General features: G+C 38.8%; 1 protein-coding gene across 1 annotated transcript; it reads right to left on the minus strand.

The window, feature by feature from the left end:
• Positions 1-3,401: 3,401 nt before the first annotated feature.
• On the minus strand, positions 3,402-114,727 carry ZC3H12B (zinc finger CCCH-type containing 12B). Its single transcript, XM_047092472.1, has 5 exons — positions 114,120-114,727; positions 38,657-38,796; positions 6,775-7,009; positions 6,001-6,107; positions 3,402-4,822 (listed from the first exon to the last, which is right to left on the minus strand). Exons 1-5 carry the CDS (start codon positions 114,725-114,727, stop codon positions 3,402-3,404), a joined length of 2,511 nt encoding a protein of 836 aa, XP_046948428.1.
• Positions 114,728-144,179: the final 29,452 nt, after the last annotated feature.

Raw genomic sequence — 144,179 nt, forward strand, 5'->3', positions numbered from 1 at the left:
AAGAAAGCTCAGTGCCAAAGGTTAATGGTTATCAATGTTTGAATTACCGTATAAAGATAATTTGTTTTAAAATAGAAAAAAATGGGTATTCAAAGTGTTCTGAAAACTAGCAGTGTGTGTGTGTACTTTATATTTATATTATTAGAGGGAAAGTTTTATAGACCCTTTGCATAAGGTATCTGTCATTCTCCCTTCCATACCTTGTACTTTAAGATAGAGTGCAATGGCTGTAATGTTACCTTTGAAAAGGCTCTGGTGCCTGGATTGACCATACCACTCCAGAATCACACTTCTTCAGATTGAAATAAAAATAACAACAAAATTACAAAAAAAGAATCACAAAATTTACAAAATCTAAGGTTTGAACAGGCACCGACTTGCTAGGAGTTCAGTAACTCAGTGAAAAAACTTAAAAGTACAAAGCACCTCTTGCAAAATACACTGTTCCTTGAAAACCACACAAAACACTGTGTAGTAACTCTGCTGAGTGTTTGGAGGTAAGTATTCTGAAGGACATATGCTTAACCCTAGGAAGGAAGCCTGACTTTATTATCAAGAGAGCTGAGGAAGTTCCAATTCTTCTTTGTATTTGTTGTTTTATAATTAAAGACAAAATGGAAAAGTCAAGAAGTATACAGACCTCGGTATAAAAAAAAGTTCTCTAATAACTTCACTAAAAACCACACTAGATTTATGCATTCAGAATTGTACAGCTCCATTTATAGATTCTTGCAGATTATTCACTAACACACTTTTTACACAAAATCCCTTTTGCAGGGACATATTAAGTTTAACAAGCTAAAGAAAACTTATGCAATATAGTGCTTGAAACTGCACACATAATAGCTGTGTGCATAATAATAAAGAAACCTCGAAAAATAGTCTTTGTCTATAAGCTACTACTTGGAAATCGCTCCCTCATGACCAGGCTGCTTTCTTGTGACACACAGTGCCACAAACATTATGATGAAAAGTCAGTATCGAACTTAGTTTAATATGAGTTTTGTACATTTGTTTTTATACAATCAGGAAAAAAAGAGATACAATTTGTATCAACAAAATGTCATTTCTGGTTATTTGAGGCATTGCTTTTAGCCACTTTGGTTCATAAACATTTTATGAGAAAAATGACAATTGCTTTTGGAAAATAAAAAATACATACACTGCCTTAAGTATTTCCTGTGTTGAGAGAAGGTTACAATGTTTTTGAGTACTTAACATGAACATGTTCAAGATAAATTGCAGCTGACAAGATTAATCTTGTGCTTCCCCGTAAATTGTGCAGCTAGTGGATACTTTAATCCTATTGATGATTTTGTTAGGAAGATGAACTAACTGGCAGAAAGGCAGTAGAGTCATCTAAGAGTGTCAAATACCCTGATTTAGACATGGGGCCAATTTAGAAGGTCCAAGAAGTTGAAGGAATGAAGTGGTATTTGTGTGAAATAGCAAGCACTTCAGTGGCAACTGTCACTCTCTATTTTCTACCTGACAGAAAATACTTTTACCACTCAAAATGCTGGGGAATTGAAAGACCAGAGAGGATAGGAGATGAATATGAAGTTGTGGTTAACTGAAGAGAAATGCTGGCTGAGGTGCAGTTTTGATCAACTAGGACAGTGACAGAAAACCAAAAAGCAGCATTCAAGCCATTATCAAACCACCAGAAACAACCCTGACTACAGCCTCACATGCGGAGTGCTTCATGGTAAGAAAATTTATAGGCAGTCACACCTTCTCATGAAGAAACAAAAGGCCAAAACCAGGCCACCTCAACTTTCATGAAAAAAAAAAAAACAAAAACACGTAGAAATTAGCAAGTTCCAGCTCAAGAAATAGCAGGTCATGGTTCAAAATGTTGAAGTATGCAATGGATTTAAAAAGGGGTTCATTTAGTACTGCTTAAAAAAAAAAACCAAAAACAATAAATGCAAGAGGCATTTAGCTACAACGGTTTCCACCCTGAGGAAGTTGTGCAAATGGTGCTGCTCAATCCAAAATCCTGTGTGTTTAGTGATGCATTTAAGAATTTTTAAGGGAAAGTGCATAACTGAACCAGCTATTAGCAAAGATGTAGCATCCCCTTTTGTAAGCTGCCTTTTTCCACTTAGAAAATCCCCTGGTTTTGTTTCCTAAAGAAATTCTGTTCCACTAATGATCCACCTTATTGCCCAAAGAGTGGACAGCAGAAGAAAGTGGATTACATGGCTGTGCACTGTCCTCCATTACATTTTATCCTGTGATGTTGAATACTGCATAGGTCATAAGTTTAAAGGGTATCCATTAGACACTCCTTGAGTGCAGCTTTGTGTTCATCATTTAATGCTGCATGAGTTTGGCCATCTCTCCTTGGAAAAGGGAAGTGGAGTCTGGTAGTAAATCCCTTCATCCTTGTCAAACTCTTCTGTGCTTGTCTAGCACACACCTGCTATGCTTGTCCATCAGCTCCTCTGAAGAAGAAAGCTGTAATCTGATCCCAAATTTGCTAAAGTGAAGAGACTTAAAAGCTAAGAACTGTCAGTGTTGACAAGTAAAAAGTGCAAAGGAAATACAGTTAGTTTTCTCTGGTGCCTAAGAAAACAATATTCAAATATTGGCATGTAATTTCACTTTCAGAACTAGTTGAAACTATGAAATGTGACATAAAATCAAGTTAGATTCATGATCTATACAGCTGTAGACTAAGGACTGTGCAGAGCTTTTCTTCTCATTATCACTATATAAAAGGTTATATGGGGATACATAAACATCTCAAACTAAATACATACAGTTATGCATGCAATATAATTGCTAACAATAGGTTTGAAATATAGGTCTAGAGCTTTGATGTGACCCTATAGCTTGGTTAATAAAGATATTGAATGGTCAGATATTCATGCAATAAATTATGTATTTACTTTTTAAAAGCTTTAAATATCCTATTAAAAATCCCAAAAGGTAAATTCAATATATGATTTGATCCAGATGCTCTTGCTCTCTAAATTAGAAATATTATCAATACTTTGTAATATAGAATGTGCAACTAAGAAAAAATTGATAATGGAATCCTTTGGGAGTTTCTTGATTTTAGATCTCTCCTCATGAGTTTTGTCCTCCATTATCCGCATGGTGCCGAGCAAAAAAGCATGGGACTTGGAGTCAGAGGACTTGAGTGTGAATCCTGATTTGGTCACTTGCTAGCAGTGTGACCTTGGCAAGTAACTTAATCACAATGAGATTCAGTTTCCTTTTGTAGAAAATAAGATTAGTAAAATTTACTTTACAGGGTTGTTTTGCGCTTCAAATGACAGAAACACTATAACTTGTAAAGCGCAACACAAAATTATTACTTTTATCTTAGCATTGATGCATTATTAGTATGAATATTTATATATGTATAAAGGAATAAGTCCTGTGTCATGTCAACGTGCAGCCCTAAGCTTAGAAACAATCAAGGCTGCCAGTTGCTGGGCATCTGCTGTGTGGGGATTCTTTTCCATCACTGCAAGGACGATGTTTGAAGGGAAAATATTGCAGAGGTTCTTATAAGTCTGATACTGGTGCTCTGGGATCATATGCTCCCTGGTATCATTGCACATTCCAACCCAAGGATTCCTCCAAAGCTGTTCCATCTTTTCAGGCATGCTCCGTACCATGACTGGCTCATAGCATGGTTGCATGAGGCTGTTACTCAAGGGATAGGAGTGATAGCCATAGGAGTCGGTTGTACAGTGTAATGGGTCCCAGCTGGCATGTTGTTCCCGGCACAGGGGAGGTCTTCTTTGCCTCATTGGGTTGCTTTCATAGAGGCGGGAGTCAGAAATACTGTCCATCCGAGTCATTACCAGAGCACGTCCTGGCTGGGGGGTTGCCCCAGGGTGGAGATTAGGAGGCATGGGGTAGTCTCCAGGACAGCTTGAACATGCTCCAGTTGCTGGGTGCTGGGCTTGTAGAACTAAGTGGGGAACTGACTGCTTGTGGGGGGCTTGCTTAGAATCCTCTGGGCCATAGCTCTGCACTCGTGTTAAGGCGTCATGGTAACCATGAGGAAAAGGCTGAAGACGGTTCTGAGATACTGAGCGATGCAGCTTTAAATTGCCTTCAGGATGGCCATCAGCTACAGCCAAGTACAGGTTGTTGTAAGAGGAGTAGTTGTCGTTCCTGGTATGGCTCATACGATTGTCAGGACAGAGGTTGGGACTCCGGGCATACACCCCTCGGTCTACTTCAGCCATGTAGTACTCTCGATTATGCATGCTGTTGATGTTCAGTTTGGAGAAGTCGCCTAACATTGAATAGTAGCTGTGGTCCCCCAGGGACTCAAACTTTGAGTATTGGTCAGCATAGCTAATAGGTGTCCCATGGCTGTTGGTAACCAGGATTGGAGGGTACTGCATACTAGCCATGTGTTCCAGTGAGGCCTTCTGGTGGGGGAGATGAGAGGATCCTGGCACTGGGCTGCTGGCTGAACGAGTGTTGAGTGCACCCACCGCATGGCTTTTGGGGGGTGGGATTGTGGGGACACTTAGGGCAGTCACAAGTGAGGGGACAGAGCTGGCCTCAGGCTTACGGGCAATGGACAGCCATTCCTCAGGCTCCACAGCCATGGACCGGATGCTGGGATCCGATTGGCGCTTGGGGGCCACAAGTTTGACTTCGGAGGTTATTTCACCTTTGGCATTAGACAGCCCTGTGCTACACTTGGCCAGGGTGCCTTCACTCATGGTTTTCACTGTGGACAGTTTGGCACTGATGCGGAGCTCATCAGCCACCGAACGCTGTGGTTGGTTGGCCCGCTCCGGATGGTAGTATTTGCACTTGTGGCCATAAGTGCATTTTTTGCCTGAAAAATAATGTCTTGGGGTAAGACTCTCTCTCATACTGGTGCAAATCTGTCAGAAACTGCTGTAATAAACTGGGTACTCAGGTTAGAGTTTTACTATTTGGGTTTAAGAAGAAAGTTAACTGTCCATAAAGATGAGAGGCAGCACAACACCAAGGAGGCATCACACACTGTGAGGGAAGAAGGAAGAAGTGGAAACCTGGACAGGAAACTGCAACGTAAAAGCTAAGAACTGAGCAGTTGAACAGCCTTCACTTTCCTGTAATTCACAACTTTGCCTAGGCATAACCTGCATGCTGAGGCAGTGTAGGGCAGCAGCAGGCAGCACAGTGCAGTGCAAAAAGCACAGGCTTGGAAGCCAGTCAGCCTGAGTTTCAATTTCAGCTATGTTGTTTACTAGACATGTGACCTTGGTAAGTGACTTTACTTTCTGAGCCTCATTTTAACTCTTCTGTAAAAGAAGTCCATAATTATGCCTGTATTATAAGGTCATTGTAAAAATTAAATGAAGCTAATGAACAAGAAAATACTGTATAATTTAAATAAATGTTAATTGAGAAAAAAAACCCAAGATGTCACATAAACAAATGATTATCCAAAAAGAGTGAACATCCAAAGTAGCTTCAGACCAAGCAGCCCATGTTGCATTGTTAGGCTCACAAACTTTGTATCAGAAGGACTTGGCATAGATCATGAAAGCACTCTAGACAACTATATTTTTAAAAACCAAATGAAAATGAAGTTTGGAAGAAAACTGGAAAATACAGATCTGAAGAAAAGGGTATTAGTTGACAGAGAGTGCAGTCACCTACTTGAGAGACACATCCTTTTTTGAGGCCAAATCCAATTTGGCATTGCCTTTTCTGCTTCTGTAGGCCATGTGAGTTTCTGCACTTCCCTGCCTCCAGCAACACTGCTCAGGATGGAGACAGCTAGAACACATGTATCATTTAAACAAGCGGCAACTAATTTTCCCTTCAATTCTAGTTACGTGTTTCTCATGCAGTTTTTATGGATTTTTTTTAAATGCCTGAGAATACTTAGACACAGACTTTAACTCACAGAACATAGACAAGTTGCAATTTTCCATTTGAAAGGGAAACCTTTGAGATGTAAGTATTCACATAGTCCTTGTGTTTCTTTTAGTATAGAACTCAGTTATGCACATAGGTACTCACCATAAGGGCATGGTTGCTTCTTGTACTCTGGAACAACAGGTCTCTTTCTCAAGAAATTTTCAAGATTTGGGCCATGGCGTCCTAAAGGATCATCTGGAGGCATAAATCTAAAAGCAAACAAGCAAGAGATAAATATCTTCCTTTCTATCCCCATTACCCTTTTTTAGGAGTTCAGATCTTCATTACTCCTTTCCTATACTGTTGTCATGGCCTTCTAATTGTCCTTTCTGCCTCAGGTCTATCTCCTGCTAAGCCAGCAGTTCTTCCCTTCATTCCCACGTGAACACACACACACACACACCAAAAATATGATTTTTTCCAGTGTATCATTCTTCTGTGGACTATACATTTCAACCATACGAGCATGCCTGCTGGTTCCCCCCACATGCAACCTACTTTCACATCTTTATAGCTTTATTCATGAAATTCTTTTTACCTGTAGTGCCCAGCAATCCTCTTTCTTCTGTATGTAAACTTCATCTCAAACGTTATGTCCTGTTTGAGGCTTTTTTCCTATTATTTCATGTAGACAAAGCAATTTTAAAAACTCTAACCATACTACTTATCACAACATGTGTGGTTCTCTTTCGCTTCTCCACTACACTTTGAGCCTCTTAAGAGTGAGTCTTGTTTCCTATTCAGCCTCTTATCCCCATGGCAATTAGCATAATTCACAGTACACAGTAAATGTTCAGTAAATGTTTATTGAAATGAAAACCTATTCCTAGTGGAAACATGGATTTAAGCATTCAGGGCCTACTAAAAGAAACGTACTTGTCATTCACAAAAGAATACATCAGCAACCGCTCCTCTATAAACTTCTTCCATTCTGGCTTTTCAACTTGAAGGTCTCGGTAGTTATCATTAGATACAATGATGCCGTCGGAATCAAAAGCCAATTTGACTATGAACCGGTCATCATAACAGACAACTCTCCTGCCCTGGACCCTTCGGGATGGTGTGAAGACAAGAATCTTTTCTTTCTCCAGTTTACGTAGAATATCTTGATCTGTCAAAATATAGATTATATGCCACAGAGTAGAAACCATCTTTGGAAACTAGCAGCATTATCCTCATATTACAAATACAGAAGTTGGTACTAGATAGATGAGTGTTATTTGCTCTTAGAGAGAAAGTGGCCTTTATTCCTGGCTATGGCACCAATTTGGATTGTGACATTAAGCAAGTCACCTTCTCCTTTGGACTTCAGTTTTTAATAAAGTGAAGGAACTGAACTCAATGACATCTAAGTTTCAAAAACAACCATGAAGAGTGAGAAATAACACTGATATCCTAGCATTCCTTATGTTTGTTTTTTCTTTTGGCTGAAGCAGCAGCTTTTGACTGTTGAAGAAAACAGAGCAGTATACTGAGGATGTATCTGCCAGGAGGAGGGTAAAACATCACTCCTTGGGACTTACATTTTTCCCTTCTTCCTGAAGGAAAGCCACAACTAAGTGGAAACAAAGCTGTACCATGTTGAGTACTGACCCCCTTTCCTTTTGGTATCTTAATTGATGAGGAAAGAAAGCATACAGGCTGGGCTTGAGCAATGGCAGGGTCCACTCTCAGGCGGAGGTCGTGACCCTGTTCAGAAGCTGGCAGACAGTTCCACAACACAGTTCTAACAGCCATTCTGACATTCTTATTTGGCACATCATGCAAAAGCTGATACATAGAGGACTAGGGTCTATATGTTCTCAAATTCTATAAAGAGTTAGCTTCATATAGTGTAGGTGAATATAGTAATCCAACTAACATTAGGACCACATCCTGACTTTTGTGGACCTTAGTTTTCACTTTGTTTTCACTTTGAAATGTCCTTATTTCATAAAGACATATTAAAAATTACACTTTACAACTGCTTTGGTATAAAAACAAATTATCTAGATACATTATTATAAATTAATTGTTATATTAAATGTTTCCTTCAATATTAAAAGAAAATAAAATTAAAACATATTTTTGTTAAATTTTTTTCCAGTGTAGTCAACACACAATGTTATATTAATTTCAGGTGTACAATATAGTGATTCAATAATTCCATGCATCACCCAATGCACATCATGACAAGTGCACTCCTTAATCCGTATCACCTATTTACCCATCCACACCACACAATTCCCCTTTGGTAACCATCAGTGTGTTCTTTATAGATAGGAAATTTTTTGGTTTGTCTATCTCTCTTTTTTAACTTTGCTCATTTGTTTTGTTTCTTAAATTCCACATATGAGTGAAATTGTATGGTATTTGTCTTTCTCTGACTTAAATCGCTTAGCATTATACTGTCTAGCTCCATTCATGTCATTACAAATGGCAAGATTATATATATACACACACATATATACGTATATATATATATATACACATATATACATATATATATACGTATATATACATATATATGTATATATGTGTATATATATGTATATATATACATATACATACATATACGTATATGTGTATATATGTATATGTATACATATGTGTGTATATATGTAGATGTATACATATATGTGTATATATGTATATGTGTATATATACATATACGTATACATATATATGTGTATATATACATATATATGTATATATGTGTATGTATATATATACATTTCATACATATATATATACATATATATGTATGTATATATATGTGTATGTATATATATACATTTCATACATATATATACATATATATGTATGTATATATATGTGTATGTATATATATACATTTCATACATATATATATGTATGTATATATATACATACACATAGAGAGAGAGAGAGAGAGAGGGACCACACAGGCAGAGGAGGGGCAGAGAGAGGGGGAAATCCCAAGCAGGCTCTGCTCAGTGAGCACAGAGCCTGATCAATCCCAGGAACCATGAGACAATGACCTGAGCCGAAATCAAGAGTCAGAAGCTTAACCAACAGAGCCTCTCAGATGCCCCTAAGTTTTAAATTTTTATTTAAGTTTTTATTTTGTAAGTTTTTATTTCAATTCCAGTTAGTTAACATATAGTGTTATATTACTTTCAAGTGTACTAGATTTCATTCTTTCTTATGGCTGAATATTCCATTGTATATATACACCACATTTTCTTTATCCATTCATCAATCTATGGACACTAAGGCTGCTTCCATATCTTGGCTACTATAAATAATGCTCCTATAAACATAGGAGTGCATGTGTCCCTTTGCATTATTTTTTTTTTGTATTTTTTTGATAAATACCCAGTAGCACAATTACTGGATCATAGTGTAGTTCCATTTTTTACTGTTTGAGGAACTTCCATAATACTGTTTTCCACAGTGGCTGCATGAGTTTGCATTCGCACCAACAGCACAAGAGGGTTCCTTTTTCCCCACACCTTGCCAATATTTATTTCTTGTGCTGTTGATTTTAGCCATTCTGATAGGTGTGAGGTGATATTTCATTTCAGTTTTGGTTTGCATTTCCCTTATGATCAGTGATATTGAGCATCTTTAATGTGTCTGTTGGTCATCGGTATGTCTTCTTTGGAGGAGAAATTTCTGTTCATTTCTTATGCCCAATTTTAATTGGATTGTTTGGGCTTGGGGTGTTGATTTGTGTAAGTTCTCTACATATTTTGGATACTAGTCCTTTATTAAATATGTCATTTGCAAATACTTTCTCCCATTCCTTAGGTTGTTTTGTTTATTGTTTTGTTTAGTTTTGTTTATTGTTTTAGTTTTGTTTATTGTTTCCTTTGCTGTGCAGAAGCTTATTATCTTGATGAAGTACCAATAGTTTATTTTCACTTTTATTTCCCTTTCTTCAGGAAACATATCTAGAAAAAATGTTACTATTGATGCCAGAGATCTTACTGTCTTGTGTTCTCTGCTGGAATTTTTATGATGTCAGGTCTCTCATTTAGGTCTTTAATCCATTTTGAGCAGTTTCATTCTTTTGCAGTTTGCTGTGCAGTATTCCCAACACCATTTGTTGAAAAGACTGTCTTTTTCCAGTTGAATATTTTTTTCCTACTTTGCTAAAGAGTAATTGACCACATAATTGTGGGGTTATTTCTGGGTTTTCTATTCTGTTCCATTGATCTATGTGCCTATTTTTGTGCCAGTACCATATTGTTTTGTATACTACAGCTTTGAAATGTAACTTGAAAACCAGAATTGTGATGCATCCAATTTTTCTTTTATTTTTCAAGCCTAACATAGGGTTTGAACTCATGACCTTGAGATCAAGACCTGAGCTTAGATGAAGAGTCTGACACTTAATTGACTGAGTCACCCAACACCCTATACCACTTCTTTATCCATTCATCAGTCAATGGACATTTGGACTCTTTCCATGGTTTGGATATTCTAGGTAATGTTGCTATAAACAGCAGAGTGCACATATCCATTTAAATTAGTATTTTTGCATTCTTCTGGTAAATACCTAGTAGTGCAATTGCTGAATAGTAGAGAAGTTCTATTTTTAACTTTTTGAGAAACCTCCATACTGTTTTCCAGAGTGGCTGCACCAGTTTGCATTTCTGCCAACAGTACAACAGACTTCCCCTTTCTAAACATCCTTGCCAACACATACTCCTTTTTGTGTTGTTGATTTTAGCCATTCTGACAGGTGTGAGGTGATATCTCATTGTAGTTTTGATTTGTATCAAAGATGCTGAGCATCTTCTCATGTGTCTGTTAGCCATCTGTATGTATCCTTTGGAAAAAAATGTCTATTCATGTCTTCTGTCCATTTGTTAACTGGATTATTCATTATTTGGGTGTTGAGTTTTATAAGTTCTTTATATATTTTGGATAGTAACCCATTATCACATGTGTCATTTACAAATATCTTCTCCCATTCAATTCTTTTAGTTTTGTTGATTGTTTCCTTTGCTGTATACAAGCTTTATATTTGATGAATCCCAATAGTTTATTTTTGCTTTTGTTTCCCTTGCTTCAGGAAACATATTTAGTAAGAAGTTGCTATGGTTGATGTCAAAGAGATTACTGCTTGTGTTCTCCTCTAGGATTTTGATCATTACCTGTCTCATATTTAGGTCTTTCATCCACTTACAATTTACTTTTGTGTCTGGTGTAAGAACATGGTCCAGTTTCATTCTTTTGCATGTTGCTGTCCAGTTTTCCCAACACCATTTGTTGAAGAGACTGTGTGTTTTCCATTGGATATTCATTCGTGCTTGTTAAAGATTACTTGACCATATAGTTGTGGGTTCATTTCTAGGTTTTCTATTCTGTTCTATTGATCTATGTGTTTATTTTTGTGCCAGGGCCATACTGTTTTGATTACTACAGCTTTGTAATATAACTTGAAGTCTGGAATTGTGATGCCTCCAGCTTTGCTTTTCTTTTTTTTGAGATTGCTTTGGCTATTTAGGATTTTTTGTGGTTTCATACGAATTTTATGATTGCTTCTTGTAGTTCTGTGAAAAATGTTGGTGGTATTTTGATAGGGATTACATTAAATGTATAGGTTGCTTTGAGTAATATAGGCTTTTTAACAATATTTGTTCCTCCAATCCATGTGCATGGAATATATTTCCATTTCTTTGTGTCATCTTCAGTTTCTTTCATCAATGTTTTATAGTTTTCAGAGTACAGGTCATTTGCCTAGGTTTTTGGTAAAATTGTAAATGGGATTGATTCCTTAATTTCTATTTGTGCTGCTTCATTATTGGTGTATAGAAATGCAACAGATTGCTATACATTGATTTTCTAACCTGCGACTTTACTTAAATTTTTTTGTCAATTCTACACTTTTTTGGTGTAGTATTTCAGGTTTTCTATATAGGTTATCATGTCCCCTGCAAATAGTGAAAGTTTTACTTCTTCCTTGCCAGTTTGGATGCCTTTTATATCTTTTTGTTGTCTTATTAGTGAAGCTAGAACAGCCAATACTATGTTGAATAAAATTGATGAGTGTGGACATCCATGTCTTGTTTCCTGACCATCCATCCCCATGAAGAAAGATACTAGCCATGGGTTTATTATAGATGGCCTTTATTATGTTGAGGTATGTTTACTTTAAACTTACTTTGTTGAGGGTATTTTTTTAAATCATGAATGGATGTTGTACTTTGTCCAGTGCTTTTTCTGTGTCTACTGAAAACGTCATATGGTTCTTATCCTTTCTTTTATTGATTGATGTATTACACTGATTTATAAGGAAGTAATGCACAATGCTTGAATCCAGGAACCAATGCCACTTGATCATGGTGAATGATTATTTTAATATATTGTTGAATTTGGTTTGCTAGCATTTTGTTCAGGATTTTTTGCATCTATGTTCATCAAATATATTGACCTGTAGTTATATTTTTAGTGGTATCTTTTTCTGGTTTTGATCACAGAATGCATTTGGAAGTTTTAGTTACTTTTCTATTTTTTGTAATAGTTTCAGAAGAATAAGAATTAAGTCTTAAAATGCTTGGAGGAATTCACCTGGAAGACACTTTTGTTTGTTGGGAGTTTTGTGATTACACATTCAATTTTTTTTGTTGGTTATCAGTCTGTTCAAGTTTTCTATTCTGTTTCAGCTTTGGTAGTTTATATGCTTCTAGGAATTTATCTATTTCTTCTAAGTTGTCCAATTTGTTGGAATATGGTTTTTTGTAATCTTCTCTTATACTCATTTGTATTTCTGTTGTGTTGGTAGGTATTTCTCCTCTCCAATTTGTGATTGTATTTATTTCAGTCATCTCTCTCTCTCTCTCTCTTTGATGAGTCTGTGCAGAGGTTTATCCACTTTATTGATCTTTTTCAAAAGTACAGCTTCTGGTTTCATTGATCTATTTTCTTAGTTTCTATATTATTTATTTCTGTTATGATCAGAAATATGATTTATTTCCCTCTTTCTGCTGGTTTCATGCTTCCTTTATTGTTCTTTTTCTAGCCTCTTTAGGCACAAGGTTAAGTTGTTTCATATTGTTCTTGCATCTTGAGGTAGGCCTATATTGCTATGACTTGCCTCTTTGAACTCTTTTACTGCATCCCACTGGTTTTTGGTGGTTATAATTTTTATTTTTTATCCTATCAATTCATATTTTATTTTATTTTATTTTATTTTTACTTTTTATTTAAATTTCAGTTTGTTTACAAAACAGTATGATATTAGTTTCAGGTGTACAATTTAGTGCTTCAGCACTTGCATACATCACCTGGTGCTCATCACAAGTGCACTCCTAATATAAAGCAACTATTTAACACATCTTTCCATCCACTTCCACTCTGGTAGCCATAAGTTTATTCTCTATAGTTAAGAATCTGTTTCTTGTCTTGCCCCTCTCTTTTTTTTCCATTATCATGTGTTTTGTTTCTTAAACACCACATATGAGTGAAATCGTATGGTATTTGTCTTATTCTCATGAACCTATTTCACTTAGCATAGTACTCTCTAGCTCCATCCATGTAACTGCAAATAGCAACATTTCTGGTTTTTTATGGTTGTGTAATATTCCATTGCATCTTTATCCATTCATCAGTTGATGGACATTTGGACTATTTCCATAATTTTGCTATTTTAGTTAATGCTGCTATAAACATCAGGATGCATGTATCCTTTTGAATTAATATATTTGTATTCTTTGGGTAAATACCTAGTGGTGCAATGCCTAGGATGATTCTATTTTTTAACTTTTTGAGGAACCTCCATTCAGTTTTCCAGAGTGGCTGCACCAGTTTGCATTCCCACCAACAGTGTAAGAAGATTTCTCCACATCCTTGCTAACACCTGTTTTTTCTTCTGTTGTTGATTTTAGCCATTCTGACAGGTGTGAGGTGATATCCCATAGTTTGGATAGTTTGGATTTGCACTTCCTGATGATAAGTGATGTTGAGAATCTTTTTAAGTGTCTTTTGTTCCATGTATTTTTTTTTACTTCTTTTAATTCCTGGTTTCATTCATTACTTAGTAGTGTGTTTTTTAACCTCCATGTATTTGTACTCTTTTCAGATTTTTGTGTGTGATTGATTTCTAGTTTCATAGCTTTGTGGTCAGAAAAGATGCATGGTATTTATTACTTTGCTCTTCTTGAACTTGTTGAGATTTGTTTTGTAGGTGAAAATGTGATCTATTCTGGAGAATGATCTGTGTGCACTTCAAATGAATGTGTATTCTGCTGCTTTCAGATGGAATGTTATGAATGTATCTGTCAAATCCAGTTGCCAGTGTCTCATTCAAAGCCATCATTTCCTTGTTGATTTTTTGTTTACACGATCTATCCATTGATGTAAATGGGGTGTTAAAGTCCCCTACTATTATTGCATTATTATAGATTAGTTTATTTATGTTTATTATTAACTGTTTTACGTACTTGGAGACTCCTATGTTGAGTGTGTGTGTATATATACACATATATATTTCAAACAATTGTTATATCTTCTTGTGAGATTGTCCACTTTATTATTATATACTGTCCTTCTTTGTCTCTTGTTACAGTTTTTATTCTAACTTTTTTGTAAATTTTTGTTTATTTTTGAAAGAGAGAGACAGAGAGTGAGCAGGCGAGGGACAGAGAGAGAGACACACACACAGAAACTAAAGCAGGCTCCAGGTTCTGACCTATCAGCACAAATCCCGATGTGGGGCTTAAACCCACAAACCGTGATTTTATGACCTGAGCCAAAGTCAGATGCTTAACTGACTGAGCCACCCAGGAGCCCTCACAGTTTTTTTATTTTAAACTGTATTTTGATTCTTATTTAAATAGCAGAGAGCCGGATGGGGTGGAAGATGGCGGCATAGGAGGACGCTGGGCTCACCGCGCGTCATGCTGATCACTTAGCTTCCACTTACACCTGCCTAAATAACCCAGAAAACCGCCAGAGGATTAGCAGAACTGAGTCTCCAGAGCCAAGCGCAGACGAGAGGCCCACGGAAGAGGGGCCCCTCCTGAAGTGGATCACCTAAGGAGAAGCGAGCTAAGCCTGCCCCTCCTGCCCCCGTGCACCTTGCCTACCCACCCCAGCTAATACGCCAGATCCCCAGCACCACAAGCCTGGCAGTGTGCAAGTAGCCCAGACGGCCACGCCACCCCACAGTGAATCCTGTCCCTAGGAGACGGGAAGAGAAGGCACACACCAGTCTGACTGTGGCTCCAGCGGTGGGCTGGGGGCAGACATCAGGTCTGACTGTGGCCCGCCCATCAAATCCAGTTAAACACCACAGCACAGGGGAAGTGCCCTGCAGGTCCTCACCACTCCAGGGACTATCCAAAATGACCAAACGGAAGAATTCCCCTCAGAAGAATCTCCAGGAAATAACAACAGCCAATGAACTGATCAAAAAGGATTTAAATAATATAACAGAAAGTGTATTTAGAATAATAGTCATAAAATTAATCGCTGGGCTTGAAAACAGTATAGAGGACAGCAGAGAATCTATTGCTACAGAGATCAAGGGACTAAGGAACAGTCACGAGGAGCTGAAAAATGCTTTAAACGAAATGCAAAACAAAATGGAAACCACGACGGCTCAGATTGAAGAGGCAGAGGAGAGAATAGGTGAACTAGAAGATAAAGTTATCGAAAAAGAGGAAGCTGAGAGAAAGATAAAAAAATCCAGGAGTATGAAGGGAAAATTAGAGAACTAAGTGATACACTAAAAAGAAATAATATACGCATAATTCATATCCCAGAAGAGGAAGAGAGAGGGAAAGGTGCTGAAGGGGTACTTGAAGAAATAATAGCTGAGAACTTCCCTGAACTGGGGAAGGAAAAAGGCATTGAAATCCAAGAGGCACAGAGAACTCCCTTCAGACGTAACTTGAATCGATCTTCTGCACGACATATCATACTGAAACTGGCAAAATACAAGGATAAAGAGAAAATTCTGAAAGCAGCAAGGGATAAACGTGCGCTCACATATAAAGGGAGACCTATAAGACTCGTGACGGATCTCTCTTTTGAAACTTGGCAGGCCAGAAAGAATTGGCACAAGATCTTCAGTGTGCTAGACAGAAAAAATGTGCAGCCGTGAATCCTTTATCCAGCAAGTCTGTCATTTAGAATAGAAGGAGAGATAAAGGTCTTCCCAAACAAACAAAAACTGAAGGAATTTGTCACCACTAAACCAGCCCTACAAGAGATCCTAAGGGGGATCCTGTGAGACAAAGTACCAGAGACATCACTACAAGCATAAAACATACAGACATCACAATGACTCTAAACCCGTATCTTTCTATAATAACACTGAATGTAAATGGATTAAATGCACCAAGCAAAAGACATAGGGTATCAGAATGGATAAAAAAACAAGACCCATCTATGTGCTGTCTACAAGAGACTCATTTTAGACCTGAGGACACCTTTAGATTGAGAGTGAGGGGATGGAGAACTATTTATCATGCTACTGGAAGCCAAAAGAAAGCTGGAGTAGCCATACTTATATCAGACAAACCAGACTTTAAATTAAAGGCTGTAACAAGAGATGAAGAAGGGCATTATATAATAATTACAGGGTCTATCCATCAGGAAGAGCTAACAAATATAAATGTCTATGCGCCGAATACCGGAGCCCCCAAATATATAAAACAATTACTCATAAACATAAGCAACCTTATTGATAAGAATGTGGTAATTGCAGGGGACTTTAACACCCCACTTACAGAAATGGATGGATCATCTAGACACACGGTCAATAAAGAAACAAGGGCCCTGAATGATACATTGGATCAGATGGACTTGACAGATCTATTTAGAACTCTGCATCCCAAAGCAACAGAATATACTTTCTTCTCGAGTGCACATGGAACATTCTCCAAGATAGATCATACACTGGGTCACAAAACAGCCCTTCATAAGTTTACAAGAATTGAAATTATACCATGCATACTTTCAGACCACAATGCTATGAAGCTTGAAATCAACCACAGGAAAAAGTCTGGAAAACCTCCAAAAGCATGGAGGTTAAAGAACACCCTACTAATGAATGAGTGGGTCAACCAGGCAATTAGAGAAGAAATTAAAAAATATATGGAAACAAACGAAAATGAAAAGACAACAATCCAAACGTTCTGGGACGCAGCGAAGGCAGTCCTGAGAGGAAAATACATTGCAATCCAGGCCTATCTCAAGAAACAAGAAAAATCCCAAATACAAAATCTAACAGCACACCTGAAGGAAAGAGAAGCAGAACAGCAAAGGCAGCCTAAACCCAGCAAAAGAAGAGAAATAATAAAGATCAGAGCAGAAATGAACAATATAGAATCTAAAAAAACTGTAGAGCAGATCAACGAAACCAAGAGTTGGTTTTTTGAAAAAATAAACAAAATTGACAAACCTCTAGCCAGGCTTCTCAAAAAGAAATGGGAGATGACCCAAATAGATAAAATCATGGATGAAAATGGGATTATTACAACCAATCCCTCAGAGATACAAACAATTATCAGGGAATACTATGAAAAATTATATGCCAACAAATTGGACAACCTGGAAGAAATGGACAAATTCCTAAACACGGACATGCTTCCAAAACTCAATCAGGAGGAAATAGAAAGCTTGAACAGACCCATAACCAGTGAAGAAATTGAATCGGTTATCAAAAATCTCCCAACAAATAAGAGTCCAGGACCAGATGGCTTCCCAGGGGAGTTCTACCAGACGTTTAAAGCAGAGATAATACCTATCCTTCTGAAGCTATTCCAAGAAATAGAAAGGGAAGGAAAACTTCCAGACTCATTCCATGAAGCCAGTATTCCTTTGATTCCTAAACCAGACAGAGACCCAGTAAAAAAAGAGAACTACAGGCCAATATCCCTGATGAATATGGATGCAAAAATTCTCAATAAGATACTAGCAAATCGAATTCAACAGCATATAAAAAGAATTATTCACATGATCGAGTGGGATTCATTCCTGGGATGCAGAGCTGGTTCAACATTCGCAAATCAATCAACGTGATACATCACATTAACAAAAAAAAAAAGAGAAGAACCATATGATCCTGTCAATCGATGCAGAAAAGGCCTTTGACAAAATCCAGCACCCTTTCTTAATAAAAACCCTTGAGAAAGTCGGGAAAGAAGGAACATACTTAAACATCATAAAAGCCATTTATGAAAAGCCCACAGCTAACATCATCCTCAATGGGGAAAAACAGAGCTTTTTCCCTGAGATCAGGAACACGACAGGGATGCCCACTCTCACCGCTGTTGTTTAATATAGTGTTGGAAGTTCTAGCATCAGCAATCAGACAACAAAAGGAAATCAAAGGCATCCAAATTGGCAAAGATGAAGTCAAGCTTTCGCTTTTTGCAGATGACATGATATTATACATGGAAAATCCGATAGACTCCACTAAAAGTCTGCTAGAACTGATACATGAATTCAGCAAAGTTGCAGGATACAAAATCAATGTACAGAAATCAGTTGCATTCTTATACACTAATAATGAAGCAACAGAAAGACAAATAAAGAAACTGATCCCATTCACAATTGCACCAAGAAGCATAAAAGACCTAGGAATAAATCTAACCAAAGATGTAAAAGATTTGTATGCTGAAAACTACAGAAACCTTATGAAGGTAATTGAAGAAGATATAAAGAAATGGAAAGACATTCCCTGCTCATGGATTGGAAGAATAAATATTGTCAAAATGTCAATACTACCCAAAGCTATCTACACATTCAATGCAATCCCAATCAAAATTGCACCAGCATTCTTCTCGAAACTAGAACAAGCAATCCTAAAATTCCTATGGAACCACAAAAGGCCCCGAATAGCCAAAGGAATTTTGAAGAAGAAGACCAAAGCAGGAGGCATCACAATCCCAGACTTTAGCCTCTACTACAAAGCTGTCATCATCAAGACATCATGGTATTGGCACAAAAACAGACACATAGACCAATGGAAGAGAATAGAAACCCCAGAACTAGACCCACAAACGTATGGCCAACTCATCTTTGACAAAGCAGGTAAGAACATCCAATGGAAAAAAGACAGTCTCTTTAACAAATGATGCTGGGAGAACTGGACAGCAACATGCAGAAGGTTGAAACTAGACCACTTTTTCACACCATTTACAAAAATAAACTCAAAATGGATAAAGGACCTAAATGTGAGACAGGAAACCATCAAAACCCTAGAGGAGAAAGCAGGAAAAGACCTCTCTGACCTCAGCCGTAGCAATCTCTTACTCGACACATCCCCAAAGGCAAGGGAATTAAAAGCAAAAATGAATTACTGGGACCTTATGAAGATAAAAAGCTTCTGCACAGCAAAGGAAACAACCAACAAAAGTAAAAGGCAACCAACGGAATGGGAAAAGATATTTGCAAATGACATATCAGACAAAGGGCTAGTATCCAAAATCTATAAAGAGCTCACCAAACTCCACACCCAAAAAACAAATAACCCAGTGAAGAAATGGGCAGAAAACATGAATAGACACTTCTCTAAAGAAGACATCCAGATGGCCAACAGGCAGATGAAAAGATGTTCAGCGTCGCTCCTTATCAGGGAAATACAAATCAAAACCACACTCAGGTATCACCTCACACCAGTCAGAGTGGCCAAAATGAACAAATCAGGAGACTATAGATGCTGGCGAGGATGTGGAGAAATGGGAACCCTCTTGCACTGTTGGTGGGAATGCAAATTGGTGCAGCCGCTCTGGAAAGCAGTGTGGAGGTTCCTCAGAAAATTAAAAATAGACCTACCCTATGACCCAGCAATAACACTGCTAGGAATTTACCTAAGGGATACAGGAGTACTGATGCATAGGGGCACTTGTACCCCAATGTTCATAGCAGCACTCTCAACAATAGCCAAATTATGGAAAGAGCCTAAATGTCCATCAACTGATGAATGGATAAAGAAATTGTGGTTTATATACACAACGGAATACTACGTGGCAATGAGAAAGAATTAAATATGGCCTTTTGTAGCAACGTGGATGGAACTGGAGAGTGTGATGCTAAGTGAAATAAGCCATACAGAGAAAGACAGATACCATATGGTTTCACTCTTATGTGGATCCTGAGAAACTTAACAGAAACCCATGGGGGAGGGGGAGGAAAAAAAAAAGAGGTTAGAGTGGGAGAGAGCCAAAGCATGAGACTGTTAAAAACTGAGAACAAACTGAGGGTTGATGGGGGGTGGGAGGGAGGGGAGGGTGGGTGATGGGTATTTAGGAGGGCACCTTTTGGGATGAGCACTGGGTGTTGTATGGAAACCAATTTGACAATAAATTTCATATATTGGAAAAAAAATAAAAAAAATAAAATGGTAAAAAAAAAATAAAATAAACTGTATTTTGACTTACATTAGTCTTGCTACCCTGGCTTTTTTTTTTTTTTTGACATCCATTTGCATGATACATGTTTCTCCTTCCCCTCATTTTCAATCTGCAGGTGCTTTTTTTTTTATTTTTTTTTAACGTTTATTTCTTTTTGAGACAGTGAGAAACAGAGCATGAATGGGGGTAGGGTCAGAGAGAGAGGGAGACACAGAATCAGAAGCAGGCTCCAGGTTCTGAGCTGTCAGCTCAGAGCCCGATGCAGGGCTCAAACTCACGCACCGCGGGATCACGGCCTGAGCCAAAGTTGGATGCTTAACCAACTGAGCCACCCAGGCGCCTCTCTGCAGGTGCTTTTGAAGTCTAAAATGAATCTCTTGTAGGCAGCATATAGATGGGTCTTGTTTTCTTTATCCATTCTGTCACCCTATATTTTTTTTTGATTGGAGCATTTAGTCCATTTACATTTAAAGTAATTATTTGTAGATATGTATTTATTGCCATTTTGTTACTTGTTTTGTTTTTTTCCTGACTATTTTCTGTGATCCTTTCTTATTTTTCATGTTTTGCTGATTTTCTTTAGTGATATATTTGTATTCTTTCTCTTAATTCTTTCCATATTTATTAGTGTTTTTTGATATATGGTTACCATTGGGTTTGTATATACCCTCGTCTTCATAAAGCTGTCTATATTAAGTTGGTGGGCATTTATGTTTGAATTCATTCTTTCTCCTCTCCTTCCCATGTTTTAGGTATGTATCATTATATTTTATATATCATTTTATTTTGTGAGTTCCTTGACCTATTTTTTAAAGAAATGTTTATTTTTACTGCTTCTTCATTTTTTTAATCTTTATACTGTCATTTTGTGTGTGTCCTTCCCAAAGTACCCTTTAATATTTCTTGAAGGACTGGTTTAATGGTCACAAACTCCTTAGTTTTGGTTTATCTGGAAAACTCTTGATCTCTCCCTCTATTTTGAATGATTGCCTTGCTTGATAGAGTATTTTTGGCTGCAGATTTTTTTCCCATCAGCACTTTGAATATATCATGCTACCCCCTTCTGTCTTGCCAAGTTTCTGTTAAAAAATCTCCTGCTGGCCTTATGGCTTTTCCTTGTAATATACTGACTTCATTTGTCTTGACAATTTTAGGATTTTTTTTGTGTATCATTATATTTTGCAAACAATATGTCTTAGTGTATGTCTGCTTTTGTTGATTTTGATGGGAGTTCTCTGTGCATCCTGGATCTAGATATCTGCTTCCTTCACCAGTTTAGGCAAGTTTTCAGCTATTTTTTCTTGAAATAAATTTTCTGCCCCCTTTTCTCTCCCCTCCTTCTTCTTCTTCTGGGACTCCTATAATACAAATGTTATTACATCTGGTGGAATCACTGAGTTCCCTAAGTCTATTCTCATTTTGCGTAATTGTTTTTTCTCTTTTGTTCAACTTAATTAGTTTCCATTACTTTTTCTTGTAGGTCACTAATTTGTTCCTCTGCTTCTTTCATCTTGCCATTCTTTCCATCAAGCTGATTTCTCATTTTGTTTATTTTTTTTTAATTTTTTTTAACGTTTATTTTTGAAACAGAGAGAGACAGAGCATGAACAGGGGAGGGGCAGAGAGAGAGGAAGACACAGAATCTGAAACAGGCTCCAGGCTCTGAGCTGTCAGAACAGAGCCCGATGCGGGGCTCGAACTCACGGACCGTGAGATCATGACCCGAGCCGAAGTCGGACGCTTAACCGACCAAGCCACCCAGGCGCCCCTCATTTTGTTTATTGAGCCCTTTATCACTGCTATGTTGTTCCTTATCTCTGTGTTAAGGATCTCACTCATGTTTTCCACTCTTTTCTCAAATCCAGTAAGTATCCTTATGAGCATTATTTTAAATTCTCCATCAGGTATGTTACATATGTCTGTTCCTTTTAGATTTCTGGCGGTCGCCATGTCCTGCTGTTTCATTTGGGATAAATTTCTCTGTCTCCTCATTTTGTCTGTCTCTCTGTGTCTGTTTTTGTGTGTTAAGAAAGTCATCAATGTCTTGTGCTCTTGAAAGTAGTGACTTTTTGGGACACCTGGGTGGCTCAGTCGGTTAAGCTTCCGACTTCGGCTCAGGTCATGATCTCGTGGTTCATGAGTTCAAGCCCCGTGTCAGGCTCTGTGCTGACAGCTCAGAGCCTGGAGTCTGTTTCAGATTCTGTGTCTTCCTCTCTCTCTCTGACCCTCCCCGTTCATGCTCTCTCTCTGTCTCAAAAATAAACGTTAAAAAAAAAAGAAAGTAGTGACTTTTTGAAGAGGAGGTCCTGGAGTGCCCTGCAGTGCAGTGTCCCCTGTTCACCAGAGCTTGGCACTTTAGGAGAGTAACCTGTATGTGTTGTGTATGCCTTACTCTTGTGTCTGAGTCAACTTTTCTTTTCAGTGCAGTTGTCTGCACTGATTCTCTCAGTTGTGGGCTGCGTTTGCTCTCTGTAATATTAATGGGACCCAGGCAGGCCATTTCTGAGATGGCATCCCTACTAGGGAAATTGAGAATGTGGAGCAGTGTTAGCAAATTTTGCAGTGGGACTCTAGTTTTTTGCTGGATACTCCGGAGCACCGCAGCACCTGAAGGCTGCATGTGGGATTGTCTGGGGTGTGATACCGACTGTACCACATGACAACTGCAGGCACAGCTGGGCACAGTGTGTGATGGTGGCTGGCGTCACATGGCTGGGTGCAGCAAGTCAACTGATTGTGGGATACTTCAGCAGGTATGCCCCCAGTGTCTGGATATGATACACATCAATATCTGTGTCCCAAGTGTCTGGATGTGGCATGTGACAATAGCTGGCGGTGCATGGCTGGGTGCTTCATTGTGGCTTGGCAGGGTGCGTGGTGGCAACTGTCCACCTGGTAGTTGGGCAGGGTACACATACAGCTTTAACAAAATTTACCCTGAACTCTGGGTCAAAGATGCGGGTGCCTGTGTAGCCCCATGTCCCACAAGTAGTACTGTGTTTATTCTGGGGGTTCGGGGAGGAAAATGGTGACTCCCATCTCTCTTGTTACCAGAGAAGTTCCCCAACATGCTCCAAAATCAGTATAAACTTATCTTCATCTTGTTTTGTAAGCTCTTGTTTCTATGTTTCCTGTTCATGGGCTGTTTTCTCTTTTAGGGTGGGGACTAGGGTACCACTTTCCTTCTCAGCTAGCCTATTGCTGAGTCAGCTGACTTTAAACATTAGGCTCCATGTGCTGCTGGTTATACAAACTTACAGAATTCAGCCCCTCTGATATTTAAGGCTAGATGTTATTGTAATTTATCTTCCCTGTGAGTTCCCTGGTGCTTTCCCCTCTCTGCAAGCACAGTTCCCTCCTTCCTGCAGGCTGCTCCCAACTAAGGTACCATTTCTGCCCTTCCTAACCTCTCTAATGTGTCTCCTATAAATTTAGTTGTGGACATTGTTCTGCCAGTCTTCGTATCACTCTCTCGTTTATTGACATAGTTATGAGAGATATCTAGTTGCAAATGAGGGATGGCTGGAGCTCAGGGTCTTTCTACTCTGCCATCTTACCTGTGATTCAAATTAAAACACTAAAAGTATCATGGGTCCTCGACACTGGGCCTTCTGTGCCTCATGGCTAATTTGGCTCTGACTGTTCTCTCTATACATTTTACCCTGTAATTTGCAAATCTCACAATCACTTCTTTGGTACAGCATGTGATTCATACCCTACTATGGTTTCTTCAGTTCTTTGGAAAATTCAGTCACTCACACATAACCATGTTCACCTTTCTTTAGTCTGAAGTCTATGGTCAAGTAGAAAAGCACTTTTTTTTTTAATACTGTATGCTTTATTCCTTACTGAATTCAAATTGTCTCAATTTAACTGCCATATGTGACAAAGCAATAACAGTTTTATTTGGATCAGGAAAAAATATGTTTAAAAACATACTTAAGGGCTCGAGGGAAGATGGTGGCGTAGGAGGACGCTGGGCTCACCGCGTGTCCTGCTGATCACTTAGATTCCACCTACACCTGCCTAAATAACCCAGAAAACCGCCAGAGGATTAGCAGAACGGAGTCGCCAGACCCAAGCGCAGACGAGAGGTCCACGGAAGAGGGTAGGAAGGGCGGCGAGGTAGTGCGTGCTCCACGGACTGGCGGGAGGGAGCCGGGGGGGAGGGGCGGCTCGCCGGCCAAGCAGAGCCCCCAAGTCTGGCTGGCAAAAGCGGAGGGGCCTGACGGACTGTGTTCCGACAGCAAGCGCGACTTAGCGTCTGGGAAGTCATAAGTAAACAGCTCTGCTCGGAAAGCACGAAGGCTGGAGGACAAAGGGAGGGAGAGCTGCGGAGCCCCCCGGGAGACAGAGCTCAGTTTGGTGGGGAACAAAGGCGCTCGCCAGCGACATCTCCCCTGCCCATCCCCCAGCCAAAATCCCAAAGGGAACCGGTTCCTGCCAGGGAAATTGCTCACTCCGCGCAAACACCCAACTCTGTGCTTCTGTGGAGCCAAACCTCCCGCAGCGGATCTGACTCCCTCCAGCTGCCACAGGGCCCCTCCTGAAGTGGATCACCTAAGGAGAAGCGAGCTAAGCCTGCCCCCCCTGCCGCCGTGCACCTTGCCTACCCACCCCAGCTACTACGCCAGATCCCCAGCATCACAAGCCTGGCAGTGTGCAAGTAGCCCAGATGGGCCAGCCACCCCACAGTGAATCCCACCCCTAGGAGAGGGGAAGAGAAGGCACACACCAGTCTGACTGTGGCCCCAGCGGTCGGCTGGGGGCAGACATCAGGTCGGACTGCGGCCCCGCCCACCAACTCCAGTTATACACCACAGCACAGGGGAAGTGCCCTGCAGGTCCTCACCACACCAGGGACTATCTAAAATGACCCAGCGGAAGAATTCCCCTCAGAAGAATCTCCAGGAAATAACAACAGCTAATGAGCTGATCAAAAAGGATTTAAATAATATAACAGAAAGTGAATTTAGAATAATAGTCATAAAATTAATCGCTGGGCTTGAAAACAGTATAGAGGACAGCAGAGAATCTCTTGCTACAGAGATCAAGGGACTAAGGAACAGTCACGAGGAGCTGAAAAACGCTTTAAATGAAATGCAAAACAAAATGGAAACCACCATGGCTCGGATGGAAGAGGCAGAGGAGAGAATAGGTGAACTAGAAGATAAAATTATGAAAAAGAGGAAGCTGAGAAAAAGAGAGATAAAAAAAAATCCAGGAGTATGAGGAGAAAATTAGAGAACTAAGTGATACACTAAAAAGAAATAATATACGCATAATTGGTATCCCAGAGGAGGAAGAGAGAGGGAAAGGTGCTGAAGGGGTACTTGAAGAAATAATAGCTGAGAACTTCCCTGAACTGGGGAAGGAAAAAGGCATTGAAATCCAAGAGACACAGAGAACTCCCTTCAGACGTAACTTGAATCGATCTTCTGCACGACATATCATAGTGAAACTGGCAAAATACAAGGATAAAGAGAAAATTCTGAAAGCAGCAAGGGGTAAACGTGCCCTCACATATAAAGGGAGACCTATAAGACTCGTGACTGATCTCTCTTTTGAAACTTGGCAGGCCAGAAAGAATTGGCACGAGATTTTCAGGGTGCTAGACAGAAAAAATGTGCAGCCGAGAATCCTTTATCCAGCAAGTCTGTCATTTAGAATAGAAGGAGAGATAAAGGTCTTCCCAAACAAACAAAAACTGAAGGAATTTGTCACCACTAAACCAGCCCTACAAGAGATCCTAAGGGGGACCCTGTGAGACAAAGTACCAGAGACATCACTACAAGCATAAAACATACAGACATCACAATGACTCTAAACCCGTATCTTTCTATAATAACACTGAATGTAAATGGATTAAATGCACCAAGCAAAAGACATAGGGTATCAGAATGGATAAAAAAACAAGACCCATCTATTTGCTGTCTACAAGAGACTCATTTTAGACCTGAGGACACCTTTAGATTGAGAGTGAGGGGATGGAGAACTATTTATCATGCTACTGGAAGCCAGAAGAAAGCTGGAGTAGCCATACTTATATCAGACAAACTAGACTTTAAATTAAAGGCTGTAACAAGAGCTGAAGAAGGATATTATATAATAGTTACAGGGTCTATCCATCAGGAAGAGCTAACAATTATAAATGTCTATGCGCCGAATACCGGAGCCCCCAAATACATAAAACAATTACTCATAAACATAAGCAACCTTATTGATAAGAATGTGGTAATTGCAGGGGACTTTAACACCCCACTTACAACAATGGATAGATCATCTAGACACACAGTCAGTAAAGAAACAAGGGCCTGAATGAGACATTGGATCAGATGGGCTTGACAGATCTATTTAGAACTCTGCATCCCAAAGCAACAGAATATACTTTCTTCTCGAGTGCACATGGAACATTCTCCAAGATAGATCATATACTGGGTCACAAAACAGCCCTTCATAAGTTTACAAGAATTGAAATTATACCATGCATACTTTCAGACCACAATGCTATGAAGCTTGAAATCAACCACAGGAAAAAGTCTGGAAAACCTCCAAAAGCATGGAGGTTAAAGAACACCCTACTAACGAATGAGTGGGTCAACCAGGCAATTAGAGAAGAAATTAAAAAATATATGGAAACAAACGAAAATGAAAATACAACAATCCAAACGTTCTGGGACGCAGCGAAGGCAGTCCTGAGAGGAAAATACATTGCAATCCAGGCCTATCTCAAGAAACAAGAAAAATCCCAAATACAAATCTAACAGCACAACTAAAGGAAATAGAAGCAGAACAGCAAAGACACCCCAAACCCAGCAGAAGAAGAGAAATAATAAAGATCAGAGCAGAAATAAACAATATAGAATCTAAAAAAAACTGTAGAGCAGATCAACGAAACCAAGAGTTGTTTTTTTGAAAAAATAAACAAAATTGACAAACCTCTAGCCAGGCTTCTCAAAAAGAAAAGGGAGATGACCCAAATAGATAAAATCATGAATGAAAATGGGATTATTACAACCAATCCCTCAGAAATACAAGCAATTATAAGGGAATACCATGAAAAATTATATGCCAACAAACTGGACAACCTGGAAGAAATGGAAAAATTCCTAAACACCCACACACTCCCAAAACTCAAACAGGAAGAAATAGAAAGCTTGAACAGACCCATAACCAGCGAAAAAATTGAATCAGTCATGAAAAATCTCCCAACAAATAAGAGTCCAGGACCAGATGGCTTCCCTGAGGAATTCTACCAGACATTTAAAGCAGAGTTAATACCTATCCTTCTCAACCTGTTCCAAAACATAGAAAGTGAAGGAAAACTTCCATACTCATTCTATGAATCCAGCATTAGTTTGAATCCTAAGCCAGACAGAGACCCAGAAAAAAAAAAGAACTATAGGCCAATATCCCTGATGAATATGGATGCAAAAATTCTCAATAAGATACTAGCAAATCGAATTCAACAGCATATAAAAAGAATTATTCACCATGACCAAGTGGGATTCATTCCTGGGATGCAGGGCTGGTTCAACATTCGCAAATAAATCAATGTGATACATCACATTAACAAAAAAAAGAGAAGAACCATATGATCCTGTCAATCGATGCAGAAAAGGCCTTTGACAAAATCCAGCACCCTTTCTTAATAAAAACCCTTGAGAAAGTCGGGATAGAAGGAACATACTTAAAGATCATAAAAGCCATTTATGAAAAGCCCACAGCTAACATCATCCTCAACGGGGATAAACTGAGAGCTTTTTCCCTGAGATCAGGAACACGACAGGGATGCCCACTCTCACCGCTGTTGTTTAACATAGTGCTGGAAGTTCTAGCATCAGCAATCAGACAACAAAAGGAAATCAAAGGCATCAAAATTGGCAAAGATGAAGTCAAGCTTTCGCTTTTTGCAGATGACATGATATTATACATGGAAAATCCGATAGACTCCACCAAAAGTCTGCTAGAACTGATACATGAATTCAGCAAAGTCGCAGGATACAAAATCAATGTACAGAAATCAGTTGCATTCTTATACACTAACAATGAAGCAACAGAAAGACAAATAAAGAAACTGATCCCATTCACAATTGCACCAAGAAGCATAAAAGACCTAGGAATAATCTAACCAAAGATGTCAAAGATCTGTATGCTGAAAACTATAGAAAGCTTATGAAAGTAATTGAAGAAGATTTAAAGAAATGGAAAGACATTCCCTGCTCATGGATTGGAAGAATAAATATTGTCAAAATGTCAATACTACCCAAAGCTATCTACACATTCAATGCAATTCCAATCAAAATTGCACCAGCATTCTTCTCAAAACTAGAACAAGCCATCCTAAAATTCATATGGAACCACAAAAGGCCCCGAATAGCCAAAGGAATTTTGAAGAAGAAGACCAAAGCAGGAGGCATCACAATCCCAGACTTTAGCCTCTACTACAAAGCTGTCATCATCAAGACATCATGGTACTGGCACAAAAACAGACACATAGACCAATGGAAGAGAATAGAAACCCCAGAACTAGACCCACAAACGTATGGCCAACTCATCTTTGACAAAGCAGGAAAGAACATCCAATGGAAAAAAGACAGCCTCTTTAACAAATGGTGCTGGGAGAACTGGACAGCAACATGCAGAAGGTGGAAACTAGACCACTTTCTCACACCATTTACAAAAATAAACTCAAAATGGATAAAGGACCTAAATGTGAGACAGGAAACCATCAAAACCTTAGAGGAGAAAGCCGGAAAAGACCTCTCTGACCTTAGCTGTAGCAATCTCTTACTCGACACATCCCCAAAGGCAAGGGAATTCAAAGCCAAAGTGAATTACTGGGACCTTATGAAGATAAAAAGCTTCTGCACAGCAAAGGAAACAACCAACAAAACTAAAAGGCAACCAACGGAATGGGAAAAGATATTTGCAAATGACATATCGGACAAAGGGCTAGTATCTAAAATCTATAAAGAGCTCACCAAACTCCACACCCGAAAAACAAATAACCCAGTGAAGAAATGGGCAGAAAACATGAATAGACACTTCTCTAAAGAAGACATCCAGATGGCCAACAGGCAGATGAAAAGATGTTCAGCGTCGCTCCTTATCAGCGAAATACAAATCAAAACCACACTCAGGTATCACCTCACACCAGTCAGAGTGGCCAAAATGAACAAATCAGGAGACTATAGATGCTGGAGAGGATGTGGAGAAACGGGAACCCTCTTGCACTGTTGGTGGGAATGCAAACTGGTGCAGCCGCTCTGGAAAGCAGTGTGGAGGTTCCTCAGAAAATTAAAAATAGACCTACCCTATGACCCAGCAATAGCACTGCTAGGAATTTATCCAAGGGATACAGGAGTACTGATGCATAGGGGCACTTGTACCCCAATGTTCATAGCAGCACTCTCAACAATAGCCAAATTATGGAAAGAGCCTAAATGTCCATCAACTGATGAATGGATAAAGAAATTGTGGTTTATATACACAATGGAATACTACGTGGCAATGAGAAAAAATGAAATATGGCCTTTTGTAGCAACGTGGATGGAACTGGAGAGTGTTATGCTGAGTGAAATAAGCCATACAGAGAAAGACAGATACCATATGGTTTCACTCTTATGTGGATCCTGAGAAACTTAACAGGAACCCATGGGGGAGGGGAAGGAAAAAAAAAAAAAAGGACGTTAGAGTGGGAGAGAGCCAAAGCTTAAGAGACTGTTAAAAACTGAGAACAAACTGAAGGTTGATGGGTGGTGGGAGGGAGGGGAGGGTGGGTGATGGGTATTGAGGAGGGCACCTTTTGGGATGAGCACTGGGTGTTGTATGGAAACCAATTTGTCAATAAACTTCATATATTAAAAAAAAAACTGAGAACAAACTGAGGGTTGATGGGGGGTGGGAGGGAGGGGAGGGTGGGTGATGGGTATTGAGGAGGGCACCTTTTGGGATGAGCACTGGGTGTTGTATGGAAACCAGTTTGTCAATAAATTTCATATATATATATAAAAAAAACAAAAAACAAAAAACATACTTAATATGAGGCTTTCCCCATTGCTCAATAACAGCTGTATTGAGGCAAGATCAATTGGAACACCCAGAAAATCAATTCTGCAGAATGGCAGATGGAGCTCCACAGTTGGAGGAGGATAGCATAGCAGATGCAAGGTGTGTGGAACTGATTTGGCGGATAGAATAATGGTGCTGCGGGGGGGGGGAACTTTTTCCCTGTAGAGACAAAAAGGAGGAAAGAGAGAGGGGTTGAGAAAGTGTGGCATCGAGTTTGCACAAGAGGAAACCCTCTCTAGACCATTCACTGCGGAGTGAGAAGTACTGAGTCTCCCAGATTGGTTTTGTTTGTTTGTTTTGTTTTTGTTATTGTTTTTTGCAAACAGCATTTGGAGCTCAAACTCTGAGGTTTTGGAAGAGCACAAATTTCTCCAGAGCTGATCTGTGGTGCATACTCCTGGAGAGGAGGGAGCTGGGCCCAGTGGGCGTAGCATGGTGTTGGGGTCTCCAGGGCTCATTGTGAGAGAACACTCCCCTTCCTTGAGTACTTTTGAAAGAGGGTATATTGCCTCCCCAAGGACAAAGACCCTGTAAGCATCAGCAAAAGGCCTTTTATTAGCAAGAGAAAGAAGGACACCCAGAGGGAATATAACCTTTGCTGCTTTTGTCGGTTCTGCACCATAGACTGTGCACACTTTGCAGGCATGAGACTGTTTTTCATGGACAAAGTACTTCAGACACAGCATGGAGAGTCTGTACTCTGGAGGAGGGTGGCAGATCCACATGGTGCCTGGTCCCTTAAGACTTCAGGTTTTGAATCCCAGTGATGTGTGCCAAAGAAAAAATGCAGCAGAGTTGTGGTGCAGGGCCAGCTGACTGCCCTCGCTATTCTGTGAGGACTTCCTGAAGAGGGGGGTGGGTGAGGTCCCCTGTCCCATGACAAAAGATTAGGGTAGCACAATTTTCTCCCCAACACCAACACAGTGGGATTTCAGAGAGCAACAAAGCAGGCCCAGTTGGAGGCAAGACCCATTTACACAAAACCCCACCCCCCTTATGCCTGGCAACTGCCTATTTATGGGGAAAGACTGACTCTGAGCCAATGCAGCAGGCCTCTTCTCCAGAAGACCAACACAAACAGCACTGCACATGCACCAAATATACTCAAAATCGAATACTTAAAAAAAAAAAAAACAAACCTGAAGTTCTGGTGGGAATAAGACCAGGCTTAGTTTTGTTGTTATTGTTATTGTTGTTGTTTTGTTTTGTTTTGGTTTCTTCTTTCCCCTTTTTTTCTTTTGGAATCAGGCTCCTAGGTTTTTTTGTTTGTTTGTTTGTTTTCATTTTCTCTGGTTTCGGATCAGGCTTTTTTATTCTTGTCTTTGTTTCTCTTATTTTTTTCTAATTTTTCATTCTTTTTGCTGGAATCAGCCCTATAGATTTGGATACTATGGTTTTTTTTGTTTCCTTTCCTTTTATCTTTTCTGGGGGTCATGTTTTGTTTTCTCTTGTTTCCTTTTTTCCCAGGCTTATTTTAATAAACAAATCAAAGCACACCTAGTTAAAGGTCCAAACAAAACCCAATGCAACCAAGGAGGAGTCTGCAGAGGGCTGACCAGTGGGAAGAGCAGCCAAAACACAATAGCAGAATGCACACAGCACACACCAGAAACACTACCTGAGATGCCAGGCCCTGGACAGTGTTTGGCCCTTTTTAATATAGTAGTACTCACAGGTGCAGTAAGCATAACAAGCCTTTAAAACATGCAAAGGCAGAAACTTAACAAAAATTACAAGACAGGAATTTTCCCCAAAAAGAAACGTCAAGAAGAAATTACAGCCAGGGACTTGCTCAAAACTGATATAAGCAAAATATCTGAACAAGAGTTTAGAACAACAGTCATAAGACTACTAGCTGGGCTTGAAAAAAAAAAACAAAAACAAAAACAGAGAAGACACCACACAAACCCTTGCTGCAGAGATCAAAGACCTAAAAACTAGTCAGATTGAAATACAACATGATATAACTAAGATGCAAAACCAACTGCATACAGTCACAACAAGGATTGAAGAAGCAGAGGAGTGAATAGGTAATATAGAAGATAAAATTATGGGAAAAATTAAGCTGAAAAGAAGAGACAGTTGAAAGTATTAGATCACAAGGAGAGACTTAGAGAACATAGTGATTCAATAACATGAAACAATATATGTATCATAGGAGTCCCAGAAGAAGAAGAATGGGGAAAAGAGGAAGAAGGTTTATTTGAACAAATTATAGCTGAAAACTTAACCTAAGTGGGGAAGTAAACAGGCATCCAAGTCCAAGAGGCACAGAGAACACCCCTCAAAATCAACAAAAACAGGTGAACAACATGAGATAACATAGTGATATGTGCAAAGAACAAAGATAAAGAGAAAATTCTGAAAGGAGCTAGGGACTAAAAGTCATTAGCTTACAAGGGTAAACACATAAGGTTAGCAGCAGATATGTCCACTGAAAATTGGCAGGTCAGATGATAGAGGAAGAAAATATTCAATGGTCTGAATGGTAAAAATATGCAGCCAAGAATTTTTTATCCAGCAAGGCTGTCATTCAGAATACAAGGAAAGATAAAGATTTTCCCAAACAAAAACTAAAGGAGTTTAAAGGAATTTGTGACCACTAAACCAGCCCTGCAAGAAATTTTAAGGGGGACTCCGAGTGGAGAAAAAGAAGAACAAAGCAACAAAGACTACAAAGGACCAGAGAACATCACCAGAAACACCAACTTTACACAAAACATAATGGCACTAAATTTGTATGTTTCAATATTCACTCTGAATGTAAATGGACTAAATACTCCAATCAAAAGACATACAGTATTAGAATGGATTAAAACACACACACACACACACACACACACACACACACACACGATCCATCTATTTGCTGACTACAAGAGACTCATTGTAGACCTAAACACAACTGCATATTGAATATGAGGGCATGGAAAACCATCTATCTTGCTAATGGAGGTCAAAAGAAAGCCATAGTAGCCATACTTATATCAGACAAATTAGATTTTAAAGCAAAGACTGCAACAAGAGATGAAGAGGGCATTATAGCATAATTAAGGGGTTAATCCCTTAAGAAGAGCTAAAAATTGTAAATATTTATGCCCCTCAACATGGAAGGACCCAAAAATATATATCAAATAATAACAAACATAACAAAACTCATTGATAATAATACCATAAAGATAGGGGACTTTAATACCCCACTTAGAACAATGGACAGATCATCTAAGCAGAAAATAAAAAAAAAAAAAAGGAAAATAAGGAAATGATGGCTTTGAATGACGACCTGGACCAGATGGACTTAACACGTATATTCAGAATGATTCATCCTAAAGCAGCTTAATACACATTCTTCTTGAGTGCACATGGAACATTCTCCAGAATAGATTACATACTGGGTCACAAATCAGCCTTCAACAGGTACAAAAAGTTCAAGACCAAAACATGCATAATTTCTTTTTTCTTAATATAATTTATTGTAAAATTGGTTTCCATACAACACCCAGTGCTCATCCCAACCACTGACCTCTTCTCTGCCCATCACCCACTTTCCTCTCTCCCCCAACCCCCATCTACCCTTAGTTTGTTCTCAGTCCTTAAGAGTCTCTTATGGTTTGCCTCCCTCCCGCTCTGTAACTTTTTTTTTACCCTTCCCCTCCTCCATAGTCTTAACATATGAGTGAAAATATATGGTATCTGTCTTTCTCTGCCTGGCTTGTTTCACTTAGCATAATACCCCCCAGCTCCATCCACGTTGCTGCAAATGGCCAGATTTCATCCTTTCTCATTGCCAAGTAGTATTCCATTGTATATATAAGCCACATCTTCTTTATTCATTCGTCAGTTGATGGACATTTAGGCTCTTTCCATAAACTGGCTATTGTTCAAAGTGCTGCTATAAACATTGGGGTACATGTGCCCCTATGCATCAGCACTCCTGATGGGTAGATTCCTAGCGGTGCTATTGCTGGGTCATAGGGTAGTTCTATTTTTAATTTTTTTGAGGAACCTCCACACTGTTTTCCAGAGCAGCTGCACCAGTTTGCATTCCCACCAGCAGTGCAACGGGTTCCCATTTCTCCATATCCTTGCCAGCATCTGTAGTCTGCTGATTTGTTCATTTTAGCTACTCTGACAGGAGTGAGGTGATATCTCATTGTAGTTTTGATTTGTATTTCCTTGATGAGGAGTGATGTTGAGCATCTTTTCATGTGTCTGTTGGCCATCTGGATAGCTTCTTTGGAAAAGTGTTTATTCATGTCTTCTGCCTATTTCTTCACTGGATTGTTTGTTTTACAGGTGTGGAGTTTGGTGAGTTCTTTATAGGTTTTGGATACTAGCCCTTTTTATCTGACATGTCATTTGCAAATATCTTTTCCCATTCCATCGGTTGCCTTTTAGTTTTGTTGATTGTTTCCTTTGCGGTGCAGAAGCTTTTTATCTTGATGGCGTCCCAATAGTTCATTTTTGCTTTTAATTCCCTTGCCTTTGGGGATGTGTCGAGTAAGAAATTGCTGCAGCTGAGGTCAGAGAGGTTTTTTCCTGCTTTTTCTTCTAGGGTTTTGATGGTTTCCTGTCTCACATTCAGATCCTTCATCCATTTTGAGTTTATTTTTGTGTATGGTGTAAGAAAGTGGTCTAGTTTCATTCTTCTGAGTGTTGCTGTCCTAAACATGTATAATTTTTTTAAAAAAACTGTTTACATTTATGTATTTTTGAGAGACACAGAGCACAAGTGGGGGAGGGACAGAGAGAGAAGGAGACACAAAATCTGAAGCAGGCTCCAGGCTCTGAGCTGACAGCACAGAGCCTGACACGGGGCTTGAACTCACAAACTGTGAGGTTATGACTGGAGCCAAAGTTGGACACTTAACTGACTGAGCCACCCAGGCACCCCTAGACATGCGTAATTTCTAATCACAACGCTTTGAAACTTGAAATCAACCACACACACACACAAACACACACACAAATATTTGGAAAGCCCTTGAATACATTGAGGTCAAAGGACATTGTACTAAAGAATGAATGGATTAACCAGGAAATTAAATAAGAAATTTCAAAATATATGTAAGCAAATGAAAATGAAAACATGACAATCCAAAACCTTTGGGATGTAGCATAACCAGGCTGAAGAGAAAAGTATATAGCAATTCAGGACTCTCTTGAGAAGCAAGAAAGGTAGCCTTTCTCAAAAAAAATCTAACCTTACACCTAAAGGAGCTTGAAAGGAGCAGCAAATAAAGCCTAAAACAGGCAGAAGGAGGGAAATAATAAAGATTAGAGCAGAAATCAATGATATTGAAACAACGCAACAACAAACAACAACAAACAGAACATACAAACGAAAATTAGGGCTGTTTCTTTGAAAGAATAAGCAAGATTGATAAATCACTAACCATAATTCCAAAAAGAAAAGAGAAAGGACCAAAATAGATAAAATCATGAATGAAGAAGATACATCACCACCAACACTGCAGAAATGCAAACAATTATAAGCAAATACTATGAAAAATTATATGACAACATATTGGGCAATCTGGAAGAAATGGACAATTCCTAGAAACTCACACACTACCAAAACTGAAAGAGAAAGAAATAGAAAATTTGAACAAGCCAATAACCACCAAGAAATTGAATTAGTTATCAAAATCTCCCATCAAACTAGAGTCCTGGGCCAGATGGCTTCCCAGGGGAATTCTACCAGACATTTAAAGCAGAGTTAATACCTATTATTCTCAAACAATTCCAAAAAAAGAAAAAAGTGGAAAGAAATCTTCCAAATTCGTTCTATGAAGTCAGCATTATGTTGATTCCAAAACCAGACAAAAACTGCACTAATAAGGAGAATTACAGGCCAATATCCCCAATAAAACTGGATGCAAATATCTTAACAAGATACCTGCAAATTGAATTCAACAGTACATTAAAAAAATATTCACCATGATCAAATGGGGTTTATTCCTGGGCTGCAGGATTGGTTCAATATTCACAAATCAATCAACATGATACACCACATTAGTAAAATAAAGGATAAGAACCATATAATCCTTCAACAGATGCAGAAAAAGCATTTGACAAAATGCGGCATCCTTTCTTGATAAAAAGCCCTCAAGAAAGTCGGTAGAGAAGGAACATACCTCAACATCATAAAGGCCATATACAAAAGACCCGCAGCTAATACCATCCTCAATGGGGAAAAACTGAGAGCTCTCCCTTTAAGGGCAGGAACACAACAGAGATGTCCACTCTCAGCGCTGTCCAACATAGTACTGGTAGTCTTAGCCTTAGCTATCAGACTACAAAAAGAAATAAACGCATACAAATCAGCAAGGAAGAAGTCAAAATTTCACTCTTCAGTGATCTCATTTATAACTGCACCAAAAACCATAAGATACCTAGGAATAAACTTAACCAAAGAGGTAAAATATCTGTACACTGAAAACTATAGAAATCTTATAAAAGAAATTAGAGACACAAATAAATAAAAAAAGCATTGTATACTCATGAATTGGAAGAACAAATATTGTTAAAATGTTTAAACTACCCAAACTAATCCACACATCCAATGCAATCACTATCAAAATAAAACGAGCATTCTTCACAGAGCTAGAACAAGTAATTCTAAAATTTATATGGAACTAGAAAATACCCCAAATAGCCAAAGTAATTTTGAAAAAGAAAACCAAAGCTAGAGGTATCACAATTCCAGTCTTCAAGCTGTATCATAAAGCTGTAATCATCAGGACAGTACGGTACTGACACAAAACGAGACAGATCAATGGAACAGAGTAGAGAACCCAGAAATGAACCCATTAATGTATGGCCAACTAATCTTTGACAAAGCAGGAAAGAATGTCCAATGGATAAAAAGACAGTCTCTTCAGCAAATGGTGTTGGAAATACTGGACAGCAACATGCATAAGAATGAACCTGGACCACTTTCATACACCATGCACAGAAAGAAACTCAAAATAGATAAAAGACCTAAATGTGAGACAGGAAACCATCAAAATCCTAAAGAAGAAAACAACCAGCAACCTCTTTGACCTCAGCCACAGCAACTTCTTACTAGACATGTACCAAAGGCAAGGGAAACAAAAGCAAAAATGAACAAGTGGGACCTCATCAAGATAAAAATCTGCACAGTGAAGGAAACAATCAACAAAACTTAAAGACAACTGTTGGAATGGGAGAAGATAATTGCAAATGACCTTTCTGATAAAGGACTAGTATCCAAAGTCTATAAAGAACTTATCAAACTCAACACCCAAAAAACAAGTAATCCAGTGACAAAGTGAGCAGAAGAAATGAACAGACACATTTCCAAAGAAGGCATCCAGATGGCTACCAGACACATAAAAAGATGCTCCATATCACTCACCATAATGGAAATATAAATCAAAACCACAATGGGATACCACTTCACACCTGTCAGAATGGTTAAAATTAACAACATAGGAAACAATAGATGTTGGTGAGGATGCAGAGAAAAGGGAACCCTTTTGCACTGTTGGTGGGGATGCAAACGTATGCAGTCACTCTGGAAAATAATATGGAGGTAGCTCAAAAAAATAAAAATAAAACTCTCCTATGACCCATCAATTGCAATAGTAGGTATTCATCCAAATGATCAAAACTCCTGATTCGAAGTGGCACATGCACCCCAATGTTTATGGCAGCACTATCACCAATAGCCAAATTATGGAAAGAGCTCAAATTTCCATCGACTGATGAATGGATAAAGAGAGTGTGGTATATGTATTATACAAAGGCTTATTATTTGGTGACTAAAAATAATTAAATCCTGCCATTTGCAACAACATGGATGGAACTAGAGTCTATTATGCTAAGCCAAATATAAGTCAGTAAGAGAAAGATAAATATCATATGATTTCACCATTATGTGGATTTTAAGAAACAAAACAAATGAACATAGAGGAAGGAAGGAAAAATGAGGTAAAAACAGGGAGGCAAACAATAAAAGATATCACTCTTAAATACAGAGAACAAACTGAGGATTGCTGGAGGGGTGGAGGTTGGGAGGATTGGCTAAATGGGTGATGAGCATTTAGGAGAGCATTTTTTGACAAGAGCACTGGGTGTTATTTATAAGTCATGAATCACTGGGTTCTACTCCTGAAACCATTACCACACTCTGTTAACTAACTTGAAGTTAAATATATAAATTAAAATAAATATACATTTCAAATAAAAATACACTTAATATAAGATATTTTAAATATACTTAATAAACTTATAAAATAATTATCTAAGTTGGGATCATCTTTTCCCCCAAATATCTTGCTATCTTTGCCTCTGGATGGGCAGAAATGTCTTATTTGAAATAGTACCTGTAATTGGTGCATCAGGACGGGATTGCTCCTTTCTCCATGCAGGCACAAATACAGTAATATCTTTATGGCCTTTGTCTAGAAACCAGTCCACAGCAAGTTGTATTCCTCTGCAGGAGAATTCTTCTTTATTCCCATGGCTTTAGGAAGATAATGAAAAGATAAAGGATCGACAATAGGTAGCAAGGAAATACTCCAAACAGGCTTATTCTTAGTAACAAGACATTAACAACAGAAATTTTATTTCTTGTTGGTACTAAAGATGTATTTTTAAAAACATCAAATCAAGTTCTTTTTTATTCAATTATTAAAAATATTTCCATTATTATTACACCTTTCTTCAAGGCCCCAAATGTTTAATAATGACTCTCAATTTATAGCAACCTTTGTGGCTACTTTCTACCACTATTTCAATTTTCTCTCTCTTCTTTCTGTTTCTACTACCACTTTATTTTAGAAGATTAAGATATTCACAACAGAAGAGGAAAGAAGAGGTGTAACCAGAGGTTTAGATAAAGGTTATATGTAAGATTAGTTGGAGACGAGTTTTAGGCACATATATTACCTTAAAAATAACATTGACAGCAAAAATGATACACACATAAATGCTGACTAAAAATAGTTGTACATTTAATTAAATATAATATGTTAATAAAACCCACATTCTTGAAAATGTTAAGATTTGAGAAATTCTCACAATACTACAGGGAAGAAAAAAGATACAGAGTATATATAATGTAATCCCAATTTTGTAGAAGAAAGTCTATATATAAGTTTAGAAAAAATGCTAGGAAGTAGACACATCAAACTATTAATAAAAAGAGTCATTCTGTGTGAGAGGATTATAAGTGCCTTATTTCTTAATCCATAATTTTTTCAAAAAAAACTAAGTATTGCTTTTATAATAGAATATGATTTAAAAACAGAAGATATTTTATTATAATTATTTGTAGGTGTAAACATTGTAAAAACTTAAAAACTCAAACATAAATTTATTTGATTGGTAATTTGAAGAGGGAAAATTAACAGGTAAATTGGAAAAAGATATATTTATTGTCATTATATTAAAAATTCATAGTGTACTAGATTTATGCCTTGTTTGCCTGTGGAAAATTCTAATTTCTTAGCATGGAGTCTGATGTTCTGACATATATATAAACCACACTAAATTGTAATTATTAAACAACTTGGATGGCAAAACAAATTGGCATACATTACATTACATGTACCAATTCTAGCACAATAAAGTGGATATTGCCCGTTAAGACTCATCAGCAAAGAATAATCATTTTTCTAAAAGGTTAATTAAGACAGTAAAATGGGGTTTCTCTCTTTAGATTTCTTACTTGCTCACTGGTGATCACTGAACTACAAGATAAATTAGCTCCAATTATATTATTCCCTTTGGGTAAATTCATACATAATCTCAGAAGCCCATTAATACATACATGGCTGGACTTCCCACTGTCTTAATCACTCTTGAGGCACATGATAAAAAAATATTAAATTCTTTCATTATTTCCAAACACATTTTAATCATGTTTTATTCTTTAGTATGTACCATAAAGCAAACACTACTAAAAGTCAAAACACTTAAGAAAAAAAAGGAAAGGAAAATATATTTAAATGCCAATACACTCCAAGGTAGCCTTAGAAATAGCTACCACACTGCTTCTTAAAAGTTGAACAATGGATAAATTGGGCAAGCCTATGGATCTTAAAGGGTTAATATTGGATGGATCCAGCATGAAACAGGCAGATAGGGAAGATGTCCAGATATTATTTTTCCCACTGTTATAGTGCTGGTAAATATAAGAATAACATGAACTCAGGAAAATCATCAGAATTGCCATTAGAGGGGGAATTTGGAGGAAGGGTATAGATTTCATTTCACCTAGGTTGGCAGTGCTATAAAGTGTGTCTTTCCAAACACAGTCTAAAACCAGAAATAAATACAAGAGTAATATCTGCTGTTGAATATGACAATTTTATGTTTTATACTGCCAATTTCTTTGTGTAAAAATATTTCCACTAAATAAGTCAGACAGAGAAAGACAAATGTTATATGATTTTACTTACATGTGGAATCTAAAAAACAAAACAAATGAATACAGAAAGCAGAAATAGACCCATAAATACAGAGAACAAACTGGTGGCTGCCAGAGGGGGAGTGGGCAAAATGGGTGAAGGGAATGGAATGTACAAGCTTCCAGTTATAGAATAAATAAGTCATGGGGATGAAAGGTATAGTATAGGGAATACAGTGAATGGTATTGTTATAGAACTGTATGGAGACAGATGGTAACTATACTTGTGGTGAGCATAGAATTGTCCAGTCACTATGATGTACACCTGAAACCAATGTAATATTGCATATCAACAATAATAAAAATAAATAAAATATTTTTCACTATGAAAAAATTGTATACCAACATATTAAACAACTTAGAAGAAATGGGTAAATTCCTAGAAATAGGATTTTGGTCCAATACATGAAGACCCTGAATTCATCCCCTCCATAGAACACACCAAAGTACACCTATTTATAGAACAATTCCTGAACAGCCTCTGTGCAACCAAAGATAGAATGTCAAAAGAGAAGAGAAAGGGAGATGAAGACATGGTAACAAAAAGAACTCCCACCCCCGACAATGCAAACAGCAGAGAGAAGGGATAATACTAAGGGACCAGAGAAAAGTTCCTCTGTCCTTGGATACAGAATAAAAGCTGTGATTTAAAAAAGCAACTATCATATAAGAGATAGCACCAGAACTCTGCCAGATGGCAGAAGAGCTGTGGGCTCTAGGTATAAAGAACTGGAGAACAACATAGTTTAGTTCCCTCTCCACCTTGAAAACGCAAACTGGAGCAGAATCCACATGCACAGCCAGTTTGATGCCTCAGTGGCCCCCAGATCTTCAAGCCTATATCAGTCCTGGTAGCTCTGGGGCACAGAAAAAAAAAGTGCAGTTTAAAAGGCCAAAGGAGCTGAGGGTATGCTCTCTGAATCAGAAGAATGGGAGACTGACAGGATTTATACTCCCCCTCCACCTTAAAACAACAGATAAAAGCAAGGTCTGGTCTCCACAGCTGGCTTGCTGCCTCACTAAACCATAGCTAGGAGCCCCCACACCAGCCTTAACCATCCTACCAAGGTGGCCACAGGTGCAAAGCACTCCAGAACACTCCAGACACACATCACTTTGGCTTCAGATAGGTTTCTAGGGCATGCTTGATACAAAGTGCTATGGAACCTCCTGAGTGATGTCTGCTCCCCTGCCAGGGTGCCTTCTGAGTGAAAAAAAACCCAGAACACCCATGTTTGCATCAGTTTTACCCACCCCTCTAGGATATCTGCTGCTCAGAACACCTTGAAGTACTCATGCTCACACTGGTCTTTGCTCCAGTTGCCTGGGTAGGGTGCCCACTGCACTGAACACCTTGGCACACCCCAGTTTGCACCAAATTCAGCTTTAGATGTCCTACCAGGTTCTCATCAGTGTGGAAAGTTCTAGAATAATCCGTCTTGAAATCAGTTCAGCTTCAACTCTCCTGTCAGGGCACATGTGTGGAAGAGTCCAGGGACCACACTGGCCTGCATCCACTTTAGCTTTAGCTGCCCTGCCAGGGTTACCTTTGCGTGGAGTGCCCTAGGACGTCTTAGCCTGTACCCTGCTTTGGCTCCAGCCAGCCACCCTTTCAGGGCACCCCCTATGCAGAGGGTCCTGGAACACCCCAGGTTATATCCACTTCAGCTTCAGTTATTCTGCCAATATGGCTTCTGGGCAAAGAGCTCCAGGTCCTCTCAGCTTGCACCCATTTTAGCTTCAGCTATCCTGTCAGAGCATCCCCTGTGCATAGAGCCCAGGAACCCCCTGGCCTTCACACCACCTCTGCACCAGCCACCCCACCAATACGTCTTCTGCACAGACCATTCCAGGACACCCCAGCTTGCACTCATTTAAGCTTGACCTGTCCTTCCAGGAGACCTTCACAGAAAGCCCTGTGATCTCCTGACCTGCACCCATTTCAGCTTTAGCTGTATTGCCAGGACACTTGCTGAATGGCGAGCCATGGGACTTCCCAGTCTGCACCTAATCTTAGCACCAGGATCTTTCCAAGACACCCTCTATGAGGAGATTTCTGGGACACTCCAGTTTACACCCACTTTAGCCTTAGCTCTACTGGCAGGACACCTAGTCCTTAAAAAGGCCGGGAACTGCACTGATCTACACTTGCTTCATCTTTAGCTGTCCTTCCAAGGTGCCCATAATGTGGAGGACCCCAGGACCTCCAACCCATGCCAGCCACGGCTTCAGCCAGTCAGCAAAATTCCCTAAGCACACATATACTACATAGGGGACAACCATACACAAGAAGATTCCTTCTCCTAAAGAAGTGGCTGTTCTGCTTAATCCATAAAAATAAACAAAGAAAGTCGAGCAAAATGGGAAGACAGAATATGATGCTTCAAAAGAAAGAATAAGACAAAACCTCAGAAAAAATAGAACTAAAAGAAATGGAGGTAAACAATATACCTGATGAATAATTTAAAGTAATGATTGTAAAGACGCTTACTGAGGCTGGAGAGAAGAGTGGAAGAATCAGTGAGACATTCAAAAAAGACATAAAAATATTAAAAAGAACCAGAGTTGAAGAATACAATGACTGAAATAAAAAAAAAAACACACAGATAAAATCAACAGTATATTAGTGGGTGCAGAAGAACTGAATAGTGACATGAAAGATAGGGAAATGGAAAACACCCAATTAGTGGGTGCAGAAGAACGGATCAGTGACATGAAAGAGGGAAATGGAAACAGTGCTGAAAGGAAAAAAAAAAAAAAAACTTAACACCAAGAATATTGTACCCAGCAGGCTTATCATTCAGATTTCAAGGAGAGATAAAGAGTTCCCAGACAAACATAAGATAAAGAAGTTTATTATCACTAAACCAATCCTCACAAGAAATATTAAAGGAACTTCTTTAAATGGAGAATAAATGGCCATAATCAGACACAAGAAAATTATGAATAAAAAGATGTATATACATTAAAAAGCATATACATACAACATGGAGGAGGGAGTAAAAGATAAGAAAGAAAGTGTTTTTTTTTAGAATGTGTTTGAACTGAAATGACCATCAACTTAATATAGTCTACTATATACTTAAGATGTTATATATGAACTTCATGGTAAGAACAAATTCAAAACCTATAATAGATACACAAAAAGTAAAGAGAAAGGAAGCCAAACATAACACTATAGAAAGTTACCACACAGAAAGAGAGCAGAAGAAATGAACAGCAAAGAACTACAAAAACAGCCAGAAAACAAATAAAATTGCAATAAGTATATACTTATCAATAATTATGTTAGATGTAAATGGTTTAAATACTCTAATCAAAAGACATAGTGAGGCAAGAGGTATCACCAGCTAGACCCCAAGATCTGGTCCTTACTGCCCAACTACTTGTACTCACTAACCTTTGTTTTATGTTTTACCCTAAGCTCTTCTTTCTGGCTTTTCTCCTGACTCAGGCAAATGAATCCCAAAACCACCTCCAGATGCTGTCCACTGACCTGACAAGACCTCCCATGGGCCCAGACCACTCAGGCTATTTGAACTAAACCAGACTCATGCCTGTGCAGATGGACAATGGAGTGACCTCTGGAATGACCTAAAATGTCCTTCACCTTATGATAATACTAAAATTTCCACCCAAGGAAGAGCCTCATCCTTTATAAATACCCCAGTAGTCAATCTGAAGACTGACAGAACAAACTCCACAACTAAAGGGAGAGAAAAGGCCACATCAAAGAAGATAAGAAGTGCAGATGGGGTTTAGGGGAGAAAGGTATCACAGGTGCTGCAGAGGGGAGGGAACAGTAGTTGCAGAGAAAGGTGAGAGAGAGTGGAGCACACAAGGAAATGCACAAGGAGAACATTTCCCCAAAGACGTTGACTGGGAAAATAAGAGGGGCTGATTTTTGTGAGTTTTTGCAACCAGTGATGCTTAAAGCCTGGAGTTTTAAAGGTGGGCTTGGCTGGGATGGAACCCTGAGGACACCATGCTGCTCCTTGAAAGAAGGCAAGGAAAACAACCAGGGGTAGGCAGCATGGAAACAGCAATCTGAAGAATGGGGCACACAGCAGGGACATTTGTGGATCATCTTGGAGCACATCCTTTAGAGGCAGCATTCAAGGAGAGGCCTCTCTGGGAACAAAGGAGCTAGCCAGCACCATTTCCCTCCCCCACCCCTCAGCATAAACACAGCCATGTAGAGGAAAGAGCACAGTGCCAACACTGGTTGCCTAACTTGTTCAGACCTAGCCTCACCCCCTGTGCTCTAGAGGGACTGCCCTTCTCAGTCAAGCTTCCCTCAGTCCCAGCTTGGCAGGCTCCTCCACATAACACTAGCACAAACCACTGCCCAGGACACATCTCTAAAGCCTGGAGTTTTAAAGGTCACCAGTCTTGGCTGAGAGAGAGCCTAGAGGGCACTGTGCTGCTCCTATTGAAAAGGCAGACAACATGGAAAAAGTGATCTGAAAAAAACTGGGGCGCACAGCAGGGACATTATTCGCTCTTCTCAAAGTGCTTCCATGTGAAGCAGCATTCACAGAGACACCTCTCCAGGGACAAAAGAACTGGCCGGTGCCATTTCTCACCCTCAAACCCTCAGCTTAACACAGAGCCATCTTTGGGAAGCAGTGAAGAGCCAACATAAGCTTCCTAACTTGCTTACCCCAATTTCCACACCTCTGCATTCTGAGGGGACTACTCTTCTCAGTCAAGCTTGCCTTATTCCCAGCACAGAAGGTTCTTTCACCAGAAGACCATCAGAAACCCCTGCCCACAGAGTCTGTAGGGCTTCAATTCTGGTGGAAGTAATATTAGGTCTCATTTAAGAAGCAGACCAGAGCACACCTAGTAAAAGCTCACTACATTCTGCTCAAGGACCAAATACTGTTCACTGCAGGCAAGGAGAACCTCTGCAGACAACTGGCCTGAAGGAATAGTGTAACCAAAAATCAACTGCAGAGTGCATACAGCACACGCCAGAGACACTCCCTGAAATGTCAGACCCTGGGCACTACATGACCTCTTTTTCATAAAGAAATTACTCTCAAGAGCAGGAAGCATAACTGGCTTTTCTACCACACAGAAGGCAGACTTCGACAAAATGTGAAGCATAGGAATTCATCCCAAAAGAAGGAACAAGATAAGGCCACAGCCAGAGATCTAAGTGAAACAAATATAACGAAGATGCCTGATGCCAGATACCACATTAATAAAAGAAAGGAAACATCATTTCAATAGATGCAGTAAAAGTATTTCACAAAACACAACATTCATATGTGATAAAAACAAAACCTTCAACAAAGTACATTTAGAGGGAACATACCTCAACATAAAGCCCATCTATGAAAAAAAAAAAAAACACAGCTACTATCATCCTCAATGGGAAAAGAGAGAGATTTTCCTCTATGGTAAGGAATAAGACAGGGATGTCTACTCTCACCATTGTTACTTAACATCATACTGGAAGTCCTAGCCACAGCAATCAAATGATGAAAAGAAATAAGAGGCATCTAAATCAGCAAGGAAGATGGGGCACCTGAGTGGTTCAGTCAGTTAAACATCCAACTTTGGGTCAGGTCATGATCTCACAGTTCATGAGTTTGAGCCCCGCGTTGGGCTGTGTGCTTACAGCTCAGAGCCTGGAGCCTGCTTTGGATTCTGTGTCTCCCCCCCTCTCTCTCTCTCTCTGCCCCTGTCCCCCCACCCCCACTGGCACTCTTTGTCTCTCACTCTCTCTCTCTCAAAAATAAATAAACATTAAAAAATTAAATTGGCAAGGAAGAAGTAAAACTTTCACCATTTGTAAATGATATAATACTCTACATAAGACCCAAAAGAATCCACTAAAAACTTTCTAGAACTGTTACAAAAATTCAGGAAAATTGCAGGATACACAATGTACATAAATCTGTTGCATTTCTTTTTATTTTAAATCTCTTGCATTTCTATACACCAATAATGAAGCATCAGAAAGAAATCAAAGAATCAATCCCATTTACAATTACAACAAAAACAAGAAGATAACTAGGAATAAACATAACCAAAGACGTGAAAGACCTGACGTCTGAAAGCTATAAAACACTGAAGAAAGAAATTGAAGACAGCACGATGAAATGTAAAAACATTCCACGCTCATTGACCAAAAGAACAAATATTGTTAAAATATCTATACTACCCAAAGCAATCTACACATTTAACACAATCCCTATCAAAATACCAACAATATTTTTCATGGAGATAGAACAAACAATTGTAAAATTTGTATGTAACCACAAAAGATCACGAATAGTCAAAACAACTTTGAAGAAGAAAAGCAAAGCTGGAGGTATCACAATTCCAGACGTCAAGTTATATTACAAAGCTTTGGTCATCGAAACAGTATGGTACCAGCACAAAAATAGACACATAGGTCAATAGAACAGAATACAAAACTCAGAAATGAACCCACAACTATATGGTCAAGTAATGTTGGACAAAGCGGGAAAGAATATGCAATGGGAAAACGTTTCTTTTCAACAAATGGTGTTGGGAAAACTGGACAGCAAAATGCAAAAAAAAAAAAAAAAGTAAACTAGATCACTTTCTTACACCATACACAAAATTAATTCAAAATGAATGAAAAACCTAAATGTGAGAGACAAAACCATTAAAATCCTAGAGGAAAACACAGACAGTAACCTCTTTGACATAGTCTCTAAAAACTTCTTACTAGCTACGTCTCTTGAAGCAACAGAAACAAAAGCAAAAATAAACTATCGGGATTTCATCAAAATAAAAATCTGCACAGTGAAGGGAACAATCAACAAAATTAAAAGACAACCTATGGAATGGGAGAAGATATTTAAAAATGACATATATGATAAAGGGTTAGGGTCCCAAATCTATAAATAAATTATAAAACTCAATGCCCCAAAAAATGAGTAATCCGATTAACAAATGCACAGAAGACATTAGTAGACATTTTTCCAAAGAAGACCTACATATTGTCACCAGACACTTGAAAACATGTTCAACATCACACATAATCAGGGCAATACAAATCAAAACTACAATGAGGTATCACCTCACGCCTGTCAGAATGGCTAAAATCAACCATACAAGAAATAACAGGTATTGGAAATGATGTGAGAAAAGGGGAAACATCTTGAACTGCTGGTGGGAATGCAAACTGGTGCAGCCACTCTGTAAAACATATGGAGGTTCCTCAAAAAGTTAAAAATAGAACTAACCTACAATCCAGCATTTGCACTAAGTATTTACCCAAAAAATACAAAATTACTAATTCAAAGGGATACATGCACCTAGATGCTTATAGTAGCATTGTCTATAATTGCCAAATAATGTAAGTGGCTCAAGTGTCCATTGACTAATGAGTGAGTAAAGAAGATGTGATATATATATATATATATATATATATATATATTATGCCATAAAAAAAGAATGGAAATCTTGCTATTTTCAAGGACATGGATGGGACTAGAGAGTATTAGGCTATGCAAAATCCGTAAGTCAGAGAAAAGTAGATACCATATGATTTCACAAATATGTGGAATTTAATAAAGAAAATAAATGAGCAGAGGGGAAAAAAAGAAAGAGAGGCAAACCAAGAGACAGACTCTTAACTATAGAGAATAATCTGATAGTTAGCAGGTGGGAGGTGCAGGTGGGGGGTTAAATAGGTGATGGGAACTAAGGATTCCAGTTGTGATGAGCACTGGGTGTTTTATGTAAGTATTGAATTACTAAACTGCACACCTGAAACTAATATTACACTGTATGTTAACTTACTGTAATTTATGTAAGAAGTTTAACAAAATTTGTATTGAGGAATTAATGGAAAAAGTTCCAACCCTTTAGCTGAGAGCCCGTTATTTGTAGTCTTGGCAGCAGCCAATGTTTAGCAAAGTTCCCTCTTGTATTTATACTTTATTTAGAAGGCATCATGACATTATAAGTAATAATTATTTTTCTCTATTTTAAGTATTTATAAGTATGTATTATTTACTGAGACTCAATGGTATATTGCAGAGGTATTAGGGTAGATCTGGAAAGAACTGGTTGAAAAACATGAAAGGATAGGATAAAAAGACTTGCAGCTATATCTATTTTAAAAAGGAAAGAAATCAGGAATAAATGGGCCATAATCAAATGAGAGACTGTATTCTTGTGACTTAAATAAAATAGCTATGGGTTTGATTGGGGCAAGTCATTAAAGATTTATTTGTCTCAGTTTCTCACTTAAAAGTGGGATAACAATATTTTCTTTAAAGCTTTTTTTTTCTGTGATAATAAGAGAATATATACTAAGTGCTTAGTATATTGGAAATCATTACATGTATTTGTGATATCTCTATTTATTTTAGCCAAAGAGAAAAAAACATTTCCTTTTGCTCTAAATATTACAAAACTGTTGTATGTTAATACAGATTTTCTGTACATTCTTTGAGTGTATGAGGTGGTATGTGTTTATGTGAGCCAGTGTCTATGCAATGTGTCTATAGATGCTTCTGCTTTTTAATGTCATTAAAGCCACAGTTTTGTATTTTAAAAAGAAAAAATAGGGTGGAAAAATATGTTTTAAAAATTTAAGACCAGTATATATTCTGCCTACAGGACACTCATCTCAGAGCTAAAGACACATACAGACTGAAAGTGAAGGGATGAAAAGAAAACATTTACGATGCAAATGAAAGAAGAAAAAAAAAAACTGGAGTAGCAACACCTAAATCAGAGAAAATAGACTATTTTTACTTAATTTTACTTTAATTCTTCACACCCCCATGTTTTTTGGTATATGGTGTCATATTTTACTCTCTTTTATTTTGTGAATCCCTTGACTGATTTTTACACAAATAGTTATTTTTACTGTTTTTGTGATTCCTGCTTTTCATATGCTCACTTATGGTCTTTCCTTTCCACTCAAAGTGTTCCCTCTAACATTTCTTGTAGGGCTGGTTTAATGGTCACAAATTCCTTTAGTTTTTGTTTGAGAAACTCTTTATCTCTTCTTCTATTTTAAATGATAGGCTTTCTGGAGAGGATATCCTTGGCTGCAGAGTTTTTCCTTTTCAGTACTTAGAATGTATCATGCTACTTCCTTCTGGCCTACAAAGATTCTGCTGAAAAATCCGCTGATATAGACTTTAAAACAAACAATGTAACAAGGGACAAAAGAGGTAATACATAATGAAAAAGGCATCAATCCAACAAAAGGATATAACAATTGTAAGTATCTATACACTGGAGTGCCTAAGTACATAAAGCAAAGATTAATGGAAATTAAGACAGAATAGCAGTAAAGGACTTCAGCAGCCCACTTACATCAATGGATCGATCACCCAGGTATAAAAACAATAAGAAAACAGTGTCTTTGAATGACCTATTAGACATTAATCTAGAAGTCAAGATGACTAAGGAGTACAAGGACCCTAAGCTTGCCTCATCCTTTGAACACAGCTAGATAAATATCAAATCATTCTGAATACACAATAAATAAATCTGAGGACTGAGAGAACAAATTGCACATCTATGGGGAGAAAAACAGTCATATAGTGGAAGGTAGGAGCTGCAGAGAGATGATTTGGGGGAGAAAAGAATTGCAGGTTCTGCAAATTGGAAGGAGCTCTGCTCACAGAAAGGAGAGAGAGAGAGAGAGAGAGAGAGAGAAGTGCACAGGGTATTAAAAAGAAAAACGCTTCCACAAAACCATTGAATGGGAAAAGGAGAGGGGCAGACTACCACAAGTTTTTATAAGCAGTGGAGCTCAAAATCTGAAGTTTTAGAAGTCTGTACCATTGCTGAGATCATGCCTGGTGGGCTTAGTGGTGTTCCTGTGGGGAAGGAGGGCAGAGGCCTGGGAATAGACAGCATGGTCTGAGGATCCCCAGTGTCACATGGGACAAAGAGTTCCCCTTCTTGGAGTGCATTTGGAAGTGGTGGCATGGCTTCTCTGGGGACAAAATTGCAAGTGGATGCCAATGTGCTGCCCTGCTCACTAGCATAGGAACAGAGACACCTGCTGAAGGCAGAAAACCTTGGTTCCAGCTTTTTGCTATACTTTATCATAAACACCAAACCACTGTGCAGTTCTGTGATGGCTTGTCTGGGACAAACTGGCACCAGCCACAGTGTGGCAAGACCCTTCCCCAGAGGATCAGCGCAGGTTTGCACTGTGCTGGGATCCTAAAATTTGGAGTTTTGAAACCCAACCGTATGCCTGACATAAAGCACAGGATTACAGAGTGCCCGGCAGACAGAGAGCTTAGACACAGACAAGGTAAGGACAGGGATATGACAGAAGCCAGGGACAAAAGAAAGAAGATTGTTTACTCTTCTGTGAGGGCTTCCTGAAGAGTGATTGATGCCATCTCCACTCCAGGGAGGATAGAGTGGAGTGATGTCATTTTCTCCTCCTGGCCATCAACATTTACAGACACCAGTGATCAACACAGCACTCCCCAGTGGAAGTTAGAGCTACTTGCATCGAGTTCCACCGTCTTGTGTCTTGTAGCTGTATCTCCACTAGAGCAAATCTTCCTGAGAATCAGCACAGCAAGCCCCTTCCCCAGAAGACAAGCCACAAATCCCTTGCATGTACCAAGTCTACTGATCATAGATTGCTGCAAAACTACAGCTCTAGGGGAAATAAGGTCTTTCTTCTTTTAACAAACCAACCAAAAAACGCCTAGTTAGAACTTACCACACAGTGGACAAGGTCCAAAGACCTCCAACTGAAAACAAGCAGACACTGCAGAGGAATGACCTGAGAGAAGAAGCAGTCAAAATAAAACAGCAGTGTACATTCTAAAACACCTCCTGAAGTACCAGGCCCAAAAGAGTATAGGAACTCTTAATAATATAGACATTACTTAGGAGTGGAAATATAACAGTCTTTTGTAACAATCACCCCAAAACACAGTGACCTAGACAAAATGACAAGACAGAGGAATTCACTCCAAAAGAAAGAACAGGAAAAATCAGTTGCCAGGGAATTAATCAAAACAGGTATAAGTAAGATAACTGAACCAGAATTTAAAACAACAACCATAAGATACTACCCGAGCTTGAGAAAAGCATAGAAGACATTAGAGAATCATTATCCCTTACTGCAGAGATAAAAGAACTAACAACTAGCCAGGCAAAAATAAAAAAAAAATGCTATAACTGAGATGTAAAACTGACTGACTGCAATGTCAACAAGGATCAATGAAGCAGAGGAATGAATCAGTGATATAGACATTAAAATTATGAAAAATAAAGAAGCTGAAAAAGAAGAGGAAGAGAAAGGTATTGGTTCACAAATGTTGACTTAGACAACTCGGGAACTCCTTAAAATACAATAACATTTATATCACAGGAGTCTCAGAAGAAGAGAGGGAAAAAGAAGCAGAAGATTAATTTGAACAAATTATAGCTATAAACTTCCTTAATCTGGGGAAGTACACAGAAATCAAAATCCAAGAGGCAAAGAGAACTCCCATTAAATTAAATAAAAGCTAACACACACTAAGGTATATTGGAGTCAAACTCACAAAATACACAGACAAAAAAAAAAAAAAAGAATTCTGAAACAAGCAAAAGAAGTCCTTAGTCTACAAGGGAAGACAAATCAGGTTCACAGAAGATCCATCCACAGAAACGTGGCAAGCCAAAAGGAAGTGGTAAGATATATCCAACATGCTGAATTGGGAAAAATATGCACCCAAGAATACTTTATCCAGCAAGGCTGTCATTCAGGATACAAGGTGATATAAAGAGATTCTTAGACAAACAAAAACTAAAGGAGTTCATCCTCAATAAACCAGCCCAGCAGGAAATATTACAAGGGACCTTTGAGTGGAAAGAAAGACCATAGGCAACAAAGATTGGAAAGGAACCAAGATCACCAGAAACACTAACCTAACTGGTAACACAATGGCACTAAATTTGTATATATCAATAATCATTCTGAAATTAAATGGACTAAATACTCCAATCCAAAGATATAGGATATCAGAATGGATAAAAAAAAAAAGAGAGCCATCTATATGCTGACTACAAGAGACTCATTTTAGAACTCAAGCCACCTGCAGATTGAAAGTGAGGGCATTGAGAACCACCTATCATGCTAATGAAAGTCAAAAGAAAGATGGAGTAGCCAAATTTATGTCACACAAAATATATTTTAAACCAAATACTGTAACAAAAGATGAAGAAGGGCATTATATCATAATTAAGAGACCTATCCATCAGGAAGATCTAACAAGTGTAAATATTTATGCCCCGAACTTGGAACACTCATATATGACTCAATTAATAACAAACATAAAGAGACTCATAGAAAATAATATCATAATAGTAGGGGACTTTAATACCCCACTTTCAACAATGGATAGATCATCTAAGCAGAAAATCAACAGGAAACAATGGCATTGAATGACACACTGGACCAGATAGACTTAACAGATATATTCAAAACATTTCATCCTATGGGGCGCCTGGGTGGCTCAGTCGGTTAGGCGGCCGACTTCGGCTCAGGTCATGATCTCATGGTCTGTGAGTTCAAGCCCCGCGTCGGGCTCTGTGCTGACAGCTCAGAGCCTGGAGCCTGTTTCGGATTCTGTGTCTCCCTCTCTCTGACCCTCCCCCATTCATGCTCTGTCTCTCTCTGTCTCAAAAATAAATAAACGTTAAAAAAAATTAAAAAAAAAATTTCATCCTTGGGGCACCTGGGTGGCTCAGTCGGATAAGCGTCCGACTTTGGCTCAGGTCATGACCTCACGGTCCGTGAGTTTGAGCCCCACGTCGAGCTCTCTGCTAACAGCTCAGAGCCTGGAGCCTGTTTCGGATTCTGTGTCTCCCTCTCTCTCTGGCCCTCCTCTGTTCATGTTCTGTCTCTCTGTCTCAAAAATAAATAAACATTTAAAAAAAATTTTCATCCTGAAAAAGAATACATATTCTTTTCAAGAGTACATGGAACATTCACCATAATAAATCATATACTGGGTCACATATCAGGCCCCTAAACAAGTATAAAAAAGATTGAGATCATACCAAATATCTTTTTCAAACACAACGGTATAAAACTTGAAGTCAACCACTACAACATATTTAGAAAGACCACAAATATGTAGAGATTAAAGTACATCTTACTAAAGAATGAATTGTTTAACCAGAAAATTACAAAGAAATTTAAAAAAATACATAGAATCAAGTGAAAATGAGAACACAACAATCCAAAACCTTTGGAATACAGTAAAGTCAGTCCTACGAGGGAAGCATATTAAAATACAAGCCTATCTCACGAAGCAAGAAAAGTCTCAAATAAACAACCTACCCCTACACCAAGGAAGCTAGAAAAGGAACAGAAAAAAAGCCTAAAGCCAGCAAAAGAATGGAAATAGTAAAGATGAAAGCAGAAAGAAAATGATATAGAAACTAAAAAACAAACAGTAGAACATACCAATGAAAGTAAGAGCTTGTTCTTTAAAAGAATTAACAAAATTGATAACCCCTAGTTATATTTATCAAAAAGAAAAGAGAAAGAACACAATTAACTAAAATTATGAATGAAAGAGTAGAGACCACAACCAACACCATAAAAATACAAACAATCATAAGAGAATGTTATAAAAAATATATGCCAACAAACTGGGTAATCTGAAAGAAATGGATACATTCCTGGAAACATGCAAATAACCAAAACTGAAAAAGGAAGAAATAGAAAGTTTGAACAGACCCATAATGAGCAAAGAAATAGATTCAGTAATAAAAAAACCTCCCAGCAAACAAAAGTCCGGGGCCATATAGCTTTCCAGAGAAATTCTACCAGACGTTTAAAGAAGAGTTAATGTCTATTCTTCTCAAACTATTCCAAAAATAGGAATGGAAGAAAAACTTCCAAACTCATTCTATGAGGCCAGCATAACCTACATTCCAAACTCAAAGATTTCACTAAAAAGTTGAAATACAGGCCAATATCCTTGATGAACATGGATGCAAATATTCTCAACAAATTACTAGCAAATCAAATCCAACAGTACATTAATAGAATTACTCACCATGATCAATTAGGATTTAATTCCTGGGCTTCAGGGGTGGTTCAGTATTTGTAAATCAATCAACATGAACACCACATCAACAAAAGAAAGTATAAGAACTATGTGATCCTTCAATAAATGCAGAAAAAGCATTTGACAAATTCTTTTTTTTTAATTTTTTAATTTTTATTTTTGAGAGAGACAGAGTGCAATTGGGGAGGGGCAAAGAGGGAGGGAGACACAGAATCTGAAGTTGGCTCCAGGCTCCAAGCTGTCAGCATATCACCCGTGAGGGCTTGAACTCACGGACCATGAGATCATGAACTGAGCTGAAGTCAGAGGCTAAACCTACTGAGCCGCCCAGGTGCCCCATCAACATCCATTATTGATAAAAACTGTCAACAAAGTAAGGATAGGTGGAACATACCACAACATCATAAAGGCCATATAGGTAACACCCACAGCTAATATCATCCTTGATGGGGAAAAACTGAGATCTTTTCCTCTATGATCAGGAACAAGACAGGGATGTCCAATCTTTTCATTACCATTTAACTGAAAGTCTTAGCCTCAGCCATTGGACAGCAAAAAGAAATAAAAGGCATCAAAATCAGCAAGTAAGAATTGAAAATTTCACTATTTGCAGATGAAATGATCTTCGATGTAGAAAACCTAAAATACATGAATTTAGCAAAGACGCAGGATATAAAATCAACATACAGAAATCGATTACACTTTATACATCAATAATAAAGCAGCAGAAGGAGAAATCAAGGAATAGATCCCACTTATAATTGCACAAAAATCATAAGGCACCTAACCTAGGAATAAACCTAACTAAAGAGATAAAAGATCTGTACACTGAAAACAATAAAACACTTATGAAACAAATTGAAGAGGACACAAAGAAATTGAAAAAAAGTTCCATGCTCACGAATTAGAAGAACAAATATTGTTTTACTACCCAAAGTAATGTACAAATTTAGCACAATCCCTATCAAAATACCACCAGTATTTTCACAGAGGTAAAATAAACAAGCCTAAATTCTGTATGAAATAACAAAAGACCCCAAATAGTCAAAACAATCCTGGGGGAAAAAAAGCAAAGCTGGAAGCATAATGATTCCAGATTTCAAGCTACATCACAAAGCTCTAGTCATCGAGATAGTATGGTGCTGGCCCAGAAACAGACACATAGATCTATGGAACAGAATAGAGAATCCAGAATTGGAGCCACAAATGTATGGCCAAGTAATCTTTGACAAAACAAGAAAGAGTATCCATTGGATAAAAAGACAGTCTCTTTAACAAATGGTGCTGGGAGAACCGGACAGCAACATGCAGAAGAATGAAACGAGACCAGTTACTTACACCATTCACAAAAATAAATTCAAAATGGATAAAGGACCTGAATGTGAAACAGGAAACCATCAAAACCCTAGAGGAGAAAGCAGGAAAAAACCTCTCTGACCACATCCGCAGCAATTTTCTTACTTGACACAGCCTGGAAATGATTCTCCAAAGGCAAGGGAATTAAAAGCAAAGATGAACTATTGGGACCTCATGAAGATAAAAGCTTCTGCACTGCAAAGGAAACAATTAACAAAACGAAAAGACAACCAACAAAATGGGAAAAGATATTTGCAAATGACATATCGGACAAAGAGCTAGTATCCAAAATCTATAAAGAACTCACCAATCTCCACACCCGAACAACAAATAATCCAGTGAAGACATGGGCAGAAGACATGAATAGACACTTCTCTAAAGAAGACATCCGGAGGGCCAACAGGCACATGAAAAGATGTTCAGCGTCGCTCCTTATCAGGGAAATACAAATCAAAACCACACTCAGATACCACCTCACACCACCTCACACAGTGGCTAAAATGAACAAACCAGGAGACTATAGATGCTGGCGAGTATGTGGAGAAACGGGAACCCTCTTGCACTGTTGGTGGGAATGTAAACTGGTGCAACCGCTCTGGAAAATAGTGCGGAGGTTCCTCAAAAAATTAAAAAATAGACCTACCCTATGACCCAGCAATAGCACTGCTAGGAATTTACCCAAGGGATACAGGAGTGCTGATGCATAGGGGCACTTGCACCCCAACGTTTATAGCAGCACTTTCAACAATAGCCAAATTATGGAAAGAGCCTAAATGTCCATCAACTGATGAATGGATAAAGAAGATGTGGTCTATGTACACAATGGAATACTACTTGACAATGAGAAAAATGAAATATGGCCTTTTGTAGCAACGTGGATGGAACTGGAGAGTGTTATGATCAGTGAAACAAGTCATACAGAGAAAGACAGATACCATATGTTTTCACTCTTATATGCATATTGAGAAACTTAACAGAAGACCATGGGGGAGGGGAAGGAAAAAAAAGTTAGAGAGGGAGGGAGACAAACCATAAGAGACTCTTAAAAACAGAAAAATCTGAGGGTTGATGGGGGGTGGGAGGGAGGGAAAGGTGCGTGATGGGCATTTATTTAATAAATTTCATATTAAAAATAAATAAATAAATAAAATTTAATATCTTTTTGTAATTAAAAAATAGGGGCGCCTGGATGGCGCAGTCGGTTAAGCGTCCGACTTCAGCCAGGTCCCAATCTCGCGGTCCGTGAGTTCGAGCCCCGCGTCAGGCTCTGGGCTGATGGCTCAGAGCCTGGAGCCTGTTTCCGATTCTGCGTCTCCCTCTCTCTCTGCCCCTCCCCCGTTCATGCTCTGTCTCTCTCTGTCCCAAAAATAAATAAAAAATGTTGAAAAAAAATTAAAAAATAAAATAAAATAAAAAATAAACGCAGTGTATCCAAGAGCTTTTTTTTTTTTTTTTTTTTTTTCATTTTTGTAAACTCCAAAGTTCCTGGGCAAGTTTTTATTTTTATTTACTTATTTTTTTTATATATGAAATTTATTGACAAATTGGTTTCCATACAACACCCAGTGCTCATCCAAGAGCTTTTTTTAAAAAACACACTAAATTGATTAACCCTTCGCCAGACTCACCAAGAAAAAAAGTACCCCCCAAAATGAAAACAGAAATGAGAGAGAAGTAACAACTGACATCGCACATATAAAAAAGGATTAGAGGGGCTCGAGGGGAAGATGGCGGCGTAGGAGGACGCTGGGCTCACCCCGCGTCCTGCTGATCACTTAGATTCCACCTACACCGGCCTAAATAACCCAGAAAACCGCCAGAGGATTAGCAGAACGGAGTCGCCAGACCCAAGCGCAGACGAGAGGTCCACGGAAGAGGGTAGGAAGGGCAGTGAGGCGGTGCGTGCTCCACGCACTGGCGGGAGGAAGCCGGGGCGGAGGAGCGGCTCGCCGGCCAAGCAGTGTCCCTGAGTCTGGCTTGCAAAAGCGGAGGGGCCTGACGGACTGTGTTCCCACAGCAAGCCCGACTTAGCGTCTGGGAGGTCATAAGTTAACAGCTCTGCTCAGAAAGCTGGAAGGCTGGAGGACAAAGGGAGGGAGAGCTGCGGAGCCCCCCGGGACGACAGAGCTCAGTTTGGTGGGGAACAAAGGTGCTCGCCAGCGCCATCTCCCCTGCCCATCCCCCAGCCAAAATCCCAAAGGGAACCGGTTCCTGCCAGGGAAATTGCTCACTCCCTGCAAACACCCAACTCTGTGCTTCTGCGGAGCCAAACCTCTGGCAGCAGATCTGACTCCCTCTGGCTGCCACAGGGCCCCTCCTGGAGAGGATCACCTAAGGAGAAGCAAGTTAAGCCTGCCCCCCTGCCGCCTTGCACCTTGCCTACCCACCCCAGCTAATACGCCAGATCCCCAGCATCACAAGCCTGGCATTGTGCAAGTAGCACAGACGGGCCACGCCACTCCACAGTGAATCCCACCCCTAGGAGAGGGGAAGTGAAGGCACACACCAGTCTGACTGTGGCCCCAACGGTCGGCAGGGGGCAGACATCAGGTCGGACTGCGGCCCCGCCCACCAACTCCAGTTATACACCACAGCACAGGGGAAGTGCCCTGCAGGTCCACACCACTCCAGGGACTATCCAAAATGACCCAGCGGAAGAATTCCCCTCAGAAGAATCTCCAGGAAATAACAACAGCTAATGAACTGATCAAAAAGGATTTAAATAATATAACAGAAAGTGAATTTAGAATAATACTCATAAAATTAATCGCTGTCCTTGAAAACAGTATAGAGGACAGCAGAGAATCTCTTGCTACAGAGATCAAGGGACTAAGGAACAGTCACGAGGAGCTGAAAAACGATTTAAACCAAATGCAAAACAGAATGGAAACAATGACAGCTCTGATTGAAGAGGCAGAGGAGAGAATAGGTGAACTAGAAGATAAAGTTATGGAAAAAGAGGAAGCTGAGAAAAAGAGAGATAAAAAAATCCAGGAGTATGAGGGGAAACTTAGAGAACTAAGTGATACACTAAAAAGAAATAATATATGCATAATTGGTATCACCGAGGAGGAAGAGAGAGGGAAAGGTGCTGAAGGGGTACCTGAAGAAATAAAGCTGAGAACTTCCCTGAACTGAGGAAGGAAAAAGGCATTGAAATCCAAGAGGCACAGAGCACTCCCTTCAGGCGTACCTTGAATCGATCTTCTGCACGACATATCATAGTGAAACTGGCAAAATACAAGGATAAAGAGAAAATTCTGAAAGCAGCAAGGGGTAAACGTGCCCTCACATATAAAGGGAGACCTATAAGACTCGTGACTGATCTGTCTTTTGAAACTTGGCAGGCCAGAAAGAATTGGCACGAGATTTTCAGGGTGCTAGACAGAAAAAATGTGCAGCCGAGAATCCTTTATCCAGCAAGTCTGTCATTTAGAATAGAAGGAGAGATAAAGGTCTTCCCAAAAAAACAAAAACTGAAGGAATTTGTCACCACTAAACCAGCCCTACAAGAGATCCTAAGGGGGACCCTGTGAGACAAAGTACCAGAGACATCACTACAAGCATAAAACATACAGACATCACAATGACTCTAAACCCGTATCTTTCTATAATAACACTGAATGTAAATGGATTAAATGCGCCAACCAAAAAACATAGGGTATCAGAATGGATAAAAAAACAAGACCCATCTATTTGCTGTCTACAAGAGACTCATTTCAGACCTGAGGACACCTTTAGATTGAGAGTGAGGGGATGGAGAACTATTCATCATGCTACTGGAAGCCAAAAGAAAGCTGGAGTAGCCATACTTATATCAGACAAACTAGACTTTAAATTAAAGGCTGTAACAAGAGATGAAGAAGGACATTATATAATAGTTACAGGGTCTATCCATCAGGAAGAGCTAACAATTATAAATGTCTATGGGCCGAATACCGGAGCCCCCAAATATATAAAACAATTACTCATAAACTTAAGCAACCTATTGATAAGAATGTGGTAATTGCAGGGGACTTTAACACCTCACTTACAGAAATGGATAGATCATCTAGACACATGGTCAATAAAGAAACAAGGGCCCTGAATGAGACACTGGATCAGATGGACTTGACAGATCTATTTAGAACTCTGCATCCCAAAGCAACAGAATATACTTTCTTCTCGAGTGCACATGGAACATTCTCCAAGATAGATCATATACTGGGTCACAAAACAGCCCTTCATAAGTTTACAAGAATTGAAATTACACCATGCATACTTTCAGACCACAATGCTATGAAGCTTGAAATCAACCACAGGAAAAAGTCTGGAAAAGCTCCAAAAGCATGGAGGTTAAAGAACACCCTACTAACGAATGAGTGGGTCAACCAGGCAATTAGAGAAGAATTCAAAAAATATATGGAAACAAACGAAAATGAAAATACAACAATCCAAACGCTTTGGGACGCAGCGAAGGCAGTCCTGAGAGGAAAATACATTGCAATCCAGGCCTATCTCAAGAAACAAGAAAAATCCCAAATACAAAATCTAACAGCACACCTGAAGGAAAGAGAAGCAGAACAGCAAAGGCAGCCTAAACCCAGCAGAAGAAGAGAAATAATAAAGATCAGAGCAGAAATAAACAATATAGAATCTAAAAAAACTGTAGAGCAGATCAACGAAACCAAGAGTTGGTTTTTCGAAAAAATAAACAAAATTGACAAACCTCTAGCCAGGCTTCTCAAAAAGAAAAGGGAGATGACCCAAATAGATAAAATCATGAATGAAAATGGAATTATTACAACCAATCCCTCAGAGATACAAACAATTATCAGGGAATACTATGAAAAATTATATGCCAACAAATTGGACAACCTGGAAGAAATGGACAAATTCCTGAACACCCACACTCTTCCAAAACTCAATCAGGAGGAAATAGAAAGCTTGAACAGACCCATAACCAGCAAAGAAATTGAATCGGTTATCAAAAATCTCCCAACAAATAAGAGTCCAGGACCAGATGGCTTCCCAGGGGAGTTCTACCAGACGTTTAAAGCAGAGATAATACCTATCCTTCTGAAGCTATTCCAAGAAATAGAAAGGGAAGGAAAACTTCCAGACTCATTCCATGAAGCCAGTATTCCTTTGATTCCTAAACCAGACAGAGACCCAGTAAAAAAAGAGAACTACAGGCCAATATCCCTGATGAATATGGATGCAAAAATTCTCAATAAGATACTAGCAAATCGACTTCAACAGCATATAAAAAGAATGATTCACCATGATCAAGTGGGATTCATTCCTGGGATGCAGGGCTGGTTCAACATTCGCAAATCAATCAGTGTGATACATCACATTAACAAAAAAAAAGAGAAGAACCATATGATCCTGTCAATTGATGCAGAAAAGGCCTTTGACAAAATCCAGCACCCTTTCTTAATAAAAACCCTTGAGAAAGTCGGGATAGAAGGAACATACTTAAAGATCATAAAAGCCATTTATGAAAAGCCCACAGCTAACATCATCCTCAACAGGGAAAAACTGAGAGCTTTTTCCCTGAGATCAGGAACACGACAGGGATGCCCACTCTCACCGTTGTTGTTTAACATAGTGCTGGAAGTTCTAGCACCAGCAATCAGACAACAAAAGGAAATCAAAGGCATCAAAATTGGCAAAGATGAAGTCAAGCTTTCGCTTTTTGCAGATGACATGATATTATACATGGAAAATCCGATAGACTCCACCAAAAGTCTGCTAGAACTGATACATGAATTCAGCAAAGTGGCAGGATACAAAATCAATGTACAGAAATCAGTTGCATTCTTATACACTAACAATGAAGCAACAGAAAGACAAATAAAGAAAATGATCCCATTCACAATTGCACCAAGAAGCATAAAAGACCTAGGAATAAATCTAACCAAAGATGTAAAGGATCTGTATGCTGAAAACTATAGAAAGCTTATGAAGGTAATTGAAGAAGATTTAAAGAAATGGAAAGACATTCCCTGCTCATGGATTGGAAAAATAAATATTGTCAAAATGTCAATACTACCCAAAGCTGTCTACACATTCAATGCAATCCCAATCAAAATTGCCCCAGCATTCTTCTCGAAACTAGAACAAGCAATCCTAAAATTCCTATGGAACCACAAAAGGCCCCGAATAGCCAAAGGAATTTTGAAGAAGAACCAAAGCAGGAGGCATCACAATCCCAGACTTTAGCCTCTACTACAAAGCTGTCATCATCAAGACAGCATGGTATTGGCACAAAAACAGACACACAGACCAATGGAATAGAATAGAAACCCCAGAACTAGACCCACAAACGTATGGCCAGCTCATCTTTGACAAAGCAGGAAAGAACATCCAATGGAAAAAAGACAGCCTCTTTAACAAATGGTGCTGGGAGAACTGGACAGCAACATGCAGAAGGTTGAAACTAGACCACTTTCTCACACCATTTACAAAAATAAACTCAAAATGGATAAAGGACCTAAATGTGAGACAGGAAACCATCAAAACCTTAGAGGAGAAAGCAGGAAAAGACCTCTCTGACCTCAGCCGTAGCAATCTCTTACTCGACACATCCCCAAAGGCAAGGGAATTAAAAGCAAAAGTGAACTACTGGGACCTTATGAAGATAAAAAGCTTCTGCACAGCAAAGGAAACAACCAGCAAAACTAAAAGGCAACCAACGGAATGGGAAAAGATATTTGCAAATGACATATCGGACAAAGGGCTAGTATCTAAAATCTATAAAGAGCTCACCAAACTCCACACCCAAAAAACAAATAACCCAGTGAAGAAATGGGCAGAGAATTAGGGGATTCTGGGAAGATGGCGGCGTAGGAGGACGCTGGGCTCACCGCGCGTCCTGCTGATCACTTAGATTCCACGTACACCTGCCTAAATAACCCAGAAAACCGCCAGAGGATTAGCAGAACAGAGTCACCAGACCCAAGTGCAGACGAGAGGCCCACGGAAGAGGGTAGGAAGGGCGGCGAGGCAGTGCGCGCTCCATGCACTGGCGGGAGGGAGCCGGGGCGGAGGGGCGGCTCGCCAGCCAAGCAGAGCCCCTGAGTCCGGCTTGCAAAAGCGGAGGGGCCTGACGGACTGTGTTCCGACAGCAAGCGCGACTTAGCGTCTGGGAGGTCATAAGTTAACAGCTCTGCTCAGAAAGCGGGAAGGCTGGAGGACAAAGGGAGGGTGAGCTGCGGAGCCCCCAGACGACAGAGCTCAGTTTGGCGGGGAACAAAGGCGCTCGCCAGCGCCATCTCCCCCGCCCATCCCCCAGCCAAAATCCCAAAGGGAACCGGTTCAGGCCAGGGAAATTGCTCGCTCCGCGCAAACACCCAACTCTGTGCTTCTGCAGAGCCAAACCTCCGGCAGCGGATCTGACTCCCTCCGGCTGCCACAGGGCCCCTCCTGAAGTGGATCACCTAAGGAGAAGCGAGCTAAGCCTGCCCCCCCTGCCGCCGTGCACCTTGCCTTCCCACCCCAGCTAATACGCCAGATCCCCAGCATCACAAGCCTGGCAGTGTGCAAGTAGCCCAGACGGGCCACGCCACCCCACAGTGAATCCCGCCCCTAGGAGAGGGGAAGAGAAGGCACACACCAGTCTGACTGTGGCCCCAGCGGTCGGCTGGGGGCAGACATCAGGTCGGACTGCGGCCCCGCCCACCAACTCCAGTTATACACCACAGCACAGGGGAAGTGCCCTGCAGGTCCTCACCACACCAGGGACTATCCAAAATGACCAAGCGGAAGAATTCCCCTCAGAAGAATCTCCAGGAAATAACAACAGCTAATGAACTGATCAAAAAGGATTTAAATAATATAACAGAAAGTGAATTTAGAATAATAGTCATAAAATTAACCGCTGGGCTGGAAAACAGCTTACAGGACAGCAGAGAATCTCTTGCTACAGAGATCAAGGGACTAAGGAACAGTCACGAGGAGCTGAAAAACGCTTTAAAGGAAATGCAAAACAAAATGGAAACCACCACGGCTCGGATGGAAGAGGCAGAGGAGAGAATAGGTGAACTAGAAGATAAAGTTATGGAAAAAGAGGAATCTGAGAAAAAGAGATAAAAAAATCCAGGAGTATGAGGGGAAAATTAGAAAACTAAGTGATACACTAAAAAGAAATGATATACGCATAATTGGTATCCCAGAGGAGGAAGAGAGAGGGAAAGGTGCTGAAGGGGTACTTGAAGAAATCATAGCTGAGAACTTCCCTGAACTGGGGAAGGAAAAAGGCATTGAAATCCAAGAGGCACAGAGCACTCCCTTCAGGCGTAACTTGAATCGATCTTCTGCACGACATATCATAGTGAAACTGGCAAAATACAAGGATAAAGAGAAAATTCTGAAAGCAGCAAGGGGTAAACGTGCCCTCACATATAAAGGGAGACCTATAAGACTCGTGACTGATCTCTCTTTTGAAACTTGGCAGGCCAGAAAGAATTGGCACGAGATTTTCAGGGTGCTAGACAGCAAAAATATGCAGCCGAGAATCCTTTATCCAGCAAGTCTGTCATTTAGAATAGAAGGAGAGATAAAGGTCTTCCCAAAAAAACAAAAACTGAAGGAATTTGTCACCACTAAACCAGCCCTACAAGAGATCCTAAGGGGGACCCTGTGAGACAAAGTACCAGAGACATCACTACAAGCATAAAACATACAGACATCACAATGACTCTAAACCCGTATCTTTCTATAATAACACTGAATGTAAATGGATTAAATGCGCCAACCAAAAGACATAGGGTATCAGAATGGATAAAAAAAACAAGACCCATCTATTTGCTGTCTACAAGAGACTCATTTTAGACCTGAGGACACCTTTAGATTGAGAGTGAGGGGATGGAGAACTATTTATCATGCTACTGGAAGCCAGAAGAAAGCTGGAGTAGCCATACTTATATCAGACAAACTAGACTTTAAATTAAAGGCTGTAACAAGAGATGAAGAAGGACATTATATAATAGTTACAGGGTCTATCCATCAGGAAGAGCTAACAATTATAAATGTCTATGCGCCGAATACCGGAGCCCCCAAATATATAAAACAATTACTCATAAACAGAAGCAACCTTATCGATAAGAATGTGGTAATTGCAGGGGACTTTAACACCCCACTTACAGAAATGGATAGATCATCTAGACACACGGTCAATAAAGAAACAAGGGCCCAGAATGAGACACTGGATCAGATGGACTTGACAGATCTATTTAGAACTCTGCATCCCAAAGCAACAGAATATACTTTCTTCTCGAGTGCACATGGAACATTCTCCAAGATAGATCATATACTGGGTCACAAAACAGCCCTTCATAAGTTTACAAGAATTGAAATTATACCATGCATACTTTCAGACCACAATGCTATGAAGCTTGAAATCAACCACAGGAAAAAGTCTGGAAAACCTCCAAAAGCATGGAGGTTAAAGAACACCCTACTAACGAATGAGTGGGTCAACCAGGCAATTAGAGAAGAAATTAAAAAATATATGGAAACAAACGAAAATGAAAAGACAACAATCCAAACGCTTTGGGACGCAGCGAAGGCAGTCCTGAGAGGAAAATACATTGCAATCCAGGCCTATCTCAAGAAACAAGAAAAATCCCAAATACAAAATCTAACAGCACACCTAAAGGAAATAGAAGCAGAACAGCAAAGGCAGCCTAAACCCAGCAGAAGAAGAGAAATAATAAAGATCAGAGCAAAAATAAACAATATAGAATCTAAAAAAACTGTAGAGCAGATCAACGAAACCAAGAGTTGGTTTTTTGAAAAAATAAACAAAATTGACAAACCTCTAGCCAGGCTTCTCAAAAAGAAAAGGGAGATGACCCAAATAGATAAAATCATGAATGAAAATGGAATTATTACAACCAATCCCTCAGAGATACAAACAATTATCAGGGAATACTATGAAAAATTATATGCCAACAAATTGGACAACCTGGAAGAAATGGACAAATTCCTGAACACCCACACTCTTCCAAAACTCAATCAGGAGGAAATAGAAAGCTTGAACAGACCCTAACCAGCGAAGAAATTGAATCAGTTATCAAAAATCTCCCAACAAATAAGAGTCCAGGACTAGATGGCTTCCCAGGGGAGTTCTACCAGACGTTTAAAGCAGAGATAATACCTATCCTTCTCAAGCTATTCCAAGAAATAGAAAGGGAAGGAAAACTTCCAGACTCATTCTATGAAGCCAGTATTCCTTTGATTCCTAAACCAGACAGAGACCCAGTAAAAAAAGAGAACTACAGGCCAATATCCCTGATGAATATGGATGCAAAAATTCTCAATAAGATACTAGCAAATCGAATTCAACAGCATATAAAAAGAATGATTCACCATGATCAAGTGAGATTCATTCCTGGGATGCAGGGCTGGTTCAACATTCGCAAACCAATCAACGTGATACATCACATTAACAAAAAAAAAGAGAAGAACCATATGATCCTGTCAATTGATGCAGAAAAGGCCTTTGACAAAATCCAGCACCCTTTCTTAATAAAAACCCTTGAGAAAGTCGGGATAGAAGGAACATACTTAAAGATCATAAAAGCCATTTATGAAAAGCCCACAGCTAACATCATCCTCAACAGGGAAAAACTGAGAGCTTTTTCCCTGAGATCAGGAACACGACAGGGATGCCCACTCTCACCGTTGTTGTTTAACATAGTGCTGGAAGTTCTAGCATCAGCAATCAGACAACAAAAGGAAATCAAAGGCATCAAAATTGGCAAAGATGAAGTCAAGCTTTCGCTTTTTGCAGATGACATGATATTATACATGGAAAATCCGATAGACTCCACCAAAAGTCTGCTAGAACTGATACATGAATTCAGCAAAGTGGCAGGATACAAAATCAATGTACAGAAATCAGTTGCATTCTTATACACTAACAATGAAGCAACAGAAAGACAAATAAAGAAAATGATCCCATTCACAATTGCACCAAGAAGCATAAAAGACCTAGGAATAAATCTAACCAAAGATATAAAGGATCTGTATGCTGAAAACTATAGAAAGCTTATGAAGGTAATTGAAGAAGATTTAAAGAAATGGAAAGACATTCCCTGCTCATGGATTGGAAAAATAAATATTGTCAAAATGTCAATACTACCCAAAGCTATCTACACATTCAATGCAATCCCAATCAAAATTGCACCAGCATTCTTCTCGAAACTAGAACAAGCAATCCTAAAATTCCTATGGAACCACAAAAGGCCCCGAACAGCCAAAGGAATTTTGAAGAAGAACCAAAGCAGGAGGCATCACAATCCCAGACTTTAGCCTCTACTACAAAGCTGTCATCATCAAGACAGCATGGTATTGGCACAAAAACAGACACACAGACCAATGGAATAGAATAGAAACCCCAGAACTAGACCCACAAACGTATGGCCAGCTCATCTTTGACAAAGCAGGAAAGAACATCCAATGGAAAAAAGACAGCCTCTTTAACAAATGGTGCTGGGAGAACTGGACAGCAACATGCAGAAGGTTGAAACTAGACCACTTTCTCACACCATTTACAAAAATAAACTCAAAATGGATAAAGGACCTAAATGTGAGACAGGAAACCATCAAAACCTTAGAGGAGAAAGCAGGAAAAGACCTCTCTGACCTCAGCCGTAGCAATCTCTTACTCGACACATCCCCAAAGGCAAGGGAATTAAAAGCAAAAGTGAACTACTGGGACCTTATGAAGATAAAAAGCTTCTGCACAGCAAAGGAAACAACCAGCAAAACTAAAAGGCAACCAACGGAATGGGAAAAGATATTTGCAAATGACATATCGGACAAAGGGCTAGTATCTAAAATCTATAAAGAGCTCACCAAACTCCACACCCAAAAAACAAATAACCCAGTGAAGAAATGGGCAGAGAATTAGGGGATTCTGGGAAGATGGCGGCGTAGGAGGACGCTGGGCTCACCGCGCGTCCTGCTGATCACTTAGATTCCACGTACACCTGCCTAAATAACCCAGAAAACCGCCAGAGGATTAGCAGAACAGAGTCACCAGACCCAAGTGCAGACGAGAGGCCCACGGAAGAGGGTAGGAAGGGCGGCGAGGCAGTGCGCGCTCCATGCACTGGCGGGAGGGAGCCGGGGCGGAGGGGCGGCTCGCCAGCCAAGCAGAGCCCCTGAGTCCGGCTTGCAAAAGCGGAGGGGCCTGACGGACTGTGTTCCGACAGCAAGCGCGACTTAGCGTCTGGGAGGTCATAAGTTAACAGCTCTGCTCAGAAAGCGGGAAGGCTGGAGGACAAAGGGAGGGTGAGCTGCGGAGCCCCCAGACGACAGAGCTCAGTTTGGCGGGGAACAAAGGCGCTCGCCAGCGCCATCTCCCCCGCCCATCCCCCAGCCAAAATCCCAAAGGGAACCGGTTCAGGCCAGGGAAATTGCTCGCTCCGCGCAAACACCCAACTCTGTGCTTCTGCAGAGCCAAACCTCCGGCAGCGGATCTGACTCCCTCCGGCTGCCACAGGGCCCCTCCTGAAGTGGATCACCTAAGGAGAAGCGAGCTAAGCCTGCCCCCCCTGCCGCCGTGCACCTTGCCTTCCCACCCCAGCTAATACGCCAGATCCCCAGCATCACAAGCCTGGCAGTGTGCAAGTAGCCCAGACGGGCCACGCCACCCCACAGTGAATCCCGCCCCTAGGAGAGGGGAAGAGAAGGCACACACCAGTCTGACTGTGGCCCCAGCGGTCGGCTGGGGGCAGACATCAGGTCGGACTGCGGCCCCGCCCACCAACTCCAGTTATACACCACAGCACAGGGGAAGTGCCCTGCAGGTCCTCACCACACCAGGGACTATCCAAAATGACCAAGCGGAAGAATTCCCCTCAGAAGAATCTCCAGGAAATAACAACAGCTAATGAACTGATCAAAAAGGATTTAAATAATATAACAGAAAGTGAATTTAGAATAATAGTCATAAAATTAACCGCTGGGCTGGAAAACAGCTTACAGGACAGCAGAGAATCTCTTGCTACAGAGATCAAGGGACTAAGGAACAGTCACGAGGAGCTGAAAAACGCTTTAAAGGAAATGCAAAACAAAATGGAAACCACCACGGCTCGGATGGAAGAGGCAGAGGAGAGAATAGGTGAACTAGAAGATAAAGTTATGGAAAAAGAGGAATCTGAGAAAAAGAGATAAAAAAATCCAGGAGTATGAGGGGAAAATTAGAAAACTAAGTGATACACTAAAAAGAAATGATATACGCATAATTGGTATCCCAGAGGAGGAAGAGAGAGGGAAAGGTGCTGAAGGGGTACTTGAAGAAATCATAGCTGAGAACTTCCCTGAACTGGGGAAGGAAAAAGGCATTGAAATCCAAGAGGCACAGAGCACTCCCTTCAGGCGTAACTTGAATCGATCTTCTGCACGACATATCATAGTGAAACTGGCAAAATACAAGGATAAAGAGAAAATTCTGAAAGCAGCAAGGGGTAAACGTGCCCTCACATATAAAGGGAGACCTATAAGACTCGTGACTGATCTCTCTTTTGAAACTTGGCAGGCCAGAAAGAATTGGCACGAGATTTTCAGGGTGCTAGACAGCAAAAATATGCAGCCGAGAATCCTTTATCCAGCAAGTCTGTCATTTAGAATAGAAGGAGAGATAAAGGTCTTCCCAAAAAAACAAAAACTGAAGGAATTTGTCACCACTAAACCAGCCCTACAAGAGATCCTAAGGGGGACCCTGTGAGACAAAGTACCAGAGACATCACTACAAGCATAAAACATACAGACATCACAATGACTCTAAACCCGTATCTTTCTATAATAACACTGAATGTAAATGGATTAAATGCGCCAACCAAAAGACATAGGGTATCAGAATGGATAAAAAAAACAAGACCCATCTATTTGCTGTCTACAAGAGACTCATTTTAGACCTGAGGACACCTTTAGATTGAGAGTGAGGGGATGGAGAACTATTTATCATGCTACTGGAAGCCAGAAGAAAGCTGGAGTAGCCATACTTATATCAGACAAACTAGACTTTAAATTAAAGGCTGTAACAAGAGATGAAGAAGGACATTATATAATAGTTACAGGGTCTATCCATCAGGAAGAGCTAACAATTATAAATGTCTATGCGCCGAATACCGGAGCCCCCAAATATATAAAACAATTACTCATAAACAGAAGCAACCTTATCGATAAGAATGTGGTAATTGCAGGGGACTTTAACACCCCACTTACAGAAATGGATAGATCATCTAGACACACGGTCAATAAAGAAACAAGGGCCCAGAATGAGACACTGGATCAGATGGACTTGACAGATCTATTTAGAACTATGCATCCCAAAGCAACAGAATATACTTTCTTCTCGAGTGCACATGGAACATTCTCCAAGATAGATCATATACTGGGTCACAAAACAGCCCTTCATAAGTTTACAAGAATTGAAATTATACCATGCATACTTTCAGACCACAATGCTATGAAGCTTGAAATCAACCACAGGAAAAAGTCTGGAAAACCTCCAAAAGCATGGAGGTTAAAGAACACCCTACTAACGAATGAGTGGGTCAACCAGGCAATTAGAGAAGAAATTAAAAAATATATGGAAACAAACGAAAATGAAAAGACAACAATCCAAACGCTTTGGGACGCAGCGAAGGCAGTCCTGAGAGGAAAATACATTGCAATCCAGGCCTATCTCAAGAAACAAGAAAAATCCCAAATACAAAATCTAACAGCACACCTAAAGGAAATAGAAGCAGAACAGCAAAGGCAGCCTAAACCCAGCAGAAGAAGAGAAATAATAAAGATCAGAGCAGAAATAAACAATATAGAATCTAAAAAAACTGTAGAGCAGATCAACGAAACCAAGAGTTGGTTTTTTGAAAAAATAAACAAAATTGACAAACCTCTAGCCAGGCTTCTCAAAAAGAAAAGGGAGATGACCCAAATAGATAAAATCATGAATGAAAATGGAATTATTACAACCAATCCCTCAGAGATACAAACAATTATCAGGGAATACTATGAAAAATTATATGCCAACAAATTGGACAACCTGGAAGAAATGGACAAATTCCTGAACACCCACACTCTTCCAAAACTCAATCAGGAGGAAATAGAAAGCTTGAACAGACCCTAACCAGCGAAGAAATTGAATCAGTTATCAAAAATCTCCCAACAAATAAGAGTCCAGGACTAGATGGCTTCCCAGGGGAGTTCTACCAGACGTTTAAAGCAGAGATAATACCTATCCTTCTCAAGCTATTCCAAGAAATAGAAAGGGAAGGAAAACTTCCAGACTCATTCTATGAAGCCAGTATTCCTTTGATTCCTAAACCAGACAGAGACCCAGTAAAAAAAGAGAACTACAGGCCAATATCCCTGATGAATATGGATGCAAAAATTCTCAATAAGATACTAGCAAATCGAATTCAACAGCATATAAAAAGAATGATTCACCATGATCAAGTGAGATTCATTCCTGGGATGCAGGGCTGGTTCAACATTCGCAAACCAATCAACGTGATACATCACATTAACAAAAAAAAAGAGAAGAACCATATGATCCTGTCAATTGATGCAGAAAAGGCCTTTGACAAAATCCAGCACCCTTTCTTAATAAAAACCCTTGAGAAAGTCGGGATAGAAGGAACATACTTAAAGATCATAAAAGCCATTTATGAAAAGCCCACAGCTAACATCATCCTCAACAGGGAAAAACTGAGAGCTTTTTCCCTGAGATCAGGAACACGACAGGGATGCCCACTCTCACCGTTGTTGTTTAACATAGTGCTGGAAGTTCTAGCATCAGCAATCAGACAACAAAAGGAAATCAAAGGCATCAAAATTGGCAAAGATGAAGTCAAGCTTTCGCTTTTTGCAGATGACATGATATTATACATGGAAAATCCGATAGACTCCACCAAAAGTCTGCTAGAACTGATACATGAATTCAGCAAAGTGGCAGGATACAAAATCAATGTACAGAAATCAGTTGCATTCTTATACACTAACAATGAAGCAACAGAAAGACAAATAAAGAAAATGATCCCATTCACAATTGCACCAAGAAGCATAAAAGACCTAGGAATAAATCTAACCAAAGATATAAAGGATCTGTATGCTGAAAACTATAGAAAGCTTATGAAGGTAATTGAAGAAGATTTAAAGAAATGGAAAGACATTCCCTGCTCATGGATTGGAAAAATAAATATTGTCAAAATGTCAATACTACCCAAAGCTATCTACACATTCAATGCAATCCCAATCAAAATTGCACCAGCATTCTTCTCGAAACTAGAACAAGCAATCCTAAAATTCCTATGGAACCACAAAAGGCCCCGAACAGCCAAAGGAATTTTGAAGAAGAACCAAAGCAGGAGGCATCACAATCCCAGACTTTAGCCTCTACTACAAAGCTGTCATCATCAAGACAGCATGGTATTGGCACAAAAACAGACACACAGACCAATGGAATAGAATAGAAACCCCAGAACTAGACCCACAAACGTATGGCCAGCTCATCTTTGACAAAGCAGGAAAGAACATCCAATGGAAAAAAGACAGCCTCTTTAACAAATGGTGCTGGGAGAACTGGACAGCAACATGCAGAAGGTTGAAACTAGACCACTTTCTCACACCATTTACAAAAATAAACTCAAAATGGATAAAGGACCTAAATGTGAGACAGGAAACCATCAAAACCTTAGAGGAGAAAGCAGGAAAAGACCTCTCTGACCTCAGCCGTAGCAATCTCTTACTCGACACATCCCCAAAGGCAAGGGAATTAAAAGCAAAAGTGAACTACTGGGACCTTATGAAGATAAAAAGCTTCTGCACAGCAAAGGAAACAACCAGCAAAACTAAAAGGCAACCAACGGAATGGGAAAAGATATTTGCAAATGACATATCGGACAAAGGGCTAGTATCTAAAATCTATAAAGAGCTCACCAAACTCCACACCCAAAAAACAAATAACCCAGTGAAGAAATGGGCAGAGAATTAGGGGATTCTGGGAAGATGGCGGCGTAGGAGGACGCTGGGCTCACCGCGCGTCCTGCTGATCACTTAGATTCCACGTACACCTGCCTAAATAACCCAGAAAACCGCCAGAGGATTAGCAGAACAGAGTCACCAGACCCAAGTGCAGACGAGAGGCCCACGGAAGAGGGTAGGAAGGGCGGCGAGGCAGTGCGCGCTCCATGCACTGGCGGGAGGGAGCCGGGGCGGAGGGGCGGCTCGCCAGCCAAGCAGAGCCCCTGAGTCCGGCTTGCAAAAGCGGAGGGGCCTGACGGACTGTGTTCCGACAGCAAGCGCGACTTAGCGTCTGGGAGGTCATAAGTTAACAGCTCTGCTCAGAAAGCGGGAAGGCTGGAGGACAAAGGGAGGGTGAGCTGCGGAGCCCCCAGACGACAGAGCTCAGTTTGGCGGGGAACAAAGGCGCTCGCCAGCGCCATCTCCCCCGCCCATCCCCCAGCCAAAATCCCAAAGGGAACCGGTTCAGGCCAGGGAAATTGCTCGCTCCGCGCAAACACCCAACTCTGTGCTTCTGCAGAGCCAAACCTCCGGCAGCGGATCTGACTCCCTCCGGCTGCCACAGGGCCCCTCCTGAAGTGGATCACCTAAGGAGAAGCGAGCTAAGCCTGCCCCCCCTGCCGCCGTGCACCTTGCCTTCCCACCCCAGCTAATACGCCAGATCCCCAGCATCACAAGCCTGGCAGTGTGCAAGTAGCCCAGACGGGCCACGCCACCCCACAGTGAATCCCGCCCCTAGGAGAGGGGAAGAGAAGGCACACACCAGTCTGACTGTGGCCCCAGCGGTCGGCTGGGGGCAGACATCAGGTCGGACTGCGGCCCCGCCCACCAACTCCAGTTATACACCACAGCACAGGGGAAGTGCCCTGCAGGTCCTCACCACACCAGGGACTATCCAAAATGACCAAGCGGAAGAATTCCCCTCAGAAGAATCTCCAGGAAATAACAACAGCTAATGAACTGATCAAAAAGGATTTAAATAATATAACAGAAAGTGAATTTAGAATAATAGTCATAAAATTAACCGCTGGGCTGGAAAACAGCTTACAGGACAGCAGAGAATCTCTTGCTACAGAGATCAAGGGACTAAGGAACAGTCACGAGGAGCTGAAAAACGCTTTAAAGGAAATGCAAAACAAAATGGAAACCACCACGGCTCGGATGGAAGAGGCAGAGGAGAGAATAGGTGAACTAGAAGATAAAGTTATGGAAAAAGAGGAATCTGAGAAAAAGAGATAAAAAAATCCAGGAGTATGAGGGGAAAATTAGAAAACTAAGTGATACACTAAAAAGAAATGATATACGCATAATTGGTATCCCAGAGGAGGAAGAGAGAGGGAAAGGTGCTGAAGGGGTACTTGAAGAAATCATAGCTGAGAACTTCCCTGAACTGGGGAAGGAAAAAGGCATTGAAATCCAAGAGGCACAGAGCACTCCCTTCAGGCGTAACTTGAATCGATCTTCTGCACGACATATCATAGTGAAACTGGCAAAATACAAGGATAAAGAGAAAATTCTGAAAGCAGCAAGGGGTAAACGTGCCCTCACATATAAAGGGAGACCTATAAGACTCGTGACTGATCTCTCTTTTGAAACTTGGCAGGCCAGAAAGAATTGGCACGAGATTTTCAGGGTGCTAGACAGCAAAAATATGCAGCCGAGAATCCTTTATCCAGCAAGTCTGTCATTTAGAATAGAAGGAGAGATAAAGGTCTTCCCAAAAAAACAAAAACTGAAGGAATTTGTCACCACTAAACCAGCCCTACAAGAGATCCTAAGGGGGACCCTGTGAGACAAAGTACCAGAGACATCACTACAAGCATAAAACATACAGACATCACAATGACTCTAAACCCGTATCTTTCTATAATAACACTGAATGTAAATGGATTAAATGCGCCAACCAAAAGACATAGGGTATCAGAATGGATAAAAAAAACAAGACCCATCTATTTGCTGTCTACAAGAGACTCATTTTAGACCTGAGGACACCTTTAGATTGAGAGTGAGGGGATGGAGAACTATTTATCATGCTACTGGAAGCCAGAAGAAAGCTGGAGTAGCCATACTTATATCAGACAAACTAGACTTTAAATTAAAGGCTGTAACAAGAGATGAAGAAGGACATTATATAATAGTTACAGGGTCTATCCATCAGGAAGAGCTAACAATTATAAATGTCTATGCGCCGAATACCGGAGCCCCCAAATATATAAAACAATTACTCATAAACAGAAGCAACCTTATCGATAAGAATGTGGTAATTGCAGGGGACTTTAACACCCCACTTACAGAAATGGATAGATCATCTAGACACACGGTCAATAAAGAAACAAGGGCCCAGAATGAGACACTGGATCAGATGGACTTGACAGATCTATTTAGAACTATGCATCCCAAAGCAACAGAATATACTTTCTTCTCGAGTGCACATGGAACATTCTCCAAGATAGATCATATACTGGGTCACAAAACAGCCCTTCATAAGTTTACAAGAATTGAAATTATACCATGCATACTTTCAGACCACAATGCTATGAAGCTTGAAATCAACCACAGGAAAAAGTCTGGAAAACCTCCAAAAGCATGGAGGTTAAAGAACACCCTACTAACGAATGAGTGGGTCAACCAGGCAATTAGAGAAGAAATTAAAAAATATATGGAAACAAACGAAAATGAAAAGACAACAATCCAAACGCTTTGGGACGCAGCGAAGGCAGTCCTGAGAGGAAAATACATTGCAATCCAGGCCTATCTCAAGAAACAAGAAAAATCCCAAATACAAAATCTAACAGCACACCTAAAGGAAATAGAAGCAGAACAGCAAAGGCAGCCTAAACCCAGCAGAAGAAGAGAAATAATAAAGATCAGAGCAGAAATAAACAATATAGAATCTAAAAAAACTGTAGAGCAGATCAACGAAACCAAGAGTTGGTTTTTTGAAAAAATAAACAAAATTGACAAACCTCTAGCCAGGCTTCTCAAAAAGAAAAGGGAGATGACCCAAATAGATAAAATCATGAATGAAAATGGAATTATTACAACCAATCCCTCAGAGATACAAACAATTATCAGGGAATACTATGAAAAATTATATGCCAACAAATTGGACAACCTGGAAGAAATGGACAAATTCCTGAACACCCACACTCTTCCAAAACTCAATCAGGAGGAAATAGAAAGCTTGAACAGACCCTAACCAGCGAAGAAATTGAATCAGTTATCAAAAATCTCCCAACAAATAAGAGTCCAGGACTAGATGGCTTCCCAGGGGAGTTCTACCAGACGTTTAAAGCAGAGATAATACCTATCCTTCTCAAGCTATTCCAAGAAATAGAAAGGGAAGGAAAACTTCCAGACTCATTCTATGAAGCCAGTATTCCTTTGATTCCTAAACCAGACAGAGACCCAGTAAAAAAAGAGAACTACAGGCCAATATCCCTGATGAATATGGATGCAAAAATTCTCAATAAGATACTAGCAAATCGAATTCAACAGCATATAAAAAGAATGATTCACCATGATCAAGTGAGATTCATTCCTGGGATGCAGGGCTGGTTCAACATTCGCAAACCAATCAACGTGATACATCACATTAACAAAAAAAAAGAGAAGAACCATATGATCCTGTCAATTGATGCAGAAAAGGCCTTTGACAAAATCCAGCACCCTTTCTTAATAAAAACCCTTGAGAAAGTCGGGATAGAAGGAACATACTTAAAGATCATAAAAGCCATTTATGAAAAGCCCACAGCTAACATCATCCTCAACAGGGAAAAACTGAGAGCTTTTTCCCTGAGATCAGGAACACGACAGGGATGCCCACTCTCACCGTTGTTGTTTAACATAGTGCTGGAAGTTCTAGCATCAGCAATCAGACAACAAAAGGAAATCAAAGGCATCAAAATTGGCAAAGATGAAGTCAAGCTTTCGCTTTTTGCAGATGACATGATATTATACATGGAAAATCCGATAGACTCCACCAAAAGTCTGCTAGAACTGATACATGAATTCAGCAAAGTGGCAGGATACAAAATCAATGTACAGAAATCAGTTGCATTCTTATACACTAACAATGAAGCAACAGAAAGACAAATAAAGAAAATGATCCCATTCACAATTGCACCAAGAAGCATAAAAGACCTAGGAATAAATCTAACCAAAGATATAAAGGATCTGTATGCTGAAAACTATAGAAAGCTTATGAAGGTAATTGAAGAAGATTTAAAGAAATGGAAAGACATTCCCTGCTCATGGATTGGAAAAATAAATATTGTCAAAATGTCAATACTACCCAAAGCTATCTACACATTCAATGCAATCCCAATCAAAATTGCACCAGCATTCTTCTCGAAACTAGAACAAGCAATCCTAAAATTCCTATGGAACCACAAAAGGCCCCGAACAGCCAAAGGAATTTTGAAGAAGAACCAAAGCAGGAGGCATCACAATCCCAGACTTTAGCCTCTACTACAAAGCTGTCATCATCAAGACAGCATGGTATTGGCACAAAAACAGACACACAGACCAATGGAATAGAATAGAAACCCCAGAACTAGACCCACAAACGTATGGCCAGCTCATCTTTGACAAAGCAGGAAAGAACATCCAATGGAAAAAAGACAGCCTCTTTAACAAATGGTGCTGGGAGAACTGGACAGCAACATGCAGAAGGTTGAAACTAGACCACTTTCTCACACCATTTACAAAAATAAACTCAAAATGGATAAAGGACCTAAATGTGAGACAGGAAACCATCAAAACCTTAGAGGAGAAAGCAGGAAAAGACCTCTCTGACCTCAGCCGTAGCAATCTCTTACTCGACACATCCCCAAAGGCAAGGGAATTAAAAGCAAAAGTGAACTACTGGGACCTTATGAAGATAAAAAGCTTCTGCACAGCAAAGGAAACAACCAGCAAAACTAAAAGGCAACCAACGGAATGGGAAAAGATATTTGCAAATGACATATCGGACAAAGGGCTAGTATCTAAAATCTATAAAGAGCTCACCAAACTCCACACCCAAAAAACAAATAACCCAGTGAAGAAATGGGCAGAGAATTAGGGGATTCTGGGAAGATGGCGGCGTAGGAGGACGCTGGGCTCACCGCGCGTCCTGCTGATCACTTAGATTCCACGTACACCTGCCTAAATAACCCAGAAAACCGCCAGAGGATTAGCAGAACAGAGTCACCAGACCCAAGTGCAGACGAGAGGCCCACGGAAGAGGGTAGGAAGGGCGGCGAGGCAGTGCGCGCTCCATGCACTGGCGGGAGGGAGCCGGGGCGGAGGGGCGGCTCGCCAGCCAAGCAGAGCCCCTGAGTCCGGCTTGCAAAAGCGGAGGGGCCTGACGGACTGTGTTCCGACAGCAAGCGCGACTTAGCGTCTGGGAGGTCATAAGTTAACAGCTCTGCTCAGAAAGCGGGAAGGCTGGAGGACAAAGGGAGGGTGAGCTGCGGAGCCCCCAGACGACAGAGCTCAGTTTGGCGGGGAACAAAGGCGCTCGCCAGCGCCATCTCCCCCGCCCATCCCCCAGCCAAAATCCCAAAGGGAACCGGTTCAGGCCAGGGAAATTGCTCGCTCCGCGCAAACACCCAACTCTGTGCTTCTGCAGAGCCAAACCTCCGGCAGCGGATCTGACTCCCTCCGGCTGCCACAGGGCCCCTCCTGAAGTGGATCACCTAAGGAGAAGCGAGCTAAGCCTGCCCCCCCTGCCGCCGTGCACCTTGCCTTCCCACCCCAGCTAATACGCCAGATCCCCAGCATCACAAGCCTGGCAGTGTGCAAGTAGCCCAGACGGGCCACGCCACCCCACAGTGAATCCCGCCCCTAGGAGAGGGGAAGAGAAGGCACACACCAGTCTGACTGTGGCCCCAGCGGTCGGCTGGGGGCAGACATCAGGTCGGACTGCGGCCCCGCCCACCAACTCCAGTTATACACCACAGCACAGGGGAAGTGCCCTGCAGGTCCTCACCACACCAGGGACTATCCAAAATGACCAAGCGGAAGAATTCCCCTCAGAAGAATCTCCAGGAAATAACAACAGCTAATGAACTGATCAAAAAGGATTTAAATAATATAACAGAAAGTGAATTTAGAATAATAGTCATAAAATTAACCGCTGGGCTGGAAAACAGCTTACAGGACAGCAGAGAATCTCTTGCTACAGAGATCAAGGGACTAAGGAACAGTCACGAGGAGCTGAAAAACGCTTTAAAGGAAATGCAAAACAAAATGGAAACCACCACGGCTCGGATGGAAGAGGCAGAGGAGAGAATAGGTGAACTAGAAGATAAAGTTATGGAAAAAGAGGAATCTGAGAAAAAGAGATAAAAAAATCCAGGAGTATGAGGGGAAAATTAGAAAACTAAGTGATACACTAAAAAGAAATGATATACGCATAATTGGTATCCCAGAGGAGGAAGAGAGAGGGAAAGGTGCTGAAGGGGTACTTGAAGAAATCATAGCTGAGAACTTCCCTGAACTGGGGAAGGAAAAAGGCATTGAAATCCAAGAGGCACAGAGCACTCCCTTCAGGCGTAACTTGAATCGATCTTCTGCACGACATATCATAGTGAAACTGGCAAAATACAAGGATAAAGAGAAAATTCTGAAAGCAGCAAGGGGTAAACGTGCCCTCACATATAAAGGGAGACCTATAAGACTCGTGACTGATCTCTCTTTTGAAACTTGGCAGGCCAGAAAGAATTGGCACGAGATTTTCAGGGTGCTAGACAGCAAAAATATGCAGCCGAGAATCCTTTATCCAGCAAGTCTGTCATTTAGAATAGAAGGAGAGATAAAGGTCTTCCCAAAAAAACAAAAACTGAAGGAATTTGTCACCACTAAACCAGCCCTACAAGAGATCCTAAGGGGGACCCTGTGAGACAAAGTACCAGAGACATCACTACAAGCATAAAACATACAGACATCACAATGACTCTAAACCCGTATCTTTCTATAATAACACTGAATGTAAATGGATTAAATGCGCCAACCAAAAGACATAGGGTATCAGAATGGATAAAAAAAACAAGACCCATCTATTTGCTGTCTACAAGAGACTCATTTTAGACCTGAGGACACCTTTAGATTGAGAGTGAGGGGATGGAGAACTATTTATCATGCTACTGGAAGCCAGAAGAAAGCTGGAGTAGCCATACTTATATCAGACAAACTAGACTTTAAATTAAAGGCTGTAACAAGAGATGAAGAAGGACATTATATAATAGTTACAGGGTCTATCCATCAGGAAGAGCTAACAATTATAAATGTCTATGCGCCGAATACCGGAGCCCCCAAATATATAAAACAATTACTCATAAACAGAAGCAACCTTATCGATAAGAATGTGGTAATTGCAGGGGACTTTAACACCCCACTTACAGAAATGGATAGATCATCTAGACACACGGTCAATAAAGAAACAAGGGCCCAGAATGAGACACTGGATCAGATGGACTTGACAGATCTATTTAGAACTATGCATCCCAAAGCAACAGAATATACTTTCTTCTCGAGTGCACATGGAACATTCTCCAAGATAGATCATATACTGGGTCACAAAACAGCCCTTCATAAGTTTACAAGAATTGAAATTATACCATGCATACTTTCAGACCACAATGCTATGAAGCTTGAAATCAACCACAGGAAAAAGTCTGGAAAACCTCCAAAAGCATGGAGGTTAAAGAACACCCTACTAACGAATGAGTGGGTCAACCAGGCAATTAGAGAAGAAATTAAAAAATATATGGAAACAAACGAAAATGAAAAGACAACAATCCAAACGCTTTGGGACGCAGCGAAGGCAGTCCTGAGAGGAAAATACATTGCAATCCAGGCCTATCTCAAGAAACAAGAAAAATCCCAAATACAAAATCTAACAGCACACCTAAAGGAAATAGAAGCAGAACAGCAAAGGCAGCCTAAACCCAGCAGAAGAAGAGAAATAATAAAGATCAGAGCAGAAATAAACAATATAGAATCTAAAAAAACTGTAGAGCAGATCAACGAAACCAAGAGTTGGTTTTTTGAAAAAATAAACAAAATTGACAAACCTCTAGCCAGGCTTCTCAAAAAGAAAAGGGAGATGACCCAAATAGATAAAATCATGAATGAAAATGGAATTATTACAACCAATCCCTCAGAGATACAAACAATTATCAGGGAATACTATGAAAAATTATATGCCAACAAATTGGACAACCTGGAAGAAATGGACAAATTCCTGAACACCCACACTCTTCCAAAACTCAATCAGGAGGAAATAGAAAGCTTGAACAGACCCTAACCAGCGAAGAAATTGAATCAGTTATCAAAAATCTCCCAACAAATAAGAGTCCAGGACTAGATGGCTTCCCAGGGGAGTTCTACCAGACGTTTAAAGCAGAGATAATACCTATCCTTCTCAAGCTATTCCAAGAAATAGAAAGGGAAGGAAAACTTCCAGACTCATTCTATGAAGCCAGTATTCCTTTGATTCCTAAACCAGACAGAGACCCAGTAAAAAAAGAGAACTACAGGCCAATATCCCTGATGAATATGGATGCAAAAATTCTCAATAAGATACTAGCAAATCGAATTCAACAGCATATAAAAAGAATGATTCACCATGATCAAGTGAGATTCATTCCTGGGATGCAGGGCTGGTTCAACATTCGCAAACCAATCAACGTGATACATCACATTAACAAAAAAAAAGAGAAGAACCATATGATCCTGTCAATTGATGCAGAAAAGGCCTTTGACAAAATCCAGCACCCTTTCTTAATAAAAACCCTTGAGAAAGTCGGGATAGAAGGAACATACTTAAAGATCATAAAAGCCATTTATGAAAAGCCCACAGCTAACATCATCCTCAACAGGGAAAAACTGAGAGCTTTTTCCCTGAGATCAGGAACACGACAGGGATGCCCACTCTCACCGTTGTTGTTTAACATAGTGCTGGAAGTTCTAGCATCAGCAATCAGACAACAAAAGGAAATCAAAGGCATCAAAATTGGCAAAGATGAAGTCAAGCTTTCGCTTTTTGCAGATGACATGATATTATACATGGAAAATCCGATAGACTCCACCAAAAGTCTGCTAGAACTGATACATGAATTCAGCAAAGTGGCAGGATACAAAATCAATGTACAGAAATCAGTTGCATTCTTATACACTAACAATGAAGCAACAGAAAGACAAATAAAGAAAATGATCCCATTCACAATTGCACCAAGAAGCATAAAAGACCTAGGAATAAATCTAACCAAAGATATAAAGGATCTGTATGCTGAAAACTATAGAAAGCTTATGAAGGTAATTGAAGAAGATTTAAAGAAATGGAAAGACATTCCCTGCTCATGGATTGGAAAAATAAATATTGTCAAAATGTCAATACTACCCAAAGCTATCTACACATTCAATGCAATCCCAATCAAAATTGCACCAGCATTCTTCTCGAAACTAGAACAAGCAATCCTAAAATTCCTATGGAACCACAAAAGGCCCCGAACAGCCAAAGGAATTTTGAAGAAGAACCAAAGCAGGAGGCATCACAATCCCAGACTTTAGCCTCTACTACAAAGCTGTCATCATCAAGACAGCATGGTATTGGCACAAAAACAGACACACAGACCAATGGAATAGAATAGAAACCCCAGAACTAGACCCACAAACGTATGGCCAGCTCATCTTTGACAAAGCAGGAAAGAACATCCAATGGAAAAAAGACAGCCTCTTTAACAAATGGTGCTGGGAGAACTGGACAGCAACATGCAGAAGGTTGAAACTAGACCACTTTCTCACACCATTTACAAAAATAAACTCAAAATGGATAAAGGACCTAAATGTGAGACAGGAAACCATCAAAACCTTAGAGGAGAAAGCAGGAAAAGACCTCTCTGACCTCAGCCGTAGCAATCTCTTACTCGACACATCCCCAAAGGCAAGGGAATTAAAAGCAAAAGTGAACTACTGGGACCTTATGAAGATAAAAAGCTTCTGCACAGCAAAGGAAACAACCAGCAAAACTAAAAGGCAACCAACGGAATGGGAAAAGATATTTGCAAATGACATATCGGACAAAGGGCTAGTATCTAAAATCTATAAAGAGCTCACCAAACTCCACACCCAAAAAACAAATAACCCAGTGAAGAAATGGGCAGAGAATTAGGGGATTCTGGGAAGATGGCGGCGTAGGAGGACGCTGGGCTCACCGCGCGTCCTGCTGATCACTTAGATTCCACGTACACCTGCCTAAATAACCCAGAAAACCGCCAGAGGATTAGCAGAACAGAGTCACCAGACCCAAGTGCAGACGAGAGGCCCACGGAAGAGGGTAGGAAGGGCGGCGAGGCAGTGCGCGCTCCATGCACTGGCGGGAGGGAGCCGGGGCGGAGGGGCGGCTCGCCAGCCAAGCAGAGCCCCTGAGTCCGGCTTGCAAAAGCGGAGGGGCCTGACGGACTGTGTTCCGACAGCAAGCGCGACTTAGCGTCTGGGAGGTCATAAGTTAACAGCTCTGCTCAGAAAGCGGGAAGGCTGGAGGACAAAGGGAGGGTGAGCTGCGGAGCCCCCAGACGACAGAGCTCAGTTTGGCGGGGAACAAAGGCGCTCGCCAGCGCCATCTCCCCCGCCCATCCCCCAGCCAAAATCCCAAAGGGAACCGGTTCCGGCCAGGGAAATTGCTCGCTCCGCGCAAACACCCAACTCTGTGCTTCTGCAGAGCCAAACCTCCGGCAGCGGATCTGACTCCCTCCGGCTGCCACAGGGCCCCTCCTGAAGTGGATCACCTAAGGAGAAGCGAGCTAAGCCTGCCCCCCCTGCCGCCGTGCACCTTGCCTTCCCACCCCAGCTAATACGCCAGATCCCCAGCATCACAAGCCTGGCAGTGTGCAAGTAGCCCAGACGGGCCACGCCACCCCACAGTGAATCCCGCCCCTAGGAGAGGGGAAGAGAAGGCACACACCAGTCTGACTGTGGCCCCAGCGGTCGGCTGGGGGCAGACATCAGGTCGGACTGCGGCCCCGCCCACCAACTCCAGTTATACACCACAGCACAGGGGAAGTGCCCTGCAGGCCCTCACCACACCAGGGACTATCCAAAATGACCAAGCGGAAGAATTCCCCTCAGAAGAATCTCCAGGAAATAACAACAGCTAATGAACTGATCAAAAAGGATTTAAATAATATAACAGAAAGTGAATTTAGAATAATAGTCATAAAATTAACCGCTGGGCTGGAAAACAGCTTACAGGACAGCAGAGAATCTCTTGCTACAGAGATCAAGGGACTAAGGAACAGTCACGAGGAGCTGAAAAACGCTTTAAAGGAAATGCAAAACAAAATGGAAACCACCACGGCTCGGATGGAAGAGGCAGAGGAGAGAATAGGTGAACTAGAAGATAAAGTTATGGAAAAAGAGGAATCTGAGAAAAAGAGATAAAAAAATCCAGGAGTATGAGGGGAAAATTAGAAAACTAAGTGATACACTAAAAAGAAATGATATACGCATAATTGGTATCCCAGAGGAGGAAGAGAGAGGGAAAGGTGCTGAAGGGGTACTTGAAGAAATCATAGCTGAGAACTTCCCTGAACTGGGGAAGGAAAAAGGCATTGAAATCCAAGAGGCACAGAGCACTCCCTTCAGGCGTAACTTGAATCGATCTTCTGCACGACATATCATAGTGAAACTGGCAAAATACAAGGATAAAGAGAAAATTCTGAAAGCAGCAAGGGGTAAACGTGCCCTCACATATAAAGGGAGACCTATAAGACTCGTGACTGATCTCTCTTTTGAAACTTGGCAGGCCAGAAAGAATTGGCACGAGATTTTCAGGGTGCTAGACAGCAAAAATATGCAGCCGAGAATCCTTTATCCAGCAAGTCTGTCATTTAGAATAGAAGGAGAGATAAAGGTCTTCCCAAAAAAACAAAAACTGAAGGAATTTGTCACCACTAAACCAGCCCTACAAGAGATCCTAAGGGGGACCCTGTGAGACAAAGTACCAGAGACATCACTACAAGCATAAAACATACAGACATCACAATGACTCTAAACCCGTATCTTTCTATAATAACACTGAATGTAAATGGATTAAATGCGCCAACCAAAAGACATAGGGTATCAGAATGGATAAAAAAAACAAGACCCATCTATTTGCTGTCTACAAGAGACTCATTTTAGACCTGAGGACACCTTTAGATTGAGAGTGAGGGGATGGAGAACTATTTATCATGCTACTGGAAGCCAGAAGAAAGCTGGAGTAGCCATACTTATATCAGACAAACTAGACTTTAAATTAAAGGCTGTAACAAGAGATGAAGAAGGACATTATATAATAGTTACAGGGTCTATCCATCAGGAAGAGCTAACAATTATAAATGTCTATGCGCCGAATACCGGAGCCCCCAAATATATAAAACAATTACTCATAAACAGAAGCAACCTTATCGATAAGAATGTGGTAATTGCAGGGGACTTTAACACCCCACTTACAGAAATGGATAGATCATCTAGACACACGGTCAATAAAGAAACAAGGGCCCAGAATGAGACACTGGATCAGATGGACTTGACAGATCTATTTAGAACTCTGCATCCCAAAGCAACAGAATATACTTTCTTCTCGAGTGCACATGGAACATTCTCCAAGATAGATCATATACTGGGTCACAAAACAGCCCTTCATAAGTTTACAAGAATTGAAATTATACCATGCATACTTTCAGACCACAATGCTATGAAGCTTGAAATCAACCACAGGAAAAAGTCTGGAAAACCTCCAAAAGCATGGAGGTTAAAGAACACCCTACTAACGAATGAGTGGGTCAACCAGGCAATTAGAGAAGAAATTAAAAAATATATGGAAACAAACGAAAATGAAAAGACAACAATCCAAACGCTTTGGGACGCAGCGAAGGCAGTCCTGAGAGGAAAATACATTGCAATCCAGGCCTATCTCAAGAAACAAGAAAAATCCCAAATACAAAATCTAACAGCACACCTAAAGGAAATAGAAGCAGAACAGCAAAGGCAGCCTAAACCCAGCAGAAGAAGAGAAATAATAAAGATCAGAGCAGAAATAAACAATATAGAATCTAAAAAAACTGTAGAGCAGATCAACGAAACCAAGAGTTGGTTTTTTGAAAAAATAAACAAAATTGACAAACCTCTAGCCAGGCTTCTCAAAAAGAAAAGGGAGATGACCCAAATAGATAAAATCATGAATGAAAATGGAATTATTACAACCAATCCCTCAGAGATACAAACAATTATCAGGGAATACTATGAAAAATTATATGCCAACAAATTGGACAACCTGGAAGAAATGGACAAATTCCTGAACACCCACACTCTTCCAAAACTCAATCAGGAGGAAATAGAAAGCTTGAACAGACCCTAACCAGCGAAGAAATTGAATCAGTTATCAAAAATCTCCCAACAAATAAGAGTCCAGGACTAGATGGCTTCCCAGGGGAGTTCTACCAGACGTTTAAAGCAGAGATAATACCTATCCTTCTCAAGCTATTCCAAGAAATAGAAAGGGAAGGAAAACTTCCAGACTCATTCTATGAAGCCAGTATTCCTTTGATTCCTAAACCAGACAGAGACCCAGTAAAAAAAGAGAACTACAGGCCAATATCCCTGATGAATATGGATGCAAAAATTCTCAATAAGATACTAGCAAATCGAATTCAACAGCATATAAAAAGAATGATTCACCATGATCAAGTGAGATTCATTCCTGGGATGCAGGGCTGGTTCAACATTCGCAAACCAATCAACGTGATACATCACATTAACAAAAAAAAAGAGAAGAACCATATGATCCTGTCAATTGATGCAGAAAAGGCCTTTGACAAAATCCAGCACCCTTTCTTAATAAAAACCCTTGAGAAAGTCGGGATAGAAGGAACATACTTAAAGATCATAAAAGCCATTTATGAAAAGCCCACAGCTAACATCATCCTCAACAGGGAAAAACTGAGAGCTTTTTCCCTGAGATCAGGAACACGACAGGGATGCCCACTCTCACCGTTGTTGTTTAACATAGTGCTGGAAGTTCTAGCATCAGCAATCAGACAACAAAAGGAAATCAAAGGCATCAAAATTGGCAAAGATGAAGTCAAGCTTTCGCTTTTTGCAGATGACATGATATTATACATGGAAAATCCGATAGACTCCACCAAAAGTCTGCTAGAACTGATACATGAATTCAGCAAAGTGGCAGGATACAAAATCAATGTACAGAAATCAGTTGCATTCTTATACACTAACAATGAAGCAACAGAAAGACAAATAAAGAAAATGATCCCATTCACAATTGCACCAAGAAGCATAAAAGACCTAGGAATAAATCTAACCAAAGATATAAAGGATCTGTATGCTGAAAACTATAGAAAGCTTATGAAGGTAATTGAAGAAGATTTAAAGAAATGGAAAGACATTCCCTGCTCATGGATTGGAAAAATAAATATTGTCAAAATGTCAATACTACCCAAAGCTATCTACACATTCAATGCAATCCCAATCAAAATTGCACCAGCATTCTTCTCGAAATTAGAACAAGCAATCCTAAAATTCATATGGAACCACAAAAGGCCCCGAATAGCCAAAGGAATTTTGAAAAAGAAGACCAAAGCAGGAGGCATCACAATCCCAGACTTTAGCCTCTACTACAAAGCTGTCATCATCAAGACAGCATGGTATTGGCACAAAAACAGACACACAGACCAATGGAATAGAATAGAAACCCCAGAACTAGACCCACAAACGTATGGCCAGCTCATCTTTGACAAAGCAGGAAAGAACATCCAATGGAAAAAAGCCTCTTTAACAAATGGTGCTGGGAGAATGGACAGCAACATGCAGAAGGTTGAAACTAGACCACTTTCTCACACCATTTACAAAAATAAACTCAAAATGGATAAAGGACCTAAATGTGAGACAGGAAACCATCAAAACCTTAGAGGAGAAAGCAGGAAAAGGCCTCTCTGACCTCAGCCGTAGCAATCTCTTACTCGACACATCCCCAAAGGCAAGGGAATTCAAAGCAAAAGTGAATTACTGGGAACTTATGAAGATAAAAAGCTTCTGCACAGCAAAGGAAACAACCAACAAAACTAAAAGGCAACCAACGGAATGGGAAAAGATATTTGCAAATGACATATGAGACAAAGGGCTAGTATCTAAAATCTATAAAGAGCTCACCAAACTCCACACCCGAAAAACAAATAACCCAGTGAAGAAATGGGCAGAAAACATGAATAGACACTTCTCCAAAGAAGACATCCAGATGGCCAACAGGCACATGAAAAGATGTTCAGCATCGCTCCTTAGCAGGGAAATACAAATCAAAACCACACTCAGGCATCACCTCACGCCAGTCAGAGTGGCCAAAATGAACAAATCAGGAGACTATCGATGCTGGCGAGGATGTGGAGAAATGGGAACCCTCTTGCACTGTTGGTGGGAATGCAAATTGGTGCAGCCGCTCTGGAAAGCAGTGTGGAGGTTCCTCAGAAAATTAAAAATAGACCTACTCTATGACCCAGCAATAGCACTGCTAGGAATTTATCCAAGGGATACAGGAGTACTGATGCATAGGGGCACTTGTACCCCAATGTTCATAGCAGCACTCTCAACAATAGCCAAATTATGGAAAGAGCCTAAATGTCCATCAACTGATGAATGGATAAAGAAATTGTGGTATATATACACAATGGAATACTACGTGGCAATGTGAAAAAATGAAATATGGCCTTTTGTAGCAACGTGGATGGAACTGGAGAGTGTGATGCTAAGTGAAATAAGCCATACAGAGAAAGACAGATACCATATGGTTTCACTCTTATGTGGATCCTGAGAAACTTAACAGGAACCCATGGGGGAGGGGAAGGAAAAAAAAAAGAGGTTAGAGTGGGAGAGAGCCAAAGCATAAGAGACTGTTAAAAACTGAGAACAACCTGAGGGTTGATGGGGGTGGGAGGGAGGGGAGGGTGGGTGATGGGTATTGAAGAGGGCACCTTTTGGGATGAGCACTGGGTGTTGTATGGAAACCAATTTGTCAATAAATTTCATATATATATATATATATAAAAAATAAAAAAAATGAAAAAGGATTAGAACAGAATGCTACAAAAAATTACATGTCAACAAATTGTATAATCTGGCTAAAAAAGATACATTTATGGAAAAATACAATCTTCCAAAACTCAATAAGGAAGAAAGAAAAAATCTGAATAGACCAATTACTGGTAACAAAATTGAATCAGTTATATATATATATATATATATATATATATATATATATATAATCAGTTATATATATATATATATATATATATATATATATATATATAAAAGTTCAGGACCAGATCGATGTACATGTGAATTCTACCAAACATAAAAAAAAGAAAAACAGTTAATATCTATTCTCAAACTATTCCAAAAAATAAAAGAGAAGGGAAAGCTTCCAAATAGATTCTATGAGGCCAGCATTACCCTGATACCAAAACAAGACAAAGGTATCACAAAAAGAAAGCTATAGGTTAATATTCCTGATGAACATAGATGCAAAATACCTCCCCAAAATATTAGCAAACCACATTCAATAAAACATTAAAAACATCATTCACAACCATCAAGTGGGATTCATTCTGATGATGCAAAGCAGTCAACATGATACACCACATAAACAAAATTAAGTTTAAAAATCATATAATCATATCAGTGGGAGCAGAAGAAACATTAGACAAAATTCAACATCCATTCATCACCAAAACTCTTAGCGAAGTGGTGTACAGAGAACATACCTCAACATAAGAAATGCCATATACACTTAGCATCACACTCTCCAGTTCCATCCACGTTGCTACAAAAGGCCATATTTCATTTTTTCTCATTGCCACGTAGTATTCCATTGTGTATATAAACCACAATTTCTTTATCCATTCATCAGTTGATGGACATTTAGGCTCTTTCCATAATTTGGCTATTGTTGAGAGTGCTGCTATGAACATTGGGGTACAAGTGCCCCTATGCATCAGTACTCCTGTATCCCTTGGATAAATTCCTAGCAGTGCTATTGCTGGGTCATAGGGTAGGTCTATTTTTAATTTTCTGAGGAACCTCCACACTGCTTTCCAGAGTGGCTGCACCAATTTGTCAATAAACTTCATATATAAATAAATAAATAAATAAATAAATAAATAAATGAAAAAAAAAAAGAAATGCCATATACAGGAAACCCACAGCTAACATCATACGCAATGATAAAAAAAGAAAAAACTGTGAGCTTTATCTCTAAGATCAGGAATAAGACAAGGATTTCCACTCTTGCCACTTTTATTCAATATAGTACTAGAAGTCCTAGCCACATTAATCAGACAATGAAAAGAAGTAAAATTCTTCAATATTGATAAAAATGTTGAACTTTCACCATTTTCAGCTGACATGGTACTATACGTAGAAAATTTTTAAGACTCCACCAAAAAACTACTGAAGTACTAAATGAATTAGTAAAGTTACAGGATATAAAATTAATACACAGAAATTGGTAGTGTTTTTATACACTAATAACAAAGTAGAAGAAAGAGAAACTTTACAAATAACTCCATTGACAATAGCACCAATAAAGTACCTAGGAGTAAGCCTAGGAGTAAGCTTAAGTAAGAATGGGCAAAAGATCCATTCTCAGAAAACTATAAAACGTTGATGAAAGAAATTGAAGATGACATAAAGTAATGGAAGGACATTCCATGGAAATGGAAGGACATTTCATGTTCATGGATTGGAATAATGAATATTGTTAAAACATCCACAATACACAAAGAAACCTATGAATTCAATGCAATTCCTATCAAAATACCAACCACACTTTTCAGAAAACTAGAAGAATAATATTAAAATTTTATGGAAACACAAAAGGCCCTCAATAGCCAGAGTAATTTTGAGAACAAAACACGCTGGAAGTATCACAACTAGATTTCAAGATATATTACAAAGCTTTAGTAATCAAAACAGTATAGTACTGGCACAAAATGAGACACATAAATCTATGAAGAGAATAAAGAGCCCATAAATAAATCCACACTTATATGGTCAAATAATCTATGAGAAAAAGAGGTAAGACTATACAATGGGGAAAAGATAGTCTTTTCAATAAATGATACTGGGAAAACTGGACAGCTACATGTAAAAGAATGAAATTGGACCAGTTTCTAACACTGTACACAAAATAAACTCAAAAGGGATTAAAGACCTAAAACCTAAAAATGTTAGAAGAAAACACAGGTAATAATTATTCAGACATCATCTGTCAACATTTTTCTAGATATACCTCTTCAGGCAAGGGGAATAAAAGCAAAAATAAACTATTGGGATTACTTCAAAATAAAAGACTTCTTCACAGCCTGGAAATGATCAAAAAACAAAAAGGGAACCTAGTGAATTGGAGACGATATTTGCAAATGATATTTTCAATAAGGGGTTAATATCCAAGCTATATAAAGAACTTATACATCTAGACAGCAAATAAACCAACAATCTGAGTTTTAAAAATGAACTGTGGACCAAAGTAGACATTTTTTTCCAAAAAAGACATACAGATGGCCAATAGACACATGAAAAGATGCTCAACATCATTAGTAATCAGGGAAAGGCAAATCAAAACCACAAAAAGATATCACCATATGCCTGTCAAAATGGCTAGAATAAAAAAGACAAGATATAACAAACGTTGGAAAGGATGTGGAGAAAAAGGAACCTTTGTATACTGTTGGTTGGAATGTAAATTGAAATATCCTCTGTGAATATATATATATACACTCCTATGTTTGTTATATATACATTCCTATATATATATATATATATACACACACACACACACACACACACACACTCCTATGTTTGTTTGTTGCAGCACCACTTACAATAGTCAAGATATGGAAGCGACTCATGTCCATTGATAGATGATTGGATAAGGATGACATATAGAGATACATATATATGATGGATAATATTATAAAACTATTAAAAAAAAGGTTAAGTTCATGCCATCTGTGACAACATAGATGGGTAAGTGAAATAAGTCAAACAAGGAAAGAGAAATACCACATGATTTTATTCATATGTGGAATCTAAAAACCAATTAAATGAATAAGCAAAGAAAAGGAAGAATTAGACCTTTAAATACAGAAAACCAACTATTTCCAGATGGGATAAGGTGGGGTGCTGGGCAACATGTGTTAGGGGGAGTAGGAGAGTAGGAGATATAGGCTTCCAGTTATAAAATGAGTAAGTCATGGGAATAAAAAGCACACTATAATAAATACAGACCAGAGTGGCTTCACTAGTTTGCATTCCCACTGGCAGTGCAAGAGGGCTCCCCTTTCTCCACGTCTTGACAACATTTGTTTGTTGTGTTCTTAAATTTAGCCATTCTGACAGGTGTGAAGTGATATCTTATTGTAGTTTTCATTTGTATTTCTCTGATGATGAGTGATGTTCAGCATCTTTTCATATGTCTGGTGGCCATCTGTATATCTTCCTTAGAAAAATGTCTATTCATTTCTTCTGCTAATTTTTAAATTAGATTATTCATTTTTTTGGTGTTGAGTTTTATAAATTCTTATGTATTTTTGGTGTTGAGTTTTATAAATTCTTATGTATTTTGAATACTAACACTTTATCAGATATGTCATTTTCAAATATCTTCTCCCATTCCTTAGGTTGCCTTTTAATTTTGTTGACTGTTCCTTTGATATGCAGAAACTTTTATTTTCATAAAGTCCCAATAGTTTATTTTTGCTTTTGTTTCCCTTGCTTCAGAAGACATCTATAAAGAAGTTGCCACAGCTTATGTCAAAGAGTTTACTGTTGGGGCACTTGGGTGGCCCAGTGGGTTAAGTGTCTGACTGTTGATTTTTGTGCAGTTCAGGACCTCACGATTCATGGGATTTAGCCCTTCATCAGGCTTTGTGCTGACAGCATGGAACCTGCAAGGGATTCTCTCTCTCCCTCTCTCTCACCCCTCCCTCACTCACTTATGTGTGCTGTCTCTCAAAATAAATAAATGTAAAAAAAATCCTGTCTTCTCTAGGATTTTAATGGTTTCAAGTCTCACATTTAGATCTTTCATCCAGTTTGAATTTATTTTTGTGTTTGGCGTAAGAAAGTGTAGTTTCATTCTTTTGCATGCTGTCATCCAGTTTTCCAAACACTGTTTGTTGAAAAGAGTGTTCCCCACCCCCCACTGGATATTCCTTCTTACTTTCTCAAAATTAACTAATCATATAGTTGTGGATTCCTTTTAGGGTTTTCTGATCTGTTCTATTGATTAATATGTCTGTTTTTGTACCAGAACCCTACTGTTTTGATCACTGCAGCATTGCATATAACTTGAAGTCTGAAATTGTGATTCCTTCAGCTTGCTTTTCTTTTTCAAGTTTGCTTTGGTTATTTGTAGTCTTTCGTGGTTCAAAAGAAATTTTAGGATACTTTGTTCTAGTTCTGTGCCATTGGTATGTTGACCAGGATTGCATTAAATGTGTAGATTGCTTTGTCTAGTACAGACAATTTTCACAATATTTATTATTGAAATACATGAGCATGGACCGTCTTCAGAATAATTTTCAGAATATAGGTCTTTCACCTCTTTGGTTAGATTTTCCTAGGTATCTTATGGTTTGGAGTAGAATTGTAAATTTGATTGACTCCTTGGTTTCTCTTTATGCTTCTTAATTATTGGTATACAGAAATGCAACAGATTTCTGTACATCAATTTTGTATCCTGCGAATTTACTGAATTTATCACTTCTAGCTGTTTTTTTTTTTTTGGTGGAATCTTTCAGAGTTTCTATATAGTGCAAGTAGTGAAAGCTTTACTTCTTCCTTGTCAATTTGGATGCCTTCTATTTCCTTTTGTTGTCTGATTGCTATGGCTAGGTCTTCCAGTGGTATATTTAGTAACAGTGGACATCCCTGTCTTGTTCCTGATCATAGAAGAAAAGCTATCAGTTTTCCCCCATTGAGGATTATCAGTTACTCTGGAACACAGTATGGAGAGTCCTCAAAAAGTTAAAAATTGAACTACCCTACGATCCAGTAATTGCACTACAAGATATTTATTGAAAGGATACAAAAATAGTCATTCAAAGGGATGTATGCATCCTTATGTTTATAGTAGCATTTTCTGTAATAGCCAAATTATGGAAACATTTGAGTGTCCATTGACTAATAATTGGTAAAAAAAGTTACAGAGAGGGAGGGAGGCAAACCATAAGAAACTCTTAAATACTGAGAACAAACTGAGGGTTGAATGGGGTGGGGGAGAGGGGAAAGTGTGTGATGGGCATTGAGGAGGGCACCTGTTGGGATGAGCACTGGCTGTTGTATGGAAACCAATCTGACAATAAATTATATTTAAGAAAAAAAGAAAAAAAAGATGTGATACACACAGACACACGATGGAATATTACTCAACCATAAAAAAGAATGAAATGTTGGCATTTGCAATGATGTGGATGGAGCTAGAGAGTGTTATGCTAAGTGAAATAAGTCAGAGAAAGGCAAATACCTATGATTTCATTATATGTGTAATTTAGGAAACAAAGCAAATGAGTGTAGGAAAAAAGTGAAAGATTCAAATTGAGAAAAATACTATTAATTATAGAGAACAAAGTGATGGTTACTTGAGGGGAGGTGGGTTGGAGGATGGGTTAAATAGGAGATGGCGATTAAGGAGTGCACTTGTTGTGATGAGCACTGGCTGTTGTATGGAAGTGTTGAATCACTATACTGTACACCTGAAACTAATATTACCTTGTACGTGAACTAACTGGAATGTAAACAAAAACTTAAAAGAAATATAGTCAATGATATTGTAATAACTTTGTATGGTATCAGATAGTAGCTACAGTAATGGTGAGCATAGCATAATGCATAAAATTGTCATATCACTATGTTGTGCATCTAAAACTAATTTAATATTGTGTGTAAACCATAATGAAAAACATTGCTAAAAACATTAAATCTTCCAGTACTGAAAGAGGAAGAAATACAAAATCTGAGGAGACCAATTACTAGTAATGAAACTCAATCAATAATCAAGACACCCAACAAGCAAAGTCTAGGACAAGATGGATTCATAGGTGAATTGTATCTAACATTTAAAAAGTCAATATGCATTTTTCTCAAGCTAGTCCAAAAAAATTGAAGAGGAGGAGATGGTTTCAAACTCATTCTATGAGGATAGCCTACCATTGTATGAACAACAGGCAAATATACTTTGATTCCTAAACCAGACAGAGACCCAGTAAAAAAAAAAGAGAGAACTACAGGCCAATATCCCTGATGAATATGGATGCAAAACTTCTCCATAAGATACTAGCAAATCGAATTCAACAGCATATACTTCAAAATAATTAGAAATAAATATCCTTGATGAGAGTAGATGCAAAAATATTCAACAAAATATTAGGAAACCAATTTGACAAAACATTAAAAGGATAATACATCATAGTTTTGTGGGATTTATTCCAGGGATTCAACGATGATTCAATACCACAAATTGATCAACTGACACACCATATTAATAAGGGATAAAAATTATATGATCATCTCAATAGATGCAAAAAAGCATTTGATTAAATTTATCATCTATTTATGATTAAAAAAAAACTCTAAAAAGTGGATATAGAGGGAAGGTACCTCAACATAATAAAGGCCATATATGAAAAGTCCACAGCTAACATCATGCTCAATATTAAAAAACAGAAGTTTTCCTCTAAGATCACAATGAAAACAAGGATGTCCTCTCTCATCACTTTTATTCAACATAGTTTGGGTGTCCTATAGGGAGAAATTAAGCAAGAAAAAGAAATAAGAGGCATTCGATTGGTAAGGAAGAAGTAACAGTGTCACTATTTGCAGATGACATGATACTATACTTAGAAAACTCTAAAGATTCTACCAAAACCAATTAGAATTGATAAAATGAATGCAGAAAAGCTGCAGGATACAAAATCAATACACAAAAATCTTTTGTATGTCTATACACCAATAACAAACTACGGGAAGTATGAAACAACCTCATTTACAATTTTATCAAAAAAGAATAAAATACGTAAGAATAAACCTAACCAAATGAAAGACTTGCACTTTGGAAACTTTCAAACACTGGTGAAAGAAATTAAAGGTGACACAAATTAATGGAAAGATTACTGTTCTTATGGATTGGAAAAATTAATATTGTTAAAATATCCATACTGCCCCAATCTACAAATGCAATGCAATACCAACAGCATTTTTCACAGAACTAGAACAAGTTATCAAATTTGTATGAAACACAAAAGACCCTGAATAGGCAAGGCAATCTTGAAAAAGAACAAGACTGGAGGTATAACAATCCCAGATTTCAAACTCTACTTCAAATAACAGCAACCAAATCATATGGTATTGGCACAAAACTAGACACATGGAATGGAATAGAAAGCCCAGAAATAAACCCACATAGGAGGAGAGCTGAGATGACAGCATAATAGGAGGACTATATACCTCCCCCAAATATTAGCAAACCACATTCAATAAAACATTAACAACATATTATGAAAAACTGTATGCCAACATACAGTTGGCATATAGTTGAGCCTGGGTGGCTCAGTCAGTTAAGCATTCAACTTCAGCTCAGGTCATGATCTCATGGTTTGTGAGTTCAGGCCCCTCATCAGGCTGTCTGCTGTCTTCACAGAACCCACTTCGATCATCTGTCTCCCTCTCTCTGACCCAACCCCTGCTCTCTCTCTCTCAAAAATAAATACATTTTTAAAGGAAAAGAAAAACTGTATGCCAACAAATTGGGCAATCTGGAAGAAATGGATAAATTCCTGCAAACATACAAATTACCAAAACGGAAACAGTAAGATATAGAAAACTAGAACAAACTGATAACAAGCAAAGAAATTGAATCAGCAATCAAAAATCTCCCTACAAACAGGGGTGCCTGGGTGTCTCAGTCATTTGAGCATCCAACTTCAGCTCAGGTCATGATCTCATGGTTTGTGAGTTTGAACCCCGAATTGGTCTCTCTCCTGTTAGGGCAGTGCCCACTTTGGATCCTCTGTCCCCCTCTCTCTCTGCCCCTCCTGCACTCATGCTCCCTTACTCTTAAAATTAATAAACATTTTTAAATATCCCTCAAAACCCAATGTGCAAGGCCAGATGGCTTCCTAGAGAAAGTCTACCAAACATCTAAAGAAAAGACAATATCTATTCTTCTGAAACTATTCAAAAAAGGAATAGAAAACTTCCAAATTCATTCTATGAGGTATCACTCTGATTCCAAAAACTCCACTAAAAAAGGGAACTACAGGCCAATATCCCTGATGAACACGGATGCAAAAATTCTCAACAAAATACTAGAAAATTTAATCCAATGGTACTTTAAATTAGTCATCCACCATGATAAAGTGGGATTTATTCTTAGACTGCAATGGTGTTTCAATATTCACAAATCAGTCAACATGACATACCACATTAATAAAAGAAAATATAAGAAACATGTGATCCTCTCAATAGATGCAGGAAAAGCATTTGACAATGTACAACATCCATGGATGATAAAAAACCCTCAACAAAGTAGGGATAGAGGGAATATACCACAACATCATAAGGCCATATGCGAAAGGACCACAGCTAATATCATCCTCAATGGGGAAAAAGTGATAGCTTTTCCTCTACAGTCAGGAAGAAGACAAGGATGTCCACTCTACCCATTACTATTTAACATAGTACTAGAAGTCTTAGCTTCATCCATCAGACAAATAAATAAATAAATAGCATCCAAATTGGTAAGGAAGAAGTCAAGCTTTCTTACTATTTGCAGATGATATGACACTATAAAGAAAACCCAAAAGACTCCACAAAAATTGCTATAACTGATACATGAATTCAGTAAAGTTGCGGGATACAAAATCAATGTACAGATATCTGTTGCATGTCTATAAACCAATACTTAAGCAGCAGAAAAAGAAATCAAGGAATCAATCCCATTTGCAATTGCACCAAAACCCATAAGATACCTAGGAATAAACCTAACCAAACAGGTAAAAGGCCTTCAGTCTAAAAACAATAAAAGACTGATGAAAAATGTGAAGATGACACAAAGAAATGGAAAACCATTCCATTCTCATGGATTGGAAGATAAAGTATTGTTAAAATATCTATAATACCCAAAGTAATCTACAAGTCTAGTGAAATCCCTATCAGAATACCACCAGAATTTTTCACAGAGCTAGAAGAAACAATCCTTAAATTTGTATGGAACCACAAAAGACCCTGAAGAGCCAAAGCAATCTTGAAAAAGAAAATAAAAGCTGGGCACACCACAATTCCTGACTTCAAGTTACATTACAAAATGATCAAGACAGTATGGCACTGGCACAAAAATGGACGCATAGATGAATACAAAAGAATAGAAAACCCAGAAATGTATCTTCAACTCTATGGTCAACTCATCTTCAACAAAGCAAGAAAGAATATCCAATAGGAAAAAAAAACTCTCCTCAACAAATCGTGCTGGGGAAACTGGATGGAAGCATGAAAAACAAATGAAACCATACACAAAAACAACTTCAAAATGGATGAAAGACCTAAATGTGAAAAAATAAACCATCACAATCCTAGAGGTGTACACAGGCAGTAATCACATTGACATTGATTGTGGTAACTTCTTAATAGATGTCTCTGGAGGCAAGGGAAACAAAAGTGAAAATAAGCTATTAGGACCTCATCAAGATAAAAAGCTTCTGCACAGCGAAGGAAACAATCAACAAAACTAAGAGACAGCCTTTGGAATCAGAAAATGTATTTGAAAATGACATATCTGGAAAAGAGTATCCAAAATATACAAAGAACTTATCAAACTCAACACCATAAAAACAAATAATCCAGTTGAAAAATGGGCATGAATAGACATGATTCATGATAGGTCATGAACGACATGAATAGACATTTTTCCAAAGAAGATATACAGATGGCTAACAGACACATGAAAAAATCACTCATCAGCAGGGAAATACAAATCAAAACTACAATGAGATATCACCCCCCCACCTGTAAGAATGGTTAAAATTAATACCACAGGAGAAAACTGGTGTTGGCGAAGATGCAAAGAAAGGGGAACTCTTTTACACTGTTGGTGTTAATGCAAACTGATGCAGACACTATGGACAACAGTATGGAGGTTTCTCCAAAAGCTAAAAGCAGAACAACCCTATGACACAGCACATGCACTAGTAGGTATTTACCCAGCAGATACAAAAATACAATACACAATGGAATATTACTGAGCCATAAGAAAGAATGAAATCTTGCCATTTGCAAAGACGTGGATGGAACTAGAGAGTATTATGCTAATGAAATAAGTCAGTCAGAGAAAGACAAATACCATATGATATCACTTACAAGTGGAATTTTTGAGACAAAACAGATGAACATAGGGAAAAAAGATTCAAACCAGGACACAGACTATTAACTATAGAGAACAAATTGAGGGTTACTGAAGGGGAGGTGGATGGTGGAATGGGTTAAACAGGTGATGGGTATGAAGGAGGGCACTTGTGATGAGCACTGGGTGTTGTATATAAGTTATGAAACGTTGAATCCTACACCTGAAACTAAACAAACAAAAAAAAAACAATAGAAATAAACCCACTGTATATGCTCAATTAATCTATGACAAAGGAAGCATAAATATACAATGCAGAAGACAGTTGCTTCAATAAATGATTCTGGGAAAACTGAATAGCTACATGCAAAATAATAAAGCTGGATGACTTTGTTACACCTTGCGCCAGAATAAATTAAAACTGGATTAATGCAGAAGCTTTTTATTTTGATGTAGTCCTGATATTTAATTTTGCTTTAAAAAATGTTTGTTTGTTTGTTTGTTTATTTCGAGGGAGGCAGAGACAACAATGAGCAGGGAAGGAACAGAGAGAGACACACACAGAATCTAAAGCAGGCTCCAGGCTCTAAGCTGTCAGCACAAAACCTGATGTGGGGTTCAAACGCTTGAACTGTGAGATCATGACCTGTGCCTAAGTTGAACGCCCAACTGAATGAGCCACCCAGGTGCCCTTTTATTTTGCTTTTATTTCCCTTGCCTCAGGAGACATAGCCAGAAAAATGTAACAATCGATGTCAGAGACTTTACTGCCTATGCTCTTTTGTATGATTTTTTATGGATTCAGGTCTTACATTTAGATCTTTAATCTATTTTGAATTTATTTTTGTGTATGGTGTAATAAAATGGTCCAGTTTCATTCTTTTGCATGTAGCTGACCAGTTTTCTGAACATCATTTGTTGAAGAGACTATCTTTTTCCTATTGTATATTGTTTACTCCTTTGTCAAAGATTAATTTACCATATAATTGTGGGATTGTTTCTGGATTTTCTGTTCTGTTCCTTTGATATATGTGTCTATTTTTGTGCCAGTACCACCCAGTCTTGATCACTAGTTTTGCAATATAACTTAATGTCTGGAATTGTGATTCTTCCAGCTTTGCTTTCCTTTTTCAAGGTTGTTTTGGCTATTCGGTGTCTTTTGTGGTTCCATACAAATTTTAGGATTGCTTGTTTTCCCTCTTGGAAAAACGCTGTCTTTATTTTGATACAGATTGTACTAAATGTGTAGAATGCTTTGGTTAGTATTTTTTCTATATATCATATTTCTATATATCATATATCAATATTTTTTTCTATATATCCATGGTCATGGAATGGTTTTCCATTTCTTTTTGTCATTTTCAATTTCTTTCAAGAATGTTTTACTTTTTTTCATAGTAAAGGCCTTTCACCTCTTTTGTTAAGTTTATTCCTACGTATCTTATAATTCTGGTGCAATTGTAAATGGGATTTTTTCCCTTAATTCCTCTTTCTCCTGCTTCATTTTAATGTATTGAAATGCAATAGATCCAATAAAAGGTTAATATTAAAAATATAGAAAGAATTTATAAAACACAACACCCTTCAAAAAATGAACAATCCAATTAAAAATTGGCAGAAGAATTGAGCACACATTTCTCCATAGAAGGCATACAAATGGCCAACACACATATGAAAAGACAATCAACATCACTCATTATCAGGGAAATGCAAATCATAACTACAGTGACAGATCACCTCTTATCCCTCAGAATGGCTAAAATTAAAAACATGAACACCAATTGTTGGCAAGGATGTGGAAAAAATAACTCTCTTGCACTGTTGATGTGAGTGCACACAAGTATACACTCTTAAAACACTATGGAGTTTCCCCAAAAAGTTCAAAAAAGAACTACATTACAACGTGGTAATCACACTGCTGGGTATTTATCCAAATAAAAAACAAAACAAAACAAAACAAAACACTAGTTCAAAGGGATACATGCACCTCCATGTTAATTGTAACATTATTTATAATAGTCAAATTATGGAAGCAGCCCAAGTGTCTACCAATAAATGAATTAATAAAGTAGAGGTAATATATTTAAAAAATGAAGTATTATTCTTTATAAGAAAAAATAAAATCCTGCCATTTGCAAGGAGATGGCTGAGCTAGAGTGTTTTTATTTAATATGAAATTTATTGTCAAGTTGGTTTCCATGCAACACCCAGTGCTCATCCCAAAAAGTGCCCTCCTCAATACCCATCACCCACCCCCCATCAACCCTCAGTTTGTTCTCAGTTTTTAACAGTCTCTTATGGTTTGGCTCCCTCCCTCTCTAACCTCTTTTTTTTTTCCTTCCCCTACCCCATGGTTTTCTGTTAAGTTTCTCAGGATCCACAAAAGAGTGAAAACATATGGTATCTTTCTCTGTATGGCTTATTTCACTTAGCATCACACACTCCAGTTCCATCCACGTTGCTACCAAAGGCCATATTTCATTCTTTCTCATTGCCATGTAGTATTCCATTGTGTATATAAACCACAATTTCTTTATCCATTCATCAGCTGATGGACATTTAGGCTCTTTCCATAATTTGGCTATTGTTGAAAGTGCTGCTATAAACATAGGGGTACAAGTACCCTTATGCATCAGCACTCCTGTATCCCTTGGGTGAATTCCTAGCAGTGCTATTGCTGGGTCATAGGGTAGGTCTATTTTTAGTTTTTGGAGGAACCTCCACACTGTTTTCCAGAGCAGCTGCACCAGTTTGCATTCCCACCAACAGTGCAAGAGGATTCCCGTTTCTCCACATCCTCGCCAGCATCTATAGTCTCCTGATTTGTTCATTTTAGCCATGCTGACTGGGGTGAGGTGGTATCTGAGCGTGGTTTTGATTTGTATTTCCCTGATGAGGAGCGATGTTGAGCATCTTTTCATGTGCCTGTTGGCCATCTGGATGTCTTCTTTAGAGAAGTGTCTATTCACTTCTTCTGCCCATGTCTTCACTGGATTATTTGTTTTTCGGGTGTGGAGTTTGGTGAGCTCTTTATAGATTTTGGATACTAGCCCTTTGTCTGATGTGTCATTTGCAAATATCTTTTCCCATTCCGTTGGTTGCCTTTTAGTTTTGTGGATTGTTTCCTTTGCTGTGCAGAAGCTTTTTATCTTCATGAGGTCCCAGTAGTTCATTTTTGCTTTGAATTCCCTTGCCTTTGGGATGTGTCAAGTAAGAACTTGCTGCAGCTGAGGTCAGAGAGGTTTTTTCCTGCTTTCTCCTCTAGGGTTTTAATGGTTTCCTATCTCACATTGAGGTCCTTTATCCATTTTGAGTCTATTTTTGTGAATGGTGTAAGAAAATTGTCTAGTTTCATTCTTCTGCATGTTTATGTCCAGTTCTCCCAGCACCATTTGCTAAAGAGACTGTCTTTTTTCCATTGGTTATTCTTTCTTGCTTTGTCAAAGATTAGTTGGCCATCCTTTTGTGGGTCTAGTTCTGGGGTTTCTATTCTATTCCATTGGTGTATATGTCTGTTTTTGTGCCAATACCGTGCTGTCTTGATGGTTACAGCTTTGTAGTAGAGGCTAAAGTCTGGGATTGTGATGCCTCCTGCTTTGGTCTTCTTCTTCAAAATGGCTTTGGCTATTCGGGGTCTCTTGTGGTTCCATACAAATTTTAGGATTGCTTGTTCTAGCTTTGAGAAGAAAGCTGGTGCCATTTTGATTAAGATTGCATTGAATGTGTAGTCAGCTTTGGGTAGTATTGACATTTTAACAATTTTTATTCTTCCAATCCATGAGCACGGACTGTTTTTCCATTTCTTTATATCTTCTTCAATTTTCTTCATCAGCTTCCTATAGTTTTCAGCATACAGATCTTTTACATCTTTGGCTAGGTTTATTCCTAGGTATTTTATGCTTCTTGGTGCAATTGTGAATGGGATCAGTTTCTTTATTTGTCTTTCTGTTGCTTCATTGTTAGTGTATAAGAATGCAACTGATTCCGGTACATTAATTTGGTATCCTGTGACTTTGCTGAATTCATGTATCAGTTCTAGCAGACTTTTGGTGGAGTCTATCGGATTTTCCATGTATAATATCATGTCATCTGCAAAAAGTGACCTTGACTTCCTCTTTGCCAATTTTGATGCCTTGGATTTCCTTTTGTTGTCTGATTGCTGATGCTAGCACTTCCAACTCTGTGTTAAACAACAGTGGTGAGAGTGGATATCCCTGTCATGTTCCTGTTCTCAGGGGGAAAGCTCTCAGTTTTTCCCCATTGAGGATATTAGCTGTGGGATTTTCATGAATGGCTTTTATGATGTTTAATTATGTTCTGTCTATACTGACTTTATCAAAGGTTTTATTAAGAAAACATGCTGAATTTTGTCAAATGCTTTTTCTGCATTGATTGACAGGTTCTTATCTTTTCTTTTATTAATGCGATGTATCACATTGATTGATTTGCGAATGTTGAACCAACTCTGCAGCCCAGAAATGAATCCCACTTGATCATGGTGAATAATTCTTTTTATATCCTGTTGAATTCGATTTACTAGTGTCTTACTGAGAATTTTTGCATCCATATTCATCAGGGATATTGGCCTGTAGTTCTCTTTTTTTACTGGGTCTCTGGTTTAGGAATCAAATTAATGCTGGCTTCACAGAATGAGTCTGGAAGTTTTCCTTCCCTTTCTATTTTTTGGAATAACTTGAGAAGGATAGGTATTATCTCTGCTTTAACTGTCTGGTAGAATTCCCCTGGGAAGCCATCTGGTCCTGGACTCTTATTTGTTGGGAGGTTTTTGATAACAGATTCAATTTCTTCCCTAGTTATGGGTCTGTTCAAGCTTTCTATTTCTTCCTGTTTGAGTTTGGAAATGTGTGGGTGTTTAGGAATTTGTCCACTTCTTTCAGGATGTCCAGTTTGTTGGCATATAATTTTTCCTAGTATTCCCTGATAATTGCTTGTATCTCTGAGGGATTGATTGTAATCATTCCATTTTCATTCATGATTTTATCTATTTGGGTCATCTCCCTTTTCTTTTTGAGAAGCCTAGCTAGAGGTGTAACCATTTTGTTTATTTTTTCAAAAAACCAACTCTTGGTTTCGTTGATCTACTCTCCAGTTTTTTAGATTCTATGTTGTTTATTTCTGCTCTGATCTTTATTATTTCTCTTCTTCTGCTGGGTTTAGGCTGTCTTTGCTGTTCTGCTTCTATTTCCTTTAGGTGTGCTGTTAGATTTTGTATTTTGTTTTTTGTTGTTGTTTTGTTTCTTGAGATAGGCCTGGATTGCAATGTATTTTCCTTGCAGGACTGCCTTTGCTGCATCCCAAAGCATTTAGATTGTTGTATTTTCATTTTCATTTGTTTCCATTTTTTAAAATTTCTTCTCTAATTGCCTGGTTGACACATTCATTCTTTAGTAGGGTCTTCTTTAACCTCCATGCTTTTGGAGATTTTCCAGACTTTTTCCTGTGGTTGATTTCAAGATTCATAGCATTGTGGTCTGAAAGTGTGCATGGCATGATTTCAATTCTTGTATACTTATGAAGGGCTGTTTTGTGACCCAGTATGTGATCTATCTTGGAGAATGTTCCATGTGCTCTCGAGAAGAAAGTATATTCTGTTTTTGGGATGCAGAGTTCTAAATAGATCTGTCAATTCCATCTGATCCAGTTTATCAATCAGGTCCCTTGTTTCTTTATTGTTTCTGTGTCTAGATGATCTATCCATTGTTGTAAGTGGAGTATTAAAGTCCCCTGAAATTACCACATTCTTATCAATAAGGTTGCTTATATTTGTGATTAATTGTTTCATATATTTGTGGGCTCCCGTATTCGGTGCATAGACATTTATAATTGTTAGTTCTTCCCAATGGATAGACCCTGTGATTATTATATAATGCCCTTCTTCATCTCTTGTTACAGCCTTTAATTTAAAGTCTAGTTTGTCTGATATAAGTATGGCTACTCCAGCTTTCTTTTGACTTCCAGTAGCATGATAGATAGTTCTCCATCCCCTCACTCTCAATCTGAAGGTGTCCTCAGGTCTAAAATGAGTCTCATGTAGACAGAAAACAGATGGTCTTGTTTTTTTTTTTTTTCATCCATTCTGATACCCTATGTCTTTTGGTTGGAGCATTTAGTCCATTTACATTCAGTGTCATTATAGAAAGATATGGGTTTAGAGTCATTGTGATGCCCGTAGGTTTCATGCTTGTAGCGATGTCTCTGGTACTTTGTCTCACAGGATCCCCCTTAGGACCTCTGTAGGGCTGATTTCGTGGTGATCAAGTCCTTCAGTTTGTGTTTGTTTGGGAAGACCTTTATCTCTCCTTCTATTCTAAATGACAGACTTGCTGGATAAAGGATTCTCAGCTGCATATTTATTCCATTCATCACATTGAAGATTTCCTGCCATTCCTTTCTGGCCTGCCAAGTTTCAGTAGATAGATCCATCACTAGTCTTATCAGTCTCCCTTTATATGTTAGAGCATGTTTATCCCTGGCTGCTTTCAGAATTTTCTCCTTATCCTTGTATTTTGCCACTTTCACTATGATATGTCATGCAGAAGATCGATTCAAGTTACGTCTGAAGAGAGTTCTCATGCCTCTTTCATTTCAATGCCTTTTTGCTTCCCCAGATCAGGGAAGTTCTCAGCTATGATTTGTTCAAGTGCACCTTCAGACCCTTTCTCTCTCTCTTCCTCCTCTGGAATCCCAATTATGCATATATTATTACGTTTTATCGCATCACTTAGTTCTCTAATCCTCCCCTCTTACTCCTGGAATTTTTTATCTCTCTTTTTTTTCAGCTTCCTCTTTTTCCATAATTTTATCTTCTAATTCACCTATTCTCTCCTCTGCCTCTTTAATCCGAGCTGTGGTCGCCTCCATTTGATTTTGCAGCTCATTTATAGCATTTTTTAGCTCCTCCTGACTGTTTCTTAATCCCTTGATCTCTGTAGCAATAGATTCTTGGCTGTCCTCTATACTTGTTTCAAGCCCAGTGATTAATTTTATGACTATTATTTTAAATTAAGTTTCTGTTACATTGCTTAAATCGTTTTTGATCAGTTCGTTAGCTGTCGCTACTTCCTGGAGTTTCTTTTGAGGAGAATTCTTCCATTTTGTCATTTTCGATAGTCACTGGAGTGGTGCGGAACTGTAGGGCTCTTCCTCTGTGCTGTCTGGAGTAACTTGCATTGGTGGGAGGGGCCACAGTCAGACCTGATATCTGTCCCCAGCCCACCACTGGGGCCATAGTCACACTGATGTGTACCTTATCTTCCCTTCTCCCAGGGGCAGGACTCATTGTGGAGTGGTGTGGTCCCTGTGTGGGCTACTTGCACACTGCCAGGCTTGTGGTGTTGCTTTGATGGAATCTGGTGTATTGGCCGGGGTGGATCCGCAAGGTGCACAGGGGTGGAATGGGTAGGGTTAGATCACTTTGCCTTTGGTGGTCGGCTTCTGGAGGCGCCCTGTGGCACCAGAAGGGAGGCAGACCCATCGGAGGGATGGATCCACAGAAGCACAGCATTGGGTGTTTGCGAGGTACAAGCAAGTTCTGTGATAGGAACTGGTTCCCTTTGGGATTTTAGCTGGGGGATGGGCGAGGGAGATGGTGTTTCCCAGTGCCTTTGTTCCCTGCCAAGCTGAGCTCTGTCTTCCCAGGCTCAACAACTCTCCCTCCCGTTGTCCTCTAGCTCTCCCGCTTTTTGAGCACAGCTATTGACTTACAATATTCCAGATGTTAAGTCCCTCTGGCTGTCAGAACTCACGCAGTCTGGCCCCTCTGATTTTGTAAGCCAGACTCAGGGGCTCTGCCTTGCCAGGTGGGCTGTCCCTCCACTGCCCCGGCTCCCTGCTGCCAGTCCGTGTAGCACGCACCACCTCTGTGCCCTTCCTACCCTCTTCTGTGAGCCTTTTGTCTAGGCTTGGCTCTGGAGAGTCCGTCCTGCTAGTCTTCTGGTGTTTTTCTGGGGTATTTAGGCAGATGTGGGTGGAATCTAAGTGATCAGCAGGATGCGGTGAGCCCAGTGTCCTCCTACACCGCCATCTTTCCCAGTCCTAAAGAGTTTAATGCTAAGTGAAATAAGTCAGAGAAAGACAAATACCATGGTTTCACTTAAATGGGAAAGTTAAGAAACAAAAAAAAGAACAATGGAATAAAAAGAAAGTTATACAAACCAAGAAACAAACTCTTAACTATAGAGAACAGATGGTTACCAGAGGGAAGGTGGGGGGGGAGTGAAATAGGTGATGGGGATTATCAGATGCACTTGTCCTGATGAGCAATGGGTGATGCATGCAATTGTTGAATCACTATATTGTACACTTGAAATTAATATAACACTGTATGTTAACTATATGGGAATTTAAAAAATAAAAAAATAAAATAATAAAATAAAATAAAATAAAATAATGGATTAATGATCTAAATAAAATACCTGAATCCATTAAATTCCTGAAAGAAAACATTGGCAGTAAACTCTTGATAGGCTTTAGCTATACTTTTATAGATCTGTCTTATTAGGTAAGAGAAACAAAGCAAAAATAAATAATTGGGACTACATCAAACTGAAAAAAAAACAATTATTCCACAGTGAAGGAAACTTTCAACAAAATAAAAATGTAACATACTGAATGGAAGAAGTTATTTGCAAATGATATATGTAATAAGTGGTTAATGTCCAAAATATATAAAAAAAAACTCATAGAACTCAATGCCAAAAAAACCCAACAAATAATTTGATTACAAAATGACCTGAATAGACATTTTTTGAACAATATCCAGATGGCCAACAGAGGCCTAAAAAAATGCTCTACATCACTGGTCATCAAGGATATGCAAATCAAAACCACAATGAGATATCACTTCACACCAGTTAGAATGGCTAGTGTTTAAATGACAAGAAATATCAAGTGTTGATAAAGATGTAGAGAAGAAAAAAACTTGTGCACTATTTGTAGAAATGTAAATTGGGGCAACTACTATAGATAACGGTATGGCAGTTTCTCAAAAAATTAAAATTAGAAATACCATAAAATCCAAAGTGCCCGGCTTGCTCAGTAAGTTAAGAGTCTGACTCTGGATTATGGGTCAACTCATCATCTCATGGTTGGTAAGGTGGAGCTCTGCCTCAGGCTCCTGGCTGATAACATTGAGCCTGCTTGAGATTTTCTCTTTCTTCCTCTCTTTCTGCCCTTCCCCTATCCGTGCTGTCACTTTCTCTCTCAAAATAAATAAATAAATAAATAAATAAATAAATAAATAACTTAAAGAAAAGAAAAGAGAAAAAAAAGAAATACTATACAATCCAGTAATTCTATGTCTGGGTATTTACCCAAAGAAAATGAAAACACTAATTCAAAAAAACATGTGTACCCCTATGTTGATCGCAGCATTATTTACAACAAGCAAGACATGGAAGTAACCTAAGTGTCCATCAAAAGATGAATGCATAAAGATGTGATACACACACACACACAGAATGAGAGACAGAGAGAGAGACAGAGAGAGAGAGAGAGAGATTGGAATATAACTCAGCCATAAAAGAGTTAAATCTTGCTATTTGTGACAACATGGATGAACCAGAAGGTATTATGATAAATGAAATAAATAAGACAGAGAAAGATAAATACCATATGGTTTCACTTATATGCAAAATCTAAAGAAACATAACAAATGAACAAATAAAAAAAATAGAAACTGGCTGATAGAACAAATTGATGGTTTCTAGAGGGGTGGGTAGGTAGGGGATGGACAAAAGAAGTGAAGGGGATTAACAGTTACATATTCCAGTTATAAAATAAATAAGACATGAGAATATAATGTATAGCATAAAGAATATAGTGAATAATGTTGTAACAACTTTGTAGGATGACAGATGGTAATTAGGCTTATTGTGATCACTTCTCAATGTAAGTATCAAATCATTATGTTGTACATATGAAACTAATACAATTAGTATGTCAATTATTCAATTAAATATCTTTCCTCATTTTAAGAGTAATATATATTTATAATGTAAAATGTGGGAAATGCAAAAAATATAAATTTTTCTTTACATTTTTATTGTTTTACTACCTTCCAGAGACAAACATTATTAATGTTTTGATACATCTGTATTCTGGTATAAATTTTTAACATACTGAGAATTATCATGTTAAAAAATGTAAAATGTCTACAGCATGCCATTGAAAATATTCCATTGGAGCATTCCAGGAAGTGTACCAAATGTCCAATAGGAATCAGAATTCAATTTCAACATTTATGAAGGTGGAAGTGATGTCCTACATAAGGGCCCAGTACACAAAGTTTAGTGCTCAATAAATATTTGAGAAATTCATAAAAGAAAAAAAATAGTGTAACATAGAATGATTCTTGTAAGATCACCTGTTATAGCCTAAAACCACAAAGTATTATTTTGCAATTTAAAAAGTAAGACCTAAAAGCTTATCTAAATGTAATCTAACAGTATAGACCTGCAAGTCACCAAGTGTCTCTTGGTGACAGTATATCTCACTTTGTTTTGTAAACTGGTTTAGATATGTATTATGATCCAGATTCCAAGCCAAATTCTGCCTAGCAGATTCATCACTGGCATCTCCTTCTGCCCTTTTTGTAGGGTTTAAGTATTTGGGTTTCTCTAAAACTTAAAGAATATGGCGGCATTTGCATTTGACATTCCTTAATTCCTCTGAAATAGATTTTTCTTCCCAAAGGAGGCAGCTCTCAGAATGAACATATATTTTAGGATCTTAGCATATTGATATATGCTATTCACCAGTGTGTGAGTCACAGGTACACCACTACTGTAAATGTTAATGTTAGATGACAAGCAAAACATCATGAGTTCAATGCAGGCTCATATAATATGCTGAAGAAAAATAGATGTTAATATGTAGTTTAAGAAGTATAAATCTCATGATAAAGTTACAGCTAAGCAATGGGGAAGTAAACCAAATTTATATTAATAGCACTAACAAATCCATAAGCAGACTATGGCACTGAACTTTGACTATGTGAAATGTGACTGCAGAATAAATGGGACTCATCAGTAACTAACCTAGTCAGAAAAGGAAAGAAATGCTAACAAGGGCACAGCTGGAAATTTTAGAAAATCATGGGGTCTACTATACACTATGTTTATATACTCCTAAAAATATGGTTGAGTGCTGCTTTTTTTTTCTTTTTTCTTTATTTAAATTGTAAGACATCTTTAACTTTGCAAAGCAACTCCAACAAAAGACAAAATCTCATCTTCCTATCAGTATTACAGTTTGCTACTGGCATAGACTAGATATGCTGAAAAGAATTACCTTGGCAATTAATCTCTTCAGTATTCCTTAAAAAGCACAAGAACAATACTACAGTGTCTTTTATAATCAGTAATCCTTCAAGTCGAAAGATAAGGAAGGTCTTATATCACCATGAAGCCAAAGTCTTCAACGAAGTCTTGGGCTCTTATCATCCCCGCATCCAAAACACAAAATACTTAAAGAAGTGTAGGCCTTGGAAAACCAGTCCAATCTAAGGTGTTTGGGGTGGTCTAGTCTGGTAAGATATTGAGTTTGGCAGATCCCATGCCTCTTCCCTTCAAAAATTAGTTTATGCCTATTAGAAGATCAGAGTAACCATTGGCCTTTGAACATAGAAATCACCCTCTGCTTTTCACTGGCCCTTTGCATCATTCTAATTACTTTAGTATTGTGTACAAGCCATTTAATTTTCTTGTGACTATGCTTCTAGTTTTCCTTCAGTAAAACAGGGGAGATGTCTAGCTTGCTTTACCCACCTTGTGATGAAGCTGTCATAATTAAAAGTTTGAAAAAGGAAATGTGTAAGGGTATTTCCTGCTACCAGGAGGAATATGAAATATTCTTAATAACACTAATAGTCACATATTATTGCATTTTATTGTCAAAAAAGCATTGAAGTCAGATTCAGGTTTTAATGCAAACATTGTCATTCATTACTTGTATAACCTTGGGCAGTTACTCAACCTCTCTGAACCTGAGTCTCCTCATGTGCAAAAATTAACCAAATTAGTCTGTTCTTGTAGACGTTTTAGCGTGAATTAAATTACATATGCAAAACTACCTGGCACTTGCAGTGATGAACACTGGGTGTTGTACATAAGTGACGAATCACTAAACTCTACATCTGAAACTAGTACTACACTCTATGCTAACTAACTGGAATTTAAATAAAAACTTGAAAAAAAGAGAACAAACACATTTTTAAACACATATTTTTAAAAAAACATATATTTTTAAAATTTAGTTTCATTTCATTTATTTGAAGCCAGAGGACTTAAGTTCAAATTCTCACTTTGCTACTTACTAGCTTTATCAAATGACCTCAAGAAAGCCATTTAACCTTGCTGAGCTCTGTTTTTCTCATCTGTAAAATAAAGTTGCTGTGAGGATTAAATAGAACTATATACTAAAATATACATCAAGATAGTCTGCTAAGTAACTCCTACATACAACAATGGTATCGTTGATATGACTTGTCCTATTCCTGCTCCCTTTGTATCTCTATAGCAGCATCCAATAGTGTACTACATACTGTGGGGAAAACAAGGGAAGCATAAAATAAGGCCCCTGTCCTCAAAGAGAATTGGATAATCAAATGAAAATCTTGCTAGTCTAAGGCTTCTTACTTTTGTTCTGATTGTGTACAGTCTAAGACTCCATTGAGTTCATCAAGGAATGATAGACTCATAGGAAACAGGCTCCTGATTATCGGGAATTTTTAAGCCAGAGATGAATGGCAATTCATTTTAGAAACAGAAGAAGGTTTTTATTTTGATGAAGTCTAAATAGTTCATTTATGCTTTTGAAAAAGAAAAAAGAAGGAATTCCTAAAGATCTCTGACATGAATTAAAAAATTATGTGAGGGGCGCCTGGGTGGCGCAGTCGGTTAAGCGTCCGACTTCAGCCAGGTCACGATCTCGCGGTCTGGGAGTTCGAGCCCCGCGTCGGGCTCTGGGCTGATGGCTCAGAGCCTGGAGCCTGTTTCCGATTCTGTGTCTCCCTCTCTCTCTGCCCCTCCCCCGTTCATGCTCTGTCTCTCTCTGTCCCAAAAATAAATAAACGTTGAAAAAAAAATTAAAAAAAAAATTATGTGAGAAAATATGGAATAAAGTATGAAGGCACTCTTGGTTATGTATTACTTTCCTATTGCTGCTATAACAAATTACCATATATTAAATGTCTTAAAAAAACACCAATATATTTGTGTTTAGTTCAAGAGGTCAGAATTCTAAAATCAAAATGTTGACAAGGCTACATTGTCTCTTCAGGAGAGAATCTCTTTCCTTGCCATTTTCAGTTTCTGGAGGCTTCCCACATTCCTTGGCTCATGGCCTCTTTCTTACACCACCCATCCTCTTGTTTATGTCATTGCATTTCCTACTACCCATTAAAAAATAATTTTCCTTATTTAAATTTTTTGATGCTTATTTTTGAGAGAGAGAGAGAGAGAGAGACATGGAGGGGCAGAAAGAGAGGGAGATACAGAATCCAAAGCAGACTCCAGGCTCTGAGATGTCAGGACAGAGCCTGATGCGGGGCTTGAACCCACTAAACATGAGATGATGACCTAAGCAAAAGTTGGACGATTAACTGACTGAACCACCCAGGCATCCCTCCTACAATTCATTCTTATCCTGTTGCCTCCCTTCCTTTTATAAGGACCTTTGTAATTACAGTGAGTCCACCTTGATAACCCAGGATAATCTTACCTATCTCAAATTCTTAATCATACCTGCAAAGTTCCTTTTACCATGTAAAATAACCTATTCACAGATTCCAGGGATTAGGATGTGGACATCTTTAGGGGGATATTACTCAACCTATCATAGTTATTATAGCTCAGAGATAATCATTGGGATTAAAAGAGCCAGGATGGTGTCAGTGAAGGCAGTGCATCTTGATAGGTATGAAGATAAGGACGAGGTTACTCCTAGGTTTGGGAATGACATGAACACAAGCAGGGGTGTAGAAATCATCATAATTTACATGGAGACTATTCAAAAGACTGATGTAAATACAGTAGGTGTGAGAGCTACAACCAAATGGGAGGGGATAAATGTCATATCAAAAAGCCAGGCAAAGGGATCCAAATTTGGTAGAATCGCAATTGGGAGTCACTGTAAGCTCCCAAGTAAGCTGCCAAGTGAAATTATAAAAACAGCATTCTCAGGATGATTGGTCTAGGCAAGCAGAGGTGGGAGAAGGTACCCCAGAAGGAACAAAGGCTGAATGATGTCTCTACTGAAGCATCACTGATGTCTCAGCTGCTTTCAGAGTACCTGAACACAAATGGCAACAATTCCAAGGGAGAGAGAAAAGGCCAAGGCAAGATCATTTTAGCCTCTCTCCACCTACAGGAGCATAAGCTGCAGACAACAGCCAAGAGCCTCCGATAGTGCTTTGCAAAGGGAGATGATTTTTATGAGCTCAGGGATGTTTTGTTTTGTTTTGTTTTTAAAGATTGAAAATATAATACGCTTACCTCATTGCCACATTACTTCCATCTATGACAACTGGCCTCAAATTTTCACTGTTGTCTATTTCATCTTCAAGAGACAGTTCAGGGCTTGCAATCTCTCTAGAGCTGGGACACCTAGGTACTAACAAACTCAAATTGGCCTGCCCTTCTGAATCGCCTTTGTTCCCAAGCCTGACGAGCTCTGCCAATACATCATTAATAAGTGATTCTGGGCCCAGCTTGTTCAATACTGATTGAATCTGTGCCTCTGCATAGCCCAGCTTTAGAGCAAAATCCATCTTGGCTTGGTATTCTTTTTCCAAGTCAAGCTTCCTATCCTGTAGAATGCTGCTCTGGGAGAAGCTTGGATGATCTAAGCAGGGTGATCTAAAGAGCTGACGGTGTGGCTTGGCGGGAATATCCTTTTTTTTCAACTGAGCATCCCCAGATCCGTAGCTATTGTCATTGTTACTGTTCTTAAGGCTCATCTGTTCAGGTTCATTCTCAGAGTTCATCCACTCTTCAGAATCAGCATTGCTCTGCTCCATCCTGTCCTGCTTAGATTGTTGTTTCTCTTCCTTGGAGGAACTCTTCTCCATTTTTGATGTCCCCACTGCAGCTGTGGCCGTCATCCCCATTCAGTGGGCAGTCTGAAGTCTAATCAGCTCTTTTTCTTTTTAGCCTGCTTGGAATCCACATACAGTTATATTCCTTTGTAGTAAAATGTGGTGGTAGTGATGGTGAAAGTCTTTGCCTGTTTGGTTTGGTATGTTCAGATGTTACCAGTCCCTACAAATAAACACACATACCACAATCATGTTTAGTAACATTCTGGAAAGGCATTTAAGAATGCACAGGTTTCTTTTTAAGAAATACACACTGTATTACATTTTGTTTTTGTACTTTAAATGATTGGACTCACCTTATAACAAAAAAATATATACTCTAATTCTTTAATAATTATAGGCATAAAAATTTCAATGGTAGCAATTGTGCTATAATCACCTCCCATTCACACACAAAATAAATCACACTAAAGTTAACTTATTATCACAACTTTGTGAAAGGCAAACATGGCATTTCAACAAGGTGCAGGAATATATACATCCTTAAAAGGACTTTCTCTTCTCCTTTCTGAGAGATTTCCAGATTTCACACCAGATCCCTCTTGCTAAAGTGCAGTTCCATTCCTGAAAAGCACAACATCTCTAGCACCATTCATTGCAACAGATCAGAGACTCTATCTACTAGGGAGACTAGAAAACCATTAAAATTGCTTTCAAGAAATTGAAGTAGGTAAAAGGTGATAAGTAGGTAGATGCACTCTAGATTTTTTTAAAGGGTCTGTGTACACTTATGAATTGTATCTGCAGCCTATTTCATTTATTGTAATTGTATTTATTGTATTGTAAAAAGTCAGTTTGCACAATAAACCAAAACATTTTAAAATAATATCTGTTACCAAAGAGAATTAAGGACAATTTTATTTCTGAACTCCTCCTCTCACCTACCTCAATTGTCCCCACAAGTTTGAGTTCTAACTTAGGCAAGGTGTTTTTTCTCAGTCTGAGCCTTGGTTTCCTCAAATATAGAATGAGAATACTGATACTTACCTCACAGGTTAAAGATTATGTAAGATGAGTAAGGAAAGTCCTTAGAAAAGTGAACAGAACACAGTAGGTTCTCAATATATGTAAAGGGTGCAACAGACACCATCAAAGGATTTTTGTTGTTGCTGTTGTTTTAAGGGAGGCTGTCAATAAGACAAGGTAGTAGATGTGTGAGCACTGACAAGCTCTTCAGGTAGCAACAGTTCACTAATCTAAAACAAGACTATTTATGTAACCAATGTTCTAGGGTTACACTTTAGTTACACTTTAGTACTGTTTATACAAACAGGAAGAATGCACTAATAGTTCTAACTAAGAATAATATGGATAGCTGCATGTTTGCTTTAGGAAAGTCACATTTGGAAATTTTATATGCACACAGAATTGCCATCTCAGTACTGACATTCAGGCAGCATGTGACTTCTATAATGATTACACTACCTCTTGTGTCTTCAAAAATTTCCCTTAATGAATTAGCCAATACATAGACATCCATTTTACTTTCACTTCTCCATTAATCTGTTATTTGAACTTTGAAGTCTATTTCCTTTAAAATTCCATTTTATTATCTGACTTATATCTTATTCTCTTCAAAATAATTTCTAGTGCACATAAGACATTGAGATTTTCACCACATAGGACATTGAGATTTTCATCTTGCATTTATTTAAATCTCAAAAGTCACTTAAAAACAACTGTTTATAAGATCAACTGTATATTTTATTGGCAAATGAGAGGTACCTATAGATCAGTTTGACTATTCCTAGCTAATGAACTATAGAATTTCCCCCCCTTTTCTATTATCTTATATTTTGCTTTGTCCAAGTTAACATTGATGTGAGCACACTTACCAAGTTCATGTACATATACAATAGCAAATTTAAGCTCAAGGAAAATCCCACAGCACAAAAAATCCTCACTGCAATTACTAGTTTTTATTATGAAAATTTTCTACTCAAATAACATAAAGCAGAAGAGAAATAAATGACTTAGCAAACATAAATTTGATTTACCTTTCAAAGTCTTAAGCAAGAAGATTTTTAAGAAAAATATTGATTGTCCTTAAACCTGTGCATGTGTGGTGTCATGTGGTTTTTTTTGTTTGTTTGTTTTCTTGAACAACAGAAACTTCTTGAGGCAAAGATGTAAATAACGTTTTTCATTCAAAAGAACAGTCATTGAGTGCCAGACACTGAAATAAGCCCTAGGTCTAGGAAAAAAACAAAACAAAAAAATAGAATTTCTCCTGTCCTCAAAGAACTCATAAGCTAATAAAGATTGGCTATACATGGCTCTAGGAAGTGTTAAAAACAATTCTATAGAATATGATCACTGGGATACTTTTGAGAATAAAAAGAACATTACTAATAATTATGTCAGAACATTAGGCATAAATTAGGTATATCCAAGGTAAACCTGAATACATGGCTGATCCTTCAAGTTACTTGAAAATTTCCATTGACATACAAAGGAGGAAATGTTAAATTCTGTCAGTGGAGTCAGAGATAGGGGTGATGGTTATAGTGATTAGGAAAAAATTCAAGAAGTATATAATATTTGAAGTAATTTTCTGACTAATAATTAATAAACATTCACTTAGTGTTGACTATCTGCCAGGAAACAGGAGTTGGGGATATAAAAAAAAGACATGGATTCTGATCTCAATGTTCTTACAGTGGTGATGGTGGGAAGTGGAGATAGATAATAATAAAATAATTATATAATTTATAGTTATAAACTGTGATAAGTGAATAAATGTCAATAATATAAGGAGTTATCAGTTGAAACTTAGAGGAAAGAGTAACAATTTTCTTGGCAGAAAGAGTTTTTAAAATTATAAATGTATAAACATTAATATGACATTGTACCTTTGTCAACACCTAATGCCTAATATTACTGGTGAGGAGTGATAAATGAAAGCATTGAGGATGGCTAAAGGAAAATGGTTACTTTTGCCCCAAAATGAAAGTAAGTAGGGAAAAAATTTCAAAGATAAGGTTCTAGCTGCTACTTATTAAAGGTGTTGAAAAGATTATTTTTTATTGTTATTAATTGAAAAATTTACAAATGAATGCATTAAAGAATGACATACTTTTGAAAATCTTACTAGTCAGATGAACTTGTAGGACGGGATATAGTTTGTTTTAAGAAGTCTAGAACTTTGACACCAGATAACAACGTGTTACAAGTACAGAGTTTGCCTATAGTTTACTTAAAAATATGATTAAGCAAGTGACTGCAAAGTTGCATTTGAATCTAAAAAGAGTAGACAAATATATGCAGGCAAAAATTGCCAACATTGACCTTAATGAATTACCAAGAAGAAAAAAAGTCTTCTTCCCATTCAGTCTGCTACTCTACTTTCTTCATTCATCTCCTCCTTCCCATCTTTTTATTATGAAATAAAGGTTATTTCTATTGCATTCAGGTAAAGCAATTTCTCAAGATAAATATTCAAGTTGTACTACAAACTCAATCTTTTCCAAAATCTGCCAAACGACACCATGTATGGAGACAGAAACATCTTGCCATGTCTACAGAGCCAAAACCACTGGAAATGTGCAAAAAAACTCAATAGCCGTGTAGGACAGAGCTGTCCAAGCAATAGCCAAGTCAAGAAGAAAATATTAAATTCTAAATGATCTACATGTGGCTAAGCCACTTTATTATTATTTTTTACATATAATTTATTGTCAAGTTAGCTAAAATACAGTGTACAGTGTGCTCTTGGTTTTGGGGATAGATTCCCGTGATTAATCACTTAGGTACAACACGCAGTGCTCATCCCAACAAGTGCCCTCCTCAATGCCTATCATCCATTTTCCCCTCTCCTCCACCCCCAATCAATCCTCAGTTCGTTCTCTGTATTTAAGAGTCTCTTATGGTTTTCCTCCCTTTCTGTTTAAAACTATTTTTCCCCTTTCATTCCCCTATGGTCTTCTGTTAAGTTTCTCAAGTTCCACATATGAGTGGGTGGGAATGCAAACTGGCGCAGCCTCTCTGGAAAACAGTGTGAAGTTTCCTCAAAAAATCAAAAATAGAAATAACCTATTACCCAGCAATAGCACTACTAGGAATTTATCCAAAGGATACAGGAATGCTGATTCATATGGGCACTTGTAAAACCAATGTTTATAGCAACACTTTCAACAATAGCCAAATTATGGAAATAGCCCAAATGTCTATCAACTGATTAATAGATAAAGAAGATGTGGCTTATATATACAGTGGAATACCACTTGGCAAATAAGAATGAAATCCTGCCATTTGCAACAATGTGAATGAAACTGGACTGTATTATGCTAAATGGAATAAGTCCTTTATTATTTGTGAAGGTATTATCTGTACACTGGGAGGCATGTTTTAAAAGAGACTTAGGGACACCTAGTTAGGCAACTACCCTTCTCTTTCGTTCTAGCAGTATTTTTTTTTCATAATAAGCATCCTCAAAAAAGGATATCAAAAGTCATCTACTATGCAGGATTTTGGTAGGGTCTAGAAAATTGAGAAGTGGCCATATTTCAGTCATCATAATATTCAGCTCTTCTCTTAGTTTCTAATCTTTGAACCGTAACACTGTTTTGAGAATTAGCTTTAAAGAGAACAAATCTAATTCTATATTGTATCAAGGCATCATAATTTACTTAAAAATGGGAAATAATACTTATAAAACTTTAGTAATAATAATACCAATAAAATATAACAAATATTTACATTTACATTGCCTATTAGAGTTGCCTAAGGGCAACAGGCTTTCAGCCAACAGGGCTACATAATTACCTGCATAACCCAAATTTGGATTGTTGTGACTTATATATATATATATATCACTTTTCAATTCCCTATGTTAAGCTTATCAGTTAAAGAAGTTATATAAACATCAGAGGGAAACATGAAGTGTGATATTTCTTTTTTTTAATTTATTTTTTCAATATATGAAGTTTATTGTCAGATTGGTTTCCATACAACACCCAGTGCTCATCCCAAAAGGTGCCCTCCTCAATGCCCATCACCCACCCTCCCCTCCCTCCCACCCCCCATCAACCCTCAGTTTGTTCTCACTTTTTAAGAGTCTCTTATGCTTTGGCTCTCTCCCACTCTAACCTCTTTTTCTTTTTTTCCCCTTCCCCTCCCCCATGGGTTTCTGTTAAGTTTCTCAGGATCCACATAACAGTGAAAACATATGGTGTCTGTCTTTCTCTGTATGCCTTATTTCACTTAGCATTACACTCTCCAGTTCCATCCACGTTGCTACAAAGGGCCATATTTCATTCTTTCTCATTACCACGTAGTACTCCATTGTGTATATAGACCACAATTTCTTTATCATTTCATCAGTTGATGGACATTTCGGCTCTTTCCATAATTTGGCTATTGTTGAAAGTGCTGCTATGAACATTGGGGTACAAGTGCCCCTATGCATCAGTACTCCTGTATCCCTTGGGTAAATTCCTAGCAGTGCTATTGCTGAGTCATAGGGTAGGTCGTTTAATTTTCTGAGGAACCTCCACACTGCTTTCCAGAGTGGCTGCACCAGTTTGCATTCCCACCAACAGTGCAAGAAGGTTCCCGTTTCTCCACATCCTCGCCAGCATCTATAGTCTCCTGATTTGTTCATTTTGGCCACTCTGGCGTGAGGTGATATCTGAGTGTGGTTTTGATTTGTATTTCCCTGATGAGGAGCAACGTTGAGCATCTTTTCATGTGCCTGTTGGCCATCCGGTTGTCTTCTTTAGAGAAGTGTCTATTCATGTTTTCTGCCCATTTCTTCACTGGGTTATTTGTTTTTCGGGTGTGGAGTTTGGTGAGCTCTTTATAGGTTTTGGATACTAGCCCTTTGTCCGATATATCATTTGCTAATATCTTTTCCCATTCCGTTGGTTGCCTTTTGGTTTTGTTGGTTGTTTCCTTTGCTGTGCAAAAGTTTTTTATCTTCATAAGTTCCCAGTAGTTCATTTTTGCTTTTAATTCCCTTGCCTTTGGGGATGTGTCAAGTAAGAAATTGCTACGGCTGAGGTCAGAGAGGTCTTTTCCTGCTTTCTCCTCTAGGGTTTTGATGGTTTCCTGTCTCACATTCAGGTCCTTTATCCATTTTGAGTTTATTTTTGTGAATGGTGTGAGAAAGTGGTCTAGTTTCAACCTTCTGCATGTTGCTGTCCAGTTCTCCCAGCACCATTTGTTAAAGAGACTGCCTTTTTTCCATTGGATGTTCTTTCCGGCTTTGTCAAAGATGAGTTGGCCATACTTTTGTGGGTCTGGTTCTGGGGTTTCTATTCTATTCCATTGGTCTATGTGTCTGTTTTTGTGCCAATACCATGGTGTTTTGATGATTACAGCTTCGTAGTAGAGGCTAAAGTCTGGGACTGTGATGCCTCCTGCTTTGGTCTTCTTCAAAATTACCTTGGCTATTTGGGACCTTTTGTGGTTCCATATGAATATTAGGACTGCTTCTTCTATGCTTCGAGAATAATGCTGGTGCCATTTTGATTGGGATTGCACTGAATGTGTAGATAGCTTTGGGTAATATTGACATTTTAACAATTTTTATTCTTCCAATCCATAAGCACGGAATGTTTTTCCATTTCTTTATATCTTCTTCAGTTTCCTTCATAAGCTTTCTATAGTTTTCAGCATACAGATCTTTTACATATTTGGTTAGATTTATTCCTAGGTATTTTATGCTTCTTGGTGCAATTGTGAATGGGATCAGTTTCTTTATTTGTCTTTCTGTTGCTTCATTATTAGTGTATAAGAATGCAACTGATTTCTGTACATTGATTTTGTATCCTGCAACTTTGCTAAATTTATGTATCAGTTCTAGCAGACTTTTGGTGGAGTCTATCAGATTTTCCATGTATAATATCATGTCATCTGCAAAAAGCGAAACCTTGACTTCATCTTTGCCAATTTGGATGCCTTTGATTTCCTTTTGTTGTCTGATTGATGATGCTAGAACTTCCAACACTATGTGAAACAACAGCGGTTAGAGTGGGCATCCCTGTCGTGTTCCTGATCTCAGGGAAAAAGCTCTCAGTTTTTCCCCACTGAGGATGATGTTAGCTGTGGGCTTTTCATAAATGGCTTTTATGATCTTTAAGTATGTTCCTTCTATCCCGACTTTCTCAAGGATTTTTATTAAGAAACGGTGCTGAATTTTGACAAATGCCTTTTCTGCATCGATTGACAGGATCATATGGTTCTTATCTTTTATTTTATTAATATGATGTATCACATTGATCGTTTTGCAAATGTTGAACCAGCTCTGAAGCCCAGGACTGAATCCCACTTGATCATGGTGAATCATTCTTTTTATATGCTGTTGAATTCAATTTGCTGTATCTTATTGAGAATTTTTGCATCCATATTCATCAGGGATATTGGCCTGTAGTTCTCTTTTATTACTGGGTCTGTCTGGTTTAGGAATCAAAGTAACACTGGCTTCATAGAATGAGTCTGGAAGTTTTCCTTCTCTTTCTATTTTTTGAATAGCTTGTGAAGGATAGGTATTATCTCTGCTTTAAACGTCTGGTAGAACTCCCCTGGGAAGCCATCTGGTCCTGGACTCTTATTTGTTGGGAGATTTTTGATGACTGATTCAATTTCTTCGCTGGTTATGGGTCTGTTCCAGCTTTCTATTTCCTCCTGATTGAGTTTTGGAAGCGTGTGGGTATATAGGAATTTGTCCATTTCTTCCATGTTGTCCAGTTTGTTGGCATATAATTTTTCCTAGTATTCCCTGATAATTGTTTGTATCTCTGAGGGATTGGTTCTAATCATTCCATTCTCATTCATGATTTCATCTATTTGGGTCATCTCCCTTTTCTCTTTCAGAAGCCTGGCTAGAGGTTTATCAATTTTGTTTATTTTTTCAAAAAACCAACTCTTGGTTTCGTTGATCTGCTCTACAGTTTTTTTAGATTCTATATTGTTTTTTTCTGCTCTGTTATTTATTATTTCCCTTCTTTTGCTGGATTTAGGCTGTCTTTGCTGTTCTGCTTCTATTTCCATTAGGTGTGCTGTTAGATTTTGTATTTGGGATTTTTCTTGTTTCTTGAGATAGGCCTGGATTGCAATGTATTTTCCGCTCAGGACTGCCTTCGCTGCGTCCCAAAGCGTTTGGATTGTGGTGTTTTCATTTTCATTTGCTTCCATATATTTTTTCATTTCTTCTGTAATTGCCTGGTTGACCAATTCATTCTTTAGTAGGGTGTTCTTTAACCTCCATGCTTTTGGAGGTTTTCCAGACTTTTTCCTATGGTTGATTTCAAGCTTCATAGCATTGTGGTCTGAAAGTATGCATGGTATGATTTCAATTCTTTTATACTTAGGAAGGGCTGTTTTGTGACCCAGTATGTGATCTAGGAGAATGTTCCATGTGCACTCGAGAAGAAAGTGTATTCTGTTGCTTTGGGATGCAGAGTTCTAAATAGATCTGTCAAGTCCATCTGATCCAATGTATCATTCAGGGCCATTGTTTCTTTATTGACCATGTGTCTAGATGATCTATCCATTTCTGTAAGTGGAGTGTTAAAATCCCCTGCAATTACCACATTCTTTTCAATAAGGTTGCTTATGTTTGTGAGTAATTGTTTTATAATTTGGGGGCTCCAGTATTCAGTGCATAGACATTTATAATTGTTAGCTCTTCCTGATGGATAGACCCTGTGATTATTATATAATGCCCTTCTTCGTCTCTTGTTACAGCCTTTAATTTAAAGTCTAGTTTGTCTGATATAAGTATGGCTCCTCCAGCTTTCTTTTGACTTCCAGTGGCATGATAAATAGTTCACCATCCCCTCACTCTCAATCTGAAGGTGTCCTCAGGTCTAAAATGAGTCTCTTATAGATAGCAAATAGATGGGTCTTGTTTTTTTTATCCATTCTGATACCCTATGTCTTTTGGTTGGCGCATTTAGTCCATTTAAATTCAGTGTTACTATAGAAAGATATGGGTTTAGAGTCATTGTGATGTCCATAGGTTCCATGCTTGTAGCGATGTCTCTGGTACTTTGTCTCACAGTATCCCCCTTAGGATCTCTTGTAGGGCTGGTTTAGTGGTGATGAGTTCCTTCTGTTTTTGTTTCTTTGGGAAGACCTTTATTTCTCCTTCTATTCTAAATGACAGACTTGCTGGATAAAGGATTCTTGGCTGCATATTTTTTTTCTGTTCATCACATTGAAGATCTCCTGCCATTCCTTTCTGGCCTGCCTTGTTTCAATAGAGAGATCAGTCACGAGTCTTATAGGTCTCCCTTTATATGTTAGAGCACGTTTATCTTTAGGTGCTTTCAGAATTTTCTCTTTATCCTTGTATTTTGCCAGTTTCACTATGATATGTCGTGCAGAAGATCCATTCAAGTTACGTCTGAAGGGAGTTCTCTGTGCCTCTTGGATTTCAATGCCTTTTTCCTTCCCCAGATCAGGGATGTTGTCAGCTATTATTTCTCCAAGTACACCTTCAGCACCTTTCCCTCTCTCTTCCTCCTCTGGGATACCAATTATGCATATATTATTTCTCTTTAGTGCATCACTTAGTTCTCTAATTTTCCCCTCATACTCCTGGATTTTTTTTATCTCTCTTTTTCTCAGCTTCCTCTTTTTCCATAATTTTATCTTCTAGTTCACCTATTCTGTCCTCTGCCTCTTCAATCCGAGCCATGGTTGTTTCCATTTTATGTTGCAGCTCATTGATAGCATTTTTTATCTCCTCCTGGCTGTTCCTTAGTCCCTTGATCTCTGTAGCAAGAGATTCTCTGCTGTCCTTTATACTGTTTTCAAGCCCAGCGATTAATTTTATGACTATTATTCTAAATGCACTTTCTGTTATATTGTTTAAATCCTTTTTGATCAGTTCATTAGCTGTTGTTATTTCCTGGATTTTTTTTGAGTGAGATTCTTCCATTTAGTCATTTTGGATAGTCCCTGGAGTTGTGTGGTACTGCGGGGCACTTCCCCTGTGCTGTCTTGAAAAACTTATGTTGGCGGGCGGGGCCTCAGTCAGACCTGATGTCTGCCCCCAGCCCACCACTGGGGCCACAGTCAGACTGGTGTGTGCCTTCTCTTCCCCCTCTCCTAGGGGTGGGATTCGCTGTGGGGTGGCGTGGCCTGTCTGGGCTACTTGCACACTGTCAGGCTTGTGGTGCTGGAGATGTGGTGTATTAGCTGGGGTGGATTGGCAAGGTGCACAGGGGCAGGAGGGGCAGGCTCAGGTCGCTTTTCCTTTGGAGATCCGCTTCGGGAGGAGCCTTGCGGCACCGGGAGGGAGTCAGATCCGCCAGAGGGATGGATCCACAGAAGCACAGCGCGGGGTGTTTGGGTGGTGCAAGCAAGTTCCCTGGCAGGAACTGGTTCCCTTTGGGATTTTGGATGGGGGGTGGGCACGGGAGATGGCGCTGGCGAGCGCTTTTGTTCCCTGAGAAGCTGAGCTCTGTCGTCTGGGGCTCAACAACTCTCCCTCCCATTGTTCTTGAGCCCTCCCGTTCTCTGAGCAGAGCTGTTAGCTTATAACCTTCCAGATGTCAAGTCCCTCTGCTTTTGCAAGCCAGACTTGGGGGCTCTGCTTGGCTGGCGGGCCGCCCCACCTCCCCATCTCCCTCCCACCAGTCCATGTAGTGCGCACTGCCTTGCTGCCCTTCCTACCCTCTTCTGTGGGCCTCTCGTCTGTGCTTGGCTCTGGAGACTCTGTTCTTCTAGTCTTCTGGCGGTTTTCTGGGTTATTTAGGCAGGTGTAGGTGGAATCTAAGTGATCAGCAGGATGCGCGGTGAGCCTAGCGTCCTCCTACACCGCCATCTTCCTATTATGTCTGAAGTGTTATATTTCTTAATGCTTGGGAGGGAAAGAAGTTAGAAACCTTTACTGAATCTCAAAATGAAAAAGGTTCACATGAAAGCAATGTGAGAAAATTTAAAATACAAATCTTCCCATTTTCCTTTCTATTAAATCAATTACATACAGCAATTATATCATAAAGGAGAAAGACTTGTTTTACTGCTTCCTCAACCTCCAGTTACACCGACTTGTTTATGTGTTCTTGGATGGTTCACAGGTTGTAATGCTCAGCAAAGAAATAAGAATTTAAACAAACTTATTTTCTGTGGCTGGTAAAAAATGAGTTTTTCCTCAAGCAATGAGAACATGTTTGTCAGCCTGTCCTTACACACCTCTAAAACAATATCATTTTTTTCTTTACAAATTTTTTGATATTCAATGGATTCTCAATATGATGCTTGTTACAGCAAAAATTGTCATGGCCAGAGCTAAGCACAACTGATCTATTCAAAATTTTCGATTTCATTTCAAAGGTATTCATATTTCAGTGGCTTCAATTCTTGTCCCTCGTCCCCACATCAGATGTTGGAGCTTTAGACAAAATGTTTATAGAAAAGTAACAGTTTCCCGACATTCATTATCCATTTATCCCTCCAGGATTTCAAACATAATAGATACACAATTTGATTTCAAGACCCATTACTCTTAGCTTTTGAACTCATTATTCTGCAATCTTGTACCTCCACTCATTTCATTAGGAAAGACAGCCACAGCACATGTATAGCATCCTGCTCTACACAACCCAGTGTCGAAATGAACTAAAAACACACTAGGAACTGTAACCTTAGTTAATACTGTATTTAATCGTCCATATAAAAAAGCATTTCCAATGATCAACCTTATAGAAGGAAAAGGAAATTTTGGGTTACATACTATTTCTTCTTTCTATATAAAGAAGGTCTAAAGAAAGATCAGTGGAAATTCATGTGGGGATTTGGTTTGCTAGTATTTTATAGACGATTTTTGCATTTATGTTTATCAAATATATTGACCTGTAGCTCTTTTTAGTAGAGGTCTCTCTCTCTGGTTTGGTACCAAGATACTGGCTGGCTTCATAGAATTAATTTGGAAGTTTTAGTTTCTTTTCTAATTTTTGGAATAGTTTGAGAAGAATAAATAGTAAGTCTTAAAATGTTTGGAAGAATTTGCCCACGAAGCCATTTGGTTCTGCACTTTTATGTTTGTAGAGTTCTGTGATTACTGATTCAATTTTTGTTCTGGTTATCAGTCTTTTCAAGTTTGATATTCTCCCTGTTTCAGCTTTGGTGGTTTATATGTTTCTAGGAATTTATCCATTTCCTCTTGGTTTTCCAATTTGTTGGCATATAGGGTTTTTTTTATAATCTTCTCTTATACTCATTTGTATTTCTGTGATGTTTATTGTTATTTCTCGTCTCCCATTTGTGATTGTACTTATTTGAGTCCTTTCTCTTTTTTTTTCTTGATGAATCTGGGTAGAGGTTTATCCATTTTATTGGTTTTTTTCAGTAAAAACCAGCTCCTGGTTTCACTGATCTTCATTTGATCTTCTTAGTTTCTATATTATTTATTTATAATCTAATCTTTATTTCCCTCCTGCTGGTTTCAGGCTTCCTACGTTGTTTATTTTTCTGGACCCTTTAGGTGCCAGGTTAGGTTGTGTGAAATTGCTCTTGCATCTTGAGGTAAGCCTATCTTTCTATGGCCTTCCATTTAGAACTGCTTTTGCTGTTTCAGGAGCTATGGCATAGAAGAAGAGGGACTGTGACTTCCTCATCCCTCAAACTCAGCTGAACTGAGGTCAGATTACTTGGAACACCCAGGAAATAGGTCTGCAGAGTGGCAGAAGGATCTCCACAGTTGGAAGGAGACATCTTGGCAGGTACGAGGTATATGGATGTGAATTTGAGGAGAAGAAAATAAAAACAGTAGTGCTACACAGTGGAGGGAACCTTTCCATGGAGAGACAAAAAGGAGAGAAAGAGAGATGAGTTGAGACAATGTGGTATTGAGTTAGCACAAGAAGAAAACCTCTTTGGACCACAGACTTGGAAGTGAGAAGTACTACGTATCACAGTTCTTTTTTGCAAACAAATTTTGTAGTCCAAACTCTGAGCAGAGCTGTGACACACACTCCTGGGGAGGAGGGAGATAGCCCCAGACTGCATAGCATGGTGTAGCGATCTTCATGATGCACTTGGGAGAGAATAGTCCTCTTCTTGGAGTACATTTGGAAGAAGGTTTATTGCCTACCCAAGGACACAAAACTCTGAGGGGTGAAGCAAAAGCCTTCCATCAGCAGGATGGAGAGGCTCGACTCTGGAGGAGGGGAACATATTCACATTGTGCCTGGAACTTTAGAACTTTGGGTTTTGAATCCCAGCTGTGTGCCAAATAAAAAACCCAGGAGAGTTTTGGTTCAAGGATAGCTGACTTCCACAGCTATTCTCTGAGGGCTGCCTGGACAGCAGGGGTTGAGGTACCTGGCCTGAGGATAAGACACTGGAATGGCGCCATTTTCCCTCTCAAGACCAACGTGGTGAGACCTCAGAGAGTAAACAGTGACCCCCAGTGGAGGCAGGGCCCACTTATGCCAAATCTTGCCCCTCTGTGCCTGGCAACTACCTATTTACTGGGACAAGGCAGAATCTGAGCCAATGCAGCCAACTTCTCCTCAAGACTAGCACAGCCACCAGACCCCAGAGAAATAGACAACTCACAGACAACTTTGTTTTCCTTTTATCCTTCTTTTTCTGTTTTTCTTTTGGAATCAAGCTCATAGCTCCTTAATGTTTTTCATTTATTATTCTGGTTTTTGGGGGAGATCAGGCTTTTTAAATTATTTTTGTTTTCCTTCTTTTTATATTTCCTTCTCCTTTTTTTTCTATTTTTTCCTTTTTCTTTGGAATCAGCCTTATAGATTTTTTTTTAATTTTTTAAAATATTTATTTATTTTTTATATAGAAAGAGACTGAGCGTGAGTGGGGGAGGAGGAGAGAGAGAGAGGAAGTCTGAAGCAGGGTCCAGGATCTGAGCTGTCAGCACAGAGCCTGATGCAGGTTTCGAACTCATGAACCATGAGATCATGACCTGGCTGAAGTTGGATGCTCAACCAACTGAGCCACCCAGGCACCTCTCATCCTTATAGTCTTTTTATTCTCTGTTTGGTTTAATTTTGTGCCCTTTCTTTTACTCTTTTTTGGGATCAGGCTTCCCACTATCTCTTTTTCCAAGGTTTCTTCAACAAACAAATCAAAACACACCTAGACAAAGGTCCAAACACTCCACCATTGCAAGCAAGGAGGAGTTGTGCAGAGGACTGACCTATGGGAAAAAGCAGCCAAAATTCAATAACAGAGTAACCAAGCATATACCAGAAATACTTCCTGGAGTGCCAGGCCCTGGAGAGTGTATGGCCTCTTTTTAATATAGCAGTACTCTCAGGTTCAGGAAACACAGCAAGCTTTTCAAACATGTAAAAGAAAGAAACATAGCCAAAATGACAGAAGATATTTGAACATTAACTTAGACCAGCAGTCATATGACTACTATCTGGGCTTTAAAAAACATACAAGACACCATAGAAACACTTGTTGCAGAAATCAAAGACCTAAAAACTTCAGGCTGAAATAAAAAATGCTATAACTGAGATGCAAAATAGATAGATACAATGACATCAAGGATTGAAGAAGCAGAAGAGAGAATAGATGAAATAAAAGATAATATATGGAAAAAAATGAAGCTGGAAAAAAGAGGGAGAAGAAATTACCTGATCACAAGGGGAGTATCAGAGAAATAAGTGATTCCATGAAACTAAACAATATACATATCATAGAAGTCTCAGAAGAAAAGTAGTGAGAAAAGAGGGCGGGGAATTTATTTGAAAAAAAAGTAGCTGAGAACTTCCCTGATCTGGGGAAGGAAACAAGCATCCAAGTCTAAAAGGCACAGAGAACTCCTCTCAAAATAAACAAAAACAGGTTAACACCATGACATATCATAGTGAAACTTGCCAAATACAAAGATAAAGAGAGAATTCTTAAAGAAGCTAGGAACAAAATTACCTTAACCTACAAGGGTATATGCATAAGGTTAGTAGCAGACCTGTCCACTGAAACGTGCAGGTCAGAAGAGAGTGGTAGGAAATATTCAATGTGCTGAATAGGAACAATATGTAGCCAAGAATCCATTACCCAAACAAGGCTGTCATTCAGAGTAGAAGGAGAGGTAAGGACTTTCCCATACAAACAAACAAACAAACAAAAAACTAAAGAAATTTTTTTTGAGGGGGGAGCTCTCGGAGAGGAACAAAAGAAGACCAAAACAGCAAAGACTATAAGGGACCAGAGAACATCACCAAAAACACCAATACAGATAACACAATGGCACTAAATGCATATCTTTCAATAATCATTCTGAATGTAAATGGACTAAATGTTCCAATCAAAGACACAGGGCATCAGAATGGATTAAAAAAATATTGATCTATATGCTGCCTACCTTGGACTCATTTTATACCTAAGGACACTTGCAGATTGAAAATGAGGGGATGGAGAAGGATCTTTCATGCTAATGGAGGTCAAAAGAAAGCTGGGGTGGCTATACTTATATCAGACAAACTAGATTTTAAAACACAGACTGTAATAAGAGATAGATAAGAGCATTATTATATATTTAAGGGGTCTATCCCTTAGGAAGATCTAACAGTTGTAAATATTTATGTCCCCAAATTGAACACTCAAAATATAAATCAAATAATAACAAACACAAAGAAACTCATTGATAATAATACCATTACTGTAGGAGACTTTAATATTTCACTTACAACAATGGACAGATCATCTACGAAGAAAATCAACAAGGAAAAAAGGCTCTGAATGATACACTGGACCAGATAGACTGAACAGATATATTCAGAACATTTTGTCTTAAAGAAACAGAATACATATTCTTCTCAAGTTCACATGGAACATTATCCAGAATAGATTACATAATGGATTTCAAGTCAACCCTCGACAGGTACACATATATTGAAATCATACCATGCATATTTTCAGATCACAATGCTATGAAACTTGTTATCAACCATAATAAAAATATGGAAATACCTCAAAAACTTGGAGGTTTTTTTTTTTATATATGAAATTTATTGACAAATTGGTTTCCATACAACACCCAGTGCTCGTCCCAAAAGGTGCCCTCCTCAATACCCATCACCCACCCTCCCCTCCTTCCCACCCCCCATCAACCCTCAGTTTGTTCTCAGTTTTCAATAGTCTCTTATGCTTTGGCTCTCTCCCACTCTAACCTCTTTTTAAAAACTTGGAGGTTAAAGAACATCCTACTAAAGAAGGAATTCTTTAACCAGGAAATTAAAGAAGAAATTTAAAAAATACATGCAAGTCAATTAAAATGAAAACTTGATAGTCCAAACACTTTGGGATGCAACAGAGTGCTAAGAAGAAAGTAAATTGTTATTTAGGCCTATCTCAAGATGCAAGAAAGGTTCCAAATACACAACTTAGCCTTATGCCTAAGGGAGCTAGAAAAGTGGCAGCAAGTAAAGCCAGAAGCCAACAGAAGGAAAATAATATAGCTTAGTGCAGAAATAAACAGTACAGGAACAAAAGAAATAGAACAGATCAATGAAACTAAGAGCTGGCCATAGAACACCCAAATAGGTAAAATAATGAATGAAAGAGGAGAGATCACAACCAACACCACAGTAATACAAAGAATTATTATACAATACTATGAAAAATTATATGAAAACAAACTGGCCATTCTGGAAGAAATGGGCAAATTCCTAGACACTCACTACCAAAACTCAAATAGGAAGAAATAGGAAATTTGAATATGCCCATAACCAGCAAAGAAATTGAATTAGTTATCAAAAATCTCCCAACAAATAATACTCTTGGGCCAGGTGGCTTCCCAGGGAAATTCTACCAGACATTTAAAAAAGAGTTAATACCTATTCTTCTCAAACTGTTTCAAAAAATAGAAATGGAAGGAAAGCTTCCTAACTCATTCTATGAAGCCAGCATTACCTTGATTTCAAAACCAAAGAATCCAATAAAAAGAATAATAGGCCAATATCCCTGATAAACCTGGGTGAAAAATTCTCAACAGGATACTAGCAAATTGAACTCAACAGTACATTAAAATAATTTTTATTATGATCAAGTGGGATTTATTCCTTGGCTGCACGTCTGATTCAATATTCACAAATTAATCAATGTGAGAGAACATATTAATAAAAAAAGGATGAGAACAATATGATCCTTTCAATATGTACAGAAAAAGCATTTGACAAAATACAGCATCCTTTCTTGATAAAAAAAAGAAAGTAGGTATAGAAGAAACATACTTCAACATCATAAAAGCCGTATATGAAAGGCCCATAGCTAATATCTTCAATGGGGAAAAATTGAGAGATTTCCCCTTGAGGTCGGGAACATGACAAGGATGTACATTCTCACCACTATTATTCAACAAAATACTGGAAGTCCTAGCCTGAAAACTCAGACAACAAAAAGATTTTTAAAAAGGCATCAAAATCAACAAGGAAGAAGTCAAACTTTCACTCTTCATGGATTACATGATACTCTACATGGAAAACCTGGAGGACTCTGCCAAAAACTGCAAGATCTGATGCATGAATTCAGCAGTCTTGGGATATAAAATCAACATACAGAAATTGGTTGCATTTCCGCCAATGATGAAATGGCAGAAAGAGAAATCAAGGAGTCAATCCCATTTACCATCGGACCAAAGCCATAAGATACCTAGGAATAAACCTAATCAAAGAGGGAAAAGATCTGTACTTTGAAAACTGTAGAAAGCTTATGAAAAAAATTGAACAAGTTAAAAAGAAATGGAAAAACATTCCGTGCTCATGGATTTAAAGAAGAAATACCATTAAAATATCTATACTACCCAAGCCAATCCATACATTAAATGCAATCCCTATCAAAATCCCTATTATCACCAGCATTCTTCACAGAGGTAGAACAAACAATCCCAAAATTTGTATGCAACCAGAAAAGACCCTGAATAGCTAAATAAATGATGAAAAAGAAAACAAAAGCTGAAGGCTCACAATTTTGAACTTTAAGCTATATTACAAAGCTGTAGTCATCAAGATAGTATGGTACTGGCACAAAAACAGACACATAGATCAATGGAACAGCATAGAGAACCCATTATAGTTTTGATTTGCATTTCCCTGATTATGGATGACATTGAGCATCTTTTTGTGTCTTTTCTTCCATGGACTTTTTTTTATTTCTTCTTTTAATTCCTGGTTTACTCACTCATTATTTAGTAATATGTTATTTAAACTCCATATTTTTATGCTCTTTTCAGAATTTTTGTTATTTCTAGTTTCATAGTTTTGGGGTCAGAAAAAATGCATGGTATTACTTTGCTCTTCTTAAATTTGTTGAAATTTGTTTTGTGGGGAAAAATGTGATTTATTCTGGAGAATGTTCTGTGTGCACTTGAAAAGATTGTGTATGCTTCTGTTTTATGATGGAATGTTCTGAATGTTTCTGTTAAATTCAGTTGCCAGTGTGCCATTCAAAGCCATTGTTAAGGAAACAATGGAAAGGAAATCAACAAGGAGTTGATTTTCTGTTAACATAATCTATCCATTGATGTAAAAGGGGTGTTAAAATCTCCTACTATTGTATTATTATCCATTAGTTTCTTTATGTTTGTTATTAACTGTTTTATGCATTTGGGCACTCCTATGTTGAGTGCATATATAATTAAAATTTTTATATCTTGTTGGATTTTCCATTTTATTATTATATAGTGTACTTCTTTGTCTCTTGTTACACTTTTTATCTCAAGTCTATTTTGATTTATATGAGTCTTACTACTCTGGCTTTCTTTTGACACCCATCTGCATGATAGACATTTTTCAACCCCTCATTATCAATGTGCAGGTGCTTTTAGGTCTAAACTGAATCTCTTGTAGGCAGTATAAATAGGCCTGTTTTTATCCATTCTCTCACCATATGTCTTTTGATTGGAGCATTTAATCCATTTACACTTAAAGTATTTTTTAAAGTTTATTTATTTTGAGAGAGCAAGCTAGCAGGGAGGGGCAGAGGGGGGGGGAGAGAGAGAGAATCCCAAACAGGATCCACACCATCAGCGCAGAGCCCAATGTGGGGTTTGAACCCATAAACTGAGCCAAGGTCAAGAGCTGGATGCTCAACCAACTGAGCCACCCAGGCGCCCTTTAAAGTAATTGATAGATATGTATTTATCGCCATTTTGTTTCTTGTTCTGTGTGTTTTTTAAAATATTTTCACTGATCCTTTCTTGTCTTTCTTGTTTTGCTGATTTTCTTTAGTGACATGTTTGGATTCTTTCTCTTAATCTTTGCACGTTGATTAGTGGTTTTTGGTATATGATTACCATTAGATTTGTATATATCCTCTTCTGCATATAGTTGTCTATATTAAGTTGGTGGTCATTTAAGTTTGAATCCTTTCTTCTCCTCTCCTCTCCATGTTTTAGGTATATATCATTATATATTATATCTTTTTATATCATTTTATTTTGTGAATTCCTTGACTGATTTTTTTACAGAAATATTTATTTTACCACTTCTGCATTTCTTACCTTTATACTGTCATTTTTGGTGTCTCCTTTACATTCATGGTACCCTTTAATATTTCTTGCAGGGCTGGTTTAATGGTCACAAATGCCTCAGCTTTGGCTTATCTGGGAAACTCTTGATCTCTCCTTCTATTTTGAATCGTTTCCTTCCTGGATAGAGTATTTCTGGCTGCAGATTTTTTTCCCCATTCATCACTTTGAATATATCATGCTACACCCCTCCCCCCTTCTGGCTTGCCAAATTTCTGTTGAAAAATCTGTCGACATTATGGCTTTTTCCTGGTAATTTACTGACTTCATTTGTCTCAATACTTTTGGGATTTTTCTTTATCACTATATCACTAAGACAGTATGTTTTAGTGTGTGTCTGTTTTTGTTGATTTTGATGGGAGTTCTCTGTGCATACTTGATCTGATATCTGTTTTCTTCCCCAGTTTAGGCAAGTTTTCAGCTATTCTTTCTTGAAATAAATTTTCTGCCTCCTTTTCTCTCTCCTTCTTCTTCTGGGATGCCTATAATACAAATGCTATTACATCTTATGGAATCATTGAGTTCCCTAAGTCTACTCTCATTTTGCATAATTGTTTTTTTCTCTTTTGCTCAACTTAGTTTCCATTACCTTGTCTTGTAGGTCACTAATTTGTTCCTTTGCTTCTTCTATCTTGCCACTATTTCCTTCAAGCTTGTTTCTGATTTCTTTCCATCAAGCTTGTTTCTCACATGAGATCTGTGTTAAGGACCTCACTCATGTTTTCCACTCTGTTCTCAAATCCAGTGAGTATCCTTATGAGCATTGTTTTAAATTCTCTATTAAGCATGTTACTTATATCTGTTCCTCTTAGATCTTTGGCTATCACTTCGTCCTGCTCTTTTATTTGGGATAAATTTCTCTGTCTCCTCATTTTGTCTTTCTCTGTGTTTGTTTTGTGTGTTAAGAAAGTCACCTATGTCTTGTGCTCTTGAAAGTAGTGACTTTTTGAAGAGGAGGTCTTGGAGTGCCCTGCACTGCAGTGTCCCCTGTTCACCAGAACTTGGCACTTTAGGAGAGTATCCTGTGTGTGTTTTGTGTGCCCTGGTCTTGTGTCTGAGTCAAGCTTTCATTTCAGTGTAGTTGTCTGCACTGACTTCGTTGTGGGCTGTGTTTGCTCTCTGTAATATTAGTGGGACCCAAGCAGGCCATTTCTGAGGTGGCATTCCTACTGGGGAAATTGAGAGTGGGGCAGTGGAGTTAGCAAAATTTGCATTGGGATTCTAGTCTTATTCTGGACACTCTGAAGTGCTGCAGCAGCCAAGAGCTACATGCCGGGGTTGTCTGTGGATTGAGCCTGGGTGTACCACTTGACAACTGCAAGGCACAGCTAAGCACAATGTGTGGGGCTGTTGGTGCCACATGGCTGTGTGCAGCATGGCAGCTGAGTGTGGAGTGCCTCAGCAGGTATGTACCCAATGTCTGGACATGGTTCACATCAACAGCTGTGCTCCAGGTTTCTGAGTGTGGCATACAACAGTGGCTGGTGGTGCATGGCTGGGTGCTTCACTGTGGTTTGGCAGGTGTGGGTGACAACTGCATCTGGTTATTGGGCAGCGCACACACACAGCTTTAACAAGATTTGCCCTGAGCCCTACATCAAGGCTATAGTTGTCTCTGTAGCCTCACCTCCCACAGGTTGTTCTGTGTTTATTTTGTGGGAGTAAAATGATGTCTGCCATCTCCCTCAGTTTCAAAGTAGTCCTCCAAATGCTCCAAAATCAGTATGAAAAAATTTATCTCCCATTTACCCTTAACGTTGTGTAAGCTTCTGTTTTTATGTTGCATCTCTGTGCAGGCAGTCTCTTTAAGAGTGGCTACCTAGCTATCACTAACCCTCCAGGCTCACCCAATATTGAATCAGCTGACTTCTAAGGATCCAGGTTCCAAGTTCCACTCATTACACTAATGGAATTCTGCACTTCTGATTTTTCAAAGCCAATCTGTATGGGGGTTAGTATTCCCTGTGGGCACTCCCTGTGCAAGAGCCCGTTTCTCTGCTTTCTCTGCACATGTAACTCCCTCCCTCCTGTAGACAGCCTCTCTCCATCTTTCTGGCCTTTCTAACCTTTAAGATGCAGTTTCTCTTCTATATTTAGTTGTGGAGTTTGTTCTGCCAGTCTTCACATCACACTCTGGTTTATTTACTTGGATGTGGATGATACCCAGTTGTAACCATGGTCCTTCTACTCTGCCATCATACCAAGCTCCTTCTTGAATGTGTGTGTGTGTGTGTGTGTGTGTGAGAGACATTGTGTAGTCATCTCATCTGTGAATATGTTTTCTAACCTGGAAAATGTGGACATTCTTATCTGTCTGCTGAGAGGAATGGTATGGATCAAACAAGAAGATGGATGTTGAAAGCATGTCATAAATTTATATTTGTATAAATGTAAGATATTGTTACACTTGGTTATAGCAAAGAGGTATAAAACACTTATGAAAAACAGCAGTAACAGGAGTAGAATGAAAGTCAGGAAAAAATAAGTGACTGTACCAACTGTACTAAGATCAGTTGTGATCTTGGGCAAATTATATTATGTTTCTGAACCAGTTTACTTGTAAAATGAGAAAGATGAGAGTACCTATTTCATAAGGTTTTGTAAAGATTAAATGCAAAACAGATTTGAAAGCTGTTTATAAGCTGTAAAGTTCTATATTAGTCATCCATCTCACCTATTTTCATATCCTTAAATATGGTATGTTGCTTCACTGTCAACTATACTGTTGAAATATAATGTCAAAGTAGTATTTCTCTTGGGCTCGTGTTCCTATCTTATCCAGACATTGCCATTAGAAAAATAACCAAAAGCTGTTTTTTCATATTATAAAGTCAATTTGCCAATTCAGATATTTGAAGTTAGGAAGTTATAATTTTTTTGTTTTACTTTTTATCTGCATACTATGTGTCCAGTACTGCTCTGGTTACTGAGGGATATAAAACAAATATTACATTGTCCCAATAAGGTGCTTACATTCTATTAGGTAAGACAAATATGTAAATAAATGGTTATAGAACAATATAATATGCTTTCATAAAGTTGTTTATAAATGATAAGGGAATACCAAGGAGAGAATAAGTAGTTCTGATATCTGAGGCAAGGGAAGTAAAATTTGAGCTTGCATTGAGTATTCATCAGGGAAAAGGAAAAAAAAATGGTGGAAGACTCACTGGGCTGATGGAATAGCATATGAATGGACATAGAGATGAAATACATCATAGAGTGGTCAAGACCAATGAGTAATGCTTTTCACATTCAGGATTCTCTCCCCTCTACCTTTCCAATTTCTCTTCCTCCCTCATTGTTACAATTCTGCCTCTAGACTGTGAGCTCCACAAAAGTCAAGAATCATTCACAGTCATTGTATTTCTGCTTCCCTAATCCCAACACTTTGAATATTGCTACATATGTGCTATATTTTCAATAAATATTTTATTAAAATGCTTCATCTTTGTACTGTTGTTGCCTTTGACACACTCATAGATGCCTGCAGTCATGTTCAGCTTATCAAAGTTATAAAGATCATTTAACTTTATATAAATATTGAGTATATATATATGTATTTGTAAAGCACTTTTTTTATACAGTCAAGATTACAAATAGTGAAAACAGTATATGAAAAAATCTCTACAAATGTCCAAAAGTTCGTGTAATTACTTTTATGGCATGAAATCTTTTGCTAGTTACATAACATTAAGTAATAGTTGTGGGTGATGTCAAAAAGAAAGGTAGAGAAAGGTCCTCCAAATTCTGATTTCCAATAAAAGCAATAAGAACACTAACAAAAATTGCTAAATCAACTTTTCCAGAATTCTGGAAATTAAAGACTTGAAATAATCCAAGGAGTGTTTATTCTAAAACAAAAAAGACAAAACACAAAACAACAAATAACTGGCTGAACCTTGGTAATAACAGAACGTTGTGGCATTTAAATTTTCCCTATTGCCACTTCCTCTCCCCATATTCATGGTGGCCTTGATGAGCCAACAGCTTCACAACCACAGTAGCAATGAGAAACAGCAATCTAGAAGCAAATAGAAGGATCAGAATGAGTTTATAGCTCCTCCAAGTCCCATCCCCATAGAATTATTATCTGATCTTTCTGGCAGTTTCTTGGAACACGTGACTCACAGTATTTGTTTTTATTTGACCTGACTTACACCTTGGGCATGGTGAACAGATTTTTGCTACAGAGATGTTTATCAAAAAACAAAAAACCTAGTAGTGATTGTTTAACATTACAGCTTTTTTTAGGTCATAATAACAGTTGGGGCAAACAAAAAAGCTGACCAAAAAACTTAGAAGGAAAAGCTTGGAACTAGGTGTCCATAGGGGATATTGAAAAGCTCCACATATTTCTGAGGATTTACAAGGATATGTGTATGTGCAGAGTTGTACACGTGTTCAAGAAAGACCCCAAAAGGCCCACATCTTTCATCTCTGGCTAACTTTAAGGCTCTGCACAGAAGGAAATAAAGGTTGAAGCAGTTATGAAATGCACTCTAGAGTGTTGAATGTGTATCCCAACATGCACACAAAATCACTTGGCAAAGGGAAAGTAATTTATTGGTTCAAGGCATTTAAGAAAATTTTTGTGGAACCATTAGCTGAAAACTAAGCTATTCCAAGCAAGGACCTCAGTGGTTACACACACACACACACACACACCATAAAATACAATCTTTACAAAATTATTTCAGAAGTCACTAAATGACAATTACATCAAACCCTATGAGAAAGGAGGTAATCCGATTTCCAAACTTGCCACATTACATTTTTTAAATGTTCAGTTTTCAACAAGAAATTAAGAGAAATACAAAGAAACAAGAATGGATGCCCCAGGTGATGTCAGTAAGATGGTGGAAAAGGAAGTCCACTGCTTGTTTCCCACCTCAGCAACAATAATCTGACAGCCATTCATGAACAAAAGTCTTTTTGTGGGAGCTTTGAGATCCAGATGGGAGATTGTGGAAACTTGTTGTAGTCTAATATCAATGAGGGCCATTTTGAGATGGCAGGTCCATACCCAAGTAGTTGAATCTACAACCATGGTCCCAGCTACAAAGATAGCAACAGTTCTGTATCCCTTCAGATTCAACTACAGCCTTGTTTAACCTTGGTCCTGTCACCAGTACCATATGCCAAGGGACCCAGGAGAAGTCATACCTGTCCATGTTTCAAGTAATAGACCCAGATCTTGGTCCTGGTTGTGGATCCTGAAGTGGCCTGTGACTTGACCTTAGCCCATCTCAGCAATGATCTGGAAGCCCTTGGAAGCAAGCCTCCAAAACTCAGTCCAACTGTAGATTCAGAAACAACCCTGTAACTGAGTTCTAGTCCCTCCCAGAAGCAGTTTGTAGGCAGCTGTGCCTCCAAATCACCATAAAACTTGGTTGCAGCCACTCCCAGCTAAAATCTGGGAGCAATCCTGACAGCCTATGGACCTGGTGGGAGATATGTCTGCACCCCTAGAGATAATGAAACAGCTTGTAACTTGGCCCTGACTCCTCCCAGCTATGGTCAAGGAGTACTCCTGCTTGGCAAGGCTTCTGCTGGGAGAAGTACTCATTGGTAACCATAGAGACAGGCCAGCCAATTTCAGTCTGATAGCAGATGCTGAAACTACCTTATGACTCAGCTCCAGGCACTCCCCGCCATAGTCTGTAAACAGTCCTTTTGGCCCAGGGAACCACTAGGAGACATGCCTATTAGTATCCATGGAGAGAGGCCAAACAGTGTCCAACAGCAGATCCTGAAACAACCTTATGATTCAGACTCAGCCCCTCTGAGCTACAGTCTACGATCAGTCCTGCCTTCTCAGTAACCCACCAGAACACTTACACTATACTCCAACTGTAGATCCTGTAAATGTCCCTACCAAGAACAGTCTGGGATCACTTCTGTCTGCCCGGGAAAATGGGAGACACACCCGTTGGTTCCTGGGGCCAGGTCTGCAGACCTCAGTCTTGGCTGTGGACACAAAAGTAGCCCTGGGACTCAATTGAAGCCCCTATCAGTCACCGTCTAGGGCCAATCCTGTCTGTCCAGAGATTCACCCAGTAACCTGGGAACCGTAGGAATTCTGTCATGGATCTGTTCTGGCAGGAGACAAACACATCCATGCACCTGGTAACAGGCCTGTTATGGACTAAGCTGTGGATCTTAAAGTGGACTTTTGTCCAGGGTCAGACTTACTGAACAGTATCCTGGAGGTCATCCTAATCTATCCAAGGTCAAGACAGAATCAATTCCCAGCAATCCAAGCCTCTCTGGTAACAAGCCCACCAAATGGGGACACCACTGCAGATGCAGCAATAGCCACATGACCCAGCTCCAACCCAACTTGATTACAATTCTGGAGGTAATTACATCAACTCAGGAAAACAACAAGAAAATGTCCTTAGCTCTCCAAATCCAGTCTGTTAAGACCATAATATATGTCTATTTCTCCAAATGCACACATAAATGCATGGATCATGAAGAGGCAGACAAATATGACACCATGTAAGGAAGAAAAGTCTCCAGTAATTGACACTGAAGAAATAGAATCTATGAATTGCCTGACAAAGAAATAAAAATAATCATCTTAAAGAAACTCATTGAAATGCCAGACAACACAGACAACTAAATGAAATGAGGAAAACAATGCATGAACAAAAAGGAGCTTAATAAGGAAATATAAATTATAACAAAGAGCTAAGCAGAAATCCTAGAAGTGAGGAATAAAATAATGGTACTGAAAATTTTAATAGAAAGCTTCAACCACAGATTCAATCATGCAGAAGGATCTGAAAACTCAAAGACAGGTCACTTAAAATTACCCAGTTAGAGGAACAAAAAGAATGAAAAAAAATGAAGAAAGCCTACATAAATTATGGGACAACATCAAGTGAATTAACATTCAAATATTAAGAGTTCCAGGAGAAGAAAGAAAGGAACAGACATCTTATTTAAAGAAATAATAGTGTATGGGGATCCTGGGTGGCTCAGTTGTTTAAGCGTCCAACTTCAGCCCAAGTCATGATCTCTTCGTGGGTTCGAGCCCCACAACAGGCTCTATGCTGACAGCTCAGAGTCTGGAGCCTGCTTCAGATTCTCTGTCTCCCTCTCTCTCTGCCCCTCCCCTGATTGCACTCTGTGTCTCTGTCTCCCCAAAATAAACAAATATTAAAAAAGATTTTTAAAGAAATAATAATTTAAAAGATTCTTTTCTTTAAAGTTTACTTATTTTTGAGGGAGAGAGAGAGAGAGCAAGCTGGGGAGGGGCTGAGAGAGAGAGAGGGAGAATCACAAGCAGGCTTCATGCTGTCACTTCAGAGACTGACATGGGGCTTAATCTCACAAATGCTTAACCAACTGAGTCACCCAAGTGTCCCTAGCTAAAAAGATTCTAAATCTTGAGAGGGATATGGACTTTCAGGTACATGAAGCTCTAAAGACCCCAAGCAAGGAAAACATGAACTACAAAATAGGAAATAATAATCAAAATGTCAATAATAAATTCCTACCTATCAAAAATTACTTTAAATGTCAATAGATTAAGTTAGCCAATCTAAAGACATAGAATGGCTGAATGGATTTCACAAGATGTAACATGCTGTTTGTAAGAGATTCACTTATAGACACATATAGGTGGAAAGTAAAGGGAAATAAAAAGATATTCTATGCAAATGGAAACCAAAAGAGAGCAGAAGTGGCTATACCAAGATTATATACATATGTAGTCAAAATCAGCCATAAGAAACACAAAAGATTACTATATAGTGAAAAAGGGGTCAATTCATCAACAGGATTTAAGTATTTTCTACATATGTGGACACAACTTTCAAGAACTTAAATATTTAAATAAATATAATCAGAATAGAAGGAAGAAATAAGCAAAAATACAGTAACAACGGGGGTTTCAAAAATGTGCTTTCAACACTGAATAGATTATACATATAGAAAATCAATAAGAAAACACTGGATTTTAATTATACTGTAGACCAAATGGACCTAATGGACACATATATAACATTCCATCTAACAGAACCAAAAAACAATTTTTTTCTCAAGCACACATGGACCATTTTCAAAGATAGGTCACATGTTGGTCACAAAAGAAATACCAACAAGTTTGAAAAGATTTAAATGATATCAAGTATTTTTTCTGACCATAATAGTATGAAATGAGAAATGAATTACAGGAAGCAAATTGCAAAATTCACAAATATGTGAAAACTAAACAGTATACTCTTGAAAACCTAATGAGCCAAAAAAGAAATCAAAAGAAAAATCAGAAAGTATCAGACACAAAAAAATATGGAAACACAACATACCAAAACTTAAAGGATGCAGCAAAATCAATACTAAAGGAAAATTTATATAGCTAAATGAAAAAAGAAAGGTCTCAAATAAACAAGCTAACTTTACACCTCAACAAATGAGAAAAATAATGAACTGAGCTCAATGTTAGCATAAGGGAGAAAATAATGTAGATTAAAGCAGAAAAAAATAAAATAGAAACTAGAAAGATGATAGAAAACATCACTGAAAATAATAGTTGGTTTTCTGAAAAGTTAAACATTTTGACAAATGCTTACATAGAACCAAGAATAAAAAGAGAAGCCTCAAATAAAGAAAAGCATAAATGAGAGAGGAGACATTACAACTGATACCACAGACATACAATGATCATGAGAATAACATCTCAGGGTGCCTGTGTGGCTCAGTCAGTTAAGCATCCAACTTCAGCTCAGATAATGATCTTGTGGCTTGTGAGTCCCAGCCCTTCGTCAGGCTCTGTGCTGGCAGCTCAGAGCCTGGAGCCTGTTTTCGATATTATGTCTCCCTCTCTTTGCCCCTCCCCCTCTCACACTCTGTCTCTGTCTCTCTCTCTCTTTCTCTCAAAAATAAATAAACATTAAACAAGAATAACATCTCAAAAATTGGATAACCTAGAAAAATGGAAAAATTTCTAGAAACCTACAACCACCAAAATTAATCATGAATAGAAAACCTGAACAGACCAATAATGAGTAAAAAGGTTGAAATAGTAATAATAATAATAATAACTCTCCAACAAAGAAAAGTTCAGGACCAGATGGCTTCACTGATGGCTTCTATCAAACATTTAAAAAACAATCAATGCCAGTCCTTCTCAAACTCTTCCCAAAAATGGGAGACAAAGGAACAATTCTATACGCATTTTATAATGCAGAATTACTCACATACCAAAGCTAGACAAGGAAATTACAGGCCAATATTCCTGACGAAAATAGATGCAAAAATCCTTTAAAAAGTACTAGCAAACTGAAATAAATATTACATTAAAAGGATCATATACATGTTCAAGAGGGATTTATCCCTGAGATGTCAGGATAGTTTGACATATGCAAATCAATAAGTGTGATGTACCATATTAACATAATGAAAGGGAAAATTACATAATAATATCAACAGATGCAGAAAAAGTGTTTGATAGTGATCTTAAATTTGTATGGAACCACAAAAGACCCCAAATAGTCAATGCAATCCTGAAAAGGAAAAACAAAACTAGAAGCATCATGATTCTGGATTTCAAGCTATATTACAAAGCTGTAGTCACCAAGATACTATGGTGCTGGCACAAAAACAGACACATAGATCAATGGAACAGAATATAAAACCATAAATGGAACCACAAATGTATGGCCATCTAATCCTTGACAAAGGAGGAGGAGTATCCAATGGAAAAAAGACAGTCTCTTTAGCAAATGGTGCTGGGAAGACTGGACACTAGCTTGAAGAAGAATGAAACTGGGCCACTTTCTTATACCATACACACAAAAAAATTCAAAATGGATAAAAGACCTAAATGTGAGACAGGAAAACATCAAAATCTACAGGACAATGCAGGCAGCAACCTCTTTGACCTTGGCCAGAGCACCTTCCTACTAAACACGTTGCCAAAGGCAAGGGAAACAAAGGCAAACGTTTACTATTGGGACTTAATCAAGATAAAAAGCTTCTGAAAAGCTAAGG

Source organism: Lynx rufus, unplaced genomic scaffold, assembly GCF_022079265.1.
Source record: "Lynx rufus isolate CCGP_SWC_20201006 ecotype Redwood Valley unplaced genomic scaffold, mLynRuf1.p SCAF_30, whole genome shotgun sequence".
In the NCBI taxonomy this organism is placed as follows: domain Eukaryota; kingdom Metazoa; phylum Chordata; class Mammalia; order Carnivora; family Felidae; genus Lynx; species Lynx rufus.

Bases quoted from the DNA above. Each gene is read 5' to 3' on its own strand.
- ZC3H12B (XM_047092472.1), bottom strand. From the start codon at position 114,727: ATGACGGCCACAGCTGCAGTGGGGACATCAAAAATGGAGAAGAGTTCC. The intron at 38,797-114,119 runs GTAAGCGTATTA...ATCTTCCTAAAG, and splicing joins GGAAGTAATGTGGCAATGAG to CCATGGGAATAAAGAAGAAT. The intron at 7,010-38,656 runs GTACTATTTCAA...ATATTTTGACAG, and splicing joins TCCTGATGCACCAATTACAG to ATCAAGATATTCTACGTAAA.